The sequence below is a fragment of the Crotalus tigris genome, unplaced genomic scaffold (assembly GCF_016545835.1).
Source record: "Crotalus tigris isolate CLP2741 ecotype Arizona unplaced genomic scaffold, ASM1654583v1 scf7180000024338.4412243, whole genome shotgun sequence".
NCBI classification, from domain to species: Eukaryota; Metazoa; Chordata; class Lepidosauria; order Squamata; family Viperidae; genus Crotalus; species Crotalus tigris.
The window spans coordinates 3,971,401-4,113,918 of record NW_024100508.1 but is presented as its reverse complement, the minus strand read 5'-3'; the positions used below and the strand labels follow the sequence as shown (position 1 = coordinate 4,113,918).

Sequence of the window (142,518 nt, the reverse complement as noted above, 5' to 3'; positions counted from 1 at the left end):
CTCCCCAGATGTGCAGCTTCTGACCATCAAATGCAGACCCTTCTATCTGCCTAGAGAATTCTCTGTTACCATTATCACCGTTGTGTATATCCCCCCCCCCGATGCAAACAGAGAAGAGGCCCTGAAGGTTCTCTGTCATACCATCAGTGGCTTACAAACTACTCACCCAGAGGGTGCATTTATTGCAGTGGGTGACTTTAACCAAGTGGATTTGAAAGCTACCCTGCCACATTCCATCAATATGTGGACTTTGCAACCAGAGGGGACAATACACTGGATCTTGCTCATTCCAGCATCAAGAAGGCTTTCAAAGCTATCCCCCGCCCTCACTTGGGCTCCTCTGACCATCTCTCAGTGCTGCTTATTCCAGCATATAAACCTTTATTAGTTAGAGTGAAACCTACAGTAAAGCAGGTGAGGGTTTGGACAGAGGGAGCTACAGAAGCACTACAAGACTGCTTTGAGTGCACAGATTGGGGCATGTTTAAGAAAGCAGCTACTGATAACCAACATACAAATGTTGAGGAGTATGCCACCACGGTGTCTGCATATATCCAAAAGTGCATAGAAGATGTCTGTGTCCTGAAAAGCATTGTTGTGTGGGCGAATGAAAAACCGTGGCTGACCTATGAGGTCCATAAGATGCTGAAAGCACGGAATGTGGCTTTTAAATCTTTTAAATGTGGCTTTTAAATCTGGTGACATGCTGTCACTTAGAACAGCCAGAGCAAATCTGAAAAGTGCCATAAAAGGTACAAAAGCACATCTTCCTTCCCCTGTCCTTCCCCTGTCCTGACCACTTTCTACAGGGGGACAATCGAGAGCATCCTGTCATACAGCATCACAGTCTGGTTTGGAGGCATCACTGCTTCAGACAGGAAGGCGGTGCAGAGTGTGGTGAGAATGGCCTAAAAGATCATTGGCAGTTCCCTCCCTCCCATCCAGGACATAGCACAGAAGCGCTGCTTGAGCAGGGTCCGTAAGATTATCTGGATCACTACACATCCTCTTCACGACCTGTTTTTCTTGTTACCTTCTGGGAGGAGGCTTTGTGGTATCTGAAGCAGAACATCCAGATTCAGCCAGAGTTTCATTCCATACAGCATTAACCTTGTGAACTCTCAAGCTTCCTCCTTCCATTATATATTCAAGATGGACAATATTTAATATTTATTGCATATGTGGGTCTATACATATGTTGTTCATAGTAGGTCTGTGTCATGTTTGTGTTTCACTTTGAGAGCGGGCAACTAAATTTCATTTTTATGTGTGCCATTGTGCCCAAATGACAAAAAAGTTCATCTTATCTTATCTTATCTTATCTTATCCTATCTTATCTTATCTTATCTTATATCTTATCTTATCTTATCTTATCCTATCTTATCTTATCTTATCTTATATCTTATCTTATCTTATCTTATCTCTACTGTTGCTAAACAGAGTGTCCTGATTCTGAAACTATCAGAATGAACTGAATCAGTGGTCCCCAACCTTTCTGGCTTGGCAGACTATCGGGGGGGGGGAGAGGGGAGGGTTCCATGCAAGCAACAAGTGTATGCATGCAGCTCCATTTGCACGAGCAATAGGCACGTGCACTTGCCACTCACACAAATGGAGCTTTGCAGATAAGCGCATTCGAGCACCATTTGCAAAGTGGAGCTGCATGCGTGCGCTCACCCATCACTCACATGGCCCAGTTCCAAATGGGCCATGGCCCTATACCAGACTGCAGCCCAGGAGGGCTGAATGATTGACAGCCCTCTTCCATAGTGATCGCCTTTAGCTTTACTGCTCACAACTAACATTCATTCTAAAACAAGGCAAGAATAATTATATTTGCCTTGTGGCCAATAGGGCAGAGGTTGCAGTTTTTTAATTGACAAGTGGCAATTATCATAGAGTGACATAGTAGCCTAGTGGTGAAGATGCTCACCTCCCACTCGGAAGGTTAAGAGTTCAATCCTAGGTAGCGGCAGATGTTTTTCTCCTAGGATGCAAAAAAAAAATTTCTGCTGTGAACTCTGCATAGGCATCAGGAAGGGCATCTGGTCAGTAAACACTCAGCCCCATCCAGTCACCCTGACTCCACTCCAAATTAAGGGATTACAGGGTCATAAAAAGGGAGTTTTATATGGGGAGGGCTCATGCACCTCTGTAGGTCCAACTTTGGGAAGAGGAAAACAGGACACACTGTATAATCCACTTTTCTGTCTACAGTGCTATTGTGAACGTCTATCAAGTTTTGGTTTCTACAGTATATATTTAAAGATTGCAGGGTGGAATCCTGCATCTATTTTTATTCTTTTAATATACCAAGTCTTTCTACCTAAGGATAATATAAAGCAATAAATCATCGAACAAGACATTATTAAATGTAAATATCCCTTATGTACTTTTTTTTTTTTATGTTATTTGAACTTCCAAAAGTTACCGAGTGCTGGTACATTTTAACATGCCCATAATGTTCAATACAAACTGCTTCCAGGATGTTACTCTCTTATATAAACAATGATATTCAGAGTAAAGATATAGTCTAGATCTTAACAAACCATCTGCCTATGGAATTACCTGCAGTCATTTCACTGTTTACTAATAACTCCTTCAGTAGCCATGAATGCTATAAGTAAACACATGAGGTTTTTTTTTTAACTTTGCCATTTCTTCTTCTGGCCATCAAATGTTTATCCAGCAAACCTTCTTTTTCACAATTAATGCCTTCTTTTTTTTCTGATCCATTCCTCATAAAGAAATTTGGTATTTTAACCAGAGAAAGTTGGGATGATAGGGGACTATAGTCAGTGGTACCTGACCTTTGAATTTTGATTAGATTGCAGAATGAGACTCTTAGTCATCTGAATAAACGATATCTAACAGATAATCTTATTAGAAGAGTAACTTTACATCTATCACTGGTAGAATTGTTCAAGATAAGGAGCTGGGGGAGGAGGAGAGAATAACTGAAATTCAACTCCACAAACTTCTTTAAGGTTTTTAGGATTGATCTGCTCAAACTTGGACCTTCTGAAGCTAAGTTTTCAAAACCTTCTGCCTGGGAGACGAATTAATGACTTTAGCTCCTCTGATCTTTGCAGCTTTGTAAATTACCTCTCTGTTTATGAAGACATTTGAACTTTGGACACACTGAACTTTTGATCAGTACAGACAGTCCTTGACTTACGACCACAGTTGCTAAGTGAAACATTTGTTGAGTGACTTTTGCTCTGTTTTACAACATTTCTTGCCACAGTTGTTAAATGAATCACTGCAGTTGTTAAGTTAGGAATATGGTTGTTAAGTGAATCTGGTTTCCCCATTGACTTTGCTTGTCGAAAGGTCACAGAAGTTGATCACGTGACCCTGGGACATCATAAATATGAATCAGTTGCCAAACATCTGAATTTTTTTTTTTTTTTGGTAAAACAATTTTATTTTCAATTTTGCAATACATTACATTCTTAAAAATACTTCAGATAAAAAGTAAAATAAATTGATACACACAACTTACGGTATTGCTCACCCATTTCCCCCCAAACTGCATCCACCCTCTAACCTCTTTACTCACTTCCCTCTTTCCCTCTTCTTCCTCACTCTCCCCCTCTCCTCCTTCTCCTCAACCTTCCTACTTGCTTCTCCCCTTCTTATCTTCTCACTCCAGATGCGGTCCAGGGGGAATGCCCGAGCAATTCCTCTCTCCAAGTTAAAACATCAATATTATATTATATACAGTAAAACTATTTCTACTTATCTGAGCTACTTAAACTTCAACCCATCTGAATTTTGATCATGTGACCAGGAAGATGCTGCAACAATTGTGTGAAAAATGGTCATGTCAGTTTTTTTCAGTGCCATTGCAACTTCGGTTCACTAAATGTTGTAAGCTGAGGACTACCTGTACTGTAAAGCAGTCTTTTTTCAAATGTGGCGACTTTAACTTTTACAATCTTCAATTCCCAGAAGCTGAAGGTCCGTGCTGGTGGAAGAATTCTGGGAATTGAAGTCCAGACATATTAAAGTTGCCAAGTTTCAATAACTGGCTGAATCCCACCACTGTCTAGACTCCATTCCATCCACTCACCCATCCATTGCAAATGGGCTCAGTAATATTGCCAATAGAATGTCTGAATCCATCCAGGCTCTCCTTCCAAATTCTAGCATGGGAACTACTTAAAAACAGACTCTCCTTTTATAACAGTGCTATGTGAAGAATATGGAAGGAGGGAGCAAAAGGGCGTACATGTGCGTGCATGCTCGCTCCTTGCAATAAAGATAGGCTTAAATATTTATACCTCAGTCTGGAAAGTTCTCATGGCAATGAATTAATTTATGTTGTGTAGATAGGCAAAAGGACAGGCCTGGCAGGCAAGCAGATCTTAAAAGACGAAAAGTAAAACTCTTCTAAACGTTTCCCTTTAAGTATCAGCAGGCAAAGTTTAGTTACTTATTATCTAGTCATCTGTTGGGCTTGAACATTGAAAAGTTGTGCTGCTCAAGGCAGAGGGATCCAGTCACATGCCAGAAAAGCAGGAAGGGGGTTGATGCTGTAACCAGTAAGATCCACCAGAAGAGGCAACGGGCAGTAGGAGGAAGCCAAGAAGGGTGGAGAAAGTACAAGAGGAGAGAGGAGGGAAGAGGAAAAGCAGATTCAGCCTGCAATACATCAGAAACAAACATAAAGAAGAATTAGCACTGGACAAAAGTGAAGTGACTCCATCTGAAGCCTGCAAAACAGCCGAAGAGCCAGCAACATGAGCAACCCACAATACCAGTCCTTCAACAGGGATCAACCTGCCTGTCCAAATCCACCCTCCTACTCAGAAAAAGATCCCAACAAAGAATCGGGCCCTGCTGAGTCAGCGCTTCTCATGGGCCAAGGGGCAGCTGCCCCAATGCCTCCTTCCTATGGCTTACCTGGCCCAGCCTACTGTTGCGTCCTTGGCGGGAAAACAGACACGAGAAGCAGCTGGAGTTCTCAGGTTCTTTTATTCAGCGTTCAGCTTACAGGAAGATGGCTTCAGCTCAGCCCAAACGCCTCGCAGCCCCTTATATAGGCAACTCCCGGGTAAATGGGTTACTTTTCCCGCGCCAGCACCCGCGCATGCGCACGGCGCTGGCGACAGCCTGTCTGGTCCCGGGCAGCTTTGCACCTGCCCGGGACTGCCTGCAAACGCCCGAGCCGTTTGCAAAGGCTCGGGACATAACACCCCTTTCCCCCGGGCTAAAACTACTACCAACATACAGCATTTATTTTATATAACATTTTGCTCCCCAGTGCTCCCACTGTTTACTGGCCTTTGCCTTGCCAGCAATGTTATGTAGTCTTCTAGGTACTTGGGAGATTTCTTTGCTCTCTGTGACCTTCTTAGCTGTGGGTTACTGGCATAAGTCCCCTGACTGGAGGGAGGCGTGAGCCTATTCTCTCTATTGTGCCCTGGTGTCTTCCAAGGACTGTGCCCCGATGCCTGGCCTGCTTGCTTGCCCACCGGGCTCGTCAGGCCAGGGCTTCTGTTGCTTTGTGACCTGGTTGACCTGCCTAGCTGTAGACCCTCAGGCCCCTTGAAGTGATAGCCGCTGCTGGGCGTCTCTGTAGGACCTCCTAGGTCAGTCCAAGACCTGTCAGGAGGCTGTCCATTCCCTGAACCCCATTCTGTGTTTGGGCTCATGTGGGTTTCTGTACTCTCCCAAAACTCAGGTGTCCCCTGATTTGTGCTAGGGGTGTTGTAGTCGGGACTTGGTTCCTCGACTAGCTCTGTGTATGTTTGACCCTCTGTAGGATTTGGGGTAAGGTCAGGCCAACTTTGGGGATTGTGTGCCAGCTCTCTTGCGGGGAATGATTTGTTGGGATGCCCCCGGGTATCCTCCGTGACTGGAGTGCTGTGTGATGTGTGTGGAAAGTGAGTATGCCCCCGGGGTGACTCCCTGGCTGGAGTAGGCGTGGATGCCTGTTGTGTGGGTAAGCTCCATGACTTCCTTTTCGGAGCAATTGCAGAATCTTGGGACGGGCCGTCTGTGGCTCCCTCAGTGGAGATGGGCAGTAACTCTTGCCCTTCCCTTTGCTCCAAAGGGTCCCCCTCCCCCCCTGGAAAAGACCCAGGAGTTTCAGCAGAAAAGTCCCGCCTAGAGCGGAGTTGGTCGATGTGCCGACGCAGGACACGACCGTTGTCCAGGGCAACCTCGTAGGAGAGAGGACCTGTGATCCTGGACACAGAAGCGGGGACCCATGTATGACCAGGCCCGTAATTGCGAGCCCAAACCGGGGCACCCACAAGTAGTTGTCTAGGTGCCCTAGGATGTGAGGTAGATGAAGGCAGTCTGTCCGGATGCAACCGGTCAAGTCTCGTAGTAAGTTGGCGCCCCCAACGAAGTTCAGCTGGACTTCTCCCTGTAGAAGTGGACGGTGTGGTGCGATAAGAAAGGAGAAAGTCAGCCAACCTGTGATGCCAGTCCCCGTAGGTGAGTCTCTTCAAGGCGTCCTTTGCGATGCGCACCATGCGTTCAGCCATACCGTTGGTGGAAGGGTGAAAGGGCGCAGATGTGGCATGACGAATCAGGTTTGCCTGTAAGAAAGCTTGGAATTCGGAGGAGGTGAATTGAGGGCCGTTGTCGGACACAATGACATCTGGCAGCCCGTGTGCAGCAAAAATCCCCCTCAGTACCTGAATAGTCTTTGCAGTGGTGGTGGATGAGACAGGCACAACCTCAAGCCATTTTGAATGGCTGTCAACAAGGACCAAGAAGAACTGGCCCTGAAAGGGCCCAGCGTAGTCAATGTGCACCCTAGACCATGGGGACTGTGTTTCCTCCCATTTATGCACAGGAGCTTGGGGCATCTCTGGGCGAGATCGTTGGCACATGTGGCATGCGTGTACCTTAGCCTCAATATCTTTATCTAAAGCAGGCCACCACAAGTGGCTGCGTGCAAGAGCCTTCATACGAACAATGCCAGGATGACCCTCGTGGAGGGATTCTAAGACCCTAGTCCTCATTGAGGTGGGAATGACAACTCTGTTTCCCCAAAGCAAACAACCCTGAGAAAGGGACAATTCGTTCCTTTTGGACCAGAAACTCTGAAACTCAGGACTAGGGCAGTGCTCAGGCCACCCGGACAGGACCCAGGAGCGGACACGTGAAAGTGTGTGATCTGTACCTGTTTCAGCGGTAACATCCCTGGCACTAAGAGGAAGCTCGGGCAAGGCTTGGATTGATAGAATGTTGACAGCTGGCGCGGGGTCAGCTTCTACTACTGGCAGAGGCAACCTACTGAGGCCATCAGCATGGCCCATTTCTTTCCCAGGCTTGTGGAGTAATGAAAAATCATATGCAGACAAGAAAATAGACCACCTAAGCATTCTAGGGGAAATGATGTGGGGAGTCTGCTTACGTGTGGTAAACAGTCCCAGCAGAGGCTTATGGTCAGTGAAGACCGTGAAATGCCTGCCATATAGAAAATCGTGGAATTTTTTAATTCCAGCAACAACAGCCAGAGCCTCCCTGTCTATCTGAGCGTAGTTGCGCTCGGCAGAAGACAATGTTCTGGAGTAGTATGCAATAGGAACCTGAGTTCCATCAGACCTGAGGTGACTCAGGACAGCTCCAACCCCGTAGGGGGATGCATCACAAGCGATGCACACAGGAAGAGACTCGTTGAAATGTGCAAGAACACTGTTAGAAGTGAGCAAGGCCTTGACTTCTTTAAAGCAAGCCTCATGTGCTTGTGACCACAGCCACACAGCTTGTTTGTCTAGTAGCCTGTGAAGAGGCTCAGCTACACTAGCTTTATGTGGAAGAAAAGAATTGTAGAAATTCAGGAGGCCTAGAAAGGCCTGAAGTTCGGCCTTAGACTTTGGCCTGGGTGCATCTAAAATAGCAGTTAGTTTGGATTCAGCAGGATGAATCCCAGCAGCATCAATTTTGAATCCCAGAAATTCAGTAGAAGGCACCCCAATCTGCATTTGTCTTTTCTGAGCTTAAGGCCTGATTTCCTGAATCTTAACAGGACAGCCCTAAGCCTTTCAGCTAGAATGTGTGTGGAGTCTCCTGCAATCAAGACATCGTCAAAGTAGGGGCAGACCCCTGGTATACCTCGTAGTGTGTTTTCCATTACGCTTTGGAAAATCCCAGGAGCGACATTCACTCCAAACTGTAGCCTTTTTACCTTAAAGGCTCCCCTGTGGGTCACAATGGTCTGAGCTATGGCAGCATCATCATCAACAGGCAGCTGTTGATATGCTTGAGCTAGGTCAAGCTTTGCAAAACACGCCCCCCCTTGAGAGAGGCCAGGATGTGACTGACCACAGGAACAGGATAGGCATGTTGCTGCAATGCCTTATTGAGTGTGCATTTGTAATCAGCACAAATGCGAATGTCCCCATTTGCCTTTAGAGGCGTGACAATGGGGGTCTCCCATGGGCTGGAATCAACAGGTTCTAGGATTCCTTGTTGGATTAGTTTGTCTAATTCAGTGTCAATCTTACTTTTTAAAGCAAAAGGGACCCTTCTTGCTTTAATCCTAATGGGAGTGACAGTGGGGTCTAGCTTTAAGGACACAGGTGGTCCTTTGAATGTGCCCAGCTGGGGGCTGAAAACATCTGCAAATTCCTTGCAGACTTCCTGTAGGTCGAGTGTTTGTAAGCTGTTGAGTCCTGTGACGTGTATCCCCAGGGCCTCAAACCAATCGAGTCCTATGAGACTCGTTCGTTCACCCCCTACTACTAATAAGTCTAGTGGACCTTCAAAACTCTTGTATTGCACGTTAAGGGTGGCCTCCCCCTTAACACACACTCTTGAGTTCTGAAAATCTGTTAATACAATATCAGAAGGCCTTAACTTGGCCTTAGTCCCACTACTGGAACAAATCTTCCTAAATGTATGCAATGAAATGATGGAAAGGGCAGACCCTGTGTCTAGTTCCATAGATAATGGAACCCCTTGTAGCTTCACGTTGAGTGACAGCTTTTTCTTCATGGGCTTGTGTGTGCCTGTCCTACAAATGTTTCTACGCGAAGCGCAAAAACCTACCCTATTCTGGCTGGGGACTCTGGTACCCTTCAGGCGTTCTTCTTGAGGTTGTGCCTTTCGTCGGCCCAGACACACAGCTGCAATGTGCCCTTGTTTGCCGCATGCCCGGCAGGTAGCGGAGCGGAACTTGCAGTCGGTTCTCCTGTGGCGACCTCCACAGCCGATGCACTTGAGCGGAGCTGAAGAGCTTTCCTTCTGATTTTCTCCCTTCGCGGGGTGTAGACGGTCGACTTCTTCGTCCGGATCCTCCTCGGAGTTTCGTCGGACGTCTTCTTGGTGCACGGACGCACCCTCTGCACTGCTTCTGATCGGCCGCATGTTCTTGACGGCGCCGCCTGCTGCTTCTTCCGCGGTGGCTTCCCTTAAAGCGTCTTGGAAGGATAATTCTTCCTTAGCGAAAAGTCTCTGTTGTAGCTCTCGATGCCTCAACCCGCACACGAATCGGTCCCTCAGTCGTTCCTCGAGGTCCTTGAACTCGCAGGGCTTGGCGGCCTTCCGTAACGCGGCGATGTACTCCTTGGCTGACTCCCCGGACCGTTGATCCCTCTGCTCGAAGGTGTGGCGCCATGAGATAACGGACACCTTGGGGTGGAAGTGGTCCTTCAGCAGCTTCTTCAGGTCTGCGTAGCTTACAGACTCTACTGGAACAGGTGCTGCAAGGTTTTCTGCGATTTCGAAGGCGTCTTGGCCGCAAGCGCAAAGCAGGGTGGCAGCCTTCAAGCTATCTTCCCTCACTTGGTTTGCCTTGAAGTAGTTCTCCATTCTGGATACGTAGGACTCCCACCGCTCTGGATGTGAGACGTCGAATTCCGCAAGCCTTCCGATTTTCGCCATCTTCGGATCTTCAGGAGACGGGTCTATCAGCCAGCCTACCCCCGAATGCGCACTGGATTGGCGGGCAGCTGCTGAGTCAACACCGTTCCTCTTCCGCCGCTCAGGACTCCTTGGGTAAGCTTACACTTTTTCCTTTCCAGGTAGTGCAAGGCATCCCACCTTCGTCGCCAGTGTTGCGTCCTTGGCGGGAAAACAGACACGAGAAGCAGCTGGAGTTCTCAGGTTCTTTTATTCAGCGTTCAGCTTACAGGAAGATGGCTTCAGCTCAGCCCAAACGCCTCGCAGCCCCTTATATAGGCAACTCCCGGGTAAATGGGTTACTTTTCCCGCGCCAGCACCCGCGCATGCGCACGGCGCTGGCGACAGCCTGTCTGGTCCCGGGCAGCTTTGCACCTGCCCGGGACTGCCTGCAAACGCCCGAGCCGTTTGCAAAGGCTCGGGACATAACACCTACCATCCACCGATCCTTCAGCCCCAGCAGACGGTCCTCATCACCCCAGTCTACCCTTCCGTTGAACCGGATTACCTGGCCTACTCCATCTTCACCATGCTCTTTTGCTGCTTGCCTTTGGGAATTGCTGCCTTGGTTTTCTCAATACAGGTAAGGATTTGAGAAGATAAGGTGAGTAGGATGCAGTAATAAATTGCAAGGTAGGGCGGGGGAAGACCTGGCCCTTTCATTGTTGGCTTTTTAAAGCCACTTTAGAGCAATTTCTTTCTCTTCTTCTTCCAAGATTTCAGGCGGGCAGTTAGTCGGCTCAAGTCCCTCCAGCTTTTTTGACAGCACTTTTGGAAGTGGCTTCTTCCTGGGGATGAGAGAAAGGGACTGGCCCCAAGTCACCCATCTGACTTCATGCCGAAAGTAGCCCTAGAACTTAGACTTCTGGTTTTCTTTAACCCCAAACTGGCTTACATCAGAACATCTCAACATCTCTTATGATGAAGTGTTGTATTTTATGATTTATGATGAATGTATTTCATGTTGTTTATGATCATGATTATCACTATTACTTGTATGTACACTGAGAGCTTATGCACCAGAGACAAATTCCTTGTGTGTCCAGCCACACTTGGCCAATAAAGAATTCTATTCTATTCTATTCTATTCTATTCTATTCTATTCTATTCTATTCTATTCTATTCTATTCTATTCTATTCTATTCTGTAATTATTGTATTGTATTGTATTGTATTGTATTGTATTCCGTTCCATTCTATTCCATTCTACTCTACTCTACTCTATTCTATTCTGTAATTATTGTATTGTATTGTATTGTATTCTACTCTACTCTATTCTATTCTGTAATTATTGTATTGTATTGTATTGTATTGTATTGTATTCTAGTATTGTATTGTATTCTACTCTACTCTACTCTATTCTATTCTGTAATTATTGTATTGTATTGTATTGTGTTGTCTTGTCTTGTCTTGTGTTGTATTCTATTCCATTCCATTCCATTCCATTCTATTCTATTCTATTCTCTCAAATCACTGAGATTTCAGTCAAGGGCTTTCTCCAACTTCAGGTACATGTTGAAGGGGGAGGAAATACCGCACAATTACAGAGCCTGGAGCAAGGGAAAACAGAGAAATCATATGGGCCATGGTTGCAGAGGCAGCAAGATAAAAAATAATAATAATAAGGTTTTCGTTTAATGCAGCATGAGCAGAAAAATCTGTGGCTAAAGCAGTTTCACAACTGTTCAGCGGCCTTCTGCTTTATATCTATTTCCAAGAATTATATTCCTGCAGTCTTCAAGGGGAGGGGCAGGCAAGGGATAAATCTAGAAATACAAGTTTGCAAGTTTGCAAGGCCAGCCTTTGTATGTGCATCATGATATTATAGGCATGTAGGGAAGATAAGAAGGTTGTGTCATGATGTCACACACTCTTTTTATCATTTAATAGCCTGCCTTTCATACATGTGCTCAAAGGCACTTACACACTGCTCATTTCTCTTCTTTTTTTTCCCCCACCACTTGAGATTGTCCCAAAACTCAGTGACTTCCATAGCTGACTGGGAACTCCAAGCTGGGTCTTTTTAATTTCACAAATAACTGATTTATGTTGTCCTCACTTTGGGATACACAGATAATCCTCGACTTAGTACTACAATTCAGCCCAACGTTTCTGTTGCTAAGCGAGACAGTTGTTAGATTTTTTCCTTCATTTTACATTTCTTGCCACAGTTGTTTTCCTTCATTTTACATTTCTTGCCACAGTTGTTAACTGAATCACTGCAGTTGTTAAGTTAGTCACACAGTTGTTAAGTGAATCTGGCTTCCCCATTGACTTTGCTTGTCAGAAGGTTGCAAAAGAGGATCCCACGGCCTCAGGATGCTGCGACTGTCATAAATATTGATCAGTAGCCACTTTTTGGAGTGCCATTGTAATTTTGAACGGTCACTAAATGAACTGTTGTAAGTACTTGTAATTTATTTTTTTCATGCCACCTCTTGATCTCATAGCCAAGTGCTCCCTCTCTTTCTCTTTCTCTCTCTCTCTCTCTCTCTCTCTTTCTCTTTTTCTTTTCTCTTTTCTCTCTCTCTCTCTTTCTCTATCTCTCTCTCTTGCTCTCTTTCTCTCTCTTTCTCTTTTTTCTTTCTCTTTCTCTTTTTCTTTTCTCTTTTCTCTCTCTCTCTTTCTCTCTCTCTCTCTCTCTTGCTCTCTTTCTCTCTCTCTCTTTCTCTTTTTTTCTTTCTTTCTCTTTCTCTCTCTCTCACTCACTCTTTCTTTCTCTTTCTCTCTCTCTCTTTCTTTCTCTTTTTTCTCTTTTCTCTCTTTCTCTCTCTTGCTCTCTTGCTCTCTTTCTCTTTTTCCTCTTTCTCTCTCTCTCTTTCTCTTTCTCTCTCTCTCTTTCTTTCTTTCTCTTTCATTTTTTCATTTAACATTTTTCTTGGTATTTTAATACTGGCTTATCCTATTCTCATCATCAAGAATTCGGATCACACATTAAAACAAAAGATTGATCAGCAATAAATGAATTGCTAAGAGGTAGGTTTAGAATGGTAGCTAAATGCAAATCATGAAGCAGCTTACCCTTACTCTAGGTGTAACAACTACTAAAGAAAACAACTAGTATCCATGCTTGCTGTCCCACGTCTTTTGGGCAGTCAGATGGATTGAGTCTGACCAAAGCACAAGAGAAAGTAGCAGAAAGAGAAGGCCAAACATAGCAGCAAAGATCAGTAAAAGGGTGTTGATTCTCCTTTCCCATGTTGAAGTTGGCACTAATATCTAGAATGAGCAGAGAACTAAAGTGCTAGTAGTTAACAGTGAATGTCAATAAACCAGTGTTGACAAACAGAGTAAGTATGAATTTGGAAAAATCCTGTTCTGGTTCCTGACCAGACTATATGGCGAAGGTTGAATCTGTCCTATCATAGCCTACATAGCTGGGTTGCTGATCAATGTTTGTTGATTGAGATAAAGAAATTCTTAACCATCCATGCAAGGACTTCTGTTGTGAAACCACTCAGCACTATCTCTTCCTGTAAACAGAAAACAATCTCCAGCTTAAGAGGGGCTTTTTTTCCACTAATCCATTGCATCATTCTCCCTCTCTCTAGACCCGAGATGCCAACCATTCTGGAAACATCATGGCTGCGAAGAGAAATTCCAAGTTGGCACGCAACTTTTCCCATGCAGCACTTGGTTTTGGCATCGTCATCTTGATTATAAATATCGCCTTTCTGGTGATCCTGTATCAGTTTGGCAGATCCTGAAGGGTTGTCTCTTCTCTTTCCGCAGATACAAAACAGAGGCCAAAGGCTTGAAAGCATCTGCACTGGGAAATTGCATCAAAAGATACAGCAGCTTGTTCACACATAAGTGGAAAACACAGGATGCCTTTGCTCTTTACTGCCATCACCAGCTCTAGAATGAGGGGTTGAAGTTCTAGCAGCTAGATTTGTACATGATTAGTGATAAGCTTTAGATGTCCACTGATAAACATACTCTGACTTTACAAAGCACCTACTGAAGCAAGGGAAAGGGGGTGTCAGGTGGCAAAGATCAAACGGGATATAACATGCCGGTAAACTGTCCTGTTGTCATCAGAATTGAATTATCAATCTCCTTGGAATCACTCAAGGGGTTGAGATCACCTCCTTTCTACTGTTCCTTCTCCCATCAGCTGACCATCTTCTCATTTCCTGTTGTTAGACTATTCCGTACATTTCAATAATGAAGACAACAGATCATTTGTTGGTAGTCTTTCGGTCATTCATTTGCTTCTGAAAGCAACATTCTTTGGCCAGGATTGTCTACAACAGTGGTTCTCAACCTTGGGTCGGGACCCCATTTGGGGTCGAATGACCATTTCACGGGGGTTGCCAAACAACGCAGTCTGCCATTTTTTCCCCCTTTTCCTTAGCTGTGCTACTCCCTTTTATTCTATTGGCTTTTGAAAGCCAATAGAATAGACTCTCTTGAATAGAGTCTAATTCTATTGGCTTTCAAAAGCCAATAGGAATTGTCCAGGCTGTCTCTGCCCTGCTGAGCCCGCCAAAAGTCCCATTCTGCAAATGGTGCTGCACCAGTTGAGTAGCCCTCGACTTACGACCGGTTGAGTAGTCCTTGACTTACGACCGATTGGGGGTCGCGGCATTAAAAAGGTTGAGAACCACTGGTCTACAAGGAACCACTGAGCCCTTGTAAGCACCTTCCCATGTCATCAGAGGTGGTTTCTACCTACCTCAGATACAATGCTTTCCATTGTCCTGTTTTTTTATATATAGCTTTTGATTTTTTTCAAACACCAGGGTCTTCTCCAGTTATTCTTACTTTTGCATTATATATTCAAAATTTTAAATTCTGGATCAGTGCTTTCCAAACTTCACTGGGTTTTTTTTCCCCTTTCATCTAATATAGGTCACTGAGAACACCCCAATTCTGATGTTAGAAATTGTTAATCAAGCCCCTTCCCTTCAATTATATATATCACACAGCAGGTTTTTCTCTGCTCCCTGGTTCTGCAACAATCTCCTCTGTCTGTTTTCAGAATCTAGAAAGCATCTAAATGCACCTTTTCAGTGTCCTGTACACAAGAGGAATATATCTGACAGGGGGGATCATCAAATATGATCCATGGTTTTCTTGAAACAGTTTTTGCTTACCTCTTTGGATTAACATCTTAGGGCTGAAATAAATATTGTATGAAGAAAATAAAATGGCTCACATAAGCCCCCCTCCCTTATATTTGTAATAATTAAATGATAGTGTTGTCCAGTAATTTAGATGGAGATTGATCGAAGAATGATATTTCATCTGCTTACTTCCAACTCTGTCCTGCTACATACTTTTTTTCTATAAACTTTAATTTCCCACTCAAACACATGAGCAGGAATTTGGTTTGGCTAGCAATTGTCCATCTGGGGAGAATCTGCTGGAAGTGAAATGGCCTTCTTAACTCCAGCCAGCATTTTGGATGGAATTCATATTAATCTCAACAACTTAAATGTATATGTATTCTGTTAGTTTCTTCTACTCCTGTGGTAGAAGGAGCTAACAGAATAGACCATGGGTCCTACCTCTATACTCTCAAGGGGAATGTGGGACCACTTAGCAATTTGCAGATTGCTTTGGGAGCATATTATCTGGGAAATTCTGGGAGTTGAAGTTCAAACATCTTAAAGTTGCCAAGTTTAAAAAAAACCCTGCACTAAAGGATCCCTTTCGTCCCTTTTATGGAATTTTCTGGCTGAATTCAACAGTCTAAGCTAAACAAGTCTAAACTAATCAACTTTTATTTGCAGTCTCAATCAAAACAAACTATAAAATATTACTTGTTTAAAACTGAAGCAAATTGCGCAATAAAACATAGCCACCCCCAAGTAGAATACTACTTAGTTATTTAACTAATTAGTCACTTAGCTTACTGCTTGTGAGTTTTGCATGTTCATAATGCAGCTTTATCCACTGTGCATATTATTGAATGGTCCTTGAACTTAAAAATTCATCCGTATGCCCAAGGAACATCTTAACCCAGGACTCTTCAAACTTGGCCCTTTTATGACTTGTGGACTTCAACTCCCAGAATTCTTCAGCCAGTGTACTTGGCTGAGGAATTCTGGGAGTTGAAGTCCACAAGTCATAAAAGGGCCAAGTTTGAAGACTCGTGTCTTAACTAGTATAACAGATTTGTCCTAGAACAGTAAAGCAAATATCACATAGCACTGGCTATCATTTCATGGTGAATTTTATTATGGTAAAATTATCATCCTGTTCCACTGAAGATGTTGCCTAGCCTGGTAACGAAATGTTCAGAAATCAACCCACAGGCTTGGAGAACAAAACTCCACCCTCAGCCTCCATCTGAGTTACAGATATCTGCCATTATCGCAAATTACCATCCTACCCTGTTGCCACTTATAAAGCAGGGAGAGTCTGTATTACTAAAGAAGGACATTGCTCACTTCTACACTTCTTCATGACCTGCTGAGGACCTGGCTTAGTATTTTAATGTTTTCCTGCATGGCCCAGGTCTCAAATATGAGCTGAGTTAAAGGAAAACACAATTCCAGAAAAGTTGTGTGGCTGTTGATTGCCTTTTTCCAGACCTGCTCCAATCTGTCAACGTCCTTCCTAAAATACATGCCCAAAATCGAACCTAATATTCTAGGTCTGATCTGCCAGTCCAACAGAGAGAGGAATGATCAGTTGTCTCAAGTTGTTTTGGTTGATCTAGCCTAGAACTGCATTTGCTCTTTTTGAAACCAGATCTTGGCTCATGACCAGTTTGTAAACTGTTTTTGTTAGATTAAATAAAAATAATCACCAGCTATAACGCTGAGACCTCACAACAGGTTTAATCTGTCAGTTGTATATTCTAGGAGCTGCACACACACAACATGTACCAAGATTTATTCATTATAACCTTAGGCAAAGTATGTGTACTTTAGTGAACTACCAACCCAGAATATATAATTCAGTTTATTTTGCAAGCACAAGGAATGGGTTAATTGAATGACTCTTACCTTCCCATTTAACACTCTTATCTTCCATTATCATGCTGCCTTTTCAATTTCAGCTAATCATTAAAAACAATAAGGAAACATAAAAGCTTTTCTCTATCAGAAGGGCAAGTCACTCAGCTAGCAAGCGCTGTGGGTAAACAATTTAGCACCCCTTGGCTTCTTCATAAAAGTACTGAAGCCAGTCCCTATTTTGAATGTAGAACATAGATTCATAGGGGACCTCAGAGATCTTCTAGTCCAAACCCCTGCTCAAGGCAGGTGCCCTATGCCATCCCAGAATATCTTCCCAGAATATCTTTTTACAGTTTCCCAATTCACGCTACTTGTTCTCATGAAGGACAAAAACGGAGGAAAGACACTTTAAGCAACATTAGAACATGGGCTGAGTATTCATACAATCTCAGCATAATAAAAATAATAAACTTGTTAATGACCCCAGAGGTCATCTAGTTCTAACCCATGTTCCATGTAAGATTTACTTCAGCATTTTTAACAGATGATCATCCAGTTTCTGTTAGGAAATCCCCAGCAAAGGAGAAATCATGCATGATATGAGCAGTTGGTTCCATTGACTAAAGTTTATACAATTCATACATTCCTTTAGATGACTAATTTGAATTTCCTTTTTTGCAACATTCGCTGATTCGTTCTGGTGCTTCTCTCAGGATAATAAGGAACAAATCCATTTCCTGTGTGAGATTTTCAGAAATTGGAAAACTCTTCCCGTAGCTCTCCATAACAACCCCCCCCCTAACTGAGCACCAGGAACTGATTAGCTGCTATTGTATTGCATATAGTCATCCACAGTCCAAAGAGCTGTGGGTTCAATTCCCGCTAGAGCAGTGATGGCGATCCTTTTAGACACTGAATGGCCAAAAACTGCCCTGCCCCCACCCACCCCCACTCTGCCCCCCCACTCCAGCCCCCAGCCCCGCCCACCGGGCCACCTACCACCTCCACAGCCCGCCATAGCAGATCGCCCAGGCAGCCCTGCAGCACCATGGCGGCCACGCCCTGTGCCCACACCCCGCAGCATCATCTGTGCACGATGAGGCGCGTGGGCGAAGTCTTGTCCCGGCTGCCTGGCTGCCATGTCCTTGGCTGCGCTGCTCCGCGTGGGCCGTGCCTGGGGGCAACTCTCCTCCAGGGGGCTGCTGGTGAGGAGGGGGCCGTGGGGGGAGGCGGGACTGGGGCGACGGCATGCGTGCCCACAGAGAGGGCTCTCTGTGCTGCCTCTGGCACGCGTGCCATAGGTTTGCCACCACTGCGCTAGAGGGTTTGAGCCCATAGAATAACATCTGCCAACCGTAGATGAGTCCAAAAGGATTAAACTGGTGACACTGTGCCTTCTGAAAGCCCAAGTAACCGAAGATTACCAAACATTTTTGAACTATGGCCTAGGTGCTGGCTTAGAAACTGGGAAAATATGAGTTCTAGTCCCACCATAGGCATAAAAGCCAGCTGGGTGACTTTAGAATAGTCACTCTCTCTCAGTCCAACCTATCTCACAGGATTTTTCTTGTTGGGAAAATAGGAGGCAGGACTATTGTGTATGTTCACAGCCTTGAATTAAAGTAATAAAGGTGGGATTAAAAGCTAATACATCAATAAATATATAAAACTGTGGTGCCCAGGATTCTGTCTTCCTTTTAATGAACTCCAAGATAGCCCTTTCTCACGTACTCCTGCCAAACCAGATTTCCTCTGCAATATGCTTATCCTTTATATGTTTCAGACCTTGCTGGTATGGAAGGTCTTCAATGGTATATTCTCTTTCTTACCAGTTGGCTCCCAGGATGGGGATAGTTTAGGGAATTATTCCTTGAAGTATTTCTTATTGTTTCCTGCTGTGTCCTTCACTGCTTGCCCCTAATCACCTCTGCTTGTCCTAAACGATGTGGGCAACTTACTACAAAAGCTTATCCTTTGTCTCTTCAATTGGGCTGTCATGCTCCTATGCTCCTATGCTCCTATGCTCCTATGCTGGAAGCATGAAAAGGGGGGGATTGATTACCTGGAATTAGGGGACAGTATTAATTATAAATACATATAGATGGCTTCTCTTTCTTTGGTCACTTGTAATCCTGGATTCAGGGTCAGGAAAGGATAGCAAGGACAACACCCAATGTCCTAACCCACCTAAGAACATACGATATCTTTAAGTAACACTCAAAGGAGAACATGTTTAGCTAATTCTGCTTTCTCCCTTCTTATCTACAGTATGCCAGACTTACTGGGTGCAATCTTTATCTTATGTGTTTCAGCTTGCTGGATGCGTTGCTTATAATTATACAGAATAAATGCAAGGATTTCTTGTCATTTGTGGCTCCTCTCATTTTAGAGGGGTCCGTCTCTATTCAGCTGAATAAACACGTAAAACTTAAAAGGCACTTTCTGGTTTCCTGTATTTCTTTAACCAGCAAAACCTATTCCAGAAGTGGTGAATGCTCCAACACTGGAAGTTTTTAAGAAGAGACTGGACAGCCATTTGTCTGAAATGGTATAGGGTTTCCTGCCTGAGCAGGGGGTTGGACTAGATGACCTCCAAGGCCCCTTCCAACTTATGTTGTTGTTATTATTATATTATTTATTTATTTATGAGAGTTATATACCGCTTTAAGTGCAAGCACTCTCTAAGCGGTGTACACCAGCAAGCAATGTATATATATATTTACATTGCCCCCAACAATCTGGGTCCTCATTTTACCTACCCCGGAAGGATGGAAGGCTGAGTCAACCTTGAGCCAGTGAGATTTGAACCGCTGACCTGCTGAACACAGTCAGCTAAAGTGGCCTGCAGTACTGCACCCTAACTGCTGCGCCACCTCGGCTCTTATTGTTGTTGTTGTTGTATTATTATTGTTGTTGTTGTTGTTATTTTATTATTACTATTGTAACCCATCTTTTTACCATTTTATGAAGAAAAACATCCTAACCTACTTTGCCAGGGGTGCTGCTGCTTCCCAGGTAAAACATCTACAGACTTCCCCTTCTTCAGGATCCAGGAAGGAAGCTGAATGCAACAGGATTCGGGTTCCAAAGGTCCAACTTCCGTCCTCCCCTGCCCCCCCAGTCACATGACTGTATTTTGGGCAATCAACAATCCACCCACATTTGCAGCTGTTTGTAATGTCTTGCTATCATATGATTGCCATTTACAAAGGGTTTTTGTTTTTTTTCCCCAGAAACTAGTTTCTACTTCCAATTTACTTCAGTTTCTGGCAAGAAAATTGGTCCATGGTGAACAATGGGCTTGCTTTTTTTTTTTTTTACATTCATACATAAGATACTTTTAATAAAATGAAATAAATACATACACATGACTTTTGGTGTTGCTCACCCATTTCCCCTTTCACTGTATCCACACTCCTTTTTCTCTACCTTCTTTCTCCCTTTCTTCTCTTCCCTACTTCCATCTTCTTCCTCTCCTCTTTCCTTCACCACTCTCCTCCCCTTTCTCCCCACTTCTCCTCTTTTCCTCCTTCCTACTTCCTTCTCCCCTCCTTTACTCTTTTCTCTCTCCTCTCCTTTCTTCCCTCTCATCCCTCTTCAGATACAATTCAGGGGTAATGTCCGAGCAACTCCTCTCTCCAAATTTCCCCATCTGTATTATATACAATAAGATTAATTTTCTCTTACATTAATACTTCTATTTATTTAACCTTCTTGGTATATACCTCTATAAATATTTATACAATCTCCAATACTGTGTCGCCTGGGTCTCCCTCCTTATCTGCTCCTTCTTCTTCCATCTAAATTGATATTAACTATCTTTTAACCATATTCTCTTTTCAGCCAATCATAAAAAATTCCAACAATGGGCTTGCTTAATGACTATGGCGTTCGCTTAACGATTACTGCAAAACAAGACCAAACAATTGGTTTGGTCATATGACAGCCTGCTTTACAATAATCTCAACTTACGACTGTAATTGCCAAGCTCAGTTATACAGGGGTCGTAAGTTTATGACTACCTTTATACACCTCTACAGGGAGTCCTCGACATATCACAGTTCATTTAGCGACTATTCAAAGTTACAACGGCACTGAAAAATGTGACTTATGACCGTTTCTCATAGTTATGACCTTTACATTATCCCCAGGGTCATGTGATCAAAATTCAGACACTTGGCAACTGATTCATATTTATGACAGCTGCATTGTCCCGGGTGGGTCATATGATCCCCTTTTGTGACCTTCTGACAATCAAAGTCAGCGGGAAGCCAGTTTCATTTAACAACCGGGCTACTAACTTATCAACTGCAGTGATTCACTTAAAAACGGTGGCAAGAAAAGTCATAAAATGGGGCAAAACTCACTTAACAAATGTCTCACTTAACAACAGAAATTTTGGGCACAATTGTGGATGTACGTCAAAGGTTACCTGTATTAATAGGCTGGCCTACCTTGTAAGACAATTGCAGGAGACACATGTCCATTGCTTAGAGCAGAGGTCTTCAAATCTGGCCCTTTTGTGACTTGTGGACTTCAACTGCCAGAATTCCTCAGCCTGGCTAAGGAATTCTGGCAGTTGAAGTCCACAAGTCACAAAAGGGCCAAGTTTGAAGACCCCTGGCTTAGAGGGAACTTTGTGTAATGACATCTTTATATGTTTGGTGACAGTTTTTTTTTTCCCCTCAGTAAGTGGGAGGCAATAAATCCAGCCAGTGTGGAAAAGATTTAGAAGTAAGTAAGATGGTGGAGGGAAAACACTGAACCTAGAAATAAATGTAAGGAGTGTCCAAAACCTATCCCTATTTTCAGCTGTGAAGCAGTAGGTCTATTTGACAGGAGGAGCTTCTCTAACTACACTTACTGAGAAAAAAAAATAAAATTGAGTAACTGAATTTACATCATCTGCTGCTAGGGAAATATCTGTTCTTTGCCACTGCTGCCCCACCCAGTCCAGATCCATCTCTGTTTATTCGTTGCCACATTTCCCCACAGCAGACAAATCTCATTCTAAGACAATAAGGAACTGTTATTTCTGTGGGCAGGGCAATTCTACCATAAAGTAACCAACCACCTGTTGGAAGCAGACCTCCAGACAAGGCAAGTTTCAGTCTGTGGGAGAAGGACAGTAGCAAAGCAAGAAGAGTGTGGATTGAAAGTGCAGCCAAGAAAAGAAAGAAAGATCAGCAGGACTTGGGGGAGCATCTGAAAAAAGAAGAAGAAGAGTCTGCTGAGAAGGTCATTGCAGAACTTCAAGGAAAAGAAGGAGAGGAGACCAGGTTGCAAGATGACCAATCCAGAGAAGAAGACACCTGAAATGAATGAACCCGTTCATCCTGGGTATCAGCCTGATCCGATGAAATCAGCTATCAATCCACCACCTCCAATGTATGGGGCATCTCCCTCTATGCCATACCAGTACCAAGCTTACGCTGTACCTCCTGGAGCCATACCTGTCCAGCCTCAACAGACCATCCTCATCGCAAATGTCCAAACTGCCAATGAACCAGATTATTTGGGCTACTCCATCTTCACCCTCCTTTGCTGCTGCTTACCCTTGGGCGTCGCTGCCTTGATTTACTCTATAAAGGTACGTTTCAATGAGAAAGAAAGATAGACACACACACACACACACACACACACACACAGAGAGAGAGAGAGAGAGAGAGAGAGAGAGGCAAAGAGAGACAGACAGAGACAGAGACAGAGATATAGAGAGAGAGGGAGGGAGGGAGGGAGAGAGAGAGAGAGGGAGAGAGAGAGAGAGAGAGAGAGAGAGAGAGAGAGAGAGAGAGAGAGAGAGAGAGAGAGAGAGAGAGAGAGAGAAACAGGCACAGAGAGGCAGAGAGGCAGAGAGAGAAAATGGTTAATGCTAATCTAGTCTTCATAAGAGGTAAAAGAGACCGCACTTGTTGCAGCAAAGTGTGAAGCAGGGACAGGACTATAGAAGAGGGAGTAAAAGGAAAGAGAGCAAGAAGAAAAGGGAATAAAGTTTGTTAAGGGTTTGTTAACACAAGTCCTTACTCAGAGAACAAATACAGTTCAAAGAAGGAAAGCTAGCATTGCAGAGATAAGAGCTCTTTTCAGTAAGCTATCAGAGTTACTGATTTGCCTTAGTTGATTATTGCTGAAGTACTATAGAATTATTTATTGCAAGCAGAAGCGTGGATGAATGTGATGAAGGTGCAAGTGGTTCTCAATTTATGACCACAAGTGGGATCAGAATTGTTAAACAAGGGTGGGGGGGGAGGGTTTGGGGTTAAGTGAGACACATCTGATTTTATTACCTTTTTGGCCACAGTTATTAAGCAAATCATAAGAAGAGACTGGACAGCCATTTGTCCGAAATGGTATAGGATTTCCTGCCTGAGCAGGGGGTTGGACTAGATGACCTCCAAGGTCCCTTCCAACATTATTATTATTATTATTATTATTATTATTATTATTATTATTATTATTATTATATGGATCATCGCACAGTCAGCCAGATGTTCAGACTGGATTTGGCATTTTGTCTACTTATCGAGTCCTTACCCAGGACCTGGGATAGGCAGATGTGGATGTTTGATGGTATTACAGATATCGTCGCAGGATGGAAGCAGTTCCTAATAAGGCTGCCTTTTGCAATTGACTAATAGCGAATTTGTCAATGCCAATGGTGTTCAAGTGGCGCTCCAGTTGTTTTGGGATTGCACCCAAGGAGCCTATGACTATTGGTACTACCCTTGCTTGCTTTTGCCACAGTCTTTCTATTTCTATTTGTAGGTCTTTGTATTTTGTTATCTTCTCCAGTTCTTTCTCTTCTATTCTGCTATCTCCAGGCACTGCCACGTCCACTATCCAGACTTTTTTGTCTTTCTTATCGACAATTGTTAAGTCTGGGGTGTTATGTTGCAGGTGCTTGTCTGTTTGAATTCTGAAGTCCCAGAGCAGTTTAATTTTATCATTTTCTATGACTTTCTCTATTTTATGATCCCACCAGTTTTTGTTTACAGGCAAATGATATTTTTTGCAGATCTTCCAATGCACCATTGTTGCTACTTTGTCATGCCGCTGCTTGTAGTCAGTCTGTGCAATCTTCTTGCAACAGCTTACCAAGTGGTCTGTTGTATTATTATTATTATTATTATTATTATTATTATTATTATTATTATTATTATTATTGCATTTTGCATCAAAGACACAAAGTCCAAGTCCGTTTGAAGGGCAGTCCCATTGAATATGGGTAGAAGCAGCAGAACTTCATGTAGACAAAATAAAATCATTCGGTCAGTTTCTTCCAAAAAGATCTGAGAATCAGTGGTACTATTTTAGCCTACAATGCTGGATTTTGTGCACTTGGGTCACAATGTCTTACTGAGACTGCAGGGAACATTGGAGCCCCCCCAAAAATGGGCATCAGGTCGATGAGAAAATTCTCATGCATAGAAAGCTACAGAGAAATCAGACAGTTAAAAAAACATGCTTTAAACCCAGTAAACAAGAGAAATCTAGGAAGAAAACTCAAACACTCTAATTCCCTGAGAAATAAGAGGGAAAGAAGGGAAAACAACAGCCAGGCAGTGAATAATCTAGTAGTGTAGCCTCGATCACTCAAGAAGAGTTCCAGTCAGATTTATGAAACCTGCTTCCTGATCTGAATGGTCTCAAAGGCTAACATCCCTCCAGAGGTAAGATCCGCTCCCACTTTCTTGGCCTTCCAGAAAGACCTTAAAACTTGGCTCCGTCAGTTGGCTTGATGCCCTGATGGGGACACTCTATGCTAGAGGTGGTTGATGGGATAAGAGTGAAGACTTCACCCACATCACTGTTCGTCCTCTTGCTATTTAGTCTCTATTTAATTCTTACTCATTTTAATTGTTTTTTATATGTAGGCTGTCTGAAACATTGCAAGATGGTGTGAATATCTGTAGCAAGACCCATGAGGTTTAACAGGAATGTTGATGCCATGATTAGTAAGGCTGTGCAAATAACCTAGGAAAGCTGCTTCTTTAAAGATTAAAACAAACAGCCTGATGCCAGATCAGTATGTACATGAACAAGAGATGACGGGAAACTATCCCGACCAGTGGTGAGATTCAAATATGTGAACAACCGGTTCTCTGTGTGGATGCCGCTTCCGGAAGTCCATTCTGGGCTTGGGCAACAAAAATTAGCTACAGGTTCTGCCAAACTGGTGCGAACTGGCTGAATCCTACCACAGGAAGGAAGGAAGGAAGGAAGGAAGGAAGGAAGGAAGGAAGGAAGGAAGGAAGGAAGGAAGGAAGGAAGGAAGGAAGGAAGGAAGGAGTGGTGGGATTCAAATATGTGAACAACAGGTTCTCTGTGTGGATGCTGCTTCTGGAAGTTCATTCTGGGCTTGGGCAACAAAAAATTAGCTACCAGTTCTGCTGAAGTGGTGCAAACCAGCTGAATCCCACCACTGCTCATGACTAACAGAGATTGGCAACAGTTCTTAACCTGGTGCCTCAGCCATGTGGTCGAAAGACATGCAAGAACTTGATTTCAACATAAATAGGTCTTGCATTTGATACCCAGAGTCTCCACTAAATCAATTTATCTGTCATTGCTGATGATCTATTTCCAATCCAACTTGCCCAGAAAAGTCTTACACCACCCAAGTCCTGTGCAAACTCTCTACAGGTAGTCCCTGGCGTACAACCACAACTGAGCCCAAAATGTCTGTTGTTAAGGTTGCAAAAAAAATGATCATGTGATCTTGGGACACAGCAATGGTCATAAGCATGAATCAGTTGCCAAGCATCTGAATTTAAGTGAATCAGTTCGAAACTATGAGAAACAGTAATAAGTCATTTTTTCAGTGCCGTTGTAACTTTGAACAGTCACTAAATGAACTGTTGTAAGTCAATGACTGCCTGTATTCAGTCTGACGAGCTAAATCAATTGGAGTAGTTATCAAAGAGCTTGATTTTTAAAACAGGGTATGGGCACAAGTGCACCAAATGGATAAAAAGGGATTCAACTCAATTAATATGAGACCCAGGCTGATCTTGTCCTTTTGCAATATGATCGGGGTTTTCACAAATACAGAGAGAGAGAGAGAGAGAGAGAGAGAGAGAGAGAGAGAGAGAGAGAGAGAGAGAGAATAAATATTATGCTCAGCAGTCTTTTGTTTCACTCTGTATTTAGTGCATTTCTCTTATTCTCTTGTTCTTCCTTTGCTTCTTCCTTACATATTTTCTTCTCTTCTTGTTCTTTTTTTCCCTATCTTCTTCTGCCTTCCCACTTGCCATCTTTATTTTAAAAATTATGTTCTCATGCATGTTTTGTCATTTGCCTCCTCCTTGCTCTCCCACATGTCCAGAGTCAAACTAATTATATGAGTATCAATAACCTTTTTCTTACTTCTTTCCTCCCCTCCATGTTCAGACTCAAGGGGCCAATCAACAGGGAGACGTGGCGTCTGCTAGGAAATATTCCAAACTGGCACTTGTCTTGGATCACACAGCACTTGGACTGGGGATTGCGTGGATCGTTCTGACTATTATTTTGGTCATTGTGTTCTCCACCGTAGCTGCTGCCTCAGTTTCATCGATTCAGCAGAACCACTTTGGAAATTACAATCCCTGAAGACACCATATTATCTCAAATGACTTCTGTCCTTAGTACATGAAAGAGAAGTCAGAAATCTAAATTAAAATCATAGTCTTTGAATTAATGTCAATCGTGTAAAACTCTTGGTGCAGAATCTAACCATACGCTGGTCCTTCAGATTTCCCGTGTCGTAGGCTAGCTCACACATGCTTTGTTGACCAGCAACAGGAGCTAAGATCTGCCCCATATTACATTGAAGACAACATTGGGCTGTCTGAAATCCTATAATTCAGAATTCTGATTCGTATTGACCCCAGATTGAAACAATAGCTTGGGAAAAAGGTAAATGTATCAGTTTTCAGGCTACATGTGAAGCATTAGTTCATTTGGTGGTGAACACTGCTTATATTAAAATACATGTAATCAGTTCTAAACCTAATTAATATGAAATGGATGCAATACACTAGACATGAGAACCAAAGTCACATTTTGTTGGAAACCTACCATAAGGATATTTCTCATATTTTCTCTGAAACAATGTACTATAAGACATTATCATTACATATAAGACACAGTGTTATCATCAATCAAAAGTGAACAATTTGGTATCTTCATGTAGCTTTCCAAATCCTGACACACATTTGATTCTAAATTATAAACTTTAATGTGATCGTAGAACATCCCTGTCTCATTTTTTCTGTATAATTGATGTTATTGTCACATTGCTCTTATTGTTGAAAATTATTATGTGTTATCCAAATAGCATCTGCCCTTCTGCAAGCTGACAACTGTGTACTGCACTGATACAATACAAAGCAAGACTTTATTAAATGCATGAAGTGTAATCCTGTGAAGACTGTTTGGTTGAATCTTATGTAAATTTATAAATGAAATAAATGCTAATTTGTGTTCTGGCTCTTATGTGTGGACTTTCAACTCTCAAAATTCCCCAGAGAGATGTGAAAATAAATGGAAATCAGAAATGTCAAAATGAAAGACGGGACAGAAGGATGAATTTGTTAAATGAGATAAAATTAGGAAATTATAATGCATTTTGATCGGGGGCAGAATGAGAGCTTAGTTTAACTGGGTCGCATCTGTTTTATTTATTTTTGTATGTGCATATTTTTGTTTGTCTGATACCAGTAAGGTTTTAATTGGTCACCAACTGAAAATATCTATTGGGTCCACTCATAGCATACACACCCTGCAGAAAATGTTTGAATGTTAAAACAACTGCAAACTACTGTAACCTTTCCTTTGATGGAAAATCACCTAAGTGTTTTCTAAAATCAATATCTTGCCAATGAGAGTTATTTTTCCCTGGAATAATCAGGCTTGATGCCCTCTACATGGAGTTATGCTTCCCATGATCAGGAAACTCCTTAGCCAAGGTTGCTGAGGCTTATGGGACTTCGGATCCAAGCAGTCTAGGGAACCAGGCCCATCCCTGGTTATTCTGATACTAACTGCAGTGGAGTAAGAATTATTTTCATAAGAAATAGGGAAGAGTGAAAGCACTCCTCATCCAACACCACAATTCCTAATTGAAATGGCTACTTGGTATTTAAGAAAAATAAAATAAAATAAAATATAAAAACGGGCTTGGGTCCAAGCCCTGTAATTATTATAATGCCTACTTTGGCTTGCAGTACACATTTTGCAATGTGCAAAGCATTCTGACTCCTTTCAGCACATTTTAATTTTATTTATTTATTTATTTTTCTGCCCTGGCTGGCTTGAATTTCTAGCTGAAGGGAAGAATTGCACGATGGGAGCAGGTCTGCCCTTGAAGCACATTGGTTTCCAAGGAGAGATTGATCTATAAAGCAATAGAGGTCTTATAAAACAAAGGGCAAAGAACTTTTGTACTTTCTCCGTAAGGAAATGAAAAATCTATCCAGACAAGTCCTTTAACTGCAATCCTTCCACTGAACTGAGGCCTCCAAGAACCTTCAGCTCGTGAGAAGTCTCTGCAAACATTGCCAATCATTTCAGCCTTGTTTTCCTTTCCTTTCCAACATGGCACCCAGAGTCCTCAGCCACCTCCCAGGATCAGTCACAGATTTCATGGGGGAGGGGAACACAGCATTCTTGGCAGCCAGCTGCTTCGACCTATTGCCTCATCTCAGGGGTCTTCTGTGGGCCCCCCTGCCTCACAGACCCATTGTGAATACCGTTTTTGAAGGCAAGGCTAGATATGTCACAGACAAGGGGGGTGGCAACGCAAAGACCACAAGTTACGTAAGCCCACTGGTTTCCAGTCAGTAGCCTTCAGCATTCCAAAAATGAACAGATGATTTGTGAAATCACCTTTTCTTAAGGGCATCTACCCCTCCTGCCAGATCAGATAGGGTAGGGATGCTCCTAGCCCCCTCCCCTGAAATGTTGCTGTCTTACTGGAACCAAGGAAACATGTTTTTCCTATTGCAGCTCCTGCCCAATGGATCCTCCATCCCCCTGCAATTTGGCAGGTCCTCACCCTTTTAACCTTCTGAAGAGGACTCGAGATCTGGCTGTTCTTGCAAGCCCTGGGATAGGGTGAGATTAGTTAAGTGAGCTTATTGTGGTTTACATGGAAACGTTCAGGTCTTTGGGTTTTAATAATTTTACTTGAAGTAGATGTTGTTTTATGTTTTGGATATGGGCCACCCAGTTTGGTACAAGAGGGGTGGCCATATGAATGTTTTGAATAAATAAAGATTCCCACCACTAAAACCTGACAGCAAAGTAGCCAAACTTCAGCAGTGTGGTTTTATTTCCCCTCCTCCCCCCCAAATTAAAATAGAAACAAGAATGGAAGCCTCCCATCCATTGCTTTTCATGCCCTTAAATTCATCCATTCAAAAAGATATTTTTATTTATTTACTTACTTGCTTACTTACCTATTAAACTTAAGAGCCACCCATCTTGTCTAGAGACAGTGCCAGTGGTGGGATTCAGCCACTTTGCACCCACTTCGATAGAACCAGTAGCTAACTTTTTTGTTGCCCAGGACCAGAATGGACTTCCAGAAGAGGCATCCACACAGAGAACTGGTTGTTCACATATTTGAATCCCACCACTGGGCGTTATGTAAGAAAGACCTAAAAAATGACACCCAGAGATGCTGCCTAGGGAATGGTCAGATAAGAGAAGGCATAGCCTGCAGCTTCATAATGGGTAGAGAAAGAGGCTCAGGAAGAAGCGTAACTTCTCAGACTTTAAAGGTGATAGTGGGAGATTTGTACTTTCAGGCTTACAAGGTCCTGTTAATGTAGCCTTCCGATACTGCAGAATCAGCTCATCCAGTGATGTTTCCTATCCAATCTACCTAGAAAAGCTGACAGCCATTCTTTCCAAGCATCCCGCCAATGGCATTCAAAACTATAGCTTTAAACCAGTTTGGAGAACTTTAAGGGTTGGTACATGTAATGGTACAGGGGAATGATCTTGGTGTGTCAACTCTACAACGAAGTTAGCTGAAGCCATTTTTCCTTCGTTTTCAGTTGCCACAGAATTGGGAGGGGGGATGAGTGTTTTATCTTAGACATAACAATAAATTGTTCTGTGGGAACCAAGGTCATTGCTAACTGCATTTTGGCAAGCTGTAACTGTCGTTAGAAAGCCATGCAAATAGTTAATTGCGGAATATGATTTATTACATACTACTGGGGTGGGAAGTTTCACTTTGTAACTTTGTAACCTGGGGGGGGGTTGTTTCAGTCTTGGGTTCACTTTTGAATGTGCTGATATTATGTAGCCAAATAAATATGTTCTTTAAGGAATTTTGTTTGCCTTGGAGTTCTTTTTGCTGCTCTCATATATCGGAACCATGACATTTGGGAGGTAGGAGGAAGAGCCAAAGATTCAAAAATGGTTAGATAAGAAGCAGCTGAGCCTGCAGAAGAATGGGAAGGTGGTAAATGTCTCAGAAGAGGTGCCTTATCAAGATAGACTGGAAGAAATCAGATCTATAAATGACCATAAGCAGGGAGAGAGTTAATACATGGGAAAAAATTTTGGAGGGAGTTTATATAGAATGATGATTGTATTTAAATTTGTTTAGGTTTTAAAAGTGTTTTAAGTTTGTTTTTTTTTTTAATTAAGCCTGTACTCAGCTCTGGGAAGTCCAGGGGAGGGTTTGGGAGGTTGGGAAGGGGGGGTGAGGTAGGGTTGGGGGGGTATGGGAAGGGGATTTGTTTTTGTAAAATGTAAAAAATTTTCATTAAAAAAAAATACATGGGAAAAATTTATTAACTCTCAGTAACTTTGCAGAATGGAAAACTAGGCAGGAACAGACAATGCACTGGCATCATATTCCATGCAAAGCATAATTCAAATAAATTGATTGAATCAGCAGTATGAGACTACTTCAAAACAAAATGGTGCAATGTAATTAATAATGATGGTAATGGAAGCAGAATCTCCAAGTCACAAAAAGAAATATTTCTCCTTTATGCAGCACTTATTGGTTTTTCTCTTCCGCTTCTCTCAGAAAATGTTATGGGCAAAATGAATTAGTCCAGCTGAAGACCACAAAGATCTTTCAATTAAAAACATGGAAAATGGAGCTATAGATGGTAGGATTCTGCCACTCAGGGGGTAGAAAAGACTGGTAGTCTGTGCCCCCAGGGAGCAGCGTAAAGTCTAATGGGAATGTATCACTGAATTGTACATTATAGTCTACAGTAAACTACCCAGAGTTGTTTAGATGAGATGGATGATACAACCTGAATTCATAATAATTACTCTGTTTGCACCTTTCATCTGAGTCTTGAATATGAAAACAATTTACCAGGAAAATTACTTTGAAGGTGAACAGTCTTTTTCTTGATGGAGATTTCAAAGAGAGACTGATTGTTCATCTGCTGGGATTGTTCTTCCCAGATTTTAGGACATTGAGCAGTTGGGTTCCACAAAGTCAATGATGGATCCCTGGAACATTTCCGGAACTGTTATTCTTCACTTATGAAGAGGTGCAAGACACAATATCTGTGCATCTGTGTGTGCATATATGAAAGTCTGTCCATCTATAACAGGGACACAAAAACAATGGCCTGGGGTCATATATGGCCTGCCAACATGTGTTTTATACTCCTTAGAACAAAAGGATTGGCTCTTTCTTATTTGCATTTTGGAGAATTCTGGATGGGAGGGTCTATGAAATTGTATTTCTTAAAATGTATTTCTTAAAATTTCTTAGCCCAGATTTTTCTCCACCAGCACTAACTACTGGTCTGTAAACTGCCTCCCTTTCATTTCAGCATTCCCCCCCCCCCCGACCCATCCAAAATTGCCCCATTAATTTTGTAATGAAATTCTGAACATACCCAAATAAACCTGGTTTATTTGGATTTTATTTTCTTTGGGCTTATTTAATTAGCCTTTGGATTAATAGACGTTCTGCATCCTATCAAACTCCAGCACGGTACACCTTTCCATAGGACGTGTCCAGTGCCCATCAATCTCTTCATCCCGTCTGCCTGATTCTTTATTCCACCCACTCTTTCTCCTGATCCTCAAGACACAATGATGTCATCCCGCTGCAGAACCAGAGCAATCCATAGCAGTTTCTTAACAAGATAAAAAGGAAGCAAACTGCATTATACAGTATGCATCAAGCACAAGAGAGATTTAGAAAGCTTGCCAAGTACAAGAGAAGAACAGAAGCAAGAGTTGGAAAACAGACATTAGGTACCACCAAGGAGAAAACCTAAGCAACTCACCAGGGCAGTTGAAGTGGAAGAAAATCAAAAGCCAAGATAGGACTCCATTGACAGTGACAAAAGAAGAAGAGAGAGCAGCTCTGCACGATGACCAACCCAAGCTATGAAACCCATATTCCTGTCCCCCCAAATCCGTCTCCTTATCCTGAACAAAAATCTCGTGAAGAGTCTGATTCGCTTAATTTCCATGAGCTAGCACCCTCTCTGGGCTATGGGGCAGCATCCTCAATGCCATCACCACCCCAATATCAGATGTATCAAGGTCCACCTTCTGCAAAGGCTTGTCAAGATCTATTTGTTGAGTCTCAGGAGGATATCTTTATTTCACATGTCCAGACCACCAGTGAGCCTGACTACCTGCGCTACTCCATCTGCACCATGTTCTGCTGTTTCCTACCCTTTGGAATTGTGGCTGTGATTTATTCCATAAAGGTGAGTTTGTGGCCATGGTTTATTCTATAAAAGTAAGTTTCTCCGGGAACGGGTGCTGCAGGCGGCAGGGAGCGTGGACTTTTTAGTTTTTCCAAAGTCCCTCTTAGTTATATTTGGAAAAATGAAGGGAACAGAATCATGTGGTTTAAAGTAGATGAGCTCCAATTCATCAAGAGCCCCTTTTGTAGTTCCACTACTATGGGGATGTCCCTAGGGGGCTGACTGCTACAGAGAAGGAGATTAGTAAGGGGACAAATAAGAGAATATAAAGTAGATGGCATTTGCAGAGGAACAGAATATTTGGTATCATTATATTTCCACTTAGTTGCCTGCTTTTCCTTCTTACGGTATTTGTATTATTACTATAATTCTTCATTCATTTCCTTTCCTTTCATTATTTCATTCGTATTCTGTCAAATTTTGTGATTTGCTTTTCCTCTAGGAGCTCAAAGTGGGAGGCATGAGTAGAGTCCCCATCTTTCAACCATACCACACACCTGTTTTGAAGTACCTTGAATTGAAAGAATGAATGGCACAATTTTATCCAATTAACTCTTTGTTGGGGGAAGGATTTGAACATCAATATTAAATCACTAGAAAGATAGATGATGGATGGATAGATAGATGATAGATAGATGATAGGTGATAAATAGAGGATGGATAGATGGATAGATAGATAGATAGATAGATAGATAGATAGATAGATAGATAGATAGATAGATAGATAGATAGATAGATAGACAGACAGAGATAGATAGATCTATCTAAATAGATTATAGATCATAGGTATAGTGGCAATACAGAAGACCATTGTATTTTGAGAGTTAGTGACATATTTTGATTTCTCCTTCATATTAAGAAAACTTGAAGTTAAAATCTCATTCTGCTTGTTTAACCTGTTCATTTCACTTTTGCTTGATGAATAAGGGGAGAGGAATCTTAGAATAGAATAGAGTTGGAAGGGACATTGGAGGTCTTCTAGCCCAGCCCCCTGCTCAAGCAGGAGAACCTACACCATCTCAGACCAGTCTCTTCTTAAAAGACTAGGGGTGACATGATAGCAGTGTTCCAATATCTAAGGGGCTGCCACAAAAAAAGGGGTCAACCTAATCTCCAAAGCACTTGAAGGCAGAACAAGAAGCAAAGGATGGAACTAATCAAGCAGAGAAGCAACCTAGAACTAAGAAAAAAGTTCCTGACAGTCAGAACAATTAACCAGTGGAACAACTTTCCTCCAGAAGTTGTGAATGCTCCAATACTGGAGGCTTTTAAGAAGAGATTGGACAACCATTTGTCTGAAATGGTATAGGGTTTCCTGCCTGAGTGGGGGGGGGGGTTGGACTGGAAGACCTCCAAGGTCTCTTCCAACTTTGTTATTCTGTTATTCTGTTTTCTTCTCTGCTACAAGAGCTTATGAGTTTGGCCCTGGTAATAGTTATTTCTAACTTCATATATGCGCAAAGACATTCAGTTCTTTAATTCTAGGATATGTTAAGTTTTTGAACCAGAATTTGATATCTGTTTCCAATCAGATTCTAGTTTGGGGCAAAAATAAAATCCCGTAACCTTGAGATCTAAGTAAGCTTCATCTTGCAAGGCTTGTGTCAATCTATCACATAATGATGTGATAATACCTGACAAACAAGTGGGTTGTTTGTCCCAAGTCAGCTGATTATTCCACAATACTGCTGGCCACCTTATTTCTGGAGATGCTTCTCAGTTTCAACTGCTCACCAATCTGATACTTGTGTCTCTTTCTCCACAGACTCAAGAATCCAACCGAAATGGGAACCATACAGCTGCTCGAGAAAATTCCAGGCTGGCCCGCATATTTATCTATTGGTCAGTTGGCATCGGGCTCATTCTGTGGACTCTGTACATCACTTTAATTGCAGTCCGCAAATAGACATTGTATGAGATCCATTAAAAATCAGGCACTGTATGAGGGTCACATCTTACAGCTTTACCCAAAAGCCTTTGTTAGAGGTAACATTGTTGGTGTCATACAGCTTTACCCCAAAGCTTTGGTTAGAGGTACCGTTTCATTCATATGCACATGAACTGAATTGATGACCAACATTGGAGCATGAGAACTTCAAAGCCTTGCACCTGAGCCAACTTTTAAGCTTCTAAAAGTTCTCCCTGGCAATAACCCATCCACATCAAGTGATAAATCTCATGTGTGATGCAGCTCTATGATATCAAAAGATCCCTAGATGAAGGTCACAGGAGGTCCATTGACTGACTGGACAATATCTTTTTAGCCAGGGTTATTTGTTTGTTTCTTTACATGCACATAATTTATATTTCTTCTGGGAGTTTAAGATCTAATCTATGGATTCTCCTCTCCTTTTGGTTTATCATCAAAACAACAACGCTGTGACTTGGTGCAAAAACCATCCAATCTGTTCTATAGTCAAACAGGAAACTGAATTTCAGTCTTCCCTATCCAAATCCAACATCTTAACCACTACTGCTATACCAGACTGGGCCTCTTGTTCAATGAACTGATCAATTGCCTTTATATTGTCAAGGAAAACAATGGAATGGTCTTAATGTGAGTAATAGGATACTTTTTCATTCCTTTGTCCATTTTTTTTTTTTTCATTTTATTCTAGAGTTGGCCTTTAAATGCTGGGCTTCACAATGACATTTGAATTAACTTACGTAAGTTTAATTATAATTAGTTAAATTAAATATTTCCTATATATTTGAGCATTTCCCCTCTAGTCCCATAACATTTCAGCACTAACTTTCCAGAGCTATCTTCAAGGATTCAACCAAGTGAGGAAATTAAATTTCCTGAAGATATTTGGAACTACAGCTTGCACAATCCTTAGCCCTCTGAATATCCAAAATCCCCACCTGCTCTCTAGTGCTCCTATCTAGCCAACCCAGCTTCTCTTATTCAACTGTAATTCTCCTCAATATTTCATAGATGAAAATGAGATATGGCCTGGACTACTCTTATTTATTTATTTATTTATTTATTTATTTATTTATGAGAGTTATATTCTTTTACCTTGATCTCTACCTGGCTTGAGCCCTTAAGATTCATGCAAATGAGTGAGATCTGGGCCTGCACTTGAATGCGTTGATTCTGCAAGAGGCTTTCGTTGGCTACTTTGAGCACTTCTTGGCGTTAAATCAATCAATAAATCAATGCTGTAAAACTGTTGTGATCTTTATTTCCTGATACATTCTCCATGACTGGATTCTCCACATTACTGAAAAACAAAAAAAGAGCAGAGTAATCTTGTTTATATTTAATAGAAAGGAAAGTCCCCATATTTTTACTGCAGTGAAAAGCAAATGTTCAAATGATTTAAATCAGTGGTCCTCAAACTTTGCAGCTTGGCAGTCTGGCTGAAGGGGGGAGAGATGGGAAATGGGCCACACAAGGTGTGGGCCGCTGCATGTGTGCACATATGCAGCTCTTTTGGAAGTGGCAGGGTGGCATGTACCTACCAACCTTTGCACGAGCAGCCGGCTAGCATGCACACGCACACAACCTTCTGTGAGTGGTTGGCTGGCTCATGCATGCAGCCCTTGCACGAGCAGTGATCTACCTCACAGGCACATGAGTGCCTGCCGGTCTGCCGCTCATGCACATTGAGCTCTGTGTGCACAAACTCCAGCCAGTCACTCACATGGCCCAATTCAGAATAGGCCATGCCCCACGGCCTGGGGATTGGGGACCCCTGCTTTAAATGTTCTACACAGCAGCAATCAAAATTCATCAGGTGATGACCTGTGCCATAAACTAGACTTAGTGAGCACCCAGTTCACCATAGTAGATTGCTCTGTAATTGGTTAGATATATTCTTCCACATACTAACCTTTAATACTTCACTACACCAATCAAATCCTCCTATCCTTTCTTTTAGATACTTTTTGACTCTTGTTTTTTATATATACTTCAGGTTTTAATACAGGTAGTCCAGTGGTGGGATTCAAATATGCGAACAACCGGTCCTCTGTGAGGATGCCGCTTCTGGAAGTCCATTCAGGGCCTGGGCAACAAAAAAAATAGCTACCGGTTCTGCCGAACTGATGCCAACCTGCTGAATCCCACCAATGAGGTAGTCTTGAGCTTACGACTGGTTGCTTAGTGACTGAAGCTATGACATATCCCATCCCCAAAGATACTTAATGACCCTAGTCCAAAGCTCAGATGGCCGCAGGGCCCTGTGGTCACATGACTGCATTTGGGTTCTGGGCAACTGGCCCACATTTACCATCATTTGCAGTGTCCCATGGTCAAAAGATTGCAATTTTATATCTTCTCGTTTTTCATATTTTTTGACGTATCTTCTATGCTTTTTAATTGATTCCATCCCGCCCAGTGGTGGGATTCAAATATGTGAAGAACTGGTTCTCTGTGTGGATGCTGCTTCCAGAAGTCCATTCTGGGCCTGGGCAATAAAAAAATAGCCAAAGTGATGCGAACCGGCTGAATCCCAACACTGGTCCCACCCTCCTTGTGCTGCATTATGTCCACCATAAAATTTTGGTTTGAATGCCTTAAAGCAGCTGTGGTTTTTTTTTCCAGCTTCCTGGAAAGCTGCATCTTGGAGCATCTGGGAAAAGATGCAGCTGCTTGAAAGTGTTGCAGGCGAACTCTACATATGCATTGCTACACCCAGTTCAGGGTGTTTAAGGAAGTCACAACAGTCCAAATGTTATTTTTCATGCAGGAAATCTTATTCTTGGATTTTCCCAGAAATCAGCTCCCCATAAATTAAATCTTTGACATTTACTGCAATTCTTGTGGCCAAATGTATTGTTCCAATATTTGCCTACTGTGGGGTTTCTGGTGCTGTTTGAGCTTGGTTGCTTTCCTGCAGATGTTTCATTAGTTTCCCTTCAATGGCTTTTATTTTTCTTAGATGCCTTCCACTTGGTTTTTGACTTCTGGCAAAGTCACTGCAGTTTTCTTTCAGAAGTGGTTTGACCTTGCCTCTTTCCTAGGGCTGAGAGAGAGTGACTGGCCTAAGGTCATCCAGTAGGCTTTTTGCCTAAAACAGAATTAGAACTCAGAGCTTCCGGTTTCTAGCCAAGTGCCTTAAGTTCGATTAGAATATTTTATTTATTTATTATCCCATCTTTATTATTTTTTAATGTTGGGAGGGGCGTGGATCCAGGGCCAAAACTCAATCTGATTTTATTGCATATCCACAGAAACACTAGTCCAATTCACTTCAAAAACTGAAATGTGGTGAATGGAATTTCCCCCCAGTGTATTTATTTTTACCCCTTCTTTTCTTTAAAAATTAACATTCAGTGGCAATTTTTGAAAAGGCTCTGGAAAGTTCAGCTGAGGTTTTATGTGAGTGGATATTTGCCACCATAGTATCACATCCTCTTCTGCTGGAGCTGTTTTTTCTCTCTCTCAATTTTGATCACCATCCAGCACAATTCCTTCCATTTTTTGTTGCTTCTGTTCCTTTGAGCATGTTGTATTTTTGTATCTCTCATGCATTCCCTCCATCTGAGTCAGCCTACCAGTTTTCAATTTAATGGTCTCATATTTCATTCCTGCAGTAAGAGTTCAGCCTTATCTTGTTATGAATTATGGGAAATCATGGAATAATTGGGCTGCATTTACACAACATGCTTCCTAGATCTAAATCCAGGCTAGGAAAGACGCAATGACAAACCACTTCCAAAAAACCTTGCTAAGGAAATTGCAGGGACTTGTTCAGGCAGTCGCCAGGAGTCAAAAACTAACTTGAAGGCACACACACACACACACACACTGGAGAGGAAAAAAACTAAAAAACTAGGGGAATCTAACACGTTCCCTTAACATGTTCTACATTAAAACCTTTAGAACACCATCACTTCCAGCCACGATTCTAAATCAGAGAGGGCTCATCACTTAGGATATTATGTTATTGTCAGAATCCAATTATATTTCATCTCTAGTTATCGACTATGGAAAACCTCATTTCTGCCCTCTCTGGATTCTGTCATACGATGAAGGGAAGGGGGTGAACAAAGGGGCTTTATGGCCCTCACTTCCTTCAGTACACTTCAAAGAGACTGGATGTGGATACCACCAAAAGGACTAACCATAACAATGAGGCCATTAGCTTTCATCTAATCCAGTGAGGAAAAAGGGGGTGGAAATGTAACGCCTGGGATTGTCGCTGGAAAGATGGTGGGGTGGGGTGAGGCTGCTGGGGACCCCTTAAAACCTTGAACCATAAGGCTTGGGCCCTAGGTCCTGTCTAGAATGCCTGCAACCATTTTCTCTTAATAAAGGATGCCTGTTGGAAGAAATATTCCAAGAGTTCTGTCTTCTTAAGATGCAAAGTGGGGTGGGTCCTTACAGTTATGTTATGTTATGTTATGTTATGTTATGTTATGTTATGTTATGTTATGTTATGTTATGTTATGTTATGTTATGTTATGTTATGTTGTTATGTTGTGTTGTGCGGTGCTGTGCTGTGCTGTGCTGTGCCAAGTTAATTATATTATATTACTATTTGGGCAGCTTAATGATTAGTAAATTGCCTGAAACATAGTTAAAATCAGTTAGGTTTGATCCAAAGGCAACACAGATGTTCCTGTCTCCAACAAACAGGTTCCCCCATGGGCTTTCACGCTCCTTTCGGTTCTTCCTTACACATTTGACTTTCTTACCCATTTCCATAACCAGTAAGAGTTCAGTAATCATGTCAGAACTGCATCTCATGATAAAGCAACATTTTCTGAGCGGTATGGTGTTTCTTCTGCTCCCTGATTTCAAGTCACAGATATTTTAAGATTTGTAATTTTATGTCAGCTTGATATGCTTGAGAACAGCTGTCCCCCAAAAACAAAGAAACAAGACTTCTGAAACAAGAAATGGAGCCTAGCTGGAGTTTCTTAATCAAGTTTCTCTTCACACATTTAACGGCACCGATGTGTCTACAGCAGACTCATTGCTTTGGTTGCACAATACAAGTAGATGGGTCTTCTCGGCAAGATTACAGGCAAGTGACAGGATATGACTCTGGTACAATTCAAGCTGTATATGTTGAACTGCAATCCAAAAAGCAAGTTGGCACATGTGTTTGCTTTTCTTTGTACACTAATCCTGCTCCTTCCCTATCTCTCCCTCCTGCTTCATAAGGTCACCAGTTGATAAGTATAAGGATAGGCAGCATTTTCCAAGGAACTTTGGCTTTGATAAGTGGAAATGTGCAGACATGTTGGAGCTGCCTGGAGTTTTAGTGCAAGGACTTATCAAGGTCCTCTAGTCTAGAAAAGGGTGGTTATAATAATACTGGAAGCTTCCACTGTAGCATGTATATCTCTAAGCCTCGTTTTCACTCAACAGCTTGCAGCTAAAATTTGAAAATCAACTATGAAATCTGGGGAACTTTTTATGATTGGCTGAAAAGAGAATACAGTTAAAAGATAGTTAACATCAATTTAGATGGAAGAAGAAGGAGCAGATAAGGAGAGAGACCCAGGCGACACAGTACTGAATAACTGGAGGTTGTATAAATGTTTATAGAAGTATATACCGAGAAGGTTAGATAAATAGAAGTATTAATCTTATTGTATATAATACAGATAGGGAAATTTGGAGAGAGGAGTTGCTCGGACATTACCCCTGAATTGTATCTGAAGAAGGATGAGAGGGAAGAAAGGAGAGGAGAGAGAAAAGAGTAAAGGAGGGGAGAAGGAAGTAGGAAGGTTGGAGGAGAAGAGGAGAAGTGGGGAGAAAGGGGAGGAGAGTGGTGAAGGAGAGGAGAGGAAGAAGAGGGAAGTAGGGAAGAAAAGAAAGGGAGAAAGAAGGTAGAGAAGAAGGAGTGTGGATACGGTGAAAGGGGAAATGGGCGAGCAACACCAAAAGTCATGTGTATGTATTTATTTCATTTTATAAAAGTATCGTATATATGAATGTAAAAAGAATGTATGTTAACATCTGATAAATATTACGGTATATGTATGGGGGAGAGTTTGGAAAAATAAAAAATTATTAATAAAATTGGAGAGTCATATTTATTAGGGCTGAGGCTGTGCAAAGCTTCAGAGAGGGGTTTTGCTCCAACAAAACTTCATGCAAAGCATTTGAAACAGTGCAGACCTCTCCCTTCGTGAAACAAATCAACAGTTGCTTTGCTTCAGGTTGCTCTATGGTTCTCCTCCAGCAATAATGTCATCAGAGTAGGCTCCTATACATGTGGAGAACATGAAGGAGCTCTAAAAGGGGGGCTTTCTCAGTCGCCCTCCACCCATCCTTGGGTCAGCAGAAAACCGTACCAACCAATCATGTAGACCGAAAGTATGAAAAGAGAATAACTGAAGCTCACTGCAAGACAACCCAAGGAACAATAAAAGCACAGGGTTTTTTGGTTTTCTGTTTGTTTTATAATTGGTTTATAATCATTGGTTCTTCTAGTGTGGTGAACTACCCAGAGTTTCTTAAGATGGGTAGCTTTATAAATCTTTTAAATAAATACATTAAATAAATAATATTGGCTGTCCCCATCACAGTTCCCTATTGTGCCTCTATTGCTTCTGTTCCATTCCTGCAATGGAGATGGATAACAAATCAAATTTGATATACTTTGACGTTAACATGGGATGAAATTGGGTATGGCTAGTTTAATGAAGAGAAGGCCAGGGGTGACATGATAGCAGTGTTCCAATCTCTCAGAGGTTGCCACAAAGAAGAAGGAGTCAAGTGATTCCCCAAAGCACCTGAAGGCAGGACAAGAAGCAATGGATGGAAACTAACCAGAGAGAGAAGCAACCTACAACTAAGGAGTAATTTCCTGACAGTCAGAACAATTAATCAGTGGGACAATTTGCCTCCAGAAGTTGTGAATGCTCCAACATTGAAAGTTTTAAGAAGAGACTGGACAACCATTTGTCTGAAATGGTATACAGTTTCCTGCGTTGGACTAGAAGATCTCCAAGGTCCCTTCCAACTCTGTTGTTGTTGTTGTTGTTGTTAAGAGGAGAATACTGCTTGTACACCAGTACTGTTAAAGACAACTGAAGTCCATCTGGCTCATAATCTGGATGAGATGAAGACAATACCTTGAGAACATGGAAGAAAAAAATGTGGCATGTTTATAATGTCCTTTATAATGTCTTTTGCAATAGACTCAGAAATAGAAATAAAACTTCCTAACAATGAGGACAATTAACCAATGGAACAGCTTGCCTTCAGCAATCATGGGCACTCCATCACTGGAGGTTTTTAAGAAGAGACTAGACAGTCACTTATCTGAAAAGGTATAGGTTCTCCTGTTTGAGGCAGGAGGCTGGACTAGAAGACCTCTAAGATCCCTTCCAACTCTATTCTATTCAAGATGGCAGGCATGGAACTGTGATCCAAGTTATGCCCCTTTTTGTACAGGGCAGGGCTTCTATCATAATCTTTCATCTTGCAGATTTTGTCATGGTCACATCCCACGCACACTATAGGAACTGCGGCTCTATAAAATTAGGGAGCAGCCCAAATATTATGTCTCAGCGGCACAAAATGCTTCATCAAAAAAATATGCATAACCATCTTGCCGAGATCTAGATTTCATTGAATTAAATGGGAAGTGAAGACATATAACCCAATTGCATGTGACCCTTGACTTAACAACATGTGTTGACCAGTTTTATTTCTGCTTGTGGTTTGAGCTATTGCAATGTTTATGCAATACTCTTGTGTCAGAGAGTGCAAAAGCTTCATCATATTGTCAATGGAAAAAAATGTTATTGGTTTCCCAAAGGGCCTTCCATGCTAGATATTTTCTTTGGGATGGCCCTTATATATATGAGATGTCAAGAGGATATCCTCATCACATTGCATAAAAGGTTTTCAAATGGATTTTTTAAATAGCTCTGGGCTAAATGACTTACTTTTTCAAACCACCATTTCATTTATAAATAATTATTTTAGTGAGAGCTATTGCCTTCAGAGTCAGTTTCTAGGCTGCCAACTGAGACCTTCCTGGCCAATATAGAGGGAATGGGGGAAAATACTAATTATCAAATTCTATTTTTTTTTAATGTCTCATTTTATAAACCTTCCACTTTAGGTATCTACTTCGCCCAGATAGCATTTGGACAACCATTTTTCCCAATTTACACAGTGTTCTCCTTAACAAAACGCATAAATGCACAACTTTTCATGCCTAGGGACAGTTTTGTGCAGACTTTTCTATAATATTCTTTTTGGGGGGGAGAGAAGAGTTCCTCTGCGCTATTTGGAAAAGCACAAACATCAAGTGACGGCTACATTTTGGTTTGGACATTGGGTTTCAAATGTAAAATTTGATATGTATTATTTATTTAGTTGATTTATCTACTAGCTTTTTGTTTTTTAAAAAAAGAGAACAAGGTGTTATTTCACGCTCCTTACCTTCAAGTTCACAGATGCCTATATGTGTGTGGTACCGAAGGAGATATCGTAAAAGGGGCATTCCAAGGTGGCTTTCAGCTGAATGGCTAGGGGTGTGTTTTTTGTCTGTGCGTGTGTGTTTTCTGTCCTCTCTTGCAGGGCTGTCTCCTCTTGGTGTGTGACTTCAAAAACACGCAAGCGAGACCTGGCTGTAGGGTGCATGGAACCACCCCAGATTGGCAGCCACAAGAATTTATAAAAAGGAGTTACCTTAGGGGATCATCCGTTTATTCAGTTGCAGGGTCTGGCATCTCCTGCAGCCTGCAGTACCAAGTTCCCCTTAAGCCTGTCTTGTTGACCTCAAGGACTCATCATGGGGAAGGCGGTAAGGAAGCTTCTGTTTTCATTTAGGCACTGGGTTTCAACATCACTCAGGATTCCCCCTCTTCCTTATACCAGTAAATGGATCTGCATCATTTAGCAGTAGAATATGTTTCACTCCAATTTTTTAAAAAAAAAAAAAAAAAAAAGACTGATTTTTATAGCTTTAATTTCTATTCAAGGTATGGCTCAGGACATAATTGTTTTTCCCCTGGCTTGTCAGTAACTCAAGTGGTTTTTAAAAGGCGGGGGGTTGTTCCTGCGTGGCATGCCAGTGAACTGCTTACTCTGCTTGTGACTGGGGTTAACATGGGGTAAACCATGGAAGACATCTGGAATGAACCTTCTAACAAAGCTAGATTTTGTGGAGTTGATATTTGCTTGGTCTTAGGCTGAATTAACAGAGGGATAGAATCAAGTTCATGTGAAGAGTTAATACCACTTTATAATGCCTTGGTAAGACCACACTAGGAATACTGCAGAATACTACAGTTTTCGTCCCCACAATATAAAAAAGATGTTGAAATTTTAGTAAGAGTACAGAGAAGAGTAATAAAGATGACTAGTGGATTGGAAGCTAAAATATATGAAGAACGGTTGCAGAAATTGGGTATGTCCAGGGTAATGAAAAGAAGGACTAGGGTTGACATGATAGCAATGCTCCAATATTTGAGGGCCTGCCCCAAAGAAGAGGGAGCCAAGCTATTCTCCAAAGCACCTGAAGGCAGGACAAGAAGCAACGGATGGAAACTAATCAATGAGAGAAGCAACCTGGGACTAAGGAGAAATTTCCTGACAGAACAATTAATCAGAGGAATGACTATATACAAGGACTGTCAGCTGGATGTACCCGAACCCATTTCATGATGAAAAGAATAAGAGGAATAATGTTAATGGGATATTATAGTGTAGTCTATACATGTAAAGTCAGAGCTGACCCTCTCATCAGGCAAAATGAAGTTTATTTCTTTGAGCAGCTGACCAGGATAGAAGCCATCACCTTTCAGCGGGAGCAGCTACTTCAGTCGAGGGTTCTCCAGAATGGATTGTCAGCTCAATTATTGGCCTTGAAAGCTTCCATCCAAAATCATGAATCTTTTTTCTTCTGCTTCTCAATCGTATCTGATTCATGGAGACTGCTTGGACAAGTTCCTGTAGTCTTTCTGGCAAAATTTCAGAAGCTGTTTGCCATTGCCTCCTTCCTAGGACTGAAAGAAAGAAATTGGTCTAAGATCACCCAGCTGACTTTGCACCCAAGATGAGAGTAAAACCAATGGTCTCCTGGTTTCTAGCCTGGTAGATAGATCTACATCACATTGGCTCACACGATTAGGATGGCATTTATAAGATGACTTTCTGGGTGTATGGTTAGCCAGGGTGTGGATAGTTGCCCTACTATTGCTGGGGTAGAGAAGCATAGTAAAGAGTGTGCTGGGAGGAAATGACAAATCCGATGCCCGCTCATGTGACCGTTCTCATCAGGTACCTTTAGCTACGGGTTGAGATCATCAAAAGATGAATGTGTAAATATAAATCATGTGTGCACACGTTTAGAGGAGAGAAGGGCAGAAAGGAAAGGAAAAGAAACCAACATAGAAGATAAAAGTTGACATTTTAGTTTTATTTTAACTAGGTTGTTTGTTTTTTCTGTGGTGTGCTACCCAGAATCCATTAGGATTGTAAATGTTAGATAAATCAATCTGCAGATGGAACAGCCAGAATGTTCTTTGTCTGCCAGAAAGCACATTCTGCACTGATTTCAAAATGGCTGGACTAAATACACACACACGGGGGGGGGAGAAGGGGGCATAGCAAGATTGCTGCCTTTGATTTGCAAATCTTGGGAGAACAGGAAATAGTTTCATATTTACTTTAGTATTAGCTCGCTATTAAGGACAAAGAAGGGAGAAATGTTTCGGGGATTTTTCTACTCTGAAATCCTGGAGTATCACATATACTAAATGGAATGTTTCCCCTTATTGACCCTGTCAAGAGGGCATAAAATGCTTTATTTCGATGAGGTGAAGCAGGCTCCTTAGCAACATTGTAGGCCCCTGTGCTGCCTTCTTTCTCACCTACTGGAGTCTTGTCCCCAATACCGGGAGAGCAGAGTTGCTGATAGAGCTACAACCTTGAGACAAGTGTGGAAGGAAACGTGTGTTTTGAAGCTCTGCAGCCACTAGCAAAGAAAACAAAAGAAGCTTTTTTTCCTTCAGGAGTACTGGCAGGTCCAAAAGAGAAGAAAATAAATAATACCAGTCCAGCAAAACAAAGCACAGTGTAAAAAAAATGCAAGAAGCTGGCCCTTAACAGAAAAAGTAGAGACCTCAAGAGAGATGAGATTTAAGACAAAACAGGTTTAAAAGAAACTTTGATGCATAGCAGTAACAGTCTATGTGGGATAGTATGTAGGCAAATGTAATGGAGCAATAGTAATAATATAGTGAATAGTACTAATATAGAATATAAACTTTATCGCAGTAGTAATTGAAAAGTAACATATCTTGTCTTAGTAATTGATCAGGGGACTGGAGGCGAAAACATATAAAGAATGGTTGCTGGAAATGGGTATGTCTAATTTAATGAAAAAAAGGCCAGGGGTGACATGATAGCAGTGTTCCAATATCTCAGGGGTTGCCACAAAGAAGAGGGAGTCAAGCTATTCTCCAAAGCATTTGAAGGCAGGACAAGAAGCAATGGATGGAAATTTATCAAGGACAGAAGCAACCTAGAACTAAGGAGAAATTTCCTGACAGTTAGAACAATTAACCAGTGGGACAACCTGCCTCCAGAAGTTGTGGATGCTCCAACACTGGAGGCTTTTAAGAAGAGACTGGACAACCATTTGTCTGAAATGGTATAGAATTTCCTGTCTGAGCAGGGGGTTGGACTGGAAGACCTCCAAGGTCCCTTCCAACTCTGTTATTCTATTCTATTCTATTCTATTCTATTCTATTCATCATAGTAACTGTATAGAAATAGCAATTCTTCTTGTTGTGCCATATCCGTTATCGGACGTTGGCGATCATGTTGGCCATCCTGTTTTTATCAGCAGCCACACGAAAAAGTGCTGCTGAGTTTTGTCCAAACCAGTCCCTTAGATTTTGAAGCCGTGGTGTTCTTCTTCTGCCTGGACCTCATTTGCCTTCAATCTTTCCCTGGAAGATTAAATGGAGTATGCCATATTTTTCTGGGTGTTGCATCACATGTCCAAAATATTCTAATTTTTGTTTTTTAATTGTTTTGATGATTTCCCTTGGCTTTCCCAGGCGGCTTATCAGCTCCTCATTTCTGATCTTGTCAACCCAGCTTATACGTAACAGCCGCCTGTAAATCCACATTTCAAATGCTTCTAGTCCAGCGGTTCTCAACCTGTGGGTCACGACCCCTTTGGGGGTCGAACGACCCTTTCACAGGAGTCACCTAAGACCATCGGCAAACACATCTTTCCGATGGTCTTAAGAACGACGATTCCCGGGGGCCGGAGGAGGGGGGGCGGGGGAGTCCACAGGGCCGCGGCTGCATCTCCTGTCCTCCCCAAGCAGCCCCTTCTCAGCCCTCCTCTCCTAAGAGGGAAATCCCACGGAGACCGAAGCGCTTGCTGCCTAGGAAGCCTGCCTGGGGAGCATGTCTGAAGCGCAGGTTTGGAAGAAAGCAAAAGGAGCAAACAGTTTATTTTATTCCTGGCCGCCCTTCCGAAAAGGCGATGCTGCTGCTGCTGCTGACCAAGACCTTGTTAGCAAAAGCCCTTCAGTGGCTTGGCTTTGGTGGCCTTTTCCCCCTGCCCCCTCTCCGGCCTTAGCTTTGTGCACTTTTGGGATTTGTTTGCTCCTGCTTTTATAAAGTGGCCTCGTGGCAGGTCTTTCCAGAAGTGAAGTGCCAAGCCTTTCTCCTCCTTCTCTCTCTGTTTTTTATTGTTGATTGCTTGCCGAGCAAATCACCTTTTTCTTGGCATGTGCATCCGGGATGGAATGTCAGCACGGGGAGCTGAGCTAAAGAAACGCGGTTCTTGTGGCTCAAGTCTTACTTTAGTTTTAGAAGCTTGGGGTGTGTGTGTTATATATATAAAAAAGGTAGATGCATGGTGACCTGCAGCCTCCTTCCCAGTCCCTCTCTTCTCCTCTCCCCCCCCCCGCCTCCCAGGGATTTGGGATCTTCCGAGAATTGCCCATTAAACTTTCCCGATAAAGGTTCTTTTTTCCAGAGCATATTGACCTGGGACAATGCATTTGGTAAACCAATGATTCGTGAAGCCTTTGCATGCAGAAAGAAGTCAGATTCTTAATCTGGATTGGCATTTTGGTGACTCTTGCCAGGTGTTCTTGAATGCACTGTTGATTTTCTTCAAAAGTGAAATGCTGGGCGCTGCCTCCTTTATGCTGTTGTTTATCTTCTTGGTTCCTTCCCTGCATTGTTACTGTTCTTCATAGATGAAATAGTAGTTTGGCCAAGATAGCAATCTTTGGGAGCTACTAAGAAAAGTGTGTGTACAGATGTCTCGGGGCTATCATTGGAACCATAGCGATAAGTTAGTAATATAACTTGCATGAGGAGAGAGCATACAGCAGAAAAAAAAGGGTGTTGTGTATAATTTATCACATTTTTATCCCACTTTTTTTCTCTGGGAGATGAAAATGATGTATTTATTTGGTTCCCAAAGCAACCTTGTGAGGTAGGCAGAGAGAGAGATTGGCCCAAAGTCACCACTGAGGTGGTTGGTCCAGAAACATAAAGTATGGACACTGTCCTCAAGTAATTCTGGAAAAGTGTGTCCATGTATTTATTAAATATATGTATTTAAATGTATTTAAATATATGATGATACTTGAAGAGAGTATCTGTGTAGGAAAAACAATGGTTCAACTTCGGAAACAAATACCATGTTCCCTGCATACCAGATATTTATATTACGATTCATAACAGTAGCAAAATTACAGTTATGAAGTAGTGACGAAAATAATTTTATGGTTGGGGGTCACCACAACATGAGGACCTGTATTAAAGGGTCGCGGCATTAGGAAGGTTGAGAACCACTGTTCTAGTCTCTTCAGGTGGCCTTCTGTCAGAGACCAACTCTCTACTCCATAGAGTAGGATAGAAAAAATATAGCATCTGACAAGCCTGATTTTTAGTCTTAGGCTTATGTCGTGACTGCAGAAGACCTTTTTCATTTTGAAGAATGCTGTTTGAGCTTTCTCTATCCTTGCCTTTACTTCAGCGGTCATGTCCCAGCTTTCATGTAAATTAGCAATGGAACAGAATATAGGAAGAACTCACATATCACTTTTATATGTTTTTACAAAACAAAACATCTCCCCAGCCCTTATAGGCAGACGTAAAAAGCTTTCAGTCCCAGATTCAGAGCTCTTGACTCTAGGTAAAACAAATTTAAAAAAAAAAACACATTCCGTGACAGGCAAACAAATGTCCTAGGGATTAAAAGTAAATTAATATGTACAGAGGGTGTCTCCCTCTTTATCCAACTGTGAAAGGAATTTGAGCATTAATTTTCACATAGTCCTGGCCAGTGCTTTTTTTCTAAAAAAAAAGAAAAAAAAAGTGCAGGAACTCACACACGTCATACAACCCACCTTGCCTACCCTACAAGGTTCCATCCCCAAAAAGGTGCCGGAACAAAAAGGGAAGGGTAGGTGAATTTCCCTGGTCTTTGCAAAAAAAAAGAATAGGGTGTGATTACAGCATTATTAGACCGTGCCTTCTTATCAAGTTTCTAGTTATGGTGATAAGCTTTTCATCAGCTTTGTGTGAATAGATTTTCTAAATTACGGGACAAAGCTTGGAAACTTTTCATTGGGGAGATTCAGATCCATACTGTATAAACAAACAGCTTCTAGGGGGAAAAAAGATGCATTTCCTTCTCACTCCCTTCTCTGGCATTGACAGAATTATAGAGTTGCATTTGAGATTTGTAACAGTATTTCTGAGTGTTGGGTTTTCTCCCTCAAGGTCTCATGTGGCAGATGTTCATCCTGGCACATCTAAGGGGGTGCAGTGGGGCAAATGCAGTGAGGCTTTGCTTTATGCTTACAATAAGCGTATATTGCAGGAGTCAGGACCAACCCAGATTGGATCCTGCAACATTATCCTGAGACACGTACATTCGCCTTCATTTACAAGTGCATATTATCAAATTGCACCGCATTGTTTTCATTAATGTGAGTAATTTCAAAACAGCATTAGCAGAACAGGCCTACTGGGACAGAAATATAAATCACTTCAAAACAAAAATAACCTCCAAAGGGAACTGGTTCAATTCCCATTTCATCAAAACTGCGTGGATAGCGGTCACGTGACCTATCTGATACCAGAAAGTCTCATAATTCACGGAATTGCCCACTGCTCTCATTTTCCATTTGACCAAGAGGAAAACACCCAAAATATCATTCTGTTCAGTTCCGTATCTGCTTAAAAAAAGTGGAACTAGAAAAATGCTGAACCTGTTCTCCACAGGTGATGGATGACTGTGGGACTCTCAAGCTTAGATCTACTACTAGCGAAGTAAAATTGCAGAGTAAAAGAGCCCTTCGTAAAATTCCCCTCTTCTGTTCCTAAAGCACAACTCAACAAGTGTACTTGTGTGTACTGTAAACAACTCAGTCTTAGTAAAGGTGACCGACTCATCTATCAATTAATCCCATTCCTTTGATGCCAAATGGTAGATCAACATTGATTTCAAATCAGTTTGTTGATTATATTTGATAAAGATAATTTTGTTTAAGCAAACATGTCAAGCATTGGGGTTCCAAGGCAATTCCCAGACCTCTGAGGGGGACCAAATAGTCAAGATGGCAGTTGCTAACAACAATTGACTTTTTTGACACACACACACCACACCACCACCACCATTGTGGACATCACTCTTCTATTCCCTTCAGCCACTTTCAAAGGAAAAATAACTAAGGAAAAGAGCCTTTGAAACAATCTATTTTCAATGCTATTGCTAGCCATTTCGTTTAATTTTAATCCCAAAAGAATATAGTGACATCTTAATTAATAATAATTAATAATAATTAATGAAGCTATTTGAGCTGACAGACATCTTTCTCTTTGACTTTTTTGCCCCACCAGGAGAAGTACGAAATGTACTCGGTGGAGATGGAGAAGTACGATGGGGAAATGGATGTGAAGATTAAGAAGAAGAAGAAAAACAAAGCATTGGAGAAAAAAGAGAAGTTAGAGAATATGAAGAAAGAAATGGATGTGGTAAGCCACGGGACCAGAACGGAAAAAATAAGATTTCTCTATGGATTTAGAACATTGTCATATCCATAGTTGAAATAGGCAGCTTGCCTATTCAATTAATTTGACAGCTGATTATTGAACTAACCCAGTGTTAACCCAGTTTTCTTATCACATTTAAACATAAAACTAGTCATATCACACTAGGCTAAACATAATTATTTTTTACTGAAAGTCGATATACATTATAAGTCCTCAATTTACAACCATTTGTTTAGCAATCATTGAAAGTTGCAACAGAACTGAAAACATGACTTCTGAGTGATCCTCATACTTGCGACGGTTGCACAGTTACGTGATCAAAATTCAGGCACTTGGCAACCGGCATTTATTTATGACGATTGGAGCATCCCAGGGTCATTTGATTGATATTTATGATCTTCTCAGTTAGCTTCTTACAAGCAAAGTCAATAGGGGAAGTTGGATTCGCATAATGACATGATTCCCTTAACAACTGCACTGATTTACGTAACAGCCATAACAAAAATGGTTGTAAATCATGCACTTAACAACCATCTAGCTTAGCAACAGAAATTTTGGCCCCAGTTGTGCAATACAACAATGCACAGTGTTGCCCCAAATGTGTATCTTGTTAAGCATATCAACTTTCAGAAAAAAAAAAGAATTAAGTTTAGTCAGGTGTGAGAGAGCAGCCAAAAAGAAATAAATTCTTCATCCATAAAACATATTCGTAATCCATGAACCCAGGTTCAACATTATGGCATTATCCTCCCTCTCCTATGAACAATAAGAGATGCAAGGCAGTGATGTCACAAAGCTATAATTGATTTAACGAGGGGCACTTTATCCACTTATGCCCTCTTAAGCTCCTTCAGAATTTGGAATCTGAAAGCAAACATTAAAAATAATCAATAACTGACACTAAAGGAAATTTGCATTCAAAGCTCCCCTCAGAAGATCAGTGTACAAATTTTGGCACACAAAAATTAGGAAAGTCACAAACAGGAAGAATTGCAATATTCTTTTGTTTCTTAATCTAGAAACCATTTGAAACTAAGGAGTACATTTAATGTAATTACTGTATATCAGTCTTAAGGGAAGGAATTCTTCTCCAAAACAAAATGTAATTTTATCTCTGAAGGTCAAGGAAGGAATGTTGTTTTTTCCACTAATTTTTTGAGAGACAGCTTCATTCTCTAAAAGTACTGGTATTCAGAAAATTTCAGCAAATGATAAGTAATGGTTTCAGAGCCTTGTTCATATGAACAAAAGCAATGTTAATTCCATCAGATATCGTTAGTCTAATCCAGTGTTTCCCAAACTTGACAATTTTAAGGCATGTGGACTTCAACTCCCAGAATTCTGGGAGTTGAAGTCTGTGGAATGCTGGCTGTGGAATTCTGTGAGTTGAAGTCCACATGCCTTAAAATTGTCAAGTTTGGGAAACACTGATCTAATCCATTTCATAATTCATAATTTAACCTCTCCTAAAACCTCTCTAATAACAGAGATTACCATATTTGAAATTATTTCTTTCCTAAACATTTTGGCATGCAAACGTTTGAGCTGCAAATTCTGTTTGATAATGTGCCTCCTCGGTTTTCTGAGACAATAAATTATACTACTATTTAATACTGGGTGTGTGCAATTACATATATAAACTAAATTGCTTTTTTTTTTCATCTGTAATACATTCTTTGCTTCTCTCTGCCTTCAACCCTGATATGCTTTGTGTCTGGAATTTAATCTCCTGGCATCCGGAATCAATTCCCACTTATCCGGAATGTTTAAGTCATTCTATGCTTTCATTTTGCGAGTTTATCTCATTTGTCTGAGGAAATATTTGTTAACTATGCTTATTTTTTTATGCAAAATAGCAGGAAAGAACATTGCATGACAGGGGAGGTCTTGCCTAAAAGACAACATCTCTCCATCTACTGAAATCACATTCTTATCTTGGGTCTGTCCTCCTTTTAGAATGATCATCAGCTGTCTATAGAAGAGTTGGAAATGAAATACCGGACCAACATCAAGAAGGTGAAGCCCTTTGACAAAACGGGTGCTAGGGACAAGCTGAAAGGAACATATATTTTCATAGTTCATCATAACCCCTTCTGCAGCCTTGAAAGTACAGTTGCCATCTAGCGTTGAAAAGAAGCGGTACATGAGGAATAGGTCTGGCCTAAACTGATAGCCATTTTCATTGTATCCGGAGTAGACAAATCTCTAAGAGTCATTACTGGTTTGTTATTATATATTATATATTATATTATATATTATATTTGTATCTGGCCTCCATCACTGGAGATTTTTTAAGAAGAGACTAGACATTTAACTGTCTGAGACAGTATAGATTTTTCTGCTTGAGCAGGGGGCTGGACTAGAAGACCTCCAAGGTCCCTTCCAGTTCTATTCTATTCTAGTCTAATCTATTCTATTCTATTCTAGTCCAGTCCAGTCCAATCCAGTCCAGTCCAGTCTATTATTCTATTCTATTCTATTCTATTCTATTCTATTCTATTCTGTTCTATTCTAGTCTAGTCTAGTCCAGTCCAGTCCATTCCTTCTATTCTATTCTATTCTATTCTATTCTATTCTAGTCTATTCTAGTCTAGTCTAGTCTAGTCTAGTCCAGTCCAGTCCATTCCTTCTATTCTATTCTATTCTATTCTATTCTATTCTATTCTATTCTATTCTATTCTATTCTATATTATTCTAGTCTAGTCTAGTCTAGTCTAGTCCAGTCCAGTCCATTCCATTCCATTCCATTCCATTCCATTCTATTCCAGTCCAGTCCAGTCCAGTCCAGTCCAGTCCAGTCTATTATTCTACTCTATTCTATCTGCTTCCAGGGTCTGACCAGCACAGTGGCCGGAGAGATTCTCCTTCGTGATGGCCCCAATGAATTGAAGCCCCCAAAAGGCACTCCGGAGTATGTGAAGTTTGCGCGTCAGCTGGCTGGGGGGCTGCAGTGCCTCATGTGGGTGGCAGCTGCCATCTGTCTCATCGCCTTTGGGATCCAGTGTAGCCAAGGAGATCTTACCAGTGCAGACGATGTAAGTGCCCACAGCAGAAGCAGACAGTCAGCTGGGGGTCACCGGGAGGAGAGCTGCCATAGGAGATAGAATGATGATGCAAAGTGGGTGGGGCTTAGGCTCAGGTGGGCAGGGCCAGAATTAACTGTTTCTTCTCTAGGTTTTTAATATCATGATTTAATTATATACCTTGAAGGATGCTGGATCACTAGCAATAGACGAATTGAGTAGGGCAAAGTAGGGCTGCTGCCAGATCTGGGCTGGAAAAATTCACCTGATACCTAAATAGTTATAGAGACCCGTTTGCTGCCATCTAATGGCCATCTAGATTTTTGCAGCCTAAACCCTAAAGACCTAGGGCAGGGGTAGGCAACCTTGGCTCTTTTATGACTCATGGACTTCAGCTCCCAGAATTCCTGAGCCAGTATGGCTCAGTATGGAAATCTCTCACTTCTCCTTAGGATGGCTGGCTCAGGAATTCTGGGAGTTGAAGTCCACCAGTCATAAAAGAGCCAAGGTGGCCTACCCCTGACCTAGGTCTATTTTCTAGTCCACCCTCTCCTCCTTTAGCAACCACAATCAGGTCTAGCAACTTTGTTATTAAGCAAGCAGAGAGATTGTTTAAACAAGCTCTCTCTCTCCTTGAGCTGCTTTTCTAGGTAATACCAGATTTCTCTAAAAAGTGCAGGGCAACAAGCTCAGCTGGGACCTTAAATTAGTTCGTTAGAACCCTCCCCAGCTCACAGCTTTTGCCGGAAACAATCATTTTCACACTGAGCACTTTTATAGTCAGGTGCAAATGGGCATATTGATCAGAAAATGAATATTTACTACTGTTTATTATTGTTGTGTTTGTGAATGGTTGCTAAACAAGGCCAGTCGCTAAATGAGGAGCTGTATAATAAATGTGGTGTCTGTGGGGTTAATTGAAGCAGTGCAGCTGTGACATCACAAACACTGGCATATTTTTTTCTTCTTCTTTTAGTTATACTTGGCCATTGCTCTTATTGCTGTCGTGGTTGTGACTGGCTGCTTCGGTTACTATCAAGAATTTAAGAGCACAAACATCATTGCCAGTTTCAAGAATCTTGTGCCGCAGGTACAAATGGCTCTCAGTAGCCTCACTATGCATCTGAAAACAACAAATTCTTTGACCGTCTGGGATTTTTGTTTCATTTTGATTCCGGGGAGGGGGTTTTATGGGAAGAAAAGAATGCTGTAAATAAATCCAAATGCAAGTTCGTTTCTTCTCTTCTTCCCAAACGCAGCAAGCCACAGTGATTCGAGACGGTGACAAGTTCCAGATCAATGCTAATCAGCTGGTGGTGGGTGACCTGGTGGAGATCAAAGGAGGAGACCGAGTCCCAGCAGACATCAGGATCATCACTGGGCAAGGATGCAAGGTACCTAGATAATGAAGAAGGTTGTTCCAATAAATATGACATCACCTTCTCCCCACTCTAGGAAGTTTGCTGTTCTCACCCTCTGATGAAGTTTGGCCCTTTTCTTTCGCTGGAAGACAGAAAGGAACTAGTGAGTTCCTTGCACGTTTTTTGTGTGATCTCTGAAACAGCAGTTACTATTTCAACAGTCTAGTTGCAGCCCAAATGCAGAAGTGAAAGAAAAACATGTCCCCTCCTACATCCCATGTAGAAGGAGGAAATGCTTCAGACTGTCTCTAGGTCACTATGTAACATGTAGTTTTGGTTTAAGCAACCCAGTGACTACAGCATTACCTTAGGACAGGGATCTTCAAACTTGGCCCTTTTATGACTTGTGGACTTCAACTCCCAGAATTCCTCAGCCAGGCACACGTGCCTGGCTGAGGAATTCTGGGAGTTGAAGTCCACAAGTCATAAAAGGGCTAAGTTTGAAGACCCCTGCCTTAGGACTTGGTAGTTCCATGTTCAAGGCACCATTCCATTATGAAACATACAAGTTACAGTCATACTATCCATTCTGTCCTGCAATATATAGCGGTTCTAAAACACATTAATTTCTAAGTACTTAATATATTTCCAGGCTTGTTGACTTTAAATGCCAGAATTCCACAGCCAGGATGGCCATTAAAGAGAATTGAAGTCTACATACTTGGAAGTTACCAAGATCAGGAAACACTAACTTAATTATTCAGATCAATCCAAAACTCAAAAATGATTCCAATCTGGAAAACAGTTGTAAAAAAAACATGCTCCCCTCTCCTGCACATGCATGTATTTTAATAACATAAGAAAGAAAATGCACAATGTAAATTTCAGAGTTGGAAATTGTCCAGCCATGGGCAGTTATCGCCATATCAAGAGTTGTGCCTACAGAGTTCCATGGAAACCTCCTTTCTTTCTTCTCTCCTTTATTCTAGGTGGATAATTCCTCTTTGACAGGGGAATCAGAACCTCAAACCCGTGCCCCAGACTGCACCCATGACAGCCCCTTAGAAACCAGGAACATCGCCTTCTTCTCAACCATGTGCTTAGAAGGTAGGAGGTGTTGGTTTCTGGAGGGGACACACTAGTTGTCCTCTGGAAGCATCTAGCTCAGTGATGGTGAACCTTTTAGAGACCGAGTGCCCAAACTGCAACCCAAAACCCACTTATGCATCGTCAGGTGTCGGGTGGGTGTGGCCCATTGGGTGGGCGTGGCTGTGGTGGTAACGGCAGACTGGGTGGGACTAAAAAGTTCAATCAATCAATTCCAACTTTGCAGGATCTTATTTTTTTCCCTGCAAGAAGTTGAAATTAACTGATTGGTTGAATCTTTTTTTTTGTAAACGGCGGCAGAGGCCTAAAGTGAAAAGATTTTATAAAACCCAGCTGAAGGCCTAAGACTGGGGTGACGGCGCGCATGCCCACAGAGAGGGCTCTGAGTGCCGCCTCTGACACTGGTGTCATAGGTTCGCCACCACTGATCTAGCTCTTCCCTTCTTATCAGGAACCGCCACTGGCATCATCATTAACACTGGGGACCGCACCATCATTGGGCGCATCGCCAGCCTGGCTTCAGGAGTGGAGAATGAGAAGACACCCATTGCTATTGAGATTGAGCATTTTGTGGACATCATAGCTGGCTTGGCCATTTTCTTTGGTGCCACCTTCTTTGTTGTTGCCATGGTGATCGGCTATCCCTTCCTCAGGGCCATGGTCTTTTTCATGGCAATTGTGGTGGCTTATGTCCCCGAGGGTCTTCTAGCAACGGTCACAGTAAGTGTCACACAGAAGCAGTTTGAGCCCTTTCTGAGTATTTTCCCCCTGTTCTTTCCATAACATCTTCAGATGTTGCTTTGTATGAAGGAGGTACTGTGATCACTCCCTGGCATCTCCACCAGGAAGTCCCAAAGGCACTTTTTCAAAAAGCAATTTTTCCTTGAAGACGTTTCGCTTTTCATCCCAGAACTTCTTGAGTTCTGACTGAATGGTGGAGAATGGAAAGGTTTATATTCCTTGCAGGCATCTGGTCATTAGCACTCTTTCTGAGAGTTGTTGAGGCCACTTGGGGGGTTTTCTTGGAACTACTGAAAGAACTGTATTGAAAACAGGAGATAGGTGGTGTCGTATCCCTCGCCCTCTGTTGAAGGAAGAGGACTAACGACCAGATGACCGCAAGGAAATAAATCCTTCCATTCTCCACCGTTCAATCAGAACAGAAGAAGTTTCTTGGATGAGAAGCAAAATGTCTTCAAGGAAAAATGAAGTCCAGTTGCCTTTTGAAAAAGCACCCTTGGGACAACCACAACCTGGATGACTGAGAATCTCCATAGACACTTCCACCAGGAAGCCTCTCAAGTAATAAAATATCTTCCACAGTTCAAAGACTTAGAAAAGAATGAATTAAGTTATCCTTCCCAACATGATATCCTTCAGATATTCTGCACCACTTTTCCCATAACTTCCAGCCAGCCAGAAGCATAAGATTGGGAGTGGGGTCAATCTTGAACAATTGGCTTAATGCCCTCAACCTAAGTTGACGTTAGTTATCCCAAATTCCAAATACTGGACCTCATTCTTCCCACCCCACCTCCCTCTCATTCTCCTTGGATAGGTCTGCTTGTCTCTCACAGCCAAGCGACTGGCCAGGAAGAACTGCGTGGTAAAGAATCTGGAAGCGGTTGAAACGCTGGGCTCTACATCGGTCATCTGCTCGGATAAAACTGGGACACTCACCCAGAATCGAATGACGGTCTCGCATCTTTGGTTCGACAACCAAATTCACACAGCAGACACTACAGAAGACCAGTCAGGTATTTGCAATCAACAGCAAGCTTGGCAACAAGCAGAGAGACAGTTAGTAATGATGGGCACCACGTTGCCCATCCTAAGCCAGGGCCTTTCAACCTTTTCATCCATTGTACCACTTTTAGGATATGGCAATATCCGAGTACCACCAGTCACCTAGCAAGGTGTCAAAAACTTGATGACCAAAAAAAAAAAAGAAAAGAAAAAAGTGATAAAGTACAGGTAGTCCTCAACTTACAACAGTTCACTTAGTGACTGTTCGAAGTTACAATGGCGCTGAAAAAAATGCCCCCAAGCCACAGCCGAGCAAGACACCTGCTTGCCCGCCCGGCGGCACTCTTCCTCCTGTCTGAGGTTTTCATTGTTGTGAGCATTTCTGTTGAGGATTGGCAGTGGGGGTGGGGTGGGGGGGTGTTTGGTTTTTATTCCTCCCATCTGCTGGATGGCTGCAGCAGGTTTTGGTCACTTCACATGACCCTGAGACACTGTGACCATCATAAATATGAATCAGTTGCCAAGCATCTGAATGTAAATCACAAGACCCTGCTGCAACATTCCAGCTGATCGGTGCTTCTTCAGGGCTCAGCAGAAGTGCCAGGATCAGCGCCGAGCTCCAGCTGGAGCCTGGCACTGATCCTGGCACTTCCGCTAAGCCCTGACAGCCCTGCAGCTCCAGTCATCTCTTGCTCAGGCTTGTGCAGTGCTGCCACCGGTTCAGCTCATTCCCCTCCCCTGCTACCACTTTTCTAGGATGGTCGCGTACCATCTGCCAAGTGCCAATGTACCACAGGTAATACCCATACCACTGGTTGAAAAGCCCTGTCCTAAGCTTACAATGTGTTGATGATGATGATAACCTTTATTGTCATTTTTTTCCCCTGTGGGCATAACAGCACACATTAAAAATGAAATTTAGTTGCTTGCTCTCAAAATGTAAACATACAGAACACACATTTAAAAATATACCATATACAACATATGTATAGACCTACACCCTTGCATATAAGTAACATATAAATATTAAACGCTATCCATCTTGAATACATAACGGAAGGAGGAATCTTTAGAGTTCACAAGGTTAATACTGTATGTGGGAAACTTGCCCCATTGCTGCCCATTGCTTCTTGTTCTGCTTTACAGGACAAAGTTTTGATCAGTCCTCGGAGACATGGAGAGCTCTGTGCAAAGTGGTGAGCCTCTGCAACCGGGCTTTTTTCAAATCAGGACAGGATAATGTACCTGTGCCACGGGTAAGAAAAATGCACATGGATTATTATGTATTTATTTAGTGTATGATGAGAAGATGGCAAAAGAGTAAACATATACAGGTGGTCTTCCATGTATAACATGGTATTTAGACACCGCTCAAAGTTACAAGGGCACCGAAAAATGTGACTTACGACCATTTTTCACTCTTAGGACTATTGTGACATCCCCATGGTCACGTCATCAAAATTCACGAGTCATAAAAGAGCCAAGGTTGCCTACCCCTGGGCTAGAGGTTTTGCCCACAATAGACATTCAGTTGTAACTTCTAGAATCCTCAACCAAAACAGTTAAGATCCAAAGATGAGGTTTTTCACAAAACACACTTGAAAAACAGCAGCTTAGGTCAGTTATTCAACTCAAACCCAAGTAAAGGGCAATCAAAAACCTAGAAATTCTAGAAATCTTATTTCAGCACGAACTATCCAATCTCATTTTCACTATCTTGTCTTCTGGGGAATTTTGGGAGTGGAAGTCCACTCATTTTAAAGCTGCCGAAGTTGAGAAACACTGATCTAGTATAAATGCAGATTCAGCCAGCAGTTCAACCAGTGCTGATCCTGTTTCTGTGTTTCTTTCCCTTTTCTATCCCAGCGCATTGTGATCGGAGATGCTTCGGAGACGGCCCTACTGAAGTTCTCTGAAATCACCCTTGGCAATGTCATGGAGTACCGGGAGCGCTACAACAAAGTCTGTGAGATTCCTTTCAATTCCACCAACAAATTCCAGGTTAGCAGCTGATTTTGTGTCCTTTGGTTCTAAGAAGTTCAGCAAGGGCCACCAAAGGAACTCTGATTCAGCAAGTACTGAATTAACCTGGCATTTAAGTCTGGACTTGGTTCCCTCCAGCTTAGTTCATTGCCCAAAGCCAAGAAGCTAGAAAGTTGCCCATGGTCAAATCTCATGAATTCTATGATCTCCCCTACAATTAGCTGTCTGTCCATGAGCTTGACGATCCCAGAGACCAGCGCCACCTGCTGGTGATGAAAGGCGCTCCTGAGAGGATCCTGGAACGCTGCTCCACCATCATGATTAAAGGCCAGGAGTTGGCCCTTGATGAGCAATGGAGGGAAGCTTTCCAAACAGCTTATATGGACCTTGGTGGACTGGGCGAGCGTGTGCTGGGTAAGAAAAAATGGTTCGATGACTGAAGTTTTCATTAAATAATTTTTTTAAAAAATCTACTGGTAGTCCAGCTCTGTCTTGAAGAATCTCATCAAAATGCCCTCTTTCTGGCTCTTCTCCTTCACTGACCTGTTGAGCCCTTCCAGGTAGCAATTATGCTCTCATGAGCAGCGTGGAGCCACTCCTGAACTCTCCTACAATTTCTCAGAGGTATTTTACATGAGCAACATTCAGGAAGTTCAAATAATGTCTCCAAGCTTCTTGAGCTTCATTCATTCTGGGTATGGCAACTACCAAGGTATCAACCATCACCCTCAAGAGTGTCAACTACTTGGATTATGAGAAAGCTGAAATATCAAGGGAAGCACCGTAGCCTAGTTTGAGTATTGTGGGCTAAGCGAACCTGGAACTGTATTGAATCTGATTAAGTAGTTTGATTTATGGGCTATAATAGAGGTCTCACAATACTTATCTCTCGTCCACAGGTTTCTGCCACCTCTACCTTCCTCAGAATGAGTTCCCCCGTGGCTACCACTTTGACAGTGATGAAATGAACTTCCCCACCAGCGGGCTATGCTTTGCAGGCCTTATCTCTATGATTGATCCACCCAGAGCCACCGTGCCCGACGCTGTCATGAAATGTCGCACTGCAGGTATCCGGGTAAGTTCATCAGATGTTCTGATGATTTCAATGACTGGGAAAGTATTCATGATAATGCTATGAAAGCGAGACACAGACACATTGAAATCTTACAAGATCCTAAAATGATTCTTTCCTAATCTGAGGTTTCTAGGTATGCTGGACTTCAGCTCCCATGATACTTGGGCTTAGTGTGATAAATAAATTTAGAAACAACTGCTGCAATCCCCCTCCTTTCCATTTTTCCCCCCAGGTGATCATGGTAACAGGAGACCATCCAATCACTGCCAAAGCCATTGCTGCCAGTGTTGGCATCATCTCGGAGGGCAGTGAAACTGTTGAAGATATCGCCACACGCCTCCGCATCCCCGTGGACCAGGTCAACAAGCGGTGAGCACCTTAATACCCAGATATATTAAAGAGCTACTTTGACTGACAATGGCGCCAGACAAGGAAGATACTCTATGCAAGGGAAGAAGTAGTGTGGCATTGCTGAGGTGCTATTGGGAGGTTTCCTAATCTTGAAGGGTTTTTCTCTTATTTCTAGGGATGCCCGGGCATGTGTGGTCAATGGAGGCCAGTTGAAAGATATGGAAAGTGAAGAGTTGGTTGAGATTCTAAAGATGCATCCGGAGATGGTCTTTGCTCGCACTTCTCCACAACAGAAGCTCATCATTGTAGAAAGCTGTCAGAAACTGGTAAGATCCACTACTTCTTATGGAAAGGGGATATATTCAATATCTACTTTGTACTTTCCCAGCCATTGAAACCAGAACATTTACAGAATCCGGGATAGCGTTTACACAAAACACCAAGTGCTGGTAATTCTCCCCTTAGATTTTTTTTTTCCTTATGGTTTTAATATGTATAAAGGCTGGTCAAAGACCATAATAAAGATAATTGATTGTGTAATCTCATAAATCACGACTGATTTGTAACTTGATATGAACTTCCCAGATGGGTTTTGATGAATTCAGTAAACAAGTTAAGCATGTTATGTGGACACAGTCCATAATTAAGTAATTGTCTGCATCTTTCCCTTCCTCTAAATATAATACAATACAGGGTTGCCATTTTTTTATCCAAATAACTGCTTTGTGAAATACATTAGGCTGAATGGACAAGCATTCTTAATTACATTGCTCTGAGATTTATGGAACTACCTGAAGCACTCAGCCTCTGCTCCTTTAGGGTGGACTAATTCAGGGGTCCCCAACCCCCAGTCCGTAGACTGGCACTGGGCCGCGGCATGCCAGAAATTGATCCGCGCAAACAAGCAAAACCCCATCGGCGGGATGCAGGCAGTACATGAAACCACGCTCCTTCCAGTCCACAGAAAAACCACTCTCCACGGAGCCGGTCCCTGGTGCTCAAAAGGTTGAGGGTCTCTGGACTAATTTTGATATTAGGAAGCTTCTAATTAGCTATACCTTTCCAGAAGGTCGAGCTAAAAATCAGAAAAATCAGAAACTGGTTTTTAGAAAATGAAAAGCAAGAAGACAGGCATGACGTGGCAAACCCTCTGAGCAGATGGAATACTAACGAGAAGTGTTGCCCATTACAAATCTTTGTCCTGAATCCCAGTTGTAAATCCTAAGTCTCACATTTCTCACTCTCATCCGTAGGGTGCAATTGTGGCTGTTACAGGAGATGGGGTGAATGACTCTCCGGCACTGAAGAAAGCCGATATTGGAGTCGCAATGGGCATTGCTGGATCCGATGCAGCCAAGAATGCTGCTGATATGATTTTGTTGGATGACAATTTTGCCTCCATTGTCACCGGTGTTGAGCAGGGTCAGTTCTTAAGAGGATCTCTTGCTAGGGAAATTCTGAGACAGGTTGTCCTCACACACCCAGGGGACAACACATAGAAGGAAGCCATTCCTGTTCTGCATTTTTCTCTTTGCTTTTCCACCCCAGGGCGCCTGATCTTTGACAATCTCAAGAAATCCATTGCTTATACCTTGACCAAGAACATCCCAGAATTGGCCCCCTACTTGATCTACATCACTGCCAGTGTCCCTCTTCCTCTTGGCTGCATCACCATCCTCTTTATTGAGCTGTGCACAGACATTGTGAGTCCTAAAGGGCCAAAATAAAGTTGGCAAGAAGCAGAATAAGAGACCCATCTCTAAACCATCTTTAATTTTGTGGGTCCCATTTTGTGGATGTACAAGCAACTTCTTTTGAAACAAACCTCATCCTGGCTTAGCCTGATGGGTTAGCCCAGCCTGTTTAAGGCAATATCATTGTTGCATTCACACAACATGCTAAACCAATGGTTCTCAACCTTTTTAATGCTGCGGCCCCCAACCGGTCATAAGTCAAGGACTACTCAACTGGTGCAGCACCGTTTGCAGAATGGGACTTTTGGTGGGCTCAGCAGGGCAGAGACAGCCTGGACAATTCCTATTGGCATTTGAAAGCCAATAGAATTATATTCAAGAGAGTCTATTCTATTGGCTTTCAAAAGCCAATAGAATAAAAGGGAGTAGCACAGCTAAGGAAAAGGGGAAAGAAATGGCGGACTGCGTTGTTTGGTGACCCCCGTGAAATGGTCGTTCGACCCCAAATGGGGTCCCGACCCGCAGGTTGAGAACCACTGTGCTAAACTCACTAAGCCAGTTGCTGTGTTTATAAGTTATAAAGTGGGTTATTTTTTTAATAGTTTAATTTTGAGCTGACTAACTAGGTTAGGCCAATGTAGCCTAATTGGTTAGATCAAGGTAAACCCAATTAGCAACCTGTATTATGAATTAATTAAATTAACAGGTTAAATGTGTTGTATGAATTCAACCTACAGGTCTAAAGCCTACGCTTGCTCTAAAAGATTTTCATCTAGCACCCAAGTTCCAAAAATTTCAAAGTCTATCACAGCAGGTCTGGGGTGAAATTAAAGCTGTTCTTGTGTGCCAAATGCTTATTTTAGATATCCTGTCCTTTCCCATAGTTTCCCTCGGTTTCACTGGCCTATGAAAAGGCTGAGAGTGACATCATGCATCTGAAACCCCGAAATCCTCGACGGGACCGCTTGGTCAATGAAGCACTAGCTGTCTACTCATATTTCCAGATTGGTTCGTATGGATGCAAGAAAGTGGTGTCTAGTGGTTAGAGGTAGCAAAAGAAAGAAAATACATTTACTAGAGAGCAATGCGCTTTTAATTCAGCTTTAAAATAACCATCCAAAGATGATTATTTTTTTTTTTTAGATAGCTCACTAGAATAGCTTTTGATTAGCCTTATCCAACTGAGGCCTCTCCAGATGTACCAGGGGGACTGCATTTCCTACACCAGTGGGGAATTCTAGGTACTGGAGTGCCAAAATTGCTGGAGAATGCTGGGTTAGGAAAGGCTGACCTAACCATAAAGGACATTAAGGTTAGGCTTAGATCTAGAAATTTCAATATAGCATCTTTGAGGAGAACCAAATTTCTGCCCTTTTTAAAAAGAATCTTTTTGAATGCTGCAAAGTGCCATTTGTAAGATCGCTTCAATGGACGTATTACAAAATAAAAATAGATGGAAAACAGACAAGCCAGGAAATTGTTATTATAAATATTCCATCCTGCCTAGAAGCAAGGTGGTGGTAAGGAGCGTCCTTGTGAGCTGGAAGAGATAGCAAGTCACAACCTCCTTACTTTACCTCATTTGGTGAAAGCGCCTGCAATATACTGTCAAAATGTGCCCACCCAGACATCAAAACCCCCTGGCGTAAAAGGTCAAGGTTCAGCTGGACCAAACATCCAACACAACCTGTGGTGTTTTGCCTTGCAGGAGTCATCCAGTCATTTGCAGGCTTTACTGATTACTTTACCGCTATGGCACAAGAGGGCTGGTTCCCACTCAAGTGCCTTGGGCTTCGGGCTCAGTGGGAGAATGTTCACCTCCAGGACCTTCAAGACAGCTATGGCCAAGAGTGGGTGAGTAGGGAAGAGAAAGACCAATCGGACTCCCAGCTTGAGGTTCCAACTGTTGAAATTCAGACTATTAATCACAGGCCACGTTTACCCTATCTGGTAACAAGGAGTGTTCTTGATGATTCCTCGATTAGGCTATTGTTTACTTGTTTTTAGCATGTTTTTCTGAAGTGGTAGAACACTCCCGCTATCACTGACAGGAAAGCCACTAGCAATAGCAATAGCACAGGGGTCCCCAACCCCCAGTCCGTGGACCGGTACTGGGGCGTGGCATGCCTGCAACCAGTCTGCACAAACAAGCAAAGTCCCATCTCTGGGATGCAGGCAGCACACAAAACCACACACCCTCCGATCTGTGGAAAAACCTTTCTCCACGGAACCGGTCCCTGGTGCCCAAAAGATTGGGGACCTCTGCAATAGTAATTAGATTTACATACTGCTTCACAATGCTTTACAGCTCTCTCTAAGTGGCTTACAGAGTCAGCATATTGCCCCAAACAATCTGGGTCATTTTACTGACCTCAGAAAGATGGAAGGCTCAGTCAGCCTTGAGCTGGTGAGGATCGAACCCCTAGCAGTCAGCAGAATTAGCCTGCAGTACTGCATTCTAACCACTGCACCACCAGGGCTCCTAGTATATAAAGAGAACAAACCCCACTCCTTTCATTACCTATTAGATAATGAAATGTATGCAAGCAAACAATCAAGCTCAGAGAGCACCCACAATTCAACCCTGAGCTGCAAATATTCTCTTCTATGAATAAATATTCTGTATTGCCTTAAAACCTCAAAAATATTTAAGCAATCCTTGGAGTTAACTGGTGGCTGGTGGTCATCTATTGACTTTGCCTTCATACCGCCACTGTTCCTTTCTCCTCCCAGACATTTGGACAGCGTCTTTATCAACAGTACACCTGCTATACCGTCTTCTTCATCAGCATTGAGATGTGCCAGATTGCAGATGTGCTTATCCGCAAGACACGACGACTTTCTGTCTTCCAGCAAGGATTTTTCAGGTAGATCACACCCCAGCAGCTCAATTGAGAAGATTCTTTGTCTGGCACAGCTGGGAACGTAGTTTATAAAATACATGTATGTTATACTGTGATTTTATAAATCAAAACAGAGGGATAGTAGCCAATGATTGCTTTGAGATGTTGACAGCAATATGGTCATTGACCACAAAATATTAATATGAAGGAACCTCCAGAATTGTCCAACCATCCAGCGGTGGCTTTGAGCTACCCAAAGAAAAGTTGAATCAGTTGAACCCACTTGGCTCACTGAAGAACTGGTACTCATAATGCAAAACTGCTATTTATAGCGTAATAGAAAGGATTTCGGATATTCTAAATCTCTAAGAAGGTTCTTAGTAGAAATAATTTTTCCAGGAGGCAAATGGGACAAAATTTAAACTTTACTGATAGATTCTACAGCAAGAATATTTCTCGTTCATTCTTCCAACCCAACAAATTCAACCTGTTGTTTAACCTCCTGTTCTCATTCTTAGTTTTTGCATTTGTGTTGGTTGGAGAGTGTGTTTTCCTGACCAAATGTTGCTGAAATGATGCTAATGATGGGCAAATCTGAATCAAACATGAGTCCAGGAAATAAGCTTGTTTCCCAGAAAAAATGGCAAAGCATTTGTAGCTTTCCCCAACCCAAGATCAAATCTGAGTTCTCCCTGAATTTGACAGTTTTGAGAATTCAACAAAAGATGAGTAATTTGCCTCCTTATCCTGGAACTGGCTTCTTTCCACTGAGTGACCCCGTTCTGCCAATGATCAATTGACCATCACCCAATGCTGGTCTATTCAAAACAGAAATCAAGAACAGCCAAACACCTTCCATTCAGCCCTACTCATCTCTTTCTCTTTCAGAAATAAGATCTTGGTGATTGCTATTGTGTTCCAGATCTGCTTGGGCTGCTTCCTCTGTTATTGCCCTGGGATGCCCAATATCTTCAACTTTATGCCCATACGGTAAGAACCTGTACACACTGGTGTTCTAACATGACAAAACCACTTCTCAAAAGTTCTCATGAAGCCGTGCTACAGAGCAGAGCTATTGAGAAAGCCCATAGCCACCTCTGAACCTGTCTCCTCAAAACCTGAGGTGCATGATTTTGTGGTTAGTTGTAGTGTTGCATTATGGTTTGCAAGAGATGGCTTTCAGTACCATACCGTATGAAGATCCTAACAACTCTGGCTTCTACAAAACATGATTAAGCAAACCAGTGTTCTCTGCCCACATTCTTGCTTTTCTCCTTCCATTGTAGGATATCACTCCATGCTTAACATGGCTATAAATCTCAACTCTCCCTTCATTCAGGAATTAGCTAGCTCAGTGGAAAAACTCTCAGACAAAACTCAACAAGTCTCTTCTAATCACACAAGAGATATAGATTTGTCCATTGCAGTGCACAGACATCAATGACTGTATTTGTATATTTGATATATAACCTACCCTTTATAACAGTAGCTTAAGGCAGCCTATAGTGCTAAATTCTCAAATTCTTTTCCCCAAACAATAACCCTGTGAGGTAGGTAAGGTAGATAAGAGGGGGACCACCCCAAATATAGAAAGAAGCTTCCATAACTGAAAGTTAATTAGAACTTGGTCTCTGGTCCAACACCTTTATCACTGTACACGCTGGCTCTGTTTAAATTTATATTATTATACAACTCTAAAAATCAGGGTTTAAATCCTAGTTTTCTTCCTCTCCTTCGTAAATCATCTCTTATTTCTTTAGGAAATCTCATCTCATCTATTATAATTTCCTACTCAACTTGCTGTAATTACCATGTCTTTTTTTAAAAAAAAAATGTTATTTTCCTCTAACTGCACTTTCATTGCCTATTGTTTCTCCTATCCCATCTCATCAAAGTTTAGATTTTAAATTCAGTAGAGCAGGAATCACTCATTTACATATTATAATAACAGTAAGTACAGGCACATGCAAAGACAATGAGGAGTTAAAGAGGTAGAAGGCTACAGCTTAGTCCTCCTAATCCAAATCTCCTCTCTAGCTAAAAGGGAAAAAGCAAATCCTCTCACAGGAGGGAACTTCCTGCAGCTCAGCTCAGCACCAAGGACAGCAGTCATTACAGCCCTACATTACAACTGCTCCCTTTTTCCAGGGACTTAGCAAGAAAACACAGACCCAAACTGGGAAACAAAGCTTTGGGGTCATACTTGTTTCGCAGATTGATACTCAGTTCCTGTCAGTTTCAAGCTACTTCAAAGACAATTCAGCTCAGCAAGCTGACTTTAGCAAGCTTAACTTTTTCCATTCTCTTGTCCCCCGTCCCATCTAGATTCCAGTGGTGGTTAGTGCCTATGCCTTTTGGCATCCTGATCTTTGTGTATGATGAAATCCGAAAATTGGGAGTCCGGAGACACCCTGGAAGTAAGTTACAAGGATGGGTAAGGAGAGGAGGGAGGCAAGTTGACATAAGGTTCATAGAAGGCTTGATTTAGGCATGTTCTAATGTCTAATGTAGTTCCAAACTGCTGGTCCATGGGCCGGACGCATCATCTGGAAGCTGCGCCCACCCCATTGCTGGCAATGGCAAAACTATTCTGATACGTTGTGTGACATCACGTGACGTCACGAGTTTGACATGTCTATTCTAATGCAATTCTCAATCTTGGATCACTCAGAGATAGTCATGTCCTACTAGAAACCTTCCAGGGTACACCTCTTTGTTTTTCCATCAACTGACAAACTGCTGTAGGTATCAATGATATCATCATCATCCTTAACCTGATCCCCATGTTGTTTCTTTCCTCCAGGTTGGTGGGACAAAGAACTTTACTATTAAAGATGAGACTGCGGGCACAAATATGTCCCCATTGGCACGTTTTGTGCTGCCTGGGCTGCTCCCTGTGGGTGCAAAAAACTACAGTAAGAAGGAACCTAGGATTTGCTTTCTTCATTAGCTATACCTTCTACCGAACTTGTTGTATTTCTTAACCCTTCCTCTGATGAAGTTCCATGTTCCACACGTCCTGCTCCAGCTACTCTGGGACAAAACTCTGCCCATCATCAAGAAAATATGTGGGGACACTGATATGCTAGGGGAAATGGACGGTTCTTGAGATGGCAACCAAATATAAACATTGGTACAGGCATAAAGATTTTTTTAAAAAATATAGCAAGTTTCAAACTCCAAAGCCTGCAAACAAGGCAATAGGATCTCAAGGAAGAAACAAGGGCAAGTGGTTTGCCTTCCTTTGCCTTCTCCACAGGAAAAGCAGAATTTAAAAAAAATATATAAAATATGCAATGGCACACTAGCATCACTTCCAACTTCTTCATGATTTGGTCTCCTCGGATTAGTAATTCCTGAAGCATAAAGCTTATAGAACTTTTACACAGTAGATGAAAGGAAAGCAGAGGAATTCATACACAAGCAGTCTCAGTTCAAGATAACCAGACAATGAAGTTACATAAACATATTCTCCATTCCTTCAAATTCTGATTTACCCTACAGTACAACGGACTGCAGTAAGAAAAGATTATGATATATGCCTCATGATGGCATTATGCAACGTGACTTATATACTTGCATCATATTTTGTGATGCAAGTAAATAATTTTGTTCTTTGCATATGTTATTTTGAAATCATTGTTAACAAATGGATAGATCAGCCGCCACCACAAACCACCTCCTGTACTTGTGAGAGATTTCCCTTCCTCCATGGCTACCACCCTATGAATAAAGAGAATGATCCTTCCATGTTTCTGCAGTCAATTCTCTCACCAATGTGACGGTAACTGTAAGGTTGAATTAAAGGGAAGGATTGCCGTGCCCATAAAGTCTCTGTTAATGGTTTTTAAGAACCCAGTTCCTGCAGAAGAAAACACCCCCTGAGAGTCAGACTTAACCACTTTGCGCTAGTATACTTCATGTAACTGTACTTGCTGATACTTGTCAATTATTATCATCCAAAAAAGATAAGTATTATATATGCCCTGGGATAAAAAATGAATCTTTCTGCTTCTCTTGTTTTACAAGTAGGGAGGACAACTAGATATGTATGCACGTGGACTTGAAAAACATTCTAGAGAGGTTTCCAAAGAGTGTCACCATAATGCTCCCTAAATCCAGCCAGTAACTCTTCATGTGCCCTGAACAAAATAAAAATGGTTTGCAGAGTGAGAACTCTCCGGCTACCAAGAGTCATGCAGAGAAGAGGGACCTCTATGAAGATGGTAACTGTCCATGAAAAACCCTGCGTTTCTCATCACCACCCACATCCTCCATCCTGTGGGCCTTTAGCAAAGGCAGCATCCATGCACAGTTGCCGTATCATGAAGAAAAATCAAGACCACCTTTATTATTGTTATCCCCATGACAGGCCAAATCATGAAAACCCCAATTTTAATTGTGCCATTTTATCCCCAGCTACATACTGCTTTAACTGCAAACCAAAGCCTAAATAACCTCTGCTTCAAATGTAATGCAAACATTATTACTCCAATTCATTGTGGCTTTAGCTTTGAGTTTCTCCAAACCCCATCCAGTTGTAGATTAGATAATATAGCAGCAATTTCTATGAGAGAAGAGTACCAGGGGTACATCACGATGCAAATGATGGAGCCTATAATACGATGGATGTGCTTGCATCCAATGCTACAATAATAAGCGTTACCTTGTGTATGATGATCTTATGACGTGTTGTCATTTTGACGTTATTCTGGCTGGCTATGGATGCCGACACAATACAACTAAGATTGAACATGACAGGAATATGAAATTACTGTGTATACGTGTTGGTTTAGTGCTATCGGTCTTGTTGGCTTAGTGGATTGCATAAACACCATCATAATGTAATAAACACATATAGAGAACAGCCAAATGAATTCAAATTGGGCAAAGTATAAATAATACTTTTTAAAATTAGCATCATTCTTGGAATGCCACAGGGATCGTTAACTGGAACCGATCTCGCAGCTGGGAGGCAGTGCAAAGGCCTGCACACGTTTGCAAACAGAATCCATAGCTGAGTGATCTTAAGATGTACAAAGACGAGGTCTCCCAAGCTGGAATAACAAGTGGCGGAGCTTCAGTTACTGTGTACCAGGGTGACGAAGAGAGCCAAGGAGCTGAAGGAAAGGAGGCCAGTGATCACTGCTTTCACCAGCAGTGCAGTCCAGCTACCCAGGAGAAAGACGTGCACAAACGATCTAGAAAAGCAAAGAGAAGTAGGCGAGGCTGAGATTTTAAGACTGGCAAAAAAACAGCAACCCCACTATTACATCAATATCACAAGCTTGATTTGTACATCACGCAGAACCAAGATACTGTGAATCATCACACATATGGTCAGCTACTAACTCTCCTTCATTAAAAACAATGGTTGAGTTTGTCTTATAAAGACAAGACCCAACAAGCCGACATGATGGCTTTCAGTGTTGTATGAATACAACCAAATGTAGCCACAGAGAGGGGCGTACACTGGGCGGGGAGAGGGTACAAAAGTTAAAATGGTGGTTTTGATCACAGCTCCCCCCCCCCACCCCCATTTTTACTTTTTTGACTTAGCACAAATACTGAGATGGGAAAGTTCTCCAAGCATTTGTGCAAAGAAAAGTCTTGATTCTTTGGAGAGGAAGAGGAATTTTAAAAGAAAGGAGCCATGGTGAGGATGTGAGAGTCTTCAGTTCCTCACTCATACAAAAAGGCTACTCAGTTCTGTTAAAAAAAGGATTTTTGTACAGAAAATAAATGAAAGAGGAAACAAGGATTTGAACCAAGTTCCCAAGGTTTCCTCTCCACCCCCGTAATCTCCCTTTGCCACCTTAATTCCACCAAGAGTACTCACTCCATGAAGAAGGCCTTGTAGACACTGACACCCAGGAGAAAAGTAAGAGGCAGTCGGTAATGTTTGGGTAAATCATAGCGGGTGAACATCCACACCAGAGCAGCGGTAGCAATGTAGTGAACCTGTAGGGACACAAAAGAAGAGACAAGGAAAGATTATCCTAAAGTTCAGGTTCCCTCTTTCCTGGCCCCTAAGCTCACTCAGTTTCCATTTTAGCTCTTGGGGGGGGGGGAACCCTATTCCTTACAGCAATGTTTCTCAACATTAGAAACTTGAGGATGTGTGGACTTCAACTCCCAAATTGGTTGGCTGGGGAATTCTGGGAACTGAAGTCCACACATCTTCAAGTGGCCACAGTTGAGAAACACTGCCTTAAACTTTTTCTTCCATCAAAGAAACAGTTTGGGGAATTCTTTATTGGAGTCGTGTTTGATTACAGAAAGTTCCACATTCATAGAATGATATCACTTACTTCCCAGCTCCCCGCTACAGAAGCCACACAGTCTTTTAATTTGAAATATATATATCTTCAGGAGATAAGCGTTTTAAAATTAAATTCCAGTAAACGCACGAAAGTATATGAACATCCTGTCTGTGAAATATTATTTTACTCTTTCATATGAAAAGTTCAACAAATTTAATGAACTGATTGATATTTTTAACTGAACTGCCAATCAAAATGTATATAGCGGGGAGGTAAATTTTCATACGTTGCCCTCCAAAACCTCACTAAACAAAAAAAAAAACCTTACAAGTTCCTAGTCCTCAGTAATTTAATCCTGTCATATGAGATATTATTTTACAGCTCAACCGAAAACAGAGAGAAAATTAACACTTACCAGGCTGATGTTGGAATCAATACTCATCTGAATGTATTTCCAATCAAACTCAATGCCACGAGCTCCCACCCACAGTGGGATGCATCTGTCGGAAGTATGAAGGCAAGTAGGATGAGACACATCATAAAGAAAGGGACACAAAACTTTGCACTGCAGCCTTGCAGGCTGCACTGTTGAGCCAGCAATCAAAAATGTGGGTCTAGTTTCTCCCACCCCTCTTCTGAACAGTGAACACCCTTACGTAAACCCAACTCACCGAGACATGATGAGTTCTGCCGTGGCCCAGCCCAACGCAGCTACCATGATCTTATATTCCCCTTTTCCTGCGTTCCGGGACATCACCAGGTGTAGACCCACCAAATCAGCCAAGTCTACAGTAGCTTTCATGAATTCCTGAAGCACAAGACAAAGTTTAGAAACAGACAAGCAAACTCCATGTTTCAGCCCCAAAGGTTCACACACACCACACAAACTTCAAACCCAACAAAGTAGAGTGTGCCCAAAGAGCATTCAGTTAGGTCCCTGAACAGGATCCACAGGTAGTAGCAGCCAATATTGAGACTTATGCTCCAACAACTTACACTATTATTTGCTAGTGGAAGTGAGATTACAGTGCTACAGTTTTGCAAAATTTACTCACTTGTGTCTGTCCATGCAATGTACTCAAACCCCAAATTACTCTACACTCAAAAAGTGTTTCTCTCATCAAGATGGTTTTACTTAGGAAGATAGTTATTTAATAAAACTTTCTGCCACCTTGAGCATCTTACATAGCAAAGATGAGATGCTAACCTTTTCAGGCATAGGTTTCCCCAAAGGAAAATAGAAATTTCAGTTTCAAAAATGGCTCCCGCCCCCACAAGAATCGCCAAACTCCCAAGATTTATATTAAAGAATGACAATGTACAGAGAAAAATCCACCAGGAAAAATTAATCACTGTCCTTTGGATTTTTATTTTGTAAATACATCAGCCTCTTGAGCACCTGGCAGAACCCAAAATGACAACTTTAGACTCTTCCTTGCTTGCCAACAGCCACACTTACTCCAACAAAATCATAAGCTCCTGCACCACCCTCCCAAGTTGGAAAGAACGTAGCTAAAAACAGCATCTGTAAAAGACAGAAAGAGAATAATACATCACAACTTTTTGCCATTACAGGCCTCACATTTTTGCACCCAGATTCTCATTCAATCCTTCATCCCTCCTTCAGCAAAGAATGTTGACCCATACCTTGCATAGCTGGACAAAGAGGTAGGTGGCTCCTGCTTGCACACATCGCCAGAAGGCATTATATTCTGACCTGCATAAGAGAGATAGCACAATCAGGCCTTGGATAAAATCTCTAATTTTGCAGAGCTTTACACTGGCGATTATAACAAATACTGATCCATCAATGAATTAAAATGCTGTTGCACTATCCTGAAAAACACCACAGGGTTTTCAGGGGCTGAAACCCTGTGTATAAACTCGCAGGGTCTCAAAGCAACATTTAAAGCATTCCCAACCTTGGCAACTTTTATAAGTGTGTGTACTTCAACTCCCAAAATTCCCCAGCCAGCCATGTAAAAGGTAAAAAAAATGTTGATAGACTAAACCATTAGACTGTTAAATTCAGCCACAAAAATACCATAAAGGGGACTGCAGTGCTTTTCAACTTTGCAACTTTAGATGGGGAGTTCAGGTAGTAGAAATTCACACAGTTTAAAGTTGCCAAAATTGAGAAACACTGGTTTAGAGACCGTCTCTAAAATACAGTGTAGCCCCAGATATTGCAAGCAGCCCCAAATTCTATCTTGCACTACCAGCATATAATACGCACCCATACCCCTCTTCCAAATAAGAAAGACACTTACAAGCCGCTGCATTTATAGGTGATAAAATAGGGGAAATAGGCCAGGGCAAAACAATTCCCGAAGTGGAAAAGAGTCATCTTGGCACACAGGTGGACCAGGTGGGTGGCTTTGGCCACCTAGTACTGTGGTGATGTTCCTATGGAGAGACAGAAGAATTAGATAATTAATAAATAAATGAATAAATAAATGAATAAACAGTAAGAGGCATTAGATAGATAGATAGATAGATAGATAGATAGATAGATAGATAGATAGATAGAATAAACAAATAGTAAGATAGATAGACAGATTAAAGGAGAGGAGAGGAGAGGAGATTAGGTAGGTAGGTAGGTAGGTAGGTAGGTAGGTAGGTAGGTAGGTAGGTAGAATAAACAAATAATAAGATAGACAGACAGACCGATTAAGTGAGAGGAGAGGAGATAGATAGATAGATAGATAGATAGATAGATAGATAGATAGATAGATAGATAGATAGATAGATAGATAGATAGATAGATAGATAGATAGACAGATAGACAGAATAAACAAGTAGTAAGATAGATAGACAGGCAGATAGGATAGGAGAGGAGAGGAGAGGAGAGGAGAGGAGAGAATAAACAAATAGTAAGATAGACAGACAGATGAAATAATAGGAGAGAAGAAAGGAGAGGATAGAAATATACCCACACCCACCGCAACCACCTGCACAGACTCATCCTTTCTATGTTCCCCCACATCCCAACTTGCCCTTCCCCAACGACCTCCTTTCCAGACTACAACTCCCATCATCCTCAGCCAGTGTTGCCAGGGAGACGGGCTGTGGCAAGCCTTGGAAGGCATCCCACCTGCTCTCGGCTGTTCTTGCTCCTGACTGGAAGCGCCTCAGGGCCAGACACCGACCCATCCTTTGCTTCTCACAGCACCCGACCACCGTTCCCGACGCTCGAGAAGCGCCTCCAGAAAAGCACCCCGGGTCCCTCTACGGAGCTCTCGGCTGAGGCGATCCTCCTGCCCGCCCGCCCGCCGCCCTTAAACCCCTTTTCTCCAAGCCCTCGTCCCTTTCCGTACTCGCTTGACATACACGGCCTTTCCCCGCCTCCGCCTCCTGAATGGTTATCTGCGCGTGCGCCCACGGCGCCGCCCTTCTCCGGCGGCGCTCGTTTGATGGTGGTTATTGTAGTTCTTTCCCGTGGCCGCCCGCTTCTTTTTCCATAGAGCCCAGAGAACGGCATGCAATACAATCCCCATGATGCCTAGAGGTTCGGGGTGGGGCGGGTGCATGGCGGGAATGGTAGTCCTTCGTTTAAATCACGTCGGCCTTACTGCAAAGGGCGCCGTGGAGGATTACTTGAGCGAAAAGGAGAAAAAGAGGCGGTGCGCTTGCCGAGTGGTGCACTCTGGGAATTGCTGTCCGAAGGTGAATGGGCGCAAATTTCCCCTCGTTGATGGGAGTTGTAGTTCTCGAATCTAGTGTGGACCTCAGGAGTTCTGCGAAGTCGCAAAGTGCTTTTTCAGAAGGCAGGTGGGCTTTCTTGTTTTTCTTCGAAGACATTTCGCTTCTCATCCAAGAAGCTTCTTCAGCTCTGACTGGATGGTGGGGAATGGAAGGATTTATGTTCCTTGCAGACAGCTGGTCATTTGCATTTTTGTAGATAAGATAACCTTTATTGTCATTTTTTTACTGTGGGCACAACGGCACACATCAAAAATGAAATTTAGTTGCCTGCTCTCAAAGTGAAACACATACATGACACACACCTAAACATACTATGAACAACATATGTATAGACACACACACAGAGAGACAGAGAGACAGACAGACAGACAGACAGACACAGTGGTTGAGGCCACCTGGAGGCTCATCTGTGTCATCAGGGTCACCCAAATAGTGCAAATACCTGTGGAGCCTTGGAACTGTTGAAAGGACCGTGTTGTAGACTGGAGATAAATAATATCATATCCCTCCCCCTGTTGAGAGGGGGAGTACACCACTTGGTTTTGCAGATGTTTCTTCTGGAGTCTGGATATTTTGCAGAAATACTCCAGAAATCTCATTTGTTGCATTTCTTACATGAAAAGGTATAGCACAAGACAATTACAATCCTTGATTGGTTTATTCCAAAAGTGCTTTTTTTCAAAAAGCAACAGACTTTTTTTTTTTTTTGGAAGAGGTTTGGCTTTAGAACTGAATAAGCTTCTTGCAAGAGAAGCAAAACCTCTTCAAAGGAAAAAAAACAAAGCCCGTTGCCTTTTGAAAAAAAGCACCTTTGGGACTAGTTGGGATGGTTGAAAATCTCCACAGACACTTGATTGGTTTAATTCGTGCTGCATCTTCAATTCTTTCTCATCTAGCAGTATAAAAAGCTATGCCTGTGTGAGGACTTTTCATATTGTTCCTTTTTTCCTCCCTTTTCCCTCGCTTCCAAAGGTGAGGCTTTGATGTTAATGCATAGTAGAATCCATCCCCTTGCCTCATTTAGGAACCTGCTCTTGAGTAAACTCATAGAAGTCCAAATCTGCCAGATTAGTAATGTTAATCCAAGTCGTCTATGGAGATTCTCAGTCATCCAAGTGATGGTTGTCCCAAAGGTGCTTTTTCAAGAGGCAACTGGACTTTCTCGTTTTTCTTTGAAGACGTTTCTCTTCTCATCCAAGAAGCTGAAGAATCTCCATAGACTTGTTTGGGATGTTAATGCAAGTCCCATCCCTTTAATATTACTCTACAGTTCTGGCTTCAGCAATAGTCATTGCTCTGGTCATCTGATGAATGACATAGAAGGATGCTAATTTTATCAGTCCTGGGACTCTGTAAATTGGTTCCCTTCAACCTCCTTTCTGGAAACCACAAGGAGTTCATGAGCCCATATCAGAAAGGCAGCAGTTTTATTTGTTCCTTCCCACTGTGATAACCCTGTCAAAAGCTCAAGGTATCCGATGTTCTCTGAAGCCACAGGGACATCTGAGGAATATTCAGATAGGATACTCATTTTTCCTTAGGTGTGATCACCTTGCATATTAAAAAGGGATTATCTCTGACCCTTTCATTAAAGAGAAATTGCAGAACCAGAGGGCTCAGTTTAGAATTGTTGCTGTTCTCAATTACAATTTTGGTTTATGTTATTTTTAGAATAGTTTAATTGTATTCTTGTGTCTTGTTAATCTAAACCAGTGAGAATAGCAAAATTCACTGGCCTGGAAGTTAAATAAATCAATAACTTTTCTCAGGAGACTTTTGCTGATTTTGATTGAAACAAATCAAGCCGCGCTTTGTAATTTATTTTTGTATTATACTGGTTAAAAAATTGCTTGAAATTATATGTGTAGATTACCCAGCCCATTAGTTTATGGATCAATATTTTATGTAAAATAGAAAAAGACTTAATCCAGTAACAATGTCATGCAAACACTGGCAAGATAAGGCAAGCTTTCACAATTCTAGTTTGATTCCTTATGCCAAGGAAGGCCATCCATTATTCTTTCCAACATTTTTATTTCTATTGTTTCTTGCTTTCTCTTTTGCTCAACATTTCAAGGAATCTTTTAAATAAATATACAGGGGATGTTGTGATTGATGAAAACACAGTCCAATTAGATTTCTCCAACTAGCGTCTCTGCTGGCTGTGGGTAATGAGAAGTGTTTTCCAACACTTCCAGAGATGCATTTATTCCAGAAGGGTATTTTGGACTAGCAAATGGCTTTGTTGATTCCTCTTATATCCATATTTCCAACCTAGCTGGAACAATAGTTACGGCAACACCCTTTTCTTCCTATAGTAGACCAAAGTTGTTTGCTAAAATTAGCCTGCAGTCCAGGAAACCAATATAATGCAGATAAGATCAACAAAACCTGAAAATACCACTAGCTTTACTATTAGCAATAAGGGAAATTTAGAAGCAGAATTCCCATTTTCTTAAGCAAAATAGCTTAGCATTCTTACAGTGCTGAAGTTTTGAAAAAGTGTGGAGGTAGAAGTTTTCTATCAAGTGTCTTCCAGAACATGGAGCTGTGAAAGCTGAATGCTGGGAGCTATATCTCAATAACACCTGAGCTAAATTAGGGTTCCTTTTTATTCCTACTATACAGACAACAGACATGCTCCATTGTATTTACCATTATACCAGATGCCTCGAGTTAAACAGTGTTTTTCTTAAAATAAATAAATAAAACCCTGATCACTGCTGAACTTCCAAACAGTTCTTTCTTCTGCATGTACAAAATGATTCCCTTCAGAAAAATGACCTATTATGATCAGGAGAAATCCTTTAACACCATTGAAGGGAGTGGTTAAGAGAGAGGCATTTGCTTAGCCTTTGTAATCCACGCTGATTTCTGGTAAGTTCAAGCTATCACTTGCTACAGTTTGGTGTGGTTGTGTAAACAAAGCACAACACAATTTTTTTTCTTATCAGAAAATCATCCACGAGTATAAATCAAAGCAAAACAGAAGTTTCCAGAGAAGGGGCAGCTTTCAATGCTCATAAACCTCACAAAGCACATCCGTTTGGCATGGTCAAGAGCAGGGATAGGCAACCTTGGCTCTTTTATGACTCGTGGACTTCAACTCCCAGAATTCCTGAGGAATTCCTCAGGAATTCTGGGAGTTGAAGTCCATAAGTCATAAAAGAGCCAAGGTTGCCTACCCCTGGTCAAGAGCAAGGATTCCAAATCCCTAAGACATTTAAAATCACAGGAATACCCATCAAGGTCAGTTTAACTCCAGTGGTTTTTATTTCAGCACTTGCAAGATCTTGAAGACGCTACAGCCACACAAACCAATGTATAATCCCAGAGACTAGACTCCTTCTCCAGGGAGGAACTTGGTGTAATTTATCTTCACTAAAATAAGCTGCTGGGGAAAGAAGGATTCACGCTCACGGATACACACACACAGACGTACACACAAAGCTTTACACAAAGTGCAGTGTTTGGGATTCTGTGGTGGAAGCAAAGAATCTAAGGACTAAAAGTGGTGAGGCCCTCTACTAAATAGCCTGGAATGTGATTCAAACTTAGGGTTCACATCTCCTCCTTGCTGTACATGTGCTTCAGGAGATCAGCTACACGACAGCTGTACCCATATTCATTGTCATACCTGCCAGGAAAAAAAAACATAAGCAAATCTTTATATTCAAGAATGACAGTGTACAAAAGTCAAAAAGCTGGAGCACCCTCGATATACAATGCCCTTCTGAAATTATTCCATACTTCCATTTTCCAATTCCTCTAAATCCAGATTCTGGAACATTTGGTTAAGGAAAAATGCATTAACTATAATCTATAATTATAACAAGTTGCAAGTCAGCATTAGTTGCACAGACATTCCTTGTTTAGAGACTACCTTGTTTAGTAACCATTTGTAATAAGACAGTAATTCTTTTAAAAAAATCATTTTCCATCCAATGCCTGCATTTCTAACTGAATCTCCTGCATCTGACAACACAAATCTTCACTGTGAAACTAAGGTCTGGTCAGTTTCAGGCAGCAGGGAGAGGTCTAATCAGGAAATTAAGATGGCAGAGCTGAGCTTGTTAACTTGCCCTTAGCATTTTTTAGGGAAGCGGTGCACGGAAAAGCAGTTCAGGAAGAGACAGCTTGTTTAAGCAATCTCTCTGCCCTGCAAGTGGGCAAAAAAAAGGGAGGGGGGGTGGGGGTGGTGGAAACCAAGTCAGGTACCAGACAGTGAGAGAACCTAGAGGTGGCAACAGCCAATAAGACCAATTCTGTAGTCTATGCTCAGTCACAACTTCACTTAGCAACCATTTTGTTTCCAATTTAAAGAACAGATTGTGGTTGCTAAACAAAGAGAGAATGTCTAGTAGTCAAATCTAGGCTAACTTGGAAATAAGCAGACATTAGCCCTCCTGGGGAGCAAACCTAGATGCAGTATCTGCAGCCAAAAAGATGAGGTGCTCTTGCAGCACCATGCACTCTCTTTTTCAGCTGCATGATTGAAAACAGAAAGGTTGGGGAAAGATTCTCCTACCAGGATCCATCCAGAATGGATCCGGTCTTTTATAGACTTTGTTTTGTTTTGTTTTTTATAGCTGTGGGTGCAGTGGTGGGATTCAGCCGATTTGCACCACTTCAGCAAAACCGGTAGCTAATTTTTTGTTGCCCGGGCCCAGAATGGACTTCTGGAAACGGCATCCACACAGAGAACCAGTTGTTCATGTATTTGAATCCCACCACTGAGAGGGTGGTGAATTTTGTTTTGGGGGTTCTTTTTTGCTTGCTTGAAAATAATAGTAATAAAACTTATATTAATAACAAAGTGCCAAGCAGTAATGTCCTAAGCACAGATCTCTGAGCAAGATGAATGGGATGTAGACGATCAGCAGATTAGTATCTAAACTCTGGTTAATCCTAAGTGAAGCTCAATGTCTGAACGCAGTGTATACTTTGTGGATTGGGAAAACATCCCAGTTTTAAATGAGGGGAAATGCCAGGTGTATTTTCCATATTACAGTTCAATATTTCTCCATCATTTGAATTGTAGCATTAGCTGATGAAATTACTCTGCAAGGGATGGGTCTGGTGTTTTGACAGATTGAAAGCAACTCAAGACAATTTTGATGGGCAATTCTCCTTGTGGAAAAAGATCACGATGACCTGACCGTTTTCATTATGAACTATCTTGGAAAGCTCAACTGGGAAAAGAAACAAAACTCAACTTACCAAGAGATGAGCTTCACAAAGTTATCATTGAGGGAGATGCCTGCTCCAGCATCAAAAATAGAGGAACGATTGTCACCAAGGAAATCAGTAGAAACAACCTGCAAACAAAGAAGAGAAAGTTACAGTATACAAAAAAGATGGAAGGAGACATTGTCTTTCCAAAGCGCCTGAAGGCAGGACAAGAAGCAATGGATGGAAACTCATCAAGGAGAGAAGCAATCTAGAACTAAGGAGAAACTTCCTGACAGTTAGAACAATTAATCAGAGGAACAACCTGCCTCCAGAAGTTGTGAATGCTCCAACACTGGAAGTTTTTAAGAAGAGACTGGACAGCCATTTGCCCGAAATGGTATAGGGTTACCTGCCTGAGCAGGGGGTTGGACTTGATGACCTTTCATGGTCCCTTCCAACTTTATTATTATTATTATTAGTAGTAGTAGTAGTAGTAGTAGTAGTAGTAGTAGTAGTAGTAGTAACCAACATCCTGGGCTCAAGCTTGAATTTGAGTATCAAACACTTCCAAGGGGATCAAGAACACTCCACTGGAAAGGGAAGTGATTCAAATTCAAATGTTTTGCACACCTCTATAAATACCAAGTGATTAAGCTGAGGGGTTCAACATTTTGGACAGAGTCCACAGACATATATATCCTTTATCAAAAACCCTGCCTGACATTGCATTTGCTTTCAATTGTTACAACCTGCAGTTGGCTCTTAGATTTAGCCCAGGGGTCTTCAAACTTGGCAACTTTAAGACTTGTGTACTTCAACTCTTGGCTGGCTGAGGAATTCTGGGAGTTGAACTACACAAGTCTTAAAGTTGCCAAGTTTGAAGACCCCTGATTTAGCCACGCATTCCCCTGTACCTTAAAGATATCTCATTTACCATTATTGACATGTCCTCCTAACGTCATTTCATCCCCAGCCTGCAGCTGAGGCTGCTTAATTATATTTATCTGATTCAAGGTTAAAACATCTTTCTGTTTTCCCCACACAGCTTTCTATATGCACAATCTTTTGCAGCTTAGTGGTGTGCAGTTCTTGGTGCTCTTTGAGCTTGGTTTGGTTGCAGATATTTCATAATCCAGCTAGGTAACATCATCAGTGTCAGAGTATGGGGCTTATTGCCTGTTTATATATAGTAGCTTGCCCTGCCAGTTTTGGTGCTTTCTTTCTTGGTAGTTCCTTGAGTTACAGATGTTCTCCTCTACTGGGACTATAGTGGTTACACAGAAGACACTGGGACCTGGTCTCCCTGGCTATTTTCAGCAACAGCAGACACAGTCTCTTCCCTTTGAATGCTGGCCAATGGCATTAAGGTTTGAGCAGCAGGACAAAGCAGAGGGCATCTAATGCCAGCCCCTTGCCTATATGAATAGATAAATGTCCTGACTGCCAGCAACAGCGCAGACTGAAGAATGAAAATCCATCCACTAACGCCTGTCGGCACAAAACATGCACATACAACACCTCTGTAGAGACAGTACAGGAGGGAGACAGCAAACGAGAGAGTAAGAGAGAGTGACAGGGAGAAAAATGAGTGAAAAGAACAAGAATAAGTCAGGTGACTAAAAGAGCTAATAAAATGAGAGAAGATAATCCATAGGGGAGCAAGAGCTGATCCACTGGGTGAACAGAGGCTTCCTGATAAAACAGGGAAGGCAGAAACTTCTATCCACTCTGCAGATCAGCTTTTCATACAAGACTAAACCCACTGGCTTGTTTATCAAAACTCAGCTCTTTCCTTCCTTCACCCCAACTCACGTTAACAACTGGTGATATATTTCCCACCAGCAAGAAATCCACCAGTTGCTTTCTCTAGCCCAGGAGTAGGCAACCTTGGCTCTTTTATGACTCGTGGACTTCAACTCCCAGAATTCCTGAGTCAGCCATGCTGAGGGGAAAGGGAGAGGTTTCCATGCTTAGCCATGCTGGCTCAGGAATTCTGAGAGTTGAAGTCCACGAGTCATAAAAGAGCCAAGGTTGCCTACCCCTGCCCTAGTCTGTCCCATATTACAAGCTTCCCCTTGTCAACATTATTACAAAAGCAAAAAACAATCAGCCGTTAGGCAGAGCACATTATGCCGGCCCACTCTGATGTTGCCTCGCATTAAATCTGCTGAAGCTTAAGCTAGCTGATCTTAAAATAATCCTGCAGCTTGCCAATGGAAACATAAACAGCATGTTTACCTCATCTTCTGTATATCCCAGGATCCCTTTCATTGGCCCTTTAGCTGCCTTCTTGATAGCTTCTTTAATCTGAGCATAGGTAGCTGGCCTAGAGAGGCGGCAGGTCAGGTCAACAACAGACACATCACACACTGGCACACGAAATGCCATGCCAGTCAGCTTCCTGGTGGGGAGAGAGATTTGGACATTAAAAGGAAAACCAAACAGTTCCCATAGCAATCTAGATTTGAAATGTTTTATCAACAACAACTCTGTCCTCCAAGGAATGAGGGTAAGAATTGACAGTTGGGCACCTATAAGACTCCAGCTAAGTATTGCCAACTGCAATAAATACCATTTGGCAGAATCTGTGGTATTTTGTTTTCTCTGATTTTTATTAATGGCTTTATTATTTCCTTAATGACGCTACTAACCTACCACAGTGGGGTAGATTGTTATCTAGATCAGTGGTTCTCAACCTGTGGGTCGGGACCCCATTTGGGGTCGAACGACCATTTCACGGGGGTCGCCAAACAACGCAGTCCACCATTTTTTTCCCCCTTTTCCTTAGCTGTGCTACTCCCTTTTATTCTATTGGCTTTTGAAAGCCAATAGAATAGACTCTCTTGAATAGAGTCTAATTCTATTGGCTTTCAAAAGCCAATAGGAATTGTCCAGGCTGTCTCTGCCCTGCTGAGCCCGCCAAAAGTCCCATTCTGCAAACGGTGCTGCACCAGTTGAGTAGTCCTCGACTTACGACCGGTTGAGTAGTCCTCGACTTACGACCGGTTGGGGGTCGCGGCATTAAAAAGGTTGAGAACCACTGATCTAGATGCTGTCAAGTGGGGTCAGACTGAATATAAGTAAGGATGATAGGTTTTAGACTAGCTCTTTCATTCTTCAAAGTAAGCATGGCTAATGATCAAGGATGATTGGATAAATAACATCTGGGTATTTATTAGTTTTCACTCATTCTCATGATCACAAATCAATAATTAGAAATACGGCCTTGCTTGGCTCATGGTCACATCTTTAGGATTGGCCCAAATACACAGGCCAAGCCCCTCCCTTTTCAGAAGAGGAATTTGTTCTGCATACCCATTAAGTTCTGGAATGACCTTGCCCACTGCTTTGGCAGCACCGGTAGAAGCTGGAATAATGTTCTGGTGAGCACCTCTCCCATCACGCCATGCCTTGGCAGAAGGTCCATCCACTGTTTTCTGAGTGGCAGTGTAGGCATGAACAGTTGTCTGCAGATCAGAAATGTCAGTTGGTATAGGAACAGACGTACAAGGCATATTAAATAGTAGATTTCATCTAACAAGCCACTTAGGTTTCCTAAAGGGACCATTTTTCTACATAAAAACAGAACTGATGCATAAGATTCTTTGGTGCCTTTGCCATCATTTGCAATCGTTGTATTTATCTTGACTGGTGCACAAATGCTGAAGACAGAGCTGTATGCCAAAACCTATGGAAGGGGGTTAACCTCTCCTAGTAAATCTCCCCCAAATCAATTAAAACTAGAAGTGATTTATGAATGATTTTGCTCTAAGCAAAGAGAGTAAAATATGACTGTTAGCCAACCATAACTTGGCAAACTGGAAGGGCTGTAATTTATTCTTAGCTAATGTGTGGGATAAATCAAAACCCATCCAGCCCTCTTCCTGAGGAACTCCATTATCCATTATTCCCAACGGTTTATAGTTATAAGTGACACAGGAATGCCACTTTCTGGATTTTATCAGGAGGAGAAAGTGTGTTCTCCATGGAATGAAGAAAGTCATTTTAAACCATTTTTTTTCTTTTTGAAGTCGAATTGCTTTTACAGCTCTGTAGACCAGGGGTGTCAAACTCGCAACGTCACGTGACGTGTCGCGATGTATCGTGACTTTTTTGCCATTGCCGGCAATGGGGTGGGTGCACTTTTGCTATGATGCATCCAGTCTGCGGGCCATCAGTTTGGCACCCCTACTGTAGACTATATATATCTTAGCTGTCTTTTCGCCTCTTTCTTTCTTTCTTTCTTTCTTTCTTTCTCTCTCTCTCTTTTTTTTTTCTTTCCTTCTTCCTTCCTTCCTTCCTTTCTTTCTTCCTTCCTTCCTCCTTTCAAGTCAATATTGACTCCTGACAACAGCTGGACAAATCCCTGAAGTTTTCTTGGCAAGATTTTGGAAGTGGTGTACCCTTGCCTTCTTCTTAGGGGAATGAAAGAGAATGACTGGCCCAAGATCACTCAACTTGTGTCTAAGGTCACATAGTCCCCAAGCTTCTAACCTGGTGCCCTAACCATTACATCAAATTGGCTCACCTGTATGAATCTGGCAGTATATAAATGTCACAAATCAAGAAATGAATAAGCATATTGGAAAGAAGAACATGATTCTCACCATCAGGCCCTCCACAATGCCAAAGTTCTCATGGATGACCTTGGCCAAAGGTGCCAGACAGTTGGTGGTGCAGGAAGCGTTGCTGGAAAGCAAGAGTTACACATGACTCTGATTTTTTGTTGTTGTCCAGCACCCACCAACCCACATATTAAGTTACATCTCAGCACAGATCTATACTTTTAGGTCCTCTTAGGTTTTTAGTTCCATCTCCAAATCCAACAAAGTTCAACCCAAGACTATCATCTTTCTAATGATTCATGCCAAGACAGCATCATTTACAGGGCTTTAGGGAAAGGTCTAAAAGGTGCCATGAGCTTCAAATATGAGGTGATAAAAGCACCCCAATCTTTCCTATCAATTAGAGCTTGCTCAATGCGTTGGTCCATAAACTGACCCAACAGAATGAAATTGCAAGGCAATCTTACTCAACTAAGTTTCTTAAATGGTGTGAATAAAGCCGCTAAGACTTGCCTTCCCTATCATAGTGCTTGCCCTTTGGAACAATCTCCCTCCTAAGATTCAAAGGGCCCCAATCCTCTTGGTCTTCCGGAAGGTTACCAGAACCTGTTTCCCCCCCCCCCCCCACAAGACTTCAAGGCCAAGATATTAGCCCAATAGGTGTGGGTCTGTTTTTATGAAATTGCTATGTTGTGCCTTAGTTTTCTTCTTTGTACTGGATTATTTAAATTGCCTATAGGGATGGAGGGGATTGCACTGTTATATAATTGGCCATAAGTTTTTCTCCAGTTGGCCAAGTTCTATCTTACCTCACAACATTCATGCTAGATGGATCATACTTCTCATGGTTGACTCCCATAACAAACATGGGTGCATCTGGCGATGGGGCAGTCACCACTACTCGCCTGGCTCCACCATGGAAATGAGCCTGTAAAAAAAAAAATGGCAGATTTCAGTTATAGAACATCAGTTTGTCTGCCTGCAGTAAGGAGTAACGAGAGGACTGTATGCTTTATTCCAATAAAGCAGAAATCTATGCTGGCCCATTATAAAAGCCAAGCATCTAAGTGAAATCTCCTCAGACCCAGCAAATGTCACAAAAGGGAATAATTCTGGTTCTTATCTCAGAGAAGGGACCTACCTCAAGATACTTACCGAAGCTTTGTCAACACTGAGGAAGACTCCAGTGGATTCTACTACATACAACGCCCCTGCATCTGCCCAAGGAATCTCATTTGGTTTCATGCTATGAAATACAAGAGGACAATCTTTATTTGGACCTGCTCACATGGACTTCTATTCAAGCAGGAAATTATTTTCATGGCCTCTAGGCTTCAGCAAAGTAATCGGATGATCGTGTTGTGGAATCCACACACCCCCTCTCTGACCTTTAGGAACACAAGGATCCCTGACATTCACATCCCCTTTCTTGCTTAATGTGTGCAATGCCCACCAAAAGTTTACCCTCAACGAGATTCATACTGTGAACAGCAATTAGCTGTTCCATAAATGGTAATTGGTTAAGTTCACACATGCTGAATCCAGACAAGCGGATCAGCTTCATTATTTAGCTCATAATCTGTATTATGACAAGGAGGAAATGGCATAAATGGAAGAGAACTGACGCCAAAACATTGGTTTTAATCTAATGTCACTGGTCACCCTGTGTCAGAATCCAATTATATTTCATCTTTAATTATCAAATATAGAAACTCCCAATTCTGCCATCTTTGGATTCTGCCATAAGAGGGACAGAAGGGGGAGAACAAAGGGGCTTTATGGCCCTCACTTCCTTCAGTACACTTCAAAGAGCTGAATGCTGAATGTGTGTTTATTGTAACCTCGAAGCGTTAACATACCAAAGGAGGATATTTGCCTTTCATGTAGTTATCTGAAGTCTCCATCCAGACGGAAGAAAGAAGAAAGGGGGGTGGAATTGTGATACTTGAAACTATCACTGGAAGGGGGGTTGATTGTGTGGGACTACTGGGGAACCCCTTAAAACCTTGAATGGAAGAGCTTGAACCCCAAGTCCTGTCTAGCATGCCTGCAACCATTTTCTCTTAATAAAGGATTCCTGTTGGAAGAATTATTCCAAGAGTTCTGTCTTCTTAAGATGCAAAGTGGGGTGGGTCCTTACACCCTGTTTAAATCCACAATTATGATGCCCCAGGAAGGCATCAGAAAACCAAGAACATTGCCAGAACTCCATCTCCAGAGTCACATTTGAGAGGGGAGCAACTATAAATTTGGTAGATACTGTAAAATTCTGTTTGTCGTTTTATTATATTTACACACAGAGATGCCACACTAATGCAAATCCTATCAAATAGATGTTATACAATCTTGTGGTCAGCTGAGTATTTACACAGTCCCAATGAAAAATCTCAACCTCTTTAAACAGACATCTCCTAAGGGTAAATAAGAAAGAACCAGAGTGTCGCAGTAATTAAGGCTGCAGGTTAGAAACCAGGAGACTGTGAGTTCGAATCCCACATTAGGCACAAAACCAGTCGGGTGACCTTAGGCTAGTCTCTTTTTCTTGGACCCAGGAAGTAGGGAATGGCAAACTATTTTTGAAAAATGTTGCCAAGGAAACTGCAGAAATACTCCAGACTGTCGCCAGGAGTCAATAATAACTTGAAGGTGCACACACACACAAAGTTGTTATATGATCACAACTTTCTTTCTAGCTGCCCAACTACCAAGGTTCTCTGGGCAGGCCACATTACTGAGAACCTTAAAATACTAACATATTTTAAATGGGTAAAGCAATGAAATGGGATGAATGCATTTTGCTACCTCTTATTCCCACTTACTTCTGGAATACTGAGATTTTTGAACCATTCACTACCAGCTTCCCACCATCTGCCATGACCTCTCCCTTGAAGCGCCCATGAGTAGAGTCATACTTGAACATGTAGACCTGTGGAGGAAGGAAGCCAAAGCCATATCATGCCAGGAGAACTGGATTTGTGCCACCTCTCTAGCTTGATTGAGGTCTAAAAAGAGGCAGCCTGGTGATGGTGCCAATCTCTATTTGTCTAGGCCAGGGGTAGGCAACCTTGGCTCTTTTACGATTTGTGGACTTCAGCTCCCAGAATTCCTGAGCCAGCCATGCTGAGGGGGAAGGGAGAGGTTTCCATGCTGACCCATGCTGGCTCAGGAATTCTGGGAGTTGAAGTCCACGAGTCATAAAAGAGCCAAGGTTGCCTACCCCTGGTCTAGGCATCCAATAGCTACACAGTGATGTTGGGTTTTCAAAGAATTAGGCACCCAATCTTCTTATACAGCTGGTCCTCGCTTAACAAACGGTCATTTAATGACTGAAGTTACAACAGATCCCTAAAAAAGGTACTTACAACCCAGATTTGAAGTTCCAATATCTGCCCCACCCCCACCCGGGGTCACATGCATTTTGGGCACTTGGCAAACGGTCTGCATTTACATCCATTTGCAGCCTCCGAGGTCCCATGACTGCAATTTACAATATATATATATATATTTTTGCCAAAAATGGCATTTGCTTTTATCTTCCAGTAACAAAATGCCCACTGCAAAGAAGGAGTTTGTTTTATGACCGCTGCATTCACTTAACAAGCACCGCAAAAAAAAACCCCAAAAAGTTGTAATATTGGGTCAGTCATGTGATGAACTCACTTAACAACCAGCATGACTTATGACAGTAATTTCAGGCTCAATTATAGTCATAAGTCGGGTACAACCTGTAAACAGAGATCATTCCTGTTTCCCAAGAATAACTAAGCATCGAATCAGAAGAGTCCTAATCTCTGCTGAGGCTCTGTTGCTGGAGTCCCAGCTCCCTCTCCATTCCAGCATATTTCACAGAAAGAGATGGGCTGCAGTGCAGAAAGGACCTTCTAATCAGGTTTTCCGTGAACTCTGACACTTTTCATATCAGGCCTTCCTTTTCTGCCCCCACAAGGAAACTAAACTAATTTCCACAAGAGGTTTGGTGTAGTCTCATAAGAAAAGCCATTACCATGTAATTCAGATCAATGAATGGGTCGTTGACAGCCACAACCTTGATCCCCTTCTCCACACAGGCCCGAAGGACCAAGCGGCCAATACGTCCAAATCTGCAGGAGCAAAGCAGCCCATCCATTAGAGCACATTCCCCAGACCTCTTTGGTACAAATTAAGGTGAGCAGAAGGGATTACTTAAAGAGATTTCCTTTAGTTCAGGGGTCTTCAAACTTGGCCCTTTTATGACTTGTGGACTTCAACTCCCAGAATTCCTTATGTGCCTGGCTAAGGAATTCTGTGAGTTGAAGTCCACAAGTCGTAAAAGGGCCAGGTTTGAAGACCCCTGCTTTAGCTGCAAGGTTTCTCAAGCTTGGCCATTTTAAGACATACAGACTTCAATTCCCAGAATTCTCAAGCCAGCACGAGGGAGGTAAGGTTGGGTGCCACAGGCATGACCTCTGCCTGTATCTATTTTTTAGAAATGGCCTCAGGAACCTCTGCAAATTGCTATGACCTTCAGAGAGGCAAGCCAGCAGGAAGATTCCCAGAAACTCAGGGGTTTGCCCTCTCAGTATAATCGTATTATACTTCCACCTAGGCTCATGGCAACTTTCCAACTTAACATAAACAATCACACAGTGCAACCCAAAAACCTCTGGCTGCAGAATCGCTTTGGAACCAAACCAGGAAGCTTCATTCAATCACACTCATGTTGCAAAAGACCAAGAAAAAAGAAAATACCTATTTGTATCATTGGGAGGACATTTTAAAGAAACTGGAGTAACGTTTCCTAAGGGGTGGGCTTCAACTCCCAGCATCTCCCAACCTCATCTTAAAGTTGCCCGGGTTGGGAGACACCCGAGTAGAGGGAGGCTCCTTTAAAAAATGCTTCCTTATATGGGCGTCATCGCCTTGCAGGTATTAAAATCTCAGCTGGGCCCTGAAGAAAAAAAAACTCACCCATTGATTCCAACAGCAAACTCAGCCATACGTTTTTTAGGGGGTGGTGGAGGCGGTGGAGGCGGTGGAGGCGGAGCTTCTGGTTCTGGTTCAGGCTCTGGGGTGGGTGGCTGAGGCTCTGGTTCTGCCTCAGGGGTGCCTGGCGCCGGCTCAGGAGAGATCTTTGGAGGAGATCCGTCACTGATCTCAAGCCTGCAGGAATATAAGCACCATGAAAAAAGCAAAAGGAATTGCAGATTTATCTTGGTTGACATTTGTAGCAGTCTTCAAGCAGAGCCTTATACGGTATAGCCTCAGCCAAATACTCTGTCTTATGTTTGTGCGTGTATACCTAGATCCACTTAAATCAAGATGTAAGTCCCTATTAACTTCACTGAAAGGTCCCCCCTCCCCAGTAAATATCTTTACAGCCCACCTGGACTGGAGCAAGAATTCACTTATATTTTTCTCAAGGACTTTCCTGAAATCAATAAACTTGTTCTAGCCATGTCATCCTTCTGAACACAATGTAGTGAGCACTACGGTTATCAGATGCCTTGTTTACATTTCCGTCTGCAAATTCAAAACTGAAATATGTAACTGAATTTTAGGATTCCCTTCCTTCTTCTCCACTGTCTTTATTTTTTGTAGCTTCGCTTGATAAAAGCTTTCTGAAAATTCAAAGTCAGCATGCTTATCTTCACTGGGATCAATCGAAATGATTCAACGGTGGATCTGAAATTATTTTTCCCCTGGAACCAGCGTGGTTATGGCCAGTTCACATGTAGATTTGTTTCTCTCATCACTAGTCTAAACCATTCTATTTATTTGTTTGCTTTTGGCTTAATGTGAAATATAAACCCAGCCATTATGGCTTATAAGTCATGGTTTCTGATCTAGTGCAGTAAGTACATTTTACCTATTATTAAATTCATACTAGAAACTATTACAGTTCTCCTTCAGGGAACTGGAGAACTAAAATTTGGCAGAGGTACTACTTTAGACTCCAAGAGAGAAGGACTGGCAAATCTTATGGACATATCTACTCCAATCACCATAAGATCCTCAACTGTTTCTTCAAATTCTTTCAAGGCTAATGGATGTAATATTTGTGAAATTGAAGCAAACAAGCAAAAATGAATGCCCAGATATACTGATATTCCTTCTTTATGTAAAGAATATTCAAAATAATTATTTGAGAGGACAATCCGAAAGTTATTGGATATTTTCTTCCATGTATAGCTGAAATATACTCATTCAGCAAGACTACACTTTATACAATAGGTAGATGCTAAATAATTTCGATCTGGCTGGGCAGGCTTCTAAATGGATATTTTGGAAGTGCTGTTATTTTTGCTTCAACACCTATCCCTCCGCTGATCTTAGTGAATATACATGAAAGTGATTTCTTTCCAAGTACGATACTCTATATTGATAGGCATACCATTATCCTTTAATGAAGCATTGGATAACATATGCCCCCCCCCCTTTCTCCAGCACTGCTGGGCTACAATTCCCATCATCTTCACCACTTATCAGGTCAGCTGAAGCTGCTGAGAAATGTAGTTCAACAATGTCTGGAAGATCACAAGTTCCTCATCCCTGTTTCAGGGCATAAATCAAAAGATCTTACCATTGGTTATATTGATTCCATAAATTTTGTGGAGGAGACAGCAGTAAACCTTTAAAGCCTTTCAAGATATTTTCTTACCTGAAGACTTTGACACTAACTGATGTGCTACACTGATCCATTTTCGGTGAACTATTGCGTTGATTTCATATACTGGCTGACCTATCTACTGCTTCTCTACCTAGAGACACTGAAACAGGATTTCAAGAAAGTTAATATTTTCAGCTGAGCATTCTTTAACCTTTATCAGAAAACACTTCACTTTGTCTCCATTCACAAATCCTTTTCTTCGTTTTCCTTTTATGCTTCAACTCATAGACCGACAAAAGTCTTGGGATAGGGCAAAACACTTAGCTTCAACTAACTATCCCCAAATGTGTATCTTCAAACACTGTTGGGGTCTTCTTGAGCTGAAAGTATGAGATAAGCATCAGCACCAAGGCAAATTAATTTCACTGAGACCAGTTAACATCCTGGACATTTCAGAATCATCTTCAATTGGATAATAGCCTCAAGTCTACTCTAAGCAGATGTTTTCTATAGCATCTCGCCAGAGATTAAAAAGTATAATTTTGGACCCTGGAATACTACATATATAGTAGTAAGGATCTCAAGTAACTTCAACCAAGGTGCACTGGGTCACTTCCAGCACTGATCTATTGAATCAGGGTTCCCCAAAATGGTCAAGATCAACCCCCAAGGGTCAATGGGACTATCCAAGAGGTCAATAAACAGCTGGGGGTCAAAATAAGATCAATAAATGTCTGGGAGGGGGTGTCAATAGGAAAAAACTGTTCCTGGAAGATTGAGATTAAAATTCACTATTCTCCAACCAAATATCAGTGCCCTGTTTCGATGCTCATCAGATGCAGCCTTCCCATTAATGATATCAACAGTTTCAGTAAGAGAGGTATGTTAGACCTTATGTTTTAAATATTACCTATTTTTATAAAGTCACTATTATCTATTATTCTTCATTGTGTTATTAAAGTACTATTATTTTCATATATTTCATGTTTGATGAACAATCTGAAACTTCATAAACGGATTGATGAGCTGAAGAGTTTGGAGGCCCTTGTATTAAATCAAGACAGGTAATCCAATGAGATACACATTTTGTCCCAATAAGGACATCCCCTTGGATTTTGTGTTTATTTGAAATCATTTCTTGACAGCACATCAGGCACAACGTCTTGGCAGCTACTACGAGATAGAACAGAAGCCATTTTAATTTAATCCCTATCAACTCAACTCTGCAGTCCCCCAAATAAACATGTAAGCCATTTTACTAAAACACTTCACAGATTCGTGACAATCTTTTTGTTTAATTCTTTATGCATTTATTAAGATTTCTGTGTAACACTTTATAAGCTTTTCCTATTAAGTTTTAGTTAACTCTGTATCTAGCTCTGGGAAGAACGGGGGAGGGTTTTGGGGAGGGTTGGGAGGGATTGGGAAAGGGGTTTTTATTGTAAAATTGTAAAAATTATAATAATAATAAAAAAGATTTCTGTGTAACACTGTTCTGTCAAAAAGGAAATAATAGTACATACCTTAAATGCAAAGCAAAAAAAACCAAAACCCTTTTTCCTGAAGTATAGCAGTAGCAACAGCTCACAGTTCAGCTATGAAAACTGTTGCTATAGAAATAAAAAATGTAAGAATATGAGCTATCTTTTAACAAGTGTATATAAACTGGCATATTTAGCATCTATTAGTATAAGCATATTTGGCAATGGTTTGGGATTTTATGACAGTCACAGAAGATTAGCCCAGGAAATTATTCCATATCAACTTAAAATTGACTATACTGTTTTTAATGCACCAACCTTTCATATACGCAATGGAAACATTCACCTATCATAAAAAAAATGCATTCTCATCTCATTACAGGCTTTCAGGTGCTGCAGTGTTATTCTGTGGCCAGGAACAGAGTGCCAGGCTTACCCAAAAACATATGAGATACCAGCCAAGGACAGCCTCTGCATGTACAAACAGTCTGGATTTAAAAAAAAAATAAAACTTGGCTGCAACTGCTATGACCTTGAAGAAGTCACTGACACAGAATGATCTCCCCTAAGTGCCTGGATCCCAATCCTATACAATGTCGGCTATGTAGAATGTTTTTAATGTCAGACACACAACTGTAGCCACAGAAATTTAAGTAAACATTTCTTAGCATCTGAGCATTGATCCTGCTGACAGCAAATGGAATCTAAATTTTCAATTAAAAGATTGGATCTCCTATCTCCTTCTGGTATCTGCCTCCTGCCCTCCATTGCTGGCTTCTGATTTCCATAGGAGAGACAAGAAGCCCAGATTGCATGCTTCCTTCTGGGGTTCTAGACAAGATAATCCATTCACCACAGCAATGAAGACTTATCCCTATCAGAGAAATGTTAGGCATTTCATCCAAGGATCATCTCCTCCCCCCCAATCCATCTAGTTGGTGCTGCAAACTCCAATGCAGACAAGCTAGCCAGACACCAGCTGCGCTTTCCTATACCCTCAAGCTTAATGTGGGTTGCCCACCATGACTTAGCACTGTGCGGAAATCAGGCAATTCTGGCTTAATCAACTAGTGACAATTAAAAAACATTTTAGTACAATGTTCTGTATGGTTAAATTTAGAATATCACTCCAAGATTTAAGGGTTTTTTTTAAAAAAAAATAGGCAAAATATTTGAGCACAAAAATATGCAGCACTTGTTCTATATAAAGTCTGATTTGCAATGGGTGATTGTGGTTTTATTCACAACACCATGGAACCTTCTTGTTCTTACAATAAACATGCAGCACTGCTACCTAGAATCCTGCCAGGAAATGGAGGCAGATTATCCTAACCCTGGTGAGTCTTATCGCCAATAAGTCACATCAATAAGGCAGATTTGTGCAATTAGAGCTGATTCTAGAAGCAAGCAAACTAGAGGGGTCTTTTTTATTTCCTCCATTTCAAAAATATCTGATGTTAAATGAACTGGTCCAGACCCCTGAAGATGTCACGCATATAAAGTCACTAAGTACCTTTTTCTACTTAAGTTTGGATACATTAGGGTATCTTTAGAGCTAATTTTTATATGTATGATTTATTTGGAGAAGAGGGTAAATAAATGAATTCTTCAGCAACCCCTTTCTCTCAAACAGGAGCAGGCAATGGGGCGAGGGAGTCCAATAAGCTAGGCTTAGAGAAGCTAAAAGAAAAAAAAATCATACAGCATATGGACAGGCATTAATTTTGCATTTGATTTCTGAAACCAACAGAAAAAGGGCTCCCTTTCCTAAGTGAAGGTCAAGGGCTGAAACTCTCCATCTAACAGCCTTCTAAATCTAATCAGGATTATCAATTCTCCTGACGTTTATGATGCAGCTGCATTTTTAGAGGGAGCCATTGCACAGACCAGGAGCACAAGCGGATGACTCTGCATTCCCATTTTCCTATGCTGGGATCTCTTCTCTAGCAAGAACAGCAGATAATCCTTCCTGCTGCAACTCACAAAGGCTGAAAGCTTTGCCAGCTGCTCATAATCCTCAAGACTATTGCAGGCATCCTCTCTCTCAAGGACAAGGGCCTCCCTTTTCCGGTCTGCTTTCCAAGCAACTGCCCTTCTGCAGCAACCAGCCCTGCGGTCCCTCCCCAGCCTCCTGAAGCGGCTAGCAATCCCATCTAAGACACTCTCCCATGCCAAATCTAGACATCCTCTCCAGACATTACCAAGGGGCTGTCAAACCACCCAAAAACCTGCACTGCGAGGCTCAAGCAAAAAAACCAACTCTCCTTTCCTCCCCCCTTCTTCCCCAGTCATTGCAAGAATGAGATATTGATTGCCTGCCAAGGAGCTACATCCCTGCTCTAATCCCTTGAAATATCCTACAAACCCAACTCCCATCACCTTTCTCCACCAGTAAAGACAACTCTGCCCCCATCCCTCCTTCAGCCCACAAACACCAGTCTGCCCTTCCAGCTAAACCTTTGATACCTTTCCAAAGTTCACTGGCTTTTTAACGGAACCTCCCTCCCACCTCCTCCCAACCAGCATATTGGGGACCCCCTTCAATTTACTTCAGCTCCCCTTTTTAGGGGCCATTGCTAGCCTTTTCATTGCCCTTCTTTCCTCCAGCATCTTTGTTCAAATCACTCCAGCCCCCCCCCCCACTCCAATCTTCATCTGCACAATTCAGGCTGATTTATATATAATAAAAGACCCCTTGGGCTATTCCCATTATCCCCATCATAGCTTGAACCAAGGTCCCTATGCTCAGGGTGATGGGACGTGTCCTCCCCCAACACCCCCTAGAGCAACAAGGGCATGGAGGGGGGGAAGGGAGCCGCTTAAGAACCCCCCACCCCACCCGCTGCCTCTTCAGGGCTGCCGGTCACCCTGGCTCGTCGCCTCACCTTCCCTCCCGCTCACCTGTCCGCCTCCTCAACCGAAACAAGATCCTGGACGGGCGTCGAACACGGAGAGTAACGGCCAAGAGGTGGCTTATATAGCTGCTAGGCAACGCCTAAGCCCCCCCCCCAGCAACTGAAGCCCATCCCCCTCGGAAGACACGCCCCCTCTTGTCTCCAAGACCGCTCCTGCGGGGCTCTCAAGGAGCCGTAATGCGCGTGCGTTACTCCGCCGCTCAGTCAGACGGTGGTACCCGGAGCATCCTAACGGCTGTTTTGGCCGCCCCTAAGCGCGTGCGCAGTGCGGCTATGGGTACCTGCCGCGGCTCAAGGAGAATCGGCAATGCTGAGCCTTGTGGAGTTTTTTTTTCCCTGTCCTTTTTCCATTGTGCGTCGTTAGAATTTTTCGCTTATTAAAGAGGCTCTCTCCTGCCAAACGTGGGGAGCCTAGAATTCCCAAAGTCTACGCCCAATCGTATTAGCTAGGGCAGGGGTCTTCAAACTTGGCCCTTTTATGACTTGTGGACTTTAACTCCCAGCTTTCCTCAGCCAGCGTGCCTGGCTGAGGAATTCTGGGAGTTGAAGTCCACAAGTCATAAAAGGGCCAAGTTTGTGAAGACTCTTGAGCTAGGGTGATCAGAATCGAGAAAGGCTGGAGAAAAATCGGGTATTCTGTGATACAGCACACCTGTATGGGAATCTGATCAGCTGAGCAGAAGGGAAAAAAAGGCATCCAAGAACAAGTTGAAATCTGGTGCAAGTTTGGAGTGTTTAATTTGGAGACTAGATTCATTGTGATCTCCTCAGTGCCAGTCAACAACAGTTTAAGAAATACAAGCAATTTTCAAATACATCAAAATAAATAACTTGAAATGTATTTTTTATTTTTTTTCCTAGCAGTTCCTAGAAATGTTCAAGTGTTTATAAATAACATAAACATTCTAGTTTACTGCTTGCAAGTAATGACCTGATCTTCAACTCTTGAAAAAGAAAAAAAAATCCACATTTCTGTTAGGGTGCAAGTATTTTGTGTTCTCAGAAATTCTGCATCAAAGTATTAAAGAATAAGAACAGAGCAGTGGGGAATAGGAATATTCTTTATTGGCTGAGTGTGATTGGACACACAAGGAATTTGTCTCCAGTGCATAAATTCTGGAGCCACACCTTGTGAGAAAGAATTCTTGAGAACCTGGAAGCTTGTACATTGTGTCCCTGTATTAAAATTCAAAATTCAAAATCATTCAGCTAATGAGAACTTAAGGTCAATATTTAATAGATACCACCTACGCCTCATTTCCATTCCTTTTTTCTCAGTATTGCAGTAACATGTATTTGTGTTAACTCTTCTTCAAACTTGAATTTTACAGCTTTTGTTTTCATACAGTTCCACAGATTATACGTTTATTATAGATGATAAATTTGATTTTGGACAGACAGGAAAAAGCTGGAAGGAAAAAAAACCATTCAGAGTGATGACAAAAGTAAATGTTTCAGCAGATGAACATAGCAAGAATTCTTCCAGAATGCTTTTGCCTTCTTATTTAAGTTGCTTTTCTGCATCTTGGCCCTGCCACATGATGCAAGGACACCAGAAGTACCAGCCGGCTTCTGTGCTGATGTTGAGATGAGCCAGCACAATTGAGCTATTAATAATTTAAGAATCATGAGCGACAAGAGGAAAAAGGATGTTGATGACACAGTTGCTCTCCTCTATGTTCTTGAAAAAAAACACCATTCTTAGAGCACACCTATCCAACATGGAAGATCATCAGTGGTCAAAATGATCCCCAAAAGTAACGGGGTTTCTAAGGGTTTAAAAATGGCTGGGAGTGAATAGGTTGATGAACGATGAAAGGTTTATTGGGGTCAATCTCTAAGAGTTCCATGCCAATCGGTGCTAACAGTGAGGTAGCTAGTGACAACATTAACCAGGGTTGGTTGTTTATATTACTGATATTATATGAATAATCTACAATTAGATTCAAGTCCTAACCAAGTACTTAACAACCTGGTATTATATACATCATGTGAAATCACAGCTGCCTTTTTATTTTTAATTTATTATAGCACTATTAATTAAAGTAGTATTTATTAACTTATTTTCATATAATCAATTTTTGATGTCAGAATCCAATTATATTTCATCTCTAGTTATCAATTATAAAAACCCCATTTCTGCCTTCTACGGATTCTGCCATACGAGGAAGGGAAGGGGGTGAACAAAGGGGCTTTATGGCCCTCACTTCCTTCGGTATACTTCAAAGGAACTGAATGTGTGTATTGCCAAAAGAGCTAACCGTAAGAATGGGGCTGTTACCTTTCATGTCGTTTTCTTTGAAGTCTCCATCCAGCCGGCAGAAAGGAAAAGGGGATGGGATTGTAATGCCTGAAACTGTCGCTGGAAGAGGGGGGTGATTGGGTGGGACTACTGGGAAACCCCTTAAAACCTTGAATGGGAGAGCTTGGACCCCAAGTCCTGTCTAGAATGCCTGTAACCATTTTCTCTTAATAAAGGATGCCTGTTGGAAGAATTATTCCAAGAGTTCTGTCTTCTTAAGATGCAAAGTGGGGTGGGTCCTTACATTAGACAGGACTTGCAAAATTAATCCACCTGGAAGGGAGACCCGTGCCGGGGGATTTTGCAAAAAATTACCATGTCAGACAATGGAGCAAGAAAGGGGGGAAACTCCCTGGAAAGAGAGCCGCTGACCCAACTGGAACCTTGCCGGATGTTGGGATCCGAGAGGTCAGATTCCTCAGGAGAAGAAGTGGTGGAGACACGGGACCACAAGCCTCGCTGGTCAATGGGCATTGGAAAGAAAAGTGAGTGGGGAAAGGAATCAAGAAAGGTGACCCTGAGATGGGGGACCAAGCAACCAGAATGGAAGCAGGAGATGGAGAAATCCCTGCACGCAAGTCAAGAGGGAGGAAGCTGGGCACCGTACTCAGACTGGATCCTAGAGAAAGCTATTGACCTGATGAAGAGAACTCTCAGCTCCCTAGGAGAGGAGAATACTGAACCCTACGGCCGCCCCAGTTCCTGGAGCCGCAAAGGGAGAGAAGGAAGTGGAACCTGCAGCCCCGGGGGACATCTGCTGATCCAGTAGTCCCCACCCCCTACCAAACCACAGATGGCGATCTGGATGGAAGACACTACCACCACCAACGGAGGCATCGATCCATTCCAAGACGTCCGCCGTTGGAAGTGAAATTCAAAGGGGAGCCAACACGCTTGGAGTTTTTCCTAACCCAAGTCCTCAGCTACATGGAGGAATATGGGCAGGACATCCCCAGGGACAAAGCCCGCATGTGGATCGTGCAATCTGCCCTGGATGGACTGGCTGCAGATTGGGTGGTGAACTTGCATGACTCCAATGCCCCAGAACTCAGCAACTTCAACCGTTTCATGTCCTCTCTGAGAAGATGATTTGAAGACCCCCTGGCTGATTGCAAAGCCCGCAAAAGGATAAAAATGATGAGGCAAGGCAAATGCCCGGTGGCTGATTATACACAAAAATTCTGGGCCATTGCCAGCAAACTGAACTAGCCAGAAGACATCCTCCTTAGCCATTTCAAAGACGGACTAAATTATGATCTATATGACACTTGCCTTCCCCGAGGGGACCCACACACACTTGAGGAATGGTACATCTTGGCAGAGGAAGGAGAGATCGACATATTGAAAAGACACCACCGAGGAAAACAATGGAGCCGCTCCCTGCCTGAGCTGACACATGAACCGGTGAAATCATCGGCTACAGCCAAGAAGCAAATGGGGTGTTTCAAATGCGGAAGAGAAGGGCATTATGCTGTAGAATGCCACTCCAAAGCTTCCCAGCACAACCCAGACAGATCCCCAATCAGCAAATCCGGAAAGTCTTCAGCTAAGCCAAAAGAAACTGCCATGAGAATGATGGAAATTGCGGAACCCCCCACTTCTGCTCATCAAGGGGAAAGAACTCCAGCCTACACCGCAGGGCCGGTGGACACCTCAGATGACAGCTCAGAGGGTGAACCCCTGGTAAGTGGACACATCACACCCATCCTCAAGACAGTGACTATATTAATTCCCCCCATGCCCGAAGCTGTGAAGGTGAAAGCCTTAATAGACTCTGGCTGCACCCGCTGCCTCATTAGCCCAACACTAGTGGGGAATCTTGGCATCCCATCGAGGAGACTGGAACAACCAATCTCATTTGGCCAGTTAGATGGATCCATAGCAGGGGGGGGGCCAGCTACCCTACCCACTCTACCAATACACCTATCCCTGGGCAAACATGAGGAGGAAATAACGTTTGTGGTGGCCCCAGGCATGGAATGCCCAATGATCCTAGGGATGGAATGGTTAAAAAAATGGAACCCCTGGGTAAATTGGAGGATGACAGAAATCAAATTCCCGAAGGGGGACCCTATGGACTTAAAACCCCAAGGGAGGCTACTAGAATCAAGAATTTAAAAAAGCATCCATAGGAGAGGAAAAGAGACTAACAGAAGTACCAGAGGAATACAGAGACCTTGCTGAAGTTTTCAGCGAGGAGAGGGCGAATGAGCTCCTCCCCCCCACCGACCCACAGATTGTACCATTGAATTCAAGCCTGGGGCAAAACTCCCGAAGCCCAGATTATACTCCATGAGCCCAAAGGAGAAGGAGGAAATGGAAAGATTCATAAAAAAAACCTAGAGAGAGGTTTCATTGAGCCAGCCAAACCTAAAGTGGCTGCCCCGGTCCTCTTTAGAGAGAAGAAGGATGGCTCTTTACGCTTATGCGTGGATTATAGGGCCCTGAATACAATCAGTGAAAGCAACCTATACCCTCTGCCCCTCATGAAAGACATGCTGTCACACCTCTCAAAAGGGAAAATTTTTTTTCTAAACTAGACCTAAGGGAAGCTTACTATCGCGTGAGAATTAAGGAAGGGGACGAATGAAAGACCGCATTTAACTGCCCCATGGGGTGCTATCAATTCAAAGTCTTGCCATTTGGATTACAAGGGGGCCCTGCAGTCTTTATGCAATTAATCAATGACGTTCTAAGGGAGCACCTGTTCAAGGGGATCCTTGTTTACTTGGACGACATTCTTATCTTCACCGAAACAAAAGAGGAACATGTCAACTTTGTCAGAGTGGTTTTAAAGAAACTGCGAGCAGCCCACCTATATGCCAAACTCTCAAAATGCGAATTCCACCAGGAAAGGATAGACTACCTAGGTTATCACATATCCCCCCAGGGCATTGAAATGGATCCAAAGAAGGTCAGGGCAGTATTAGATTGGGCACCAACCCGCACAAGAAAGCAACTACAAAGTTTCCTGGGCTTTGCAAACGTTTACCGCCAATTCATCCCCTCATTTGCCCAGATAGCCTTGCCCCTCACTAACTTACTAAAAACGAAGGGAGCATCCTCAGTAAAACCTAGCCAGCCACTAACATGGACAATGGAGTGCCAAGCACCATTTGAGAGACTAAAGAGACTTTTTTCTGCCGAACCAGTACTAAGGCACCCAGACATGGATAAGCCCTTCGTAATACAGGCAGATGCAAGTGATGTGGCAGTGGGGGCTGTTCTATTACAAGAAAATGATGATGGAGTATTGCAACCCTGTGCATATACATCCAAGAAACTCACGGAAACAGAACAGCGCTGGCCCGTATGGGAGAAGGAGGCATATGGGATACATTGGGCATTAATCACATGGCGGCAGTTCCTGGAAGGCAACAAAATCCCCTTCCAGGTGTGGACTGGTCACAAAAATTTGGAAGCCCTGAAAACGCCCAGGAAACTCAATCCCAAACAAGCCCACTAATCCTAGCATTTTCACCAGTTCCAATTTAAACTCAAACATTTACCAGGGAGAAAGAACTTCCTGGCAGATGCACTATCTCGCATGCCTCAATATAACAGTGCACGAACCACAGACTCTAAACCAATAATGGCAGAGTCATAACTGGCAGCACCAGTAACCACAAGAACCCAAGCTAAATTAAAACTACAACTGGACAGCCAAACTGGAATTGAATTCAGACAAAGTTTGGAAACAGACGAATGGTTCCAGAAAAACAAAAATGTGTGCACAATGAGAGACGGGTTGCCTTGGGTAGGGGAAAAGTTATATATACCAACAACCCAAAGAGTCACTTTCATGCAGCTTTGCCATGACACAAAATCAGCAGGGCATTTTGGATTTTTAAAAACTTTACACTTAATTAAACGGCAATTTTGGTGGCCATCAATAAAAAAGGACATAGAAAGTTATGTAGCCAGTTGCCCAAAATGTGCCACTGCAAAGAGGTTGCAAGGGAAATCGCCAGGACTATTACAAACAGTGGCAAATCCCTAAGCCCCCTGGAGAGAAATAGCCATGGATTTTATAGTGGACGGTCATGGATTTGTTTTCCAAACAGGTGCACTTTATCCCTTGCCAAAAGATTCCCACTGCAAAAGCCTTAGCAAAACTTTTCATCCAGCAGATTTACAGATTGCATGGGGCACCCCAACGCATCATCTCTGACAGGGGGGTGCAATTTACGTCTGCATTTTGGAAGGAATTTTTATCCCTCTTAGGAACCACTCAGGGACTGACATCTAGCCATCATCCACAATCAAATGGGAGGGCTGAAAAAAATGAACTCCGTACTTAAGTTATATTTAAGATGTTTTCTTAGTTTCCAGCAGACCGAGTGGGCGGACTTATTCCCTTTTGCAGAAGTTGTCTACAATAATGCAGTCCACTCCAGCACAGGTTACACTCCTTTTCAAATAGCCACCGGTTAAAGTTTCAACCCCATGCCAGAATTAACCCCAAACGAACCAATGATCCCATCACTGAAAGAATGGATGGAAAAACTACAAAACACCTGGCCAATAGTTAGAAAAGCATTAGATGAAGCTAGGCAGGCATACAAAGCACAAGCCGATAAAAAAGGGTTGAGCCTACACCATTCATTATAGGTGAAATGGTGTACCTATCTACAAAATACCTAAAGTCCATACAATCCTGTAAAAAACTTGGACCAAAATATATAGGGCCTTTTCCAATTAAAAGAATCATAAACCCAGTAACAGTAGAATTAGAATTACCAAAAAATCTCAGGCAAATACACCCAATTTTTCATTGCAGCTTGCTGTAAAGAGAGCATCAGTCAGCTTTACGGCCAAAAATCCCCCCACCACCACCTCCAGTCATGGTGGAGGGCGAACAACACTTCGAAATAAAGTAAATCCTTGACTCTAGGAGATATCATGGAGCGATTCAGTACCTAGTTGCCTGGAAACACCTCCCTCCCTCACAAAACGAGTAGGTCCATAAATGTCATGTCAGAGCCCCGAAGCTATTAAAGAAGTTTCACACAGAATACCGTAACAAGCCTGACTAACGTTTATACCTGTTTTGTTTTCTTTCAGGTGGATCTGTCATATTTTTGAGGGGCAGGATGTCAGAATCCAATTATATTTCTTCTCTAGGTATCAATTATAAAAACCCCATTTCTGCCTTCTATGGATTCTGACATACGAGGAGGGGAAGGGGGTGAACAAAGGGGCTTTATGGCCCTCACTTCCTTCGGTATACTTCAAAGGAACTGAATGTGTGTATTGCCAAAAGAGCTAACCATAAGAATGGGGCTGTTACCTTTCATGTAGTTTTCTTTGAAATGTCCATCCAGCCAGCAGAAAGGAAAAGAGGGTGGGTTGTAATGCCTGAAACTGTCGCTGGAAGAGGGGGGTGGTTGGGTGGGACTACTGGGGAACCCCTTAAAACCTTGAATGGGAGAGCTTGGACCCAAAGTCCTGTCTAGAACGCCTGCAACCATTTTCTCTTAATAAAGGATTCCTGTTGGAAGAATTATTCCAAGAGTTCTGTCTTCTTAAGATGCAAAGTGGGGTGGGTCCTTACACAATCTGAAACTTCATGAAGAGAGCTCAAGAGTTTGGAAATCTCTGATCTATGGCCAGCTTCCTCACAGGACACATATGCTTCTGCATGCATTCTTGTCAACACTCAGAGGAGTTTCTGTGAATTGAAAATTTATCTCTGAGAATACCAGAGATGTCCACATGTGACAGATAAACAAATAAATCCATGCCAATTTGGATTTTCATGATGCAGCAAAGCTTACCAGTGCTTAACCTCGGTATTGACATTTGCCTTGATTGGGTTTCCTCAGTACACTAAACCAGAACAAAATAAACCATATCATGGATTGGTAGGTTGTATGGTTTGTAAACCATAGCTCATGCTTTGATTTTTTTTCAATATATCAAAGGCCAAGTATAGTTTATCATCCTGTGAAAAGCCATTCAAATGTTACTGTGTTTATGAGGTTTGTTTCATGTTGTATTTTTTTCTATGTGAACAGCCATTAGTGATTCTTTATTGCAGCAATATACAAATATATTTGTTAAATGTGAGAAATCCAAAATTGGCAAGCAGAATTAACCATTTTTACCCCTCCACTCCTGAAAAGAGACCCCATCTCTAATGATACTTAGGCATCACAAAAAATATAAATACATGGAATATAAGATTTGAAAATAGAAATTGTATTTTAATGTGCATCACTGGAACTTGTTTAGTAGGTATGTTCCCCAACTTAGAAGAGATCTCTTCTATGAAGAAGAGAATTCAGACCAAATTATTTCCAGTTTGCCAATTTCTGCTAAATAAAGTCAGGCTTGAACTGTGGCATGTCAGGAATAATAAGAGATGACTCTCTGAATCAATTGGTTTGTTATGCTTGGTAATAATTTTGTGTATCCCACTAAACAGTACTTTATGTAACCATGACTCCTTGCATAATCTTGTATTCATACATGCTGAACAAATTTCTTTCTTCTCAATTAAACAACCACTGGCTATTTTACAAACAAAATAGAGTTTACAAACCTCACCAGCTGAGTTCAGAAATATTCAACCACAAATAAGAAATCCATATTTTAGTCAGTGATGTTTGAACCCAGACAAGGGCAGAATTCCCCCAATGCATTAGTTATGTAACAGTTCTTACCATATTTATGCAAATTCTCTATCAACTAAGCCCATTCTGTTTCATGTTCCAAGACTAGGACAAAAGCAAAAAACATTCGTTCTTGACCCCAACTCCTGAAAAGAGGATCACAATATCTTAAGAAAATGGCTAAGTTTAAACATTATGCAAAGCCACTGCTTTTTGCTTGAATAAATTCAAATTATCTGGGGTCACAGCTCCAACATAGCTGGGATTTTGTATTGGGCTAAGCCAGATACATACAAATCATATCCTAGCTGAACTCAGTGTCCCTGTTTTAAAATTGCTTTTCAGTTGGATTCATTTAAAGATACTAATTTGAAACTATAAAGCCTGATTTTCTGGAGAGAACAGTGATTAGAAGCCTAAAAAAAAAAATCCTTTACAGCTGATTTGAGATATTCCACTTCAATCTTCTCTGTTTAGGAATCAAGGATGTGCTTGTCTTAAAGTCACCTTACTTCCCTCAGTCAGTGGACGAAGGAGAAGATGGCAGTAGCATCAATAGAAGCATCTAGCAGGCATTCATAGCCATCACTATCTCCCTTCTAGAAAACATTCTATCTCAACCTGCCACAATCATCTTCTTTCCTGAAGTCCATTTTTGGAAACATGTCAACGTCTTTCAGCTTCTCATCATCTTAAGCATCCTAGTGAAGATGGGCTTTTGATTCCACAAAATTGCACAGCAGATCCATTTGGAGGCCCCAGGGCAATGGTGAAGTGCAGCTAAAAATAACTCAGGTTCTCCATTGAAGCGAGAGAAAGAAAGAAAGAATTGTCAGACCAAGGACACGAAGGCACAGAGCAATCAGGTGGTGGGGATTCAAATAAGACTCTCTAGGTCAGTGTTGCTGGCTGTGGAATTCTGGGAGTTGACGTCCACATGCCTTAAAATTGTCAAGGTTGAGAAACACTGCTCTAGGTTACCTGGGCCAATGGGGATTAATGAAAGCAATTAGATAAGATAACCTTTATTGTCATTTTTATACTGTGGGCGCAATGGCACACATCAAAAATGAAATTTAGTTGCCCGCTCTCAAAAGTGAAACATGACACACACCTAAACATACTATGAACAACATATGTATAGACCCACATCCCTACATATACGTAGCAATAAATATTAAATATTGTCCATCTTGAATGTATAACAGAAGGAGGAAGCTTGAGAGTTCGCAAGGTTAACGCTGTATGGAATGAAACTCTGGCTGAATCTGGATGTTCTGCTTCGGATACCATGAATCCCCCTCCTCCCAGAAGATAACAAGGAAAACAGGTCGTGAAGAGGATGTATAGTGTCTCAGATAATCTTATGGACTAATTTATAATTAGATCTAGACACCAAAATAGGTTAATTTCTCTCTTCCAAAGCCCATATTTGTGAGCTGACATCTAGTGATCGAAAAGCCCATTTTTTGTTTTCAAATCATTAAACAAACATACGGAACTATTTCTATCTATTTATGTGCTCAGCTCAACAGATTTTATTCTACAAACTGCCATTTTAAATCTTGGCAAAACGGTGGCAAGCAGTTTTGCAAAGTCATTTGATGCGGTATGGCAGGCTTTTATAAAGGTCGTTTTCAGACCCCAAAAAAGGATTTGAGTATTACAAAGTGCTAAAGGACTTCCTGAATGAAGCAGTGATGATGACAACACCTTCAGGAAGGATCAACATCCTGTAATTCTTTAGAGGGCAAACACATTCCCACCCCCCCCACCCCAATGGGCAGAGTTGGAGAGGGTCGGTCAGATCTTCTATGGAAAAAGACAGTCAAGGCCAGGGCAATTAAAGGGAACAGAATGGCAGTGCACAAATTGGAGCAAATAAAAATAAATAGAAAGCTCAGGAGTCTAGAATAAAAGTAGGTCAAGAAATAAAGCAAAACTGAATGGAAGGTACAAAGCTAAAGGAGCGATTCACAGGAATTATCTAAAGAGAAAAGGTGAATATTTTCGAGTCAGAAAAACAGCAGAATGGATAAAGTAGTTTACATACTGACTTGATGCTGCAGGTTCTAGCTATCCATTTAGAAAGTTCCAAAAATGTTATTTTTATTTATTGATCCATTTATTTAAACTTATTGGCCCCGGGACTCTAAATTGTAAGTACCATCAATACATAAAAGGAGGAAGTTGCGTTGTTAGATTTATATCCTCATTTTTGTACAAGGCAATGTAGATAATGGTCCCTTGCTGCCAATTTTCCCTACAAACAGCAGCCTGTGAGATGGCTTGGGGCTGAGGGACTGGCCCAAAACTACATGACCAGTTTCCATGCCAGAGGGAGTAGAACTCACAGGCTCCCCAGTCTTAGTCCAACTCCTACATCACTACACTATCTATGGATTTCATACTTAAAACCAGGGGTCCCCAACCCCTGGTTTGTGGACCGGCACCGGGCTGCAGCATGCCAGCAACCGGTCCACACAAACAAGCAAAGCCCCATCCGTGGGATGCAGGTAGCACACAAAACCACACTTCCTCCGGTCCATTGAAAAACCTCTCTCCACAGAACCGGTCCCTGGTGCCCAAAAGGTTGGGGACCTCTGCTTAAAACTTTTTTAAAAAATAAATAAAAAGACTGCATCTTGCTCCTGCTGTTCACCAGGATTGCTTCCTTCAAGCTTTACCTTGATTGCTATAATCATATAATGGAATATCAAGATGACTTGGGGGAAGAAGGAGAGACAGGAGTCCCCAGTGGCTTAATGGGCAGGGAAAGAAACTTAGGAAGGACCTGCCCTAACTGATCAGGCAGTTAAAAGTGGCAGCTGGAGGTTTGTATCTTGAGTCACCATCGTTCGCCAAGAATTAAACACAGGAGACCATTTCCTGGGTTGTTTTGTTGCTCACTGCAGCTTTGTTGCATGTAGCTTCTTCACCCACATAAAAGGCTACGAGCATTTGTACACATATACCTGAAAACATCTGTTTATGCTACGAATAATACCCAAGGCACCATGGAAAAAAATCTCGCTTTTTATTCAGAAAACACATCTCTACATTGTGAAGGCATTGAAGAGTGAGGATAGTCTGTCTCGTTTTATGGCCATCCAACAAGATATGTTAAAGGTAGTTGACCTGACCTGCCTCTCTCTTGTGGCTGGCTGGTGAACAGCACACATCATTTTGTGCTAGCAACTTAGAGAATGTCCCATTGTGTTATAATTCTACACAAGAATTGTTGTCTCCTGCTGGACAGTTTCTAAAGTATCACTCCTTTATTTATTTTTCTCTCTGTAAAACTGCAGCAGAGGACTTAAGTACAAGTTCCAGGACAGATGAATGTAAGTCATCCAGCAATGCGCATGTGACTGTTTTCAAAATAAACAGCAATTGTAGGAATCTGTTCTTTATTAAAGTGAAAATAGCAGAAGTAATCATTCACATTTTCTCATGTCCTCCATTACGATGGGTAACTTTCAGAATGTATATTTAGATGTCCAATACGTGACCTCACACATCTGGAAGATATGAGAGCTGGAAAGACCGGGAGAAATTTCAGTCCACTCTGAAAATGCTGATACATGTGCTCTGTTCATTTTTGTTCTCATTCCTATAAAAATGTAATCTCTTTTTTTTAAAAAAAAAAAATACAGAAATTAAAAAAAGCCCTTGGTGGCTTATCACCTAAATATTTACAGCATCAGTAGTTTCATACTCAGGTTCTAAAAACCCTTAAACACAAAGTCACATTACTTAAGTATCAAATGTGTTTAAAGCACTTCTTTAAAATCAGAATGAAAAAGGTAATACATACGAATGCATCTTTCTTTGGAATCCTTTTCAAAATTACAAGGGGGGAAAAAATTAAAGGCAAGTAGGTATCCAAGTGGTGTTCAATGAAATAAACCATTTCTTTCTGTTTGCAGTATCAGGGGATCACATCTGAAGTGATCCTCTTTCCAGAATAGCACATTTCAGAAATAGATAGCTCTGAAATTCAAAAGGAGTACCCAAAACGTATTTTAAAATGTCTATAATACTAAGAATCTTAAGGAATCTTAAAAGAATCCTAGCCTGCCTCTGATGAAGATGGGCTAAGACACTGTGAGGTGACCTAGTGCAGTAAGCCCAGTCCTTTGATGGCTGCTCAGATCCAGCATAAATGCTGTCCCATTTCATCTCTAGGTCCTCCTGAATCAAACTAATGCTGATGCATGAAGAGTGTTCCTGTAGCCATTCAAGACACAGAATCTGTCGTATTCCAGAAAGAGCGGAAAGAATTAAACAACCAAGCTTTCTCTGCTGACAGCATGATTCTGTAGAGGAAAGAAAAAAAAATCAAGGTTAATCATATCATAATCTTCAGAACCATTTTAAGATTAATGACACAAGATTAAAAAATAAATAACACAGCAGCTATGTACCCACAAATACACATTTTGCAGACAAGTCTCCAAGGTGCAAACACTGGCAACTTGGGACCACACTGAGACGTTAAAAAAAAGATACACGATACATCCAATACGAGAGGGAAAAAAAAACCTTTGCAACAACAGCGATTGCTACGGTATGCAACTTAATTCGATCTTAAGGGATAGGGCTAAATCCTAGGAAATCTGCTCTATTTACCCCATGCAGAAAGTACCTTCAAGTTGGTTTGTGGTTTGTCTTGTCCTGACTTACTTCAACAAGGCACAACTAGGTGGGTTTACACTGCATTACGTAGTGTAAATGCAACCAAATATATAACGAAAGATAATGCACAAACCATTCATGCACACTCAACGATAACGTGAATATTTTGCTCAAAGGAACCTTATCCATGACATCTCCATTTATAAAGCATTACAATTGTGGGTCCTTCTCCTCATTTTTTGGTCTCACCCTTCGCAGTTTGCGGTCATCCTTGCTGTGAGAAGATACAGATTCGGTCTCTGTGTACGGAGGGGGAGGAGGGGGAGGAAAGCCATTGCTATCTTCATCCCGGTTTTTCCTGTGGCCAGACCGCCCATTGGAGGCGCTTCCATGATCCAGGTCTTCACGGCTACCGGCCCGCTGCTTCTTCCGCATTGCTTCCTCCAGGAGCCGGTTATCATAATGGGTTCGCTCCAGATCCCGCAAGTCATCCCTACTTCGGCTTCGTTGTCTGCCGTAGCGCTCAGAGTCGTAGCGGGAGTCGGGGGAATAATCACGGTGATGCCATTCATTGTCCGAACCATGTTGACCCCGACTTCTGGGCCGGGAAGGGTAGGAGTCCCGTTCAAAATCATCCAGGCCATCTACCGAGTGGGAACGCGGGCGTCGGCCATGGCTTCGGGGTGGGGAGTCCTCATAACGGTCACGCCAAGGGGTGGGGGGCAACAAGCGCCGGTTCTCGCTGCTCCGTACGCTTTCCTCCTCCAAGTCCCTGATGGGAGACATGGCCTGGCCACGCAGCCTCCCCATCCCCTGCCGCAGCTCATAACGCCGGTCATCTTCATGAAGAGAGCTTAGTTCACTCATCACAGAGGCTGGAAAACAAGACAGCGAATTATTCCTCTTCCTCCCAACACTACAGGGCACTCTGCTGTGACAACTCAGTGAAGGATCAGTTGGGCACACTCTAGTTCCTACACAGCAAAGTACCTTTCTCAAGCCTCCCAGTGGGCTGCCCTGGGCGAGTAGGGTCAAAGTTGGCCAGCTCCTTCTCCATGTAGTAGAGCACCCGCATGGAGTCATCCTGCTGGTTGGCTTGGATGCGATAGCCACTGCGCACAGCTGGGGAAGAGAGATCAGGAGCAGGCTTTAGGATACAGGGCGGGTGTTTTTTATTTTTAAGGAGCCATAAGCCTGGAGGAGATTGCCAAATAGGTTGGCAATCCTGTGAGCCACCCACCACTGGGTGCCATTCCAACTGCCATTGAAATTGAAAGAGGAGGCAGGACCTGCTTTGCCAATTGTAATCCCTCTTGTGCTTTGCACCAAGGGCTGCCGCTTGAAGCAGACAGAGCAGGTGGCGTGAAGCACTCAGGGAGGTTTTGTTATCTCTTGCTTCAGTAAGCTCAAGGTTGTAACACTATAGACCAGAAGTATATGTATGTTTTCTCTCCTGTTAAGAGGAAAGATCTTCCTGCTGAACTGAGAATTTATCTCGAAGATCCAACTTTTGATGATCTCTTCGGAGAAAGGATCAATTAGCTGAGGTCCAGCAAAAGCTTGCATGAATCTCTGTCTCAAGAAATGATCAGGTGCATCTCTTCAAAAAGCAGCTATTCTGACAAGTGTTTGGAAGGGGGAGGGTTGTTTAAAATGAATTTGGTTTAATTTTATGAAGTTTAGATCTACTGAGCTTTCACCTTGGATAATAACGAGGTGGAAATCCTGACACAGCTGTGTGGCACCAATTAGAGAAAAGGCGCCCTGGTGGGGGGAGGGTGTTTCTATCTAGATGTTTCTATGTAGAGGGTAGATCTAAAAATTCAGCTGCAAAGCTAGTGCCACTCCATAAGCCAAGCACTACAACAGTGTTTCCTATTCTATGTGGTAGGAAGGAGAACTAGCATCACCTTCAGCTGTAAACAGCTGGATCAGCCAACTGTAGCAACATGATAATTATAATTCCTCTGATGAACAAAATGTTGAATCATCAGAGGCAGTTTCCCCACAACCAACCATAATATCTAAGCAAACTCAGTATTCCATTCCATGTTTCTTACCAGCGTTTGCAACACTTTCAGTATCCCTCAGGAGAGGCACTTGGGAACTGTTTCCACCAACTGCAATGCAATCGAAAGACAACAAAAAGTTCCCATAAAAGGGATGTGAGTCATGCAACCAGTACTAGGCAGGACAAATTACCCCATGGCTGTATTTCTGAATCCTAGCAGTGGCCTGCAATACAACACTGTAAGCTACGCTTTCATTAAGCACATTACAATGCAAGTCCTAACAAGCCATAAAATAAAAGGCTAGTTCAGGGATAGGCAACCTTGGCTCTTTTATGACTCTGGCTCAGGAATTCTGAGAGTTGAAATCCACAAGTCATAAAAGAGCCAAGGTTGCCTACCCCTGGGCTAGTTGGTCTTTCTGTTTAATGCAAAAGAACCAGAGGTTCAAGCAAATCTGAGAGAATTCTTCCCTTCCCCCAATTAATTATCAACTGATTCCAATTGTCCATGAGATCTAGCATTAGGGAGACCCAGAAGAGGTATCCAATTAGATTAAGGATAATCCAAAACGCAATCTAGGGGATAACCCAAAAGGATAAACCTCAGAGTAGCACAAGGTCTTTTAAACCAGGGTTCCCCCAACTCCTGGGCCATGGCCTGTTCAAAGCATGCATGCATGAAGCTCCACTCACATAAATGGTGGGCACGAATGCGCAAAGCTCCACTCATACGAGCAGAGGGCACTTGGGCTCATGAGCAAAGTTCCATTTAGGCCAGGGGTAGGCAACCTTGGCTCCTTTATGACTTGTGGACTTCAACTCCCAGAATTCCTCAGCCAGTGCTGGCTGAGGAATTCTGGGAGTTGAAGTCCACAGTCATAAAGGAGCCAAGGTTGCCTACCCGATTTAGGCAAATGGAGCTTCGCACGTGAGCACCCTCCCCTCACATGAGTGAAGCTTCGCATGCGAGCACAAGCTTCCTCCACTCAAGCATCCTCCGCTCACGTGACTGGAGTTTCACGCACAAGCACAAGCGCCTTCTGCTCACAGTCCCCCCCCCCTGCACTGGGCCAGACCGCCAAGCTGGAAAGGTTGGTGACCACTGTTTTAGACAGTTAATTCCACTAGTTGGGATCTAGCTGGATCAACATAAATTCAGTCGAGAGAAGCCACTTACCTGAGCTGGCTCGATCATAATCCACTCCGTAACCATTGTACATTGGAGACCTTGGGCCCATAGGGATCATGGCGGCTGGGGGAGCTGGTTTCAATGGATTGCTGGAGGCATAAATACTGGGTGCATAAACACTGGGGACTCCAGATGTTGCAGCTTTCCCTGCTACATACACTGGAAAGACAAGATTTCCTTATAAAGGTCTGGTGTTTGCTTTTTAAGACACGCTGCATAGAACAAAGGCCCTGCAGGACACTTGGGGAGGGATTACAACCCACCGTTACAGCCATTAACCTTGAGAATGTGATCCCTGGATCACATTCGATTTCTTTGCCGTCTTCTGAGATTAATAATAGTGCTTCTTTTTTCAATTTAACCGATCGTGGGTTGGGAGGGGGAGGGTATGGTGGTAAGAGAGGCAAGTAAAGAATCACAGAATATTGATCATCTGTACAGATTGTCCTTAACTTACGGCCACTCGTTCAACAGTGGTTCGAAGTTGTGACAGCACTGAAAAAAGCTGTCTCAAAGCTACAACTAGCACACCAGGTCCTAATTGTGATTTGGGCACTTGGCAACTAGGTCACACTTATAATAGTTGCCGCAATCTGTAGTCGCATGATCACAATTTGAGACTTCCGACCAGCAAAATGAATAGGGGAAGCCAGATTTGCTTAACAACCATGGTTAAAAAAAATGATCTTAAATCTGGTCTGGTCATATCATGACTTGCTTAACAACTGCATCACTTAGTGACCAAAATTCCATTGCCAATTATGATCCTCAGGCAAAGACTCCCTTTACTTAAATGTTCTTTGGAATCCCTTTACGTTTGACTGTCAATGAGAGCCTCAGAAACAAAACAGCCTAACTTTAAACACACCCTGAATACTCCCAGCTTAGGAATCTAGATAGCCAATTTCAACTCTATTACAGTAGTTCTGAGCAATATGGCCTCAGCATGCCCACCCCTCTCTAGCAATGCCCTGCTAAGCATTTTCCCCTTACCCATTGCCCTCCCAATGTGCTGGACCGAGTTCCAAATCTCCAGCAGCCAGCAAGGGTTTACAGCACTCCCAACCCAACACAGCTGGAAGCCACCAGACTGTGGAACATGATGGATATTTTGCTTGAGTAAATATGAATAACAAACAGGCCAACTTACAAGTAGAAGAACCTGTTCGATGAGACCAGCACAAGAGGGGGGATATGATAGCAGCATTCCAATATCTCGGGCTGCCACCAAGAAGAGGGAGCCAAGCTATTCTCCAAAGCGCCGAAGGCAGGACAAGAAGCAACGGATGGAAACTGATCAAGAGAGAAGCAACCTGGAATTAAGGAGAACTTCCTGAGAGTGAGAAAAATTAACCAATGGAACAACCTGCCTCCAGAAGTGATGAATGCTCCAACACTGGAGGTTTTTAAGAAGAGACTGGACAGCCATTTGTCCGAAATGGTGTAGGGTTTCCTGCCTGAGCAGAGGGTTGGACTCGATGACCTCCAAGGTCCCTTCCAACTTTATTATTATTATTATTTTGGATCATCGCATAGTCAGCCAGATGTTCAGACTGGATTTGGCATTTTGTCTACCTATCGAGTCCTTACCCAGGACCTGGGATAGGCAGATGTGGATGTTTGATGGTATTAAAGATATCATCGCAGGATGGAAGCAGTTCCTAATAAGGCCGCCTTTTGCAATTGACTAATAGCGAATTTGTCAATGCCAATGGTGTTCAAGTGGTGCTCCAGTTGTTTTGGGATTGCACCCAAGGAGCCTATTACTATTGGTACTACCCTTGCTTGCTTTTGCCACAGTCTTTCTATTTCTATTTGTAGGTCTTTGCATTTTGTTATCTTCTCCAGTTCTTTCTCATCTATTCTGCTGTCTCCAGGCACTGCCACGTCCACTATCCAGACTTTTTTGTCTTTCTTATCGACAATTGTTAAGTCTGGGGTGTTATGTTGCAGGTGCTTGTCTGTTTGAATTCTGAAGTCCCAGAGCAGTTTAATTTTATCATGTTCTATGACTTTCTCTATTTTATGATCCCACCAGTTTTTGCTTACAGGCAAATGATATTTTTTGCAGATCTTCCAATGCACAATTGTTGCTACTTTGTCATGCCGCTGCTTGTAATCAGTTTGTGCAATCTTCTTGCAACAGCTTACCAAGTGGTCCACTGTTTCTTCAGCTTGTTTGCATAGGCGGCACTTACTGTCTGTTGCTGTCTTCTCAATTTTGACTTTGTATGCATTTGTCCTTAAGGCTTGGTCTTGTGCAGCCAGAATTAGTCCCTCGGTCTTTTTCTTCAATTTTCCTGCTCTTAGCCATTGCCAGGTCTTATTATTATCTGCTTTTCCAACTATTTTTTTTACTGGCCATGTAGTGCTTTGCCTTCCCATGCCTCTAATCTGTTCTTCATTTGGTCTTTCTTGTAGGCCAGTTTGGTCTCTCCAGTAGTCAGTAAGCCTTCCTGATATACTAATTTCAGTTCATCTTCATCATTGTTCTATTACTACTACTACTACTACTACTACTACTACTACTACTACTACTACTACTACTACTACAGAAGTTTTGAGATCATCATCATCATCATCATAGTAATAATAATAATAATAAAGTTGGAAGGGACTTTGGAGGTCATCTAGTCCAACCCCCTGTTCAGGCAGGAAACTTTATACCATTTCAGACAAATGGCTGTCCAGTCTCTTCTTAAAAACTTCCAGTGTTGGAGCATTCACCGCTTCTGGAGGCAGGTTGTTCCACTGGTTAATTGTTCTCACTGTCAGGAAGTTTCTCCTTAGTTCCAGGTTGCTTCTCTCCTTGATTAGTTTCCATCCGTTGCGTCTTGTCCTGCCTTCAGGTGCCTTGGAAAATAGCTTGACTCCCTCTTCTTTGTGGCATCCCCTGAGATATTGGAACACGGCTATCATGTCCCCCCTTGTCCTTCTCTTCATTAGACTAGACCAGGGGTAGGCAACTTTGGCTCTTTTATGACTCGCGGACTTCAACTCCTAGAATTCCTGAGCCAGCACAGCTGGCTCAGGAATTCTGGGAGTTGAAGTCCGCGAGTCATAAAAGAGCCAAGGTTGCCTACCCCTGGACTAGATAGACCCAATTCCAGCAACTGTTCCTTATCTGTTTAATCACTTCCAGGGGAAAGGTGAAACCAGGTCCGTAAAGGGAACTTACGTGCTTCGGGGCAGCAACACCTCTCTGGGCAACAAGGACATCGGACATAGCAGCAGCAGGTATGGGGGCAGCACTGGCACCAACAGATTCCAAGGAGCAGGAAGACCAGAAAGAAGGCCAGCACAACCAAGACCACAAAGACCCAATCTAGGAAGAAAGCATCGGAAGCAGCCCTTAGAGATAAAGCCAATGAATCCCACTGGATCGAGAGAGTCGGCTATTACGGTTTGTGAACATCTGCCAAGAGTCTATAAAGATGGGCAAAACAATCCCAGCATCTCACTCACAGCACTCTGATTGCTATCAAAAAAAAAAAGAGTTTTAGTTCTAATGATATGCACTGAGTGCCCTGTTCTGGAAGACGGCAGTGGAAGACTCCCAGAAACATTGATTTCAAAGAATCCCCTCGTTTGAGTTTGATCAGTGGAGCAAAAGCCAAAATAAGGGAGTCCCTGTAGGCTTTAAGACATTGTTTCTCAACCTTGACAATTTTAAGGCCTGTGGACTTCAACTCCCAGAATTCCACAGCCAGCATTGCTGGCTGTGGAATTCTGGGAGTTGAAGTCCACAGGCCTTAAAATTGTCAAGGTTTTGAAACACTGCTTTAAGATAACAGTCCTTGTTTAGCAAAGGATGGGCAGACTTCTGGAATGAACTGATCTGTTGAGATGGCCATGCCGTTTCAGGTGCAATTTCTGCATTCCTCTTTAATGCTGATTTTGTTTCACTTGCACATATCCCCTGTGATGTATAACACCGGCTCTGAGCATTTCCCCCTCCCCCTCCCTCCATTATTTGTAGAGTGTTGGACTTTATTACAGGGACAATTTATACTTCGTGACAATGTGGATAATTCCACCTACCAAATACCTCTGGGGGATCTGAAAGAACATTTCTTAAGCAGGACCTATCAATCCCAACAAGGGAGATTCTCGACTTTAACTCACACTAAACAGAAAGTCATTTCAAAAGGGGGGGGGAATAGAACAAGGGCACAGGACTGATAACACTTTAGACTCAGAAGTGGCTTTTCCAAACGAGGTGGCCCAGCATACCCCAGCTTGTCATAATGGTCAATACAGGAAGGGAAGAGCACATCCTAGCTGGCATTCCCAACATCATAGAAAGTGAGGGGTATGAAGCAGACTGTGGATTTTGCATTTGTAATTCAGCCAAAAGCTCCACAACACAATATCCCTGTGCTGAAGCCCACATCTTTTGCAGTAGTGCCAAGGGGTACTTTTTTTACAATGTTATGAGGAGAACAGAAAAGTCTATATCTTGTAATAGCAAGGTCACGATAAAAAAAAGACAGACAGACAGACAGACAAGCATTTCAGAACCCTTTGCATTCCAAGCACTTCTACTTCTAACTTTGAGAAATTCAAGGAGAGGAAAAATTAAAATAATAGGAGTGGAGTCAACCGTTTCCCAACCACTTAACAATTAAGCATGGAAGAAAAAGGCAGTACCTTCCATATGCCCTATCTGAAAGCCTGGCAAAAGCTCTGAGACACCGGAGGACTTGCCTACAGAACAAAAAACAAACAACCAGGAAAAAGTTATGAAGAGATCTGGCTGACACGGAGGTAAGTCTTTCTAAGCCAGAGGGGGGGCTTGCTGAAAAGCATTGGCTGAATTCTATCGGATACAGTACAGTAAAAGCTGCCAGGAGGTTTTATAAAGAGTTGAAGGGGACTAGTTAGTAAAGTATTTACAGTAGAGCAATGACTGTGATCGCAATATGGGTGCTTAGCAGCTGGCTCGCAATTATAAAATTGTAGCATCCTGCAGTCATATGATCGCCATTTGCAACTTTCACCGCTGGCTTTTGTCAGTGGGGAAGATTGCAGAAATGTGCTGATCACGGGATGCTGCAATCTCGTGGGATTCACCTAAAGATGGCAACTGGAGCCGCCATCGTAAGTTTGTGCAGTCATGTGACCTTACACTTTATGACTTCTGTTGCTTGGCAATGGAGGAGCGCTGAGTCTCAATTACCGTTGTCAACCAAGGGCCACCTGCAACCTTCACAAGCAACTGCTCTTACACAGCACGAATATCCTAACACTGAGCTTAGATTAACTTGATGCTTCACTGGAATCCTTGCATGGAAATTAATTGCAAATGAGAGGCTGAAAAAGCAAAAGCCAGACTGCTGAACCAGCACAGTCCAGGAATTAGTCAACAATCTACAATTTGCACACACATCCTTTCATGCATGGGTTCGCTTCTATCTCCCCACAGGTTTCCTTGATTTCAATAGTCTAACTTGGACGATAAGACAAACTGTGTCACTTGCTGTTCCACACCAAGAGTTAGCGCTCTTGCCAAGCTAATACAAATCCATTTGGAATATTCTCAGTAATTGATCAACCTTCTGGCCACCTCCGTTGCCCAATGCAGCCTTCTCAATTATTTAGCTAGTCAATTTGGCTGGTCCATAATGACTGTACCCGAGACAGTTTTCCGTTCTTTTTAAAATTAGTTTCAAACTGGCCCCAGGGAAATGCACGGAGAAAATAAAATGTACACGTTCTGCAGCAACGGGTTATCCATACAAGCAAGGCATAATTCTTTCATCAGAGAAGTGATGAGCGTTTGTATATCCATATACCTAGCTAAGCTTACAGCTTTCATCTTCCAGATATGAGCAAAGCTTAAAGGCGTCAAGACGGGTGTTTAAGTGAGCATTGCCAAGGGCCTCTCAGTCAGGAAAAGGAACGTGCATACAAACACATACACACCCTTATGGAGCAGTATATTTGAAAGGCTTCCCTTCCCACATATTGCCATACTTTCTTTTTTTTAAAACAATTCATCCCGGCACAACCAGGTACACCATCCATCGCAGCTCTCAGGAGTTTGGCAGGAATAGAACAGGAACTCTGGTATCTGAAGGGAAACAGACCCCCTCACTGCCTGTAATATGAAACCCAACCTCAAAACAACAATGTTGAAGTGAGCTGTGCATCAAGGCTACGCCAGGCGCACAAGCTTCTGCTTGCTCTGCTCCCTCTAGTGGGAAAAACTCTCACACAATTCTCCAGGGAGCATGTTGACGTCAACATTAGAAATGCATGGGAAGAAAATCAGGTCACAAGCACCAGCCAGGATTTTAGAAGCTATATAGCACGGGTCTTCAAACTTGGCCCTTTTATGATTTGTGGATTTCAACAGAATTCCTCAGCCAGGCACACTGGCTGAGGAATTCTGGGAGTTGAAGTCCACAAGTCATAAAAGGGCCAAGTTTGAAGACCCCTGCTATATAGGGTCACACCAATAAGCCCAGTATCCAACAACCCAGAGTGGCCAGCCAGATGTTTCAGAGAAGCTTACCGGAAAAGTATGAAACTTGATAGCTCTCCCTTGCTTTATATCTTCAGTACAACCTATTCAGTTCTTATGCATGGAGGTTTCCTATAGCTAACATGGTGAGAAATTATAGATAGTCCTTTTCTACTCTGTTAATTTGTCTAACGCTTGTTTTAGCTTTCTTCTATCGGATATATTGTATGTATGATTTGTGAGCAGAGGGTCTTATTCATTTGGGTAACCTATGATAATGGCATAACGTGGATTTTAAAATATATTCTTAAATTACTATTTCAGCTCTATATACTTTACTCAAGAGATTCAAACATAATACAGAAGAGAAACTTCAAAAGTGATTTTTCAGTGTCATGTTTAAGAGCATAATTTTAAAAGAAGACATTGGCGGAGGAGGCTAAAGACAGTTGTCAGCATTTCTATTGATTTTTCTGGATAAAGCCAAGGAATCTTTTAGAGCAGTGTTTCCCAACCTTGGCAATGTTAAATTGTGTGGACATCAACTCCCAGAATCCCCTTGCCAGAATGCTGGCTGGGGAATTCTGGGAGTTCAAGTCCTCACAGCTTAAAGTTGACAAGGTTGAGAAATATTGCCCAGGAATGTTTGGATGACAGACAATCGCCACGTTGATTGACATTTAAGACAGCTGGATCTGAACCTTTCTTGGGGTGAGGTGCCTGGTTCTGGAGTGGAACACAAGATTCATGTTCAGAAAACTCCTCTTTTTATTCCTGTTATTTTAGGACAGCCTCTCTAGGAAGGAGCACTGAAGGTTTGGAAGGCCTACATAGCTCTCCCCTGCTTTTCATGACAGATAGTCATAAAAAAACAAGTAAAATGCATGCCGATTTGCTTATGACAAACTAACTGAAGAGCATCATTTTTAAAAAGCAGCCAAAAATATAAGCTCTCATAGCCAGGATCAATGTTATAAAAGCAAGCCAGTTGGCACTGCTCATGGAAAGGAGAAATAGAACAATATTGGCTTTCCACCATTCCCCACTGCCCCACTTAAAAATGGTTCCTCTACTACAACGGTGTCAAACACAATTGTGTCATGTGACGTATCGTGACATATCGCAATGTTTTTTGCTTTTGCGGAGCTGGGGTGGGCATGGCCTACATGTGACGCATCTGGCCCGCGGGCTGCCAGTTTGACACCCCTGCTCTACTACAATGTTTTTCAACCTTGGCAACATTAAGATGTGGACTTCAACTGCCAGAATTCCCCAGTCAGCATCTCACACATGTTAAAGTTGCCAATATTTGAGAAACACTGCTAGACTGCAACGAGGGCACTGTTTCATGGGCAAAGTGTGTAAAGAAATAATCTTTGTGAAAATAAAAGAAATATTAACCTGTTTCAGAGTATCCTGCTTTGTCTAGCATACTGGCATTTATTTTAATGACCACAAAAGAATACAGAAATATCCCTGCTCAGACACACCTAGGTATGAAAAAGATGGCGACAGCGAGAGAAGTAGCAGCATGTAAACAGTGTTAAGGCCAGCACATAGTAAAGGAGACAGAACAGTGCTGAAGTCCCAGGCATGAAACACATATACTCTTAAGTCTCAGGCTGGACCTATACAGATACAGAAGAAGAAAAAAAGGGAGTAGAGCAGATTGGAGTGCCTCAGTTTAAAACACAAATGATTAGGAGTGGTTCTGAATTTTCTCTTCTACTTAAAAAAAAAGAAAAGTCCAAATCTGTAAATAAAAAATAGGTCAGGTGGGATAAAAACTGTAGCTAGCTTTCTCCTTGACATGGTTACATATGTGTTCATGGGTCATGCTTTGCTTAGACAAATATTGCTTATACAACATGCAAAGCCTTAAACCATGATTTACAAACTACAACGGCTAGGTTTGCTAAATATGCTATGTCAAACAAAACCAACCACACCATGCTTTGGTGCATGTGTGAACCAAGGCTGTGTGCATTTCTTTTTGTAAGCAATAAAGATGCTTTTCTTTTTCAGTAATAGGAGCTGCATGCCATGAACTCATTCCTTCTGTGGGCAAACCACAACCAAATTTTACCTTTTTAATGGATGGGAGGTAATGTTGCCAGTTTTGTGAGCAACATCCTTTTTGCCACCCAAGTGGCTTCATACCTGTGGGAGACTAATGTGATTATTATCTGCATGCAATAAGAGTGTTCTCACTTACCCAATACAATGAGTTCAGCATAGGCTTCGTTGTTGCCTTGCAAGTCTTGAGAAGATGTCACGGTGCAGTAATAAACACCACTGTCCCCCCAAGCTGTCTGATCTATGCTGAGGTCAGCATCTACAGAAAGAATGAACAAAAAAGGAACTATCAAAATAGACACCAAAATCAATTCTTCAACAGATGCTCAAATAAAGAATATTCTTCATATTAATTCCCTATATCTTTGCTCAAAGTTGCACCACTGCAATAAAGAAACCTGAGGATGGTTAAAAAGAAGAAATTATTTATGAACTTAACAATCAGCTGAATGTTCTCATGATAAAAAGAGTAGAAAAACAATGCCAATCCATTATTATTTACCTATTTTCCTATTATCTAAATCCATTTCTCATTTGAAGAAAGAAATGAATATAGCTGGCTGATGAGATGTTTATGGTTATTGGTTATGATTACATTGTATCTTTCCTTTAGAAGCTCCAAGTAACATCCATAGTGTTCCCGCTTTCTTTTTTCTTTTTGCCCTCAACCACAACTTTGTGAAATAGGCAGGCTGTGAGGAAGTGAATTGCACAAAGTCAACCAGTGAACTTATGAAGGAGGAACAAAACCTAGGTCTCTCACTCCAAACCCAACATCATTGCATCATTCTAGTTCTATTCCCAGCATAGTGTAAGTACACATTCAGGTGACTTGGTTACTAATTCTTTAGTAGCATCATAAACCAACAGCTAAAATGTGCTACTATGTAATTGTATCCTTGCTGGTGCAACACATCAGCAAAGCTGGGGGGGGGGGGGAGAAATCACCCAAATTTCCTCCCTTTGGGATTTTTTTTTAACTATTAGTTCATTCCATCCCATGACTATGTCACTGTACCTATGTATAACTGTCCTGTGGGTCATGAGTAACTTCAAAAATATGAGTAATGTGCTATTTCACACAAAAAGAACCCCGTCCTATTATATAGAAAGGTTATTCTCTAGATATCTTTTCTCTTTCTATAATACAAGGATACACCAGAACCAAATTTACAGACCCCCCCCCAAACCTTATAGACCTGAGATAAGCAATGAATTAATGCAATACTATGAAAATGGGAAGAAATCCCTCAAAATAAATACATTTGTTGTTCTTATTGTTCAGTCATATTCAATTCTTGGAGACTGCGTGGACCAATCCCTGCAGTTTTCTTTGCACGGTTTTTCAGAAGTGGGTGGCCACTGCCTCCTTCCTGGGGCTGAGAGAAAGTGACTGGCCCAAAGTCACTCAGCTGACTTTGTGCCCAAAGTGGGCTATAGATTGGAATTTGAGTCTTGAGAGCCCTACTTTGCTTAAATCTGTATACACAGCCAAGCGCAAGAGGCTTACAAGGCAGCAAAGTATTCCACTCCAACCTGAAAGATGTGTGCTTTACTGAAAGAAGGACAAAATATTGGAAACATTAGATAACTTTCTTAGAAGCCCAAGAAGTAGAAAAAAAGGCTTCTAAGTTTCATTTCTCATTTGATTCAGCTGCTTCTCCCTTAATGCACAGTCTCTGCGAAAGGCTAGACCAGAGGTAGGCAACCTTGGGTCTTTTATGACTCATGGACTTCAACTCCCAGAATTCCTGAGGCAGCCATGCTGAGAAGAAAGGGAGAGGTTTCCATGCTGAGCCATGCTGGCTCAGGAATTCTGGGAGTTGATGTCCATGAGTCACAAAAGAGCCAAGATTGCCTACCCCTGGGCTAGACCTAAAATTTTTGGAAATCTGTCTTCTCCTGTGTGGGAACAAGCCAGTTGACAGAAAGAAAAGCCCTCTCCTCCACTTTCCTGGTCCAATTTTGAACTTATAGATCAGGGGTCTTCAAACTTGGCCCTGTAATGACTTGTGGACTTCAGCTCCCAGAATTCCTCAGCCATGTGCCTGGCTGAGGAATTCTGGGAGTTGAAGTCCACAAATCATAAAAGAACCAAGTTTGAAGACCCCTGTTATAGATGATGATTACATGCCATAAAGTAATTGTCATCCCTTAGCTATTACATGGGTAGATTGCACTTACAGATCAATGTCTTCTTTAACTTGAGTATTAATACAAGAAGATTGTGTCCTGCATTCTGGAAGGATTTAACAAGTACAGCCAAAAGGATTAAAATGAAGTAGGATATAATACTGTACTGCAACACAAAAAATCAGAATGTGTCCTTCAAATAAGATTACCTATTCAATGGGGTTTCCAGAGTCTGTTTTCATTTCTCCTAATGTTTCAAGCCCATATGAATATTAAAAACCACTTTAAAATGTATAAATAATTTTGCTTAAAGAAGTAACCACTAAGGGGATGTATATGGAAAATCGTAATTGTTCTATTACGGTTTCCAACTCACTCCCCTAATATCTCCTGTATCTCTCACACTGCAGCATCTCATAAAGCCCATTTTTCAAGCAACTATTATACCAAATTCAGAAGGTGACAGAACAAAATGCTTCTTTATCGTTTCCAAGAAAACAACATGGATATATTTGCAAAGTCACCAGGAGATTTTTGTTAATCACATGAATGCCATTTTTTTTTAAATCTTACCAATTTGCTACTAGACCAGGGGTAGGCAACCTCAGCTCAGCTATGCTATTTCAGGAATTCTGGGAGTTGAAGTCCATGAGTCATAAAAGAGCAGAGGTTGCTTACCCCTGTACTAGACGAAAATTCAAAATAGTAATAGTAGTAAAGTTGGAAGGGACCTTGGAGGTCATCTAGTCCAACCCCCTGCTCAGGCAGGAAACCCTACACCATTTCGGACAAATGGCTGTCCAGTCTCTTCTTAAAAACTTCAGTATTGGAGCATTTACTGCTTCTGGAGGCAGATTGCTCCACTGGTTAATTGCTCTCACTGTCAGGAAGTTTCTCCTTAGTTCTAGGTTGCTTCTCTCCTTGATTAGTTTCCACCCATTGCTTCTTGTCCTGCCTTCAGGTGCTTTGGAAAATAGCTTAATTCCCTCTTCTTTATGGCAGCCCCTGAGATACTGGAATACTGCTATCATGTCCCCCCTTGTCCTTCTCTTCATTAAACTAGACATAGCCAATTCTAGCAACCGTTCCTTATATGCTTTAGCCTCCAGTCCCCTAATCATCTTTGTTGCTCTTCTCTGTACTCTTTTCTAGGGTCTTAACATCTTTTTTACATCGTGGTATGTATCAAATTACAATATTAAGAAATGCAGTCCAAATAAGCAAATTATTGTTGTGGTCTTTTGATTTTTGTGTCAGTTGTAGAAGCCCTGGCTATTGGACAAAGAGAATTAGATTAACACTAAAAATATGGGCTCTCTTGTCTAACAGCACAAACAATGGACGGAGCTGCCCTCTTAGCATGACACTGATCAAAAGATTTCTCCAGGCTCCAGATTTCATGTTTACCACTGGTGTGGTTCTACTAACTCCTTAAAAAGGCACCACTTTGGAGCTGTTAGTCCTTTCCTCAGAACGCTAAGTGAATCTCATCTCTTGCTGACTTCATGAATACATGTACACTCTCCAGAATCACATCATTTGAGTTTGGTGGCCTCATAACTCTAGTTAATAAATATTTAATCTCCTTGGCCACGGAACAGTAGTTCACCTTCTTCCAAGGAGCTTCCAAGTTTAGGATCCCTATTTATTGCTTTAATGTTTGGTGGTATACTTCAATTGTATGTCTGTAAGCTGCCTAGTCACCTCAAGTGAGATGGTAGCATACACATTTAATAAATAAATAAATAAATAAATACTCCCAGTTTATCTGACACTTTGCAGGTTTATTCATTTATTTATTTGATTTCTCTAGCCGCCCATCTCAAACAGGTTCCTGACTAACATGCTGATCAAGTCATGGCTTTCTTTACACGTGAGAAAGAATAAGCATGAAATGACAGAGTTCTGGTTTGTACATTATGAAGTCATAAACTGTGTACAGGGAGAGCATGACAATATTTTACTTGCCCAAGTCAGTGGCTCTTCAGGAAGCAGCTTTCTTTGGGCTTAGAAAAGAACAGTCACTAATGATGCAAAGGGGGCATTGGGCAATGTGGAAAATAAAATAATTTGATAGTATAATCAATGCAACATACTAGTGATGCACCAGTGACCAACACTGCTTACTTACTAAGTAGCTGTTCATATGAAATATGATTCTCTTTTCTCCCTGGAGACAAAAATAAGAGTTTGTTTGAAGAAGGGAATCATCCTTGCTTATAGGAAGCTGAGCTGAGCTGACCTAATGCTATTTTATGCAAACATTTCAAGAGAATGGCGCCAAGTAAACCCATATGTGTGGGTGTAAACACGGGCAACATGGCAGGGGTTGTTCAGAATTGCAATCAAATTCATCAGGAAGGCTAAGCAGAGCGAGAAATATCTGAAACTGTAGTGAACTTATGGAACCACTTATGAAATGTTTCAGTAATGAGACTAAGGAATGTGGTGCACAAAATATGTCAGAATGCCGCAGTCTCAGGAACAGACAAAAACCTTAACAGCAAAACTGCTAGAAGGGTCCTACGTGAATCTGTAATTGAGCGAATGGATCTACCCAATTCACGATCTTCCAAGTTCAGCATTTGCAAAATGGCTTGCTATACCGACAAATTTTGTTAGCAACAGGGCAATAAAACCTGCAAATTATTTTCAGCTTTCTTTGTCTCCTTTCAGACATAAATTATATGTCTGAAAAGCACCTTCATGTACGCAGCAGTTTTGGTTCTGGACAGCACCCTGCTATATAATTTAAATTCTCTCATAGGGTGATAGTCTAATTATAAATAAATAAATAAATTCATCAACATTGGCAGTAAGGCTGAATCAACAGTCTGTACCATTTCAAATGAGGAAATATTGCTTTAAAAATCATCATAGAAGCATAAACCCTGCCAATGTTGTTTCTGATGGTATGATCAGCCTCAATCAAGCCTCTTCATTGGAAGTAATGAACCATGATCTACCATCCTGGTCCAGTATAGGTTTGCAAGGAGATGAGTTTTTTTTACCTCCCAGTCTGGGGGCTAAGAGAAAGTGATTGACTCCAACCCATTCAGCTGGTTTCCATGGCTGGGGGAGAACTAAAACCTAGGTCAGTGATGGCGAACCTATGGCACTTGTGCCAGAGGCAGCACTCGGAGCCCTCTCCGTGGGCACGCACACCGTTGCCCCAGCCCCGCCTCCCCCCGTGGCCCCCTCCTTCCTAGCAGCCCCCCTGGAGGAGTCGCCCCTGGGCACAGCCCACGCAGAGCAGTGCAGCCAAGGACATGGCAGCCAAGCAGCAGGGACAAGACTCTGCCCTCATGCCCTGTTGCGCACAGATGATGCTTCGGGGCACGGGCATGGGCGCCATGGCGTCGCAGGGCTGCCTGGGCAATCTGCGGTGGGCCGTGGAGGCAATGGGTAGCCCTGTGGGCAGACGGGGGTGGGGCAGAGTGGGGGTGGAGTGGGAAGGGCAGGGTGGAGCGGGACGGGCCAGAGGCAGGACAGTTTTTGGGCACTTGGTCTCTAAAAGGTTCGCCATCACTGACCTAGGTCTCCCCATTCCTAGTGCAACATCATGTCAGCACAAGGAGGAGGACGAGAACAAACCTCTACCTAGCATCAAGCAGAAAGTATGCATGCTAGTTTTCTAGACGTACAATACTTTTTCTGCAAGAGTCATTCAAAACATTATTCCCACAACTCTTTGTTTCTGAACCATGACAAATTTAAGATGCCTGGACTTCAACTCCCAGAATTCTCTAATCAGCATGCTGGCTAGGGAATTCTGGGAGTTGAAGTCTACAAGATTTAAAGTGGCCAGGATTGAGAAATACTGCTCTAGCATACAAGTTACAGTTCCACTGCTTCTCTTTCAATACAATTTCTACCTGCTCTTCATACAATTATGGAGGATGTGTAGAAACAGATATAAGTCATTATTTTCAAAACCCAGGAGGATGTTCACTATGTATTCTTGCTCTACTGCTTAAACCTTATTTCCATTTTTCTTAATAGAATAAAACTTTGAGCAAGACTTTAATCACACTAACAATTAAAATTCCACAGCAAAGCCAAAAAAACAGATTAATACTGGGTGAATAACTTCTAATAAGGAAATCTCAAGTTCACCATGCCTGCCTAACAGTGTGTAGGTCAGCAGCAAAGAAACATATACTGCTTAAGATAGCTGTTTTTATAATATGAATATCACATGCCCCTTAGACTTCAACCTGATTTTCTGTGTTTTAGATGTTAAAAAAAATCAGTGAAGGAAAATTACAAATATACAACAAAAATATAAAACATCCAAATTGAACAGTCATGATCTAATCTTTGTAGAACTTGAAAGAAAATTCCTGTTGATTACACCATGATTTTGGGGACAGGAGTTATGCAGTAAATGAGAGAAAAACATGTAGCATTTCTAAAACTGACCATTGGTGCTTGTTTTAGAACATGTTATCACAGGCTGTGGGGTATTGCCATGGACTTTTGACCTGCTAAATTCATCAGTGTTGTTCATTCTTGTTTTGAACTTCCCTTCAAGTTCTTGCTATAGTTATGAAAAACAACACTCACATTAAAAATAAAGTAATATTCACAGTCTAGCAGTGGTTTTCTGACACACATCATATACAGTAAGAGAAAATTACAAAAGGATTACAATGGAGTAAATTGCAAAAGGATTATGATGAAGTATCTAAGTTTAGTTCCAACTGCAGGAAACTTAAATATTTATAGCACAAGCCCACATTTGTTAACTGCAACATTTTAAGACTACAGATTAATACATTGAAAAACAAGAACACTTTCTGTTTATTGCCCATACTATGGCTGACCAGATAATTGGTGCAAAACATCTGGAGCTTACCAAATTATCTTCTCGTGGAATACAAGCAGTGGTGGGATTCAGCCGGCAGAACTGGTAGCTAACTTTTTGTTTCCCAGGCCCAGAATGGACTTCCAGAAGCAGCATCCACACAGAGAACTGGTTGTTCGCCTATTTGAATCCCACCACTGAATACAAGGTATTGTTCAGCTAAACTCATTAGATGAATGTTTCCCAATGTTGGCAACTTTAAAATGTGTGAACTTCCACCCCCAGAATTCCCTGGCTAGGGAATTCTGAGAATTGAAGTCCACACTTCTTAAAGTTGCTAAGATTGAGAAGCCACACACTAAACAAAGAACGTTATAGCTTGAGGCTGAGTAAGCTAAAACCAAAATATTTCTCTCCACTATTTGGAAATACATTTTCTGAACAAGTTTATAATGGTTATACTTTAGAGTGAAAGCAAGATTTCTCTGTTGAAAATTGCTCCTTGCATTCCAATACATGTAAACTTATTTTTCTCCAAAGGAAATCAGGGCATGGAGAAGTTACGGAATCTGGCCACACCTAACTTTCTTTGTTCTTTAAAGAGGAACAAAAAAAAATCTGGTATTTTGCCAGCTTTCTGTTCTGTGTTGAAGGGATTTACAGTATTTTATTTTTTAAAGGCTCCTTCATATAATTTTATAACATAATTTTCCTGGCTGCAAAGGTTTACAGTGGCCTTTTTCTAGAAATCAGGGTGTAGGCTTCACCTCCCAATCTGGCCTATAGACAGGAGGTTTCTTCTGATCTACCACTCAAATACTAACCAGGTTCAAATATTCTTAGTTATTCATGTCCAGTTGGTTGCTGCAATCTAGCTTGGACTTTTTTTAAAAAAAAGTTGAAAAGCATTATAACAATACCCAACAGAAAATTAGACCAATCAATTGAATGTCTATTACTTATAAAGCAAGTTTTACTCGATGTTTTAGCATAGTAGTAGTTTTTAGAATTTTTAATACTTTTACTCTCCATTCATTCAGTTTCATTGTGAAAAGGCTCTGAATTCAAGGGAATCTCAAAGTTCAAACTCTCAGGAATGCATTTATGTCTTTTTTCAGCAAAATCCTGTAACATTAGTGCTTAAAATAGTGAAAAGAAGCAAATATCATCATATCCACCTGCAAATGGGGAGGAATGGCTACCACAATTAGGAAAACAGACCCAATGGTTGCTAACAATCAGAGTAAGAAAACAAAGACTCAGCCAATAACACTAACTGGTTATATGTCACAATAAGCCAAAATCCTGCATTCATGGTACAAAAAAATAACATCTCAGAAAAGATTTATGAGGATTTGTAACATAAGGCAAATTATAGCAATGCATCCATTTCCCAAAGCATGTCTTTCTATACACCCTTGTGTAGGCTAAGATGACTTTAATTTCAGCTGGGATTGGTAAACACAGATAACTGCACAGCTTACAGAAATATGCTCACTCACCTACCTGCACCTGTATTAGTAATGAACTATTTAAAAGAAAACAACTTTCATAAATCTGTCACCTGGCATTCTTGTTTATTCTGTCTCAACAACAACAATTACTATGTTATAGAAAGTGAGCCAGTACTGTGGTGTCCTGTACATACCATTTGTGATAGTAATGCGCCGGCCCTGGTAGAATTCCCCAAGGGTCACTGTATTGCCTTGCTTGGTGGCCACAACTCGCACAGTCCTGGAATTGTCTTGACATTCCACATAAGGGTTGTATCCTGGATTGTTTGCTTGTAGTTGGTTGTTGATCACAGTGTCCTGGCTGTTGGGGTTAAAAGCATCAGCCAAGCGGCTTCGACAGTAAGATTTATATTTCCATAAGACAATAGGAGGTTGGGTTGCTGTGGTCTGATAGTTGCACTGTAGAGTGACAGGTTGAAATAGGATGACTACGTTGAAGGGATTTGGCACACTGACCTGCATTGCAATGGCAGAATCTGTAGATTGGAACAGATAGAAGGAAATGGTTAATAAAAACAGTGTCCCTAAATACTACACACTTTCTTTCTACAGCATTCCTTCCTTCTAGTTATTATATCACAAGACAGCCAGAGGTGGCTTATCTTCTTAGCAGTCTCCTTGGACTTAGATGAAGAGAAGGATGAGGGAGGACATGATAGCAGAGTTCCAATATCTCAGGGGCTGCCCCAAAGAAGAGAGAGTCAAGCTATTCTCCAAAGTGCCTGAAGGCAGGACAAGAAGCAATGGATGAAAATTAATCAAGGAGAGAAGCAACCTAGAACTCAGGAGGAATTTCCTGACAGTTAGAACAATTAACCAGTGGAGCAATCTGCCTCCAGAAGCTGTGAATGCTCCAACATTGGAAGTTTTTAAGAAGAGACTGGACAGCCATTTGTCTAAAATGGTATAGGGCAGGGGTAGGCAACCGTGGCTCTTTTATGAGTCATGGACTTCAATTCCCAGAATTCCTGAGCCAGCATGGCTGGCTCAGGAATTCTCGGAGTTGAAGTCCATGACTCATAAAAGAGCCAAGGTTGCCTACCCCTGGTATAGGGTTTCCTGCCTGAGCAGGGGGTTGGACTAGATGACCTCCAAGGACCCTTCCAACATTATTATTATTATTATTATTATCATCATCATCATCATCATTATTTCAAGACCGTACAAATTTTCAACCATTTAATTATGACAATTGGACATTTGAATGAGCCTTGCCTTCTTCCCCACCTTCCAACAGGAAGTTGGATCAGCCAATAAACATCAGCATGCACATCTCCACAAAACAATAGTTGAGAATTGAGGTGTGTGCACATCAGCCATCTGCAACCTATACTTATCCATCAACCCCTTCACAGCATAGATGTGTGTTCACCAGTTGCGGACATGTCTAAATCAAGCTTATGAAGGACAAAGAGGAAAGAAAGAAGATTCCCTTGCTTTTTATAACACTTCAAAGTGCAGAACCAAGGTGCATCTACCACCCTCCCCGGCAATTTGAGGTACTATTCATTACAAGTCCTGAAAATACATTTCGAGGGATCTAAACTGCAAAGATGCATCTACTGCACAATATTAAAAATCTACTTTCCGGAATGCCTATCTGGTTGATTCTTAGAAATTCTTTGTTATGAAAGGCAAATAAGTGAACAGCTTACCAACCTATCAAGATCTTTATTTCTTTCATTCAGCGAGGATGCTGCCACTATTCAGAGATGTCAGGGTAGTCATTTTTTAGCTTAGTCTTACAAAACAGGCAACAAAAATTCTAGCCTAACAAATGTCAGTCCTGTATTAAGTAAGTCTGGTATTCTAAGGCAAAGTGTAAAAAGTACAAGATGCCAATCTCTCTTTTGTGTCTTCCAGAGCCCTACCAAGAACAGAAAGAATCAAGACTTTGGATCCCTTGTTTCTTTTTTTCAGAGGGCTGGGGGTTTTAAACAGAGAAATCAGCAATACTTTTTAAGACTTATATCTCATTGTTCAAAACTCCTGAAACTTCCTCCCTCATCCCAAACAAAACCTGATTCAATCCTTAAGCTAAAAGATGGTTCTCCCCCTGTATCCTCAGACCTCATATATAAATCAGGGTTTTCAATAAAATGATTACAATACAGAGAGATATGAAGTATAACTGACTAATCACAATATTCACACAACATTCTACTTCAGGCTCAAATTCTATTATAGTTGAATAGCTAAACCATTCCTTGGATTTGGTTTAGTGCAGTGGTTCTCAACCTTTTTAATGCCGCGACCCCCAACTGGTCGTAAGTCGAGGACTACTCAACCGATCGTAAGTCGAGGACTACTCAACTGGTGCAGCACCGTTTGCAGAATGGGACTTTTGGCGGGCTCAGCAGGGCAGAGACAGCCTGGACAATTCCTATTGGCTTTTGAAAGCCAATAGAAGTAGACTCTATTCAAGAGAGTCTATTCTATTGGCTTTCAAAAGCCAATAGAATAAAAGGGAGTAGCCCAACTAAGGAAAAGGGGAAAAAAATAGCGGACTGCGTTGTTTGGCGACCCCTGTGAAATGGTCGTTCGACCCCAAATGGGGTCCCGACCCACAGGTTGAGAACCACTGGTTTAGTGGGTTGTATGAACCCAATAAAAAAACAAAACAATGTCACAAAAAGACCGCCTGCAATAAACTCTCCAAATATATCAATATTCACTGAAAAAAGCTTGGAAGAGTAAATCAGCTTTTATTTGGTAGAAAAAGACAGACAGTCACACCCTTATTGTTCTTTGGGGAACAACATTCAAAAGATCAAAAACCTCTTAGAAGAGCCCTGCTTATATTTACCAGCCAATCGCAAGGCATTTTCCACTTTTGCAAAATAATGGCAAGTTTTATTTTTACATTGGCTTTTTTCAATTGTCCAATAAGAAAACCTTTTTCACTTTTCTACTTTCTAAGTTTTGTTCTGACTAACAAGTTTTGTTCTGACAAAGCTAGTCTATCTCCATGCTTATCTCGTGCTCACAGTCTCCTCTACTCTTTTTATTTGTTTTTGTGGTTTCATTCCAGCCTGAAAAGGGGTTGGCACTAGGATCAGTTTCCTCCCACAAAGGACCTGCAGTTTCGGGGTGTGTGTGTGTGTGTGTGTGTGACAAACGCTGCTCCAGTCTGGATCAGTCATCAGCCTTCCAGGAAGACAAGTCTAAAAGGGCACACCTACAGGTTTCAAACAAACACATAGGTGGTCTTGCCACAGAAACCAAAAAAGCTCCTTGATTATTCCTGAAACACCCCCCTTTTCAGAGGATTAAGGATTAGGAGCTGACTAATTCTTCCCTTCCATAGGTCATATATTTACCTTGCAGGAAAATGATAATATGCCAAACACGACACACCCTGCCATGTGTTGGTCAACCTGCCTACTACTAGGATGTGAAAAACAACCTAAGCAAAGGCATAAAGGAATTATTTTGGCTTCAAATCTTGCATTTCAAATGCTTACTGTAGAGCTACCCAAATAAAGTTTTATGGTAATAACACTGCATACTGCGGACAAGCTGTGTCTTTGGCTCTAGGTGGAGAACCTCACAACTATACTTTCTGTCCTTAGCCGAGTTGGAAAACATTTAATTTTGCATTATTGGTAGAAGCATGAAGAAGGGAAAAAGCCATGGCTTCTTCAAACCACCCCATTTCCTTTCCCTGGAGGGTATATTCTTTGTTCCTTCCAGCAGGCAAGACAAAGGCAAAAGAACAGGAAAAGCAAAGGGGGGGGGGGAGAAAGTATTTTCCTCCTTTCTTGGGCTATGAGCCAGATAATACATAAAAAGAAATCTTGACCTGAGAAGAGCCAAGGACATTTTCCCTGTGAAGAGGAAGGCAACTAGCTAGCTTCAGTCGGAAAAGAAAAAGCTTGGGGAGGGCTGGAAAGAAAACACAGTAGCATCCAATATGGTTGATTATAGTGATTAAGGGGCTAAGGAAACCAGACTGAAGTCCACTCTCAACCACAGAAATTCACTGTCTTTGGACTGGTCAATATCCTTCAGCCCGGCATATTGTACTTTGCAGAGTTGTTGTTGAAGAGAAATTGGAGCAAATGTTATGTATGATTCTGGCGGAAAGATGGGATATCTACCAGAGAAACACAATGACAGTATGAATGTGCAGATGCTCATTCACAAAAACACCAACTGCAGATCTAAGTCTCCACCCCAGGCGCATTACCGCCTTCGTACCATCGCATCATCATAACCTCAGAACACGCCTGAAAACAAGTTTAATAAAAAGGAGTGACATCATGATAGCAGTGTTCCAATATCTTGGGGGCTGCCACAAAGAAGAGCGGGGTCAAAGCTATTCTCCAAAGCACCTGAAGTCAAGACAAGGAGCAACGGATGGAAACTAATCAAAGAAAGAAGCAACCTAGAACTAAGGAGAAATTTCCAGACAGTTACAACAATTAATCAGAGGAACAATCTGCCTCCAGAAGTAGTGAATGCTCCAACACTGGAAGTTTTTAACAAGAGACTGGACAGCCATTTGTCTAAAATCGTAAAGGGTTTCTTGCCTGAGCAGGAGCTTGGACTAGAAGGTCCAAGGTCCCCTCCAACTGTTATTCTATATTCTAAGTCACTGCAGCCTACCTTCACTTAGCCCCACGTCCGTTAACCATTCCAAAAGCTGCGTTGACCTCTTAATCGGGTTCATTTTAAGTGAGTCTCCACAGACTGGATTGGTTTTTTTTTAAAGGCTCCCTTGTCTATAAGCCCCCATTGGGAGGTTGAACCCTAGAAAGTGGGTTAATTCAAAATCCCAATTCAACAGGTTGCATGCGCGCAGTCAACAGGTGCAGATCTGCTTTGTCCAGGAAAAGCGCCCTTTCCTCCTGTCCGTCTCCAGAAAGTCGCCCCGGGGAGAAAGTTCTCACCGCACCACGACGGCCGGCGGCAATGGGAGAGGGGGCGAAGGGGGGGGGGGGCTTGGAAAAAAAGCGCGACCCTTTCGGGTTCCCCCGCGGCGGAGTCCGCGCGGGAAAAGCAGCGGGGAAAGCGATTGGCGGAGGGCCCTTGGCGATCGCCCAATCAGCTCTCGAGTTTCCTCTCCCCTGCGCCCTAAAGCAGGGCTCCCCGAGGAGTCCCCCCCCTCAGAGGAGGGCGGAGGGGCAAAAGGGCGGAGGGGTTTCGCCGTCGGGGGCGAGCGGGAAAAACACCCCCCCCCATTTCCCTCTCACTCGCTCACCTAAAATCCAGGCGGTGCCCAAGAACCACAACAGGGGCAGCGCGGCCGGCTGACGCGCCCTCCGAATCTCCATTTCCCAAACTTTGTACGGACTTTGAGCCGGTCCGCTCCGCGGGGAAAAAAAAGGGAAGGAGACTGGGGTATAAATGGCCCCAGACTCGTTCGTTGCCAATCCCGCCTGGCCCTCGGAGTTCTTCAGTGGGACTCCGCAGCTCGCTCCGTTTCGCCTCCGACGTTGCTGGGCGCCGCGGTCGGTGCGCGCCTCAGGTGCTGCTGCCCTCACAGCCTCGCCCCAGGAACGGAAGCTACCAACTCCTTCACAGGGAAGCGGGGAGCCTCCGCCGAGGCTTAGTCACGGGGAAGTTTCTTTCGGAAACCGACTCACTCGTTTCTTGACCTCGGGTTCACTTTTAAGGGCGAGCTGAATAATTGGGGGGGGGAGTAAGAACGAAGGTCCGCCTTCGGGTCTTCCCCCTCTCGGGGCGATGGTTAAGCCTCAAGGCGCTCTTGAATGTATTGAGAAGGAGCCGAACTATTTGGGAAAAGGGGGGGAAGAGAAGAGAAATTTTTTGAAGTCCTTCTCTGCTCCCCTTCCCAAGGAAAAGTGAACTTGCCCAGGTACTGTTTAAGAGGGAAAAAAACACAACTTTCAAATACCAGGAAAGGTGAAAGTTTACGAGTTTTGATTGATTTCTTTCTTTTTTTAAAAAAAGACTGTTGGTCCGGAGGCTGGAATTTAAGTTGTGGAAAATCTAAAACGTTGAAGCATCTCTGCTTGTTATTTATTGATTGTATTACTTTTGTGTTTCCAAGTATCTGTTTTTTGTTTTGTTTTGTTTTTTAAAAAGAGTTTTCTATGGGTTGAAATTTTTTCAAAGTGGTTTTTAAAGATTTCTTTGATACACAATCTCGTTTTAAAAATATGAATAATATAAAGTGGTCTTGTTATCTCGGCTTCCAGGATATGCATTTTATATAGCAAAACATTCAAAAGGAAATAAAATTGCCACTAGATTTTAAAAAATAATAATTTCATCCAAGATGATGAATCAATACTGTGTCTGGGTGGGATCCAGTCTTCCAGAACAAGGTCAGTTTTAACAGTAGCATTGTTCTGCCTATTATGACATCAGGAGTGGTGTCACAGCTGGATTTTTTTTTCCTTCCCTGAGTTTTCTTAATAGGTCAGTACCCAGCTTGCCATGTCCGGTTGGGCACCCTTGTGGGCTTTGTTTCTGGGTCTGTTCTTAACCATCATTGAAGGTAGCCATTATGAAGGCCACTCACTGGGCCAGCCCTGTCTCCCTGGCCATCCTTGCGTGTTAGCATTTATCTCTGAAAACCCCGTGATGCTACGTTGTCCACGCTCTTCATACAAAGGCCATATCACTTGGCAATACCTTGACCCATCTTGGACCGATGAGCAGCCTCTCACCTTCTTGCGCTCAGGCGGGACTTCTTGGCCCTTGTTTAGCCACGCCAAGCTGCAGAGACTACGTTTCAAATCCCGACTGATCGCCAGCAGCCTGTATATCCCAAGACCCAGTACAGAAGATTCTGGCCTATACACCTGCCGTGCAGGAGATGCCACCCTCGGCTATTATGACGTTGATTTTCAGGATGCCAGGCGTCTCCATGTTTCACATGCAAGCCTAGGAGAAGCCACTTTGAGCAATGTTACGGTGCAGCTAGTAAATGGAACGCAGGCCACCCTGTTCACCTCCTGGAGCCCTTGGCAGTCTTGCGACCGCTGTGGTCATCCTGGGGAACGGAAACAAGTGGGGTTTTGTTATGCCCAGATGACCACGGTGGACTCTGAGGAGGAGGAAAGACCATTGCCTTGTGGGATAGCCAGGCAGAAGTATTTGATGTTGCCACAACGGGAACCAGAATTGAGGATAGAAGCCTGCCAAATGCCCTGTGACATATACTTGACCGGCCAAGAGGAGGCATACTGGGTACCATTCTTGGTCTTTACCAGCTACCACCCCCAGCAAAAAGCCATCGCTCACCTTCGCTGCCCAGCGTCTTCCATCTACAGGTACTACCTAAGTCTTTCCTGCCCCCATCAGGCAGGGGTCTATGACAATTGGCCGTGGCCAACTCGCCACGGCCAACTCATCCCAGCCAACTCGCCATTGCCAACTCGCCACAGGACAACTTGTTGTTGGACAAAAGTTACACTAATAACAAAAAAAAATATGGTGGAATAGAATCATTAAAGCAAGGATGGAAAAGGAGGGACAGAATGAAATGGGAGATTGACAAAAATTAAAATATTTTTTGTATTTATTTTAAATAATTAAAAAGAATTGTTAAATTGTTGCACAGTGAATTGTCTCATGGCAAGTTGGCCGTGACGAGTTGGCCAGGGCGAGTTGGCCCATTCCCTCAGGCAGACCTCCAGTTCTGTTTAGCATATACACAAAATGTAGTTGATTCTCTATGGCAGTGTTTCTCAACCTTGACATTTTTAAGGCATGTGGACTTCAACTCCCAGAATTCCACAGCCAGCAATGCTGGCTGTGGAATTCTGGGAGTTGAAGTCCACATGCCTTAAAATTATCAAGATTGAGAAACACTGCTCTATGGTATGGGCTTAGTGTATTGTAGTCACTGTGGTTTGCCTATGATGTGCTAAGTCTATCAATTGTTTATTCAATACAGTGTATTCCCAGAGCAGGTCTACACATCCTACTAAGCAATAATGTGCTTTGTGGTTGAGCTTAGTGTACTGCAGGGATCTTCAAACTTGGCCCTTTTATGACTGGCTGAGGAATTCTGGGAGTTGAAGTGCACAAGTTATAAACGGGCCAAGTTTGAAGACCCCTGGTGTACTGTATGAATGCAGTCTTTATAGTCTGCAAACTTGTTGATGGCTTATTGCACTGGAACCTGGGCATGGTTAAAGCAAATCGTAACTTAAATATATAACCTCTCTGATTTGTTCCCAAATTTAAAACTGCTATGACTGTTGTTCCTTTTCTCCATAAACATTCCCTACATGATCTTTAGGTGAAAAAAGGGACGTATCAAAAATCATGTGATATTTGTAAGCCATTCACAAAGCTGTTTCCTCCAAATCCGTCTAATATTGTTTTTATTATTATTCCTAAGGAGTCCAAATTCTTGTTAGGTTTTTGCAATCACTTAGAGACATCTTAATACAATACAGCTATTATTTTCACCACACTTAATTATATAGTGGGGTTTTTTTTCTAGAAGCAAACTTTGTCAAATTCGTGCACTCAGGATACCAGTTTTCCTTATCCAAATTTAATTGGTTCCACCACTTAGGCTGTCACCAGCAGCCTTAGCACCATGAACAGGAGAAACGGGAAATGTTGATTTAATTCTCTTGGTTTTGCTTGTATCTCTGTACATTGTAAAAAGAAAACAAGCAAGTTAAACATTGATGAGTTACATGAACCTTTCACCTTCGCATAGCAGATGGAGTTCCAGTTCTGCAACTTGCAGCAAGACTGTTTTAAAAAAAAAACCCAATAACCAGGAGAAACTGAATGAAGCACACACAATAGAAACAGCTGCAGGAGCTCAAGGATTGAGCTAAGGCCAAGCCAGAGCTAATGTTAGCAGAGCAAGCAATTAACGGCATGTTGATCTGTCTTATTATTATTCTCCAGGTGGTAACATCTGATTATCCTTGTCTGGGCTTATATGGAAGCCGCGCCCACCCCAGCTCTGGCAATGCAAAAAAAGTCATGATACGTTGCAACATGTCACGTAACACGGCAAGCTTGACACCGATGGTCTAGGGCAGGGGTATACCATTTCAGACAAATGGCTGTCCAGTCTCTTCTTAAAAACATCCAGTGTTGGAGCATTCACCGCTTCTGGAGGCAGGTTGTTCCACTGGTTAATTGTTCTCACTGACAGGAAGTTTCTCCTTAGTTCTAGGTTGCTTCTCTCCTTGATTAGTTTCCATCCGTTGCGTCTTGTCCTGCCTTCAGGTGCCTTGGAGAATAGCTTGACTCCCTCTTCTTTGTGGCAGCCCCTGAGATATTGGAACACGGCTATCATGTCCCCCCTTGTCCTTCTCTTCATTAGACTAGACCAGGGGTAGGCAACCTTGCCTCTTTTATGATTTGTGGACTTCAACTCCCAGAATTCCTGAGTCAGCATGGCTGGTTCAGGAATTCTGGGCATTGAAGTCCACAAGTCATAAGAGCGCCAAGGTTGCCTACCGCTGGAGGGTCTCCTGCTTGAGCAGGGGGTTGGACTAGAAGACCTCCAAGGTCCCTCCCAACTCTGTTATTCTGTCAGGTGGCTAACAGTTTTAAATCACAATAAAAATCAACTAAATTTAAAACCGCAGAGGTAACATAAAATAACTGAGCAGCTGAGAACTCCCCAGTGAATATTACCAAGATCAAGAAACATTTTCACCAATACTATCAGAGGAAGCTTCCAGGACAGCCTCATGTAGAGTGCCTTGCAGAAATCCGTGCAGGAGGTGACTAAGACACGAGTAACCAGGAAAAAGGCAGGAAAAAGGCACAACTCAAAGCTGTGGCTGGCCATGGCTGTTACCTGCTATTTCAGGACCCCCAAATTGTTGCGGTTCTAGGATGAATTGATGGACCAACAAATGAAGACATAGACAAGTCGATGGGCAATAAAGCATTATTTGAAAAGAGAAATGCTACAGCATATCTGTAAACTGAAAAAAAAAAAGATTCATGCATTGTTCTAGGCCAGAATGAGTAACCTATGAATTGTGGGCCCCGGTACCGTACAATTTTTCCAGCCCCTGAAGCACATTGTTATTTTTAGAGATGTGGTTTTGCTCCTTTTTGTGAGAATATCAGTGTGCTAAGCATCTGCTAAAATATCTATTTTGCAGAGAACACCTTCCCCCCCCCTCCTGCCAGGACACCTGCAAACATAAAAAATGAAATGAAAATATCAACCCCCTTCATCTGTATAGTTCTGGAAGGAATTAAGCAAGAAAAAATTAAGACCCTATTTGCATGAAAAGATTGCTTGCCTCTTCTAAACCTTTTTATAATTTGTTGAATGATAAATAAGCAAGAGTTATATCAAACTAATCTATAAACCGGTGTTTGCAAATCACGTCGGCTGGGTTTATACAAGACACTAAGCTAATATTGCAGCAATCCCATTATCACTTAGCATATTGTGCAAATTTCGCTGAATAGGCAACATAGGGGGAGATTGTTCAAGGATATGAAATATAGTAGTCCGCAACTTACAACAGTTCATTTAGTGACCATTCAAAGTTACAACGGCACTGAAAAATGTGACTTATGAACATTTTTTACAGTTACGACCTTTGCAGCATCCCCATGAGCACGTGATCAAAATTTTGACCCTTGGCAACTGGCTCATATTTATAATGGCTGCTGTGTCCCAAGGTCATGTGACCCACCTTTTGTGACCTTCTGACAAGGTCAATGGGGAAGCCAGATTCACTTAACAACCATGTTACTCACTTAACAGGGATTCACTTAACAAATGTGGCAAGAAAGATTGTAACCTGGGGCAAAATTCATTCAACAAATATCTCATTTAGCAACAGAAATTTTGGGTGCGTAAATCGAGGACAATCACCTCTGATATAAAATCAAGGTGGTACAAATGTAAAAGTTTACCAATTTTTGTTGTTAACAAAAACTGCCACCTTCATTTGCTGCAGTAGTTGTTGCAATCTAAATATTACTATCTGCTGAGAAGATAGCCAATTGGGCAGAATAATTCATTTTTAGAATATTTTAATATAAAAGCTCCTCAAAAATTGCATTGTACAGAAAGCCTCTTCTGCGATGAAGCTGGGTTCACACATTGCATTCAACCTCAGTGTGGTTAGGGCAGGGATAGGCGACCTTGGCTCTTATGACTCGTGGACTTCAACTCCCAGAATTCCTGAGCCAGCCATGCTGAGGGGAAAGGGAGATGTTTCCATGCTGAGCCATGCTGGCTCAGGAATTCTGGGAGTTGAAGTCCACGAGTCATAAAAGAGCCAAGGTCGCCTACCCCTGGGTTAAGGGATTGGTACTTCAGAGTGCTATCTGAACCAAAGTATCATGGCTTAGAAACCATTAGCTTTGCATGGGGTTTGAATCCTGTCAGCTGCAGTTTGGTCAACAAACTATGGCTTGGACTGAGATGAACCCAAGCTATTCCTGTAGCAATCTGGGCATTAAAAAAAAATATGGCATCTGTTGGCTTCCAATCCTTTGCTTTTATTCATAATGCTTTTGGGATGGATGTCTGATTCCTCGTCTTGTATGAATGACTTTGTCTCTTGCCTTCTGCAGCCCTGTCTACTGGCAGGTAGGTCTCACAACATTGACACACCTTCAACTTCAGAACTTCAACTTCTCCAGAAGTTCCCAAAGCCTGGACAAAGCCACTGGTGGTGGGATCCTACACCTCTCCTTCCAGAACGATTCACACAGCACTTTGTACCAGTGTTTCGTGAATGGACATTTAGCGGGCAAGTTTTTAGTCACCTCTCCTGGTGCGGTGAGCCCACCAGGGGAGCTGGCTCACACTTACTCCATCATTGAGGCATTGGTGGTGGGCCTCTCCATATTCCTTGTGTTCCTGATGTTTCTCAGCATAATCGAGTCCTGCAGGAAGAAACCAGAAACTACTGTGGTCTAGATGATGGTGTATGAACTTTGGTGGACACCTTAGGAAAAGAAGGTGTGGATTGCTGATTAATAAACATATTGACTGACTACAGTATACATTCAGATACAGCCTGGACTTTAATAAAAGGAAGGGTTAAGGTCAGTGGAGCTGGATATAATGCTTCTCTAAGCAGCATCACACAGAGAAGGCAGTGCACAATTTCCATCACCTAGAGCAGGGGTAGGCAAGCTTGGCTCTTTTATGACTCATGGACTTCAACTCCCAGAATTCCTGAGCCAGCATACTTGGCATCCCACCTAAAGGCCTCCTAAGGTGGTATTTACAACTAACCTACTACGGCCAATGATCTGCGAATTGATCTATAGCAGATCAATCAGAATTGCTGGGCTGGATTGGGCCCCTTTTCTCTTCCAAAATATAATTCAGGGTTCGTTAAAAACAGGGGTCTTCAAACTTGGCCCTTTTATGACTTGTGGACTTCAACTCCCAGAATTCCTCAGCCAGGCATGCTGGCTGAGGAATTCTGGGAGTTGAAAGTCTACAAGTCATAAAAGGGCCAAGTTTTAATACCCCTGCTTAAAAACATTACACTTCAAAAAAAAAAACAAAAAAAAAAACA

General features: G+C 42.2%; 7 protein-coding genes across 13 annotated transcripts; 4 read left to right on the top strand and 3 right to left on the bottom strand.

Annotated features, from left to right (window-relative positions):
• The first annotated feature begins 21,697 nt into the window (after positions 1-21,697).
• On the top strand, positions 21,698-27,248 carry LOC120300095 (trafficking regulator of GLUT4 1-like). Its single transcript, XM_039325652.1, has 2 exons — positions 21,698-22,367; positions 26,168-27,248. Exons 1-2 carry the CDS (start codon positions 22,065-22,067, stop codon positions 26,366-26,368), a joined length of 504 nt encoding a protein of 167 aa, XP_039181586.1. The 5' UTR covers positions 21,698-22,064; the 3' UTR covers positions 26,369-27,248.
• A 4,654-nt stretch (positions 27,249-31,902) lies between these two features.
• Positions 31,903-35,634, top strand: LOC120300099 (synapse differentiation-inducing gene protein 1-like). Its single transcript, XM_039325659.1, has 2 exons — positions 31,903-32,472; positions 34,238-35,634. Exons 1-2 carry the CDS (start codon positions 32,128-32,130, stop codon positions 34,376-34,378), a joined length of 486 nt encoding a protein of 161 aa, XP_039181593.1. The 5' UTR covers positions 31,903-32,127; the 3' UTR covers positions 34,379-35,634.
• A 7,553-nt stretch (positions 35,635-43,187) lies between these two features.
• On the top strand, positions 43,188-69,442 carry ATP4A (ATPase H+/K+ transporting subunit alpha). The gene is made up of 23 exons (XM_039325588.1): positions 43,188-43,199; positions 50,285-50,419; positions 52,394-52,453; positions 53,269-53,472; positions 54,437-54,550; positions 54,720-54,854; positions 55,811-55,928; positions 56,380-56,648; positions 57,487-57,685; positions 58,821-58,930; positions 59,541-59,675; positions 59,879-60,071; positions 60,557-60,732; positions 60,965-61,101; positions 61,259-61,409; positions 62,337-62,505; positions 62,632-62,786; positions 63,662-63,785; positions 64,486-64,631; positions 65,511-65,644; positions 66,509-66,610; positions 67,946-68,037; positions 68,424-69,442. The coding sequence occupies exons 1-23, from the start codon at positions 43,188-43,190 to the stop codon at positions 68,450-68,452; spliced, it is 3,099 nt and encodes a 1,032-aa protein (XP_039181522.1). The 3' UTR covers positions 68,453-69,442.
• A 501-nt stretch (positions 69,443-69,943) lies between these two features.
• Positions 69,944-75,362, bottom strand: TMEM147 (transmembrane protein 147). Of its 3 annotated transcripts, none has more exons than XM_039325592.1 (8): positions 75,214-75,362; positions 74,154-74,289; positions 73,531-73,600; positions 73,343-73,408; positions 72,555-72,691; positions 72,299-72,383; positions 71,460-71,581; positions 69,944-70,821 (listed from the first exon to the last, which is right to left on the bottom strand). In XM_039325592.1, the coding sequence occupies exons 2-8, from the start codon at positions 74,228-74,230 to the stop codon at positions 70,701-70,703; spliced, it is 678 nt and encodes a 225-aa protein (XP_039181526.1). In that variant the 5' UTR covers positions 74,231-74,289; positions 75,214-75,362; the 3' UTR covers positions 69,944-70,700. The 3 variants fall into 3 exon arrangements, with proteins under 3 accessions (XP_039181526.1, XP_039181523.1, XP_039181525.1); XM_039325589.1 differs by having other exon boundaries at positions 75,201-75,347; XM_039325591.1 differs by lacking the exon at positions 75,214-75,362 and adding an exon at positions 74,978-75,156.
• Positions 75,363-78,837: 3,475 nt separating this feature from the next.
• On the bottom strand, positions 78,838-96,423 carry GAPDHS (glyceraldehyde-3-phosphate dehydrogenase, spermatogenic). 3 transcript variants are annotated; one of them, XM_039325661.1, is made up of 11 exons: positions 96,294-96,423; positions 90,273-90,464; positions 89,329-89,425; positions 88,145-88,251; positions 86,481-86,571; positions 86,135-86,253; positions 85,368-85,449; positions 84,076-84,227; positions 82,999-83,161; positions 80,809-80,906; positions 78,838-79,225 (listed from the first exon to the last, which is right to left on the bottom strand). In XM_039325661.1, the coding sequence occupies exons 2-11, from the start codon at positions 90,299-90,301 to the stop codon at positions 79,150-79,152; spliced, it is 1,014 nt and encodes a 337-aa protein (XP_039181595.1). In that variant the 5' UTR covers positions 90,302-90,464; positions 96,294-96,423; the 3' UTR covers positions 78,838-79,149. The 3 variants fall into 3 exon arrangements, with proteins under 3 accessions (XP_039181595.1, XP_039181596.1, XP_039181594.1); XM_039325662.1 differs by having other exon boundaries at positions 96,278-96,397; XM_039325660.1 differs by lacking the exon at positions 96,294-96,423 and adding an exon at positions 91,963-92,080.
• Positions 96,424-108,241: 11,818 nt separating this feature from the next.
• On the bottom strand, positions 108,242-135,768 carry LSR (lipolysis stimulated lipoprotein receptor). 3 transcript variants are annotated; one of them, XM_039325595.1, is made up of 10 exons: positions 135,261-135,761; positions 130,192-130,533; positions 121,743-121,862; positions 117,712-117,768; positions 116,240-116,386; positions 113,050-113,220; positions 111,922-111,981; positions 110,852-110,983; positions 110,111-110,736; positions 108,242-109,542 (listed from the first exon to the last, which is right to left on the bottom strand). In XM_039325595.1, the coding sequence occupies exons 1-10, from the start codon at positions 135,331-135,333 to the stop codon at positions 109,507-109,509; spliced, it is 1,764 nt and encodes a 587-aa protein (XP_039181529.1). In that variant the 5' UTR covers positions 135,334-135,761; the 3' UTR covers positions 108,242-109,506. The 3 variants fall into 3 exon arrangements, with proteins under 3 accessions (XP_039181529.1, XP_039181531.1, XP_039181530.1); XM_039325597.1 differs by lacking the exon at positions 110,852-110,983 and having other exon boundaries at positions 135,261-135,768; XM_039325596.1 differs by lacking the exon at positions 117,712-117,768 and having other exon boundaries at positions 135,261-135,738.
• A 277-nt stretch (positions 135,769-136,045) lies between these two features.
• On the top strand, positions 136,046-142,186 carry FAM187B (family with sequence similarity 187 member B). The gene is made up of 2 exons (XM_039325612.1): positions 136,046-137,301; positions 141,560-142,186. The coding sequence occupies exons 1-2, from the start codon at positions 136,463-136,465 to the stop codon at positions 141,906-141,908; spliced, it is 1,188 nt and encodes a 395-aa protein (XP_039181546.1). The 5' UTR covers positions 136,046-136,462; the 3' UTR covers positions 141,909-142,186.
• The last annotated feature ends 332 nt before the right edge of the window (positions 142,187-142,518 follow it).

What these genes read in the sequence shown, in the direction of transcription:
- LOC120300095 (XM_039325652.1), top strand. Translation starts at nt 22,065, where the DNA reads ATGACCAATCCAGAGAAGAAGACACCTGAAATGAATGAACCCGTTCAT. An exon ending in CCTTGATTTACTCTATAAAG is followed by an intron (nt 22,368 to 26,167) that starts GTACGTTTCAAT and finishes CTCCATGTTCAG; the next exon opens with ACTCAAGGGGCCAATCAACA.
- LOC120300099 (XM_039325659.1), top strand. Translation starts at nt 32,128, where the DNA reads ATGACCAACCCAAGCTATGAAACCCATATTCCTGTCCCCCCAAATCCG. An exon ending in CTGTGATTTATTCCATAAAG is followed by an intron (nt 32,473 to 34,237) that starts GTGAGTTTGTGG and finishes CTTTCTCCACAG; the next exon opens with ACTCAAGAATCCAACCGAAA.
- ATP4A (XM_039325588.1), top strand. An exon ending in CACTACAGAAGACCAGTCAG is followed by an intron (nt 57,686 to 58,820) that starts GTATTTGCAATC and finishes TCTGCTTTACAG; the next exon opens with GACAAAGTTTTGATCAGTCC. An exon ending in TTCAACTTTATGCCCATACG is followed by an intron (nt 66,611 to 67,945) that starts GTAAGAACCTGT and finishes CGTCCCATCTAG; the next exon opens with ATTCCAGTGGTGGTTAGTGC.
- TMEM147 (XM_039325592.1), bottom strand. Translation starts at nt 74,230, where the DNA reads ATGACTCTTTTCCACTTCGGGAATTGTTTTGCCCTGGCCTATTTCCCC. An exon ending in TCTTTGTCCAGCTATGCAAG is followed by an intron (nt 73,409 to 73,530) that starts GTATGGGTCAAC and finishes TGTCTTTTACAG; the next exon opens with ATGCTGTTTTTAGCTACGTT. An exon ending in GCAGAACTCATCATGTCTCG is followed by an intron (nt 72,384 to 72,554) that starts GTGAGTTGGGTT and finishes TACTTCCGACAG; the next exon opens with ATGCATCCCACTGTGGGTGG.
- GAPDHS (XM_039325660.1), bottom strand. Translation starts at nt 92,003, where the DNA reads ATGGATCAGTGTAGCACATCAGTTAGTGTCAAAGTCTTCAG. An exon ending in TCATTGATCTGAATTACATG is followed by an intron (nt 88,252 to 89,328) that starts GTAATGGCTTTT and finishes CTTCCTCCACAG; the next exon opens with GTCTACATGTTCAAGTATGA. An exon ending in TCTAGCATGAATGTTGTGAG is followed by an intron (nt 85,450 to 86,134) that starts GTAAGATAGAAC and finishes CTTGCTTTCCAG; the next exon opens with CAACGCTTCCTGCACCACCA.
- LSR (XM_039325595.1), bottom strand. Translation starts at nt 135,333, where the DNA reads ATGGAGATTCGGAGGGCGCGTCAGCCGGCCGCGCTGCCCCTGTTGTGG. An exon ending in GGGCACCGCCTGGATTTTAG is followed by an intron (nt 130,534 to 135,260) that starts GTGAGCGAGTGA and finishes TCCAATCTACAG; the next exon opens with ATTCTGCCATTGCAATGCAG. An exon ending in TTATGATCGAGCCAGCTCAG is followed by an intron (nt 111,982 to 113,049) that starts GTAAGTGGCTTC and finishes ATTGCATTGCAG; the next exon opens with TTGGTGGAAACAGTTCCCAA.
- FAM187B (XM_039325612.1), top strand. Translation starts at nt 136,463, where the DNA reads ATGTCCGGTTGGGCACCCTTGTGGGCTTTGTTTCTGGGTCTGTTCTTA. An exon ending in CCAGCGTCTTCCATCTACAG is followed by an intron (nt 137,302 to 141,559) that starts GTACTACCTAAG and finishes TGCCTTCTGCAG; the next exon opens with CCCTGTCTACTGGCAGGTAG.